Genomic DNA, 125,330 nt, shown 5'->3' on the forward strand with positions numbered 1-125,330 from the left:
GAAGGGGGGGGGGGTTGTAACTTGGGACATCTTAAATGCGTACAGTTCGACCCAAAACAGGTGGGCTCCTTAAGAATGCTGAAGAGGCCGCGTGGGGTGAGGAGAGCAGGCTCACGACTCTAGACTGCTCGCGCTAGACCGCTTTTTAGGGAAAAGTGTGCAATTAAAACCAGCATGGAGGGTTCCAGTGTACGAGGGTCGATGTAAAGAGGGGCTATATTGGGAGGAGGCTTGAAGGTTCTGTAGCGCGCTAACTTCGGGCAGTGCCAAATTAGGTGCTGGAGATTGGCGGGAGTGGGGGAGGCGCAGAAGGGACATCGAGGCGGTAGAGACGATTTACGGAAGGTCTCAGGGGTAAGGCTAGCATTAGCAAAATATTTGTTTATAAAATTTCGGCTGATCTTGGGAGCGGGGGCAGGGCGGATAAAAAGCCGGTTGGAGTCAGGGCCTTGAGGCGGTCTTTTTTTTCCTTTTTGTAACGTAGAAGCTGTATCGCTGGTGGTAATGTCTCAGTAGGTGGAGGAGCCAAGTCGGGTAGCAGCGGAGGACTAGAGGTTATACACTCCCGCGCAGCCGAGTGGGCTACCTGGTTCCCCGGTGATGACTCCTCGTGTCCAGGTGACCAGTCGATGCGAACATGAATGCCGCTAGATTTCAGGATGGAGATCTAATGAATGATTTTGTTGGCGATGGTATTGGTCGACGTAGGACATTTTAGAGTCTGTAGGGCTTCGAAAGAGTCTGTCAGGATGCGTATCTGGGAAGGCACGGAGGAGTCAAAGTCAAACATGAGGTAGTCTATGGCTTGAACAATAGCATGGAGTTCCGCTTCGAGGATGGTAGCACATGGAATATTAAGGGATCGTTTGCCTTGGATGGAAGGGAGGTCAGGAGAAGCCCATGCGGTGCCAACTAGCGGAGGAGAAATGCTCGCGTCGGTGTAAATGTCGATTTCGTTGGGGAGTTTACTGTTTCGGAGAGCGTTGACGCGGGCAGCGCGGACGGGGCGGGCGTTGCGCGGGATGGGAAAGGGTGGCCGTAGAGTCCGCGACAGAAGGGCGACTCCACGGAGCGAGAAGCGATGGGATGTCGGGGGGTTCAGGCGGCTTGAGATTATCCCAGGCGATGATAGAGACACCTTGATGAGTTAATGTGCGCTTATGAAGGGATTGATTCACTTGCTCTTTAATTAAACAGCAGAGCCGTATGAGGGTATGAGAAGGGCTCCGAGAAAGGGCGACGGGGCACAGCGCCGGGGGAGGACGAGGATAAACATCTTTATTTTTGGCAAAGTTTCAATGGAGTCTTGAGGAGGTGGAGGACACCTTATGCCTTGCCAGCCGCTACAGCCCCCTCCACCAGCCGAAGCTGGCCGGACAAGCATGAGCTGGGCAGGGAGCGCCTCCAGAGCGCGGGAGAGGGTGGAAGAGGCACCCACCAACCACGTGGAACAAGGTGCCGTCCGCTCCACAGAAGGGGCAGCTAGGGGAGGTAGTATGTGCGGAGTAGTGGCACACTGATTTAGGCTGGGGAAAGCTGTTCGTTTGCAAGGCCCTTTAGTGGTATGCCTGCTCAATAGATCGATGCCAGTGGGTGGGGAACGGTGCGTCGGTCCAAGACGTAGATGTTGGGCGATTTCTGTGTATGTGAGGAGGGTGACCAATTCTTCGCCCCTCGTGCATCGCGCCATTTCTCGCGGAAGGTCGTGCGTCCCTCTCACTCCCAGGGTGGGCTGGAGTCCATACGACCTGAATATGTAGCTGCGGGGGGTTGACGGAGCAGTATTTGGCGGTCTGCAGCATGAACCGTTCCGGCCCTTAAATGCCGTAGGAGGGTAGACCACGGCCGCACGTGCAGTACGAGCCACCTTGAGAAGTGAAGGCACCGATGGGGGCGAACAGGAAGGTTCTGGCGATGGCGAGCGAGCGGAACAAGCTTCGGAGGGTGCTGTCCACGGTATTGGTCAATTTTAGAGATAGGCGCGACCCCGAAGTTTAACAAAAGTTCAAGAGCGCATCAACAGAAGGAACAACTATAGGCTTTCGACTAAACACAGTCCCCGTAATTTTTCTTCGTGACTGATTTTGATTAGATTATTTTTCGGTCCTCATTGTACTCGTTCTCTTCGTTGTGTTTCCAGGAAACTTGGCACAACGGGAATGTGAACTTTATTACGTTTTCCTGATCAAGAATAAAATCTTCACTCTATTCGTATTTTCGTTTCTTGAACCAGACTACATAACTTTTGACTAGAGAATTATATAACTTCCCTAACAACCCCCGACAAATGCCCGAAGGAACCGGCCACCCAGACTAAAATATTCCACACCTTTGCCTTCTCCCCAATTTATGGGGTACCACTAAATACAAAGTGTTGAAACAAAAAAAAACGCAGTTTTTGCGTTGCTTGCATTGTTAGAAGCTGAAACCGACACTATTTGTTACTGCTATAGCGGCCCTCTACATGCGGCATGTTGACCCAAAGCAAAGAACAATTCCCATCTTACACTACTCGCAGTTGAATAGTTTCTACATTCTCTGGGTCTTTTCGATCCTGTTTCCACCAGCTGGTCCTGTGGCTGAATGCGAAGCTGTGCACGGGCTTCGAACATTACAAAGGCAAGTATCTACATCTGTAGTGATACCAGGAAAAGTTGGAAGCCCAAGAAGAAGGAGGCTAGAGCAGCAAGCAAAACGAGGCTGGGTATGCGCAACTCGAGAAGGGTGCGTGGAAGAGGAGAAGAGGAAGAAGACGACGATGGTGTGGCCACGATGAATTTGGACGAGCCGAGGCTCTACTCCTCTTTCTCTCTCTCTCTCTGTCTCTCTCTCGAATTTACAGACTAAACAATTTCTTCTTTTCCACTTTCCTGCCTTATCTGATTGATTACCATGAAAAAACAATTCTTCTTGGCCAATCCCACTAAGTGAGTACGCGCCCTGTTATGGGCCACCACCACCATCACCCGACGAACAGCGCGGGTGCCTCGATTAGCGGGAGGAGCGGGTGGTGCGCCGACAACGTGGCGGAAGAATGACGGAAGAACAACGGAAGAACGAGGTAGAACGACGGCCAAGCTAATCGGTGCCCAGCTCGGGTGCCTGTACATGGGGCAGAAACGAGTGGCCGGCTCTAGGGCGCGGGCCGCGCTGCGCCGGCAGAAGCTGAGCTGTCGTCGTCTCGGCGCTATTGCACGGCCGCCACCCATTGGCGCTTGCCCTCGCTCCGCCAGGTCGCCTCCAAAGAGCAGCCCTTCGCGCCAGCCGGTCTTGCTTCCTGCAAACGTCCCAACGTCCTCCGCTTCCCTCTTGGCCGCTCATTTCCCTTGTCGTTCGTGCCCGTATGTGGGCGATAGGCGCTGCCTGGTTTTCTGCGCCTACTTCTTGACTGCTTCTTCCTCGAGCTCATCATATTACCCCCGGATTTAGAAAGCATTTGGGCTGAAGCCACACACACTTTCAGAGTTCCCGATGGGCAAGAGACGTCAAACACACAGACAACGTACGGGGAGCTATCGCTTGCGCCAGTCGCGAGAACGAAGACGCAAAGTCCCAAAGCTCTAGAGATAGTTCAAGTTAGGCAAAGAAAGTTCAGAGAAAGTTCTGCAAAGTTGTAGACAACATGGCTACCTCGGCGTGAAAACTGTCTCATGACAGTGAGCGCAAACGAAATCACGACAACAAGGGTAGGAACGATACAAGCGATGTCTAACAACTGCAGTTTTATTAGGAAAACACATGATGTTTGAGCAAATACTGGGATCAAAAACTCAAAAAACAAACCAATGTCCCCCAAAACGTACCTCACACAAACACTCATACATATGACTCGTCTTCGAAGGCAACCTCATACCCACCGCGGTGGCTCAGTGGCTATGGCGTTGTGCTGTTGAGCCCAAGAACGCGGGTTCGATTCCCGGCCGCGGCTTCCGCTTTTATGGTGGAGGGGAAAATCAAAAACGCCCGTGTGTTCGAGATTTCGGCGCACATTAAAGATCCCCAGGTATTCGAAATTAGTCCGGAGTTCTATACTACGGCCGCGCCTCAACCCATGTGTAGCGTCGGCGCGTTAAACACCACAATCAATCAAATCAAGGCAACCTCATCTTCTGTTAGCGCGCTTGAAGGATGGCTCACGCAAGTGTCTCCGAGCTTGGCCCTGGCTTCGGTGTCGCAAGGATCGTTAAATCGATTGAAGAGACAACAAAACGCTCGCCAGAATGCAGCTGCCAGGCTCCCAGATCGGCGAATAAAAATCGCCGTTATTCCCTATCTGCATTCTGTTTCGCACCGCCTGAAAAGGATTGCCAGCCATTACGACGTGAATGTCGTGTGTCGCGCAGGCAAGAAGCTGGGGAGTGCGTGCGCAGTTATCGACAAAAGGGTGCAGGGAGGAGGAACAGCCACTGGGGGGGGGGGGGGGGGGGGGGTGCTCCATTAGGCACGTTACGCGTTTCACCAACTGCGTTTGTGGAGCTCTATGCTCTATTCGTCTCCATTCTTGCGGTGGCAAGTATATTGTCAAGACGGGACGGTGCTTGAACGTCCGTTTAAGAGCTCAATGGAGTACCATTCTCGCACCTGTCCCGCCACTGCAAGGAGTGCGGCTGCGCTCCTGAGTACAACTACACGGTCGTGGTAAGGATTATACACAGAATGCAGCAGAAGCGGGAAATTGTAAAATCCGGAGACACGTGCTTGAGCAACCTTTCAATTGCACTAACAGGAGATAAGATTGCCTTCCTAAAAAGTCAGGTGTATGAGTATTTGTGTGAGATACGTTTTGAGGCCGTTTTTTTGTTTTTTTGTTTTGTTTTCGATCCCAGTTTTTTCTTAAACAACGTGTTTTCATAATGAAACTTCACTTGTTAGACAGCGGTCGTTCGTACTCTTCATGTCCTGTTTTCACTTCCGCTGACCATCATGAGCATTTTCCAACTCGCCCAATTGCTACATTAGTGAGAACTTTCCCCACAATAGGTGAATTTACGTCACCAGAAGTAAAATGGCCAACCCTGTCCGGAGTCTAAAAGGTGTTTCAGTCCAATGTAAATACAAATCGTTTCTGGAAGTCACTCTTTCGCTTTTCTTGCACCTGTATTTCCAATCGATGCGAGTAGCAACAAAATTCGCACGGCGGCATCTCATGGCGCATCTGCATGCCTTGCTTCTCCTTGCCAAACGATATGTGTCGTGTTCGCGTGCCTTCGCTCGGGATCTCTTCGTGCGGTTTCCATACCGGTTTATCGCACATACAACCACATTGTTTGAAGACCGGCAAGACGAGAGGGTATAGTTCCGTATATCTTTTTGGTTCTGTTCTGCCTTCCTCAAGTATTCAGCCAACTTCGACGATGTACCAAGTACTGATAGGAAAATCTGGCCTTCAGACCGAGCAAGCTTAATTTCTTGCAGGGGAATAGCCCAGTCTTATCCTGACGCCTTTGCGGTAGCACGGCTGCTTTCTGAAAGCGTCTGGCCTTCTGCAAGATACTTGAATAGGGGTACTTTTTTCGCGGCGTTTACTCCTGCGTACAGGAGCCATAGAAACCACAGAGCATAGTGAAAAGTGTTGCACCCAGCAACCAACATGACTTCTTTCCTCCCGACATGGTCGAAGAATCACTAACGGGATCTGATGACCACAAAACGGTGTCTTGGGTTCGACTGCTTTACATTAGACCTCGTAAGCGGAAAATCCACAAAATTACAACGATTTGCCATGTCGTAACCAAATTAAGGCACCTACAAGACACACACCTGCGGTGGCAAACCTGTCCAAAATATTTGTTCGATGAATTTCACGAGACCAAAGAGTCTCAAGCTGAGATCTAGGGTTCTGAAAATTCGCGAGATAAGCTCCGCAGATAATAACTCTCAGTGGATGTAATTGAAGGTATGCTTTACAACCAGCTATTGGAAGGTTTCCTGGGGTTCGACCGGTCATTCCCATAGAGGGGCACATATGTATGAAGGCAATAGCAAAAGATAGAAAAGTTTGGACAGACAAACACGTCTCTGCAAGCCGGGGAATGATACCAGGAGCATTCGAAACCGAAAAGAAAGAGGCATTCCTAACAACCAGGTTTGTGTGAATTTTCTCGGCCAGCAGTGCTGGAAGTGCAGGCGAAAACAAAAACTACGAAACCACCTGCAGGAAAAACGCACTAATACTGCAATTAAATGTTCAGTTTGGCTGTGGAAAGGCTTAAAAGCTTACACTGTGGTGAACTTTGTACTTTAGCAATCCTGCAGCCACTCGAAAAACACAAGAAAAGAAAAAGGTGTTCATATTGGGAGCCATTGCAGCGGGTGGGCTATTTTCGGTGAGTGAAAGTACTGAACTATGCTCATATGTATGTGAATGTGACTCGTTTTGTACCATTTAAGCACATTAGTTAGCGATTTCGCTACGTACTTTTAGAAACTCTTGAGGATAACATGGCCAGTTCAGGTGAGTGTGGGGACGTTTCCTGGCACCATTCTTTGAAAATGTGTTCTCCCCCCCCCCCCCCCTTCCCCCACACACAACTTTCTAAAGCAGGGGGTAGCGTATTGATACTCGGAAAATCTGGAAGGCGAAGAAGTAGTAGAAGCGTAATCGACTAGTGTGCTTGCAACACTCCTTCTACTGTCTCGGCCAACTTCTAATAAGGCTATGCCGTTCGGCCTCAGGGGCGTATGTGTAGAATCGGGGGTTTTGACGCGTACGACAGGGGTTCGAGCCACACTAGGTCTCATATTTTTCCAGTACCCGTCATAGTTTTGCTTACCGCAAAATTTTTCCTTGGGTCGGTTCTCTGCATTCTTTTAAACAATAAAGACGGTTTGGTACCTTTAGGTCGCTTTAACTACCAACACGTTTAATTAGCTCTGCGATCGTTCTAGTACGACGCGAGGAAGAGGCGCCCGGGGGCTGCGCTAGGCGGCTCACACCAAATTTTCATCGGTGTTTTTCTGCAGCCGAAATGCCACTAACGTCATGTATGTGCGCCTGCATTAATAACCAGGTGGAAGACTAAGTCTATATAGGCAAAACCTTTCCCAACCACAAGTACTTCCACCCGTTGGGCTGGTCTTTACACAAACAAGTAAAAGACTGGAGTTAAAAAACAGTGTGGAAAATACGTAAGACAAAAGGAAAAGAAAAATATAACGGAAAGTTTCAGGCTCGTGCTGTCGCGAGTGGCGCTGAACACAACAAATTGATTGATCATGAGGTTTAACGCGCCGACGCTACACAGGCGATAGGAGGGCTGTAGTGGAGGGCTCCGTAATCATCTTGACCACCTAGGGATTTATAACGTGCACCGAAATCTCGAACACACGGGCATTTTTTACAACAAAAACGAAGCATACAGCGGCGTCCGGCTGATTTAATATAACCGCACAGATAGGACAACTCTGCCCGGTCGACTGATAGGGAAGCACGCGGAGGAGGAGAAACAACTTTATTTAGTCAACAATCGTTGAGTTTGATTAATGATGGGCGTCTTCTTGACTCCGTGAAGTGGCCAGAAGGTCTTGCTTCATGGCGACTTCCAAAGCCCACTCCACGGCCTGAATTTTGGTCTCAGGCTCGGAGCTGGTCACCGCGGTCTCCCACTATATTTGGTTAGAGAGATGCCATTCGGCTTTAGGTTGGAGCTCAGGGCATTCATATAGGATGTGGGCTAGGTCGGCTTTTTCGGCCTCACACATTCTGCACTTTGGGGTGTAGAGACCTGGGTACATTAGGGCCAACTTATAAGGGTTCAGAAAGGTATGAGATTGGAGATGCCTTCATGTCGATTGCAGGATTTTTGTTAGGGAATAATGAGGGGCAGGGTAAACTAGTCTTTCATTTCTGTAGTGAGATGTAATCTCTTGAAAAGTAACCATACGCTACTTAGGACCTCGCAGGCACGATTGGTCCACCGCCCGGTTGACGAGTTCGCAGGCAAAACTGTGGGCCGCTTCGTTCCCTGGATGGGACGAGTGCGCAGGAATCCAGATAATCTGGACCTGGCGGGGTTCGAACTGATTTCTTAATATGATTTCAGATGCCGCTTCGTAAATTTTGTTTTTCGCAAAATTACGCACAGCCGTTTTGGAGTCGCTGAAGACAAATTTTGCTTTGGTACTAATAATCGCAACAGAAATTGCAGCCTCTTCCGCTTCTTCCGGCCGCCTACCATAAACAGTGGCTGCGGTGATGTGCTTGAGTTTGTTATCGACGGCTGCAACTGCAAAGGCATCCTGCACTTAGTATTCGGCTGCATCCATGTAGACTACCTCCTCGCGGTGTTTAAACAGCTTTTCGAGTGCTTTGGCTCTGGCGTTTCTCCTTTCCTTGTGATGAATAGGGTGCATATTTTTAGGAATGGAGTTAATAGTGAGGTGCTTAAATATATCTCTAGGGACCGGGTTCTCCCTTGTTTGGGTTCCTTCATAAGATATACTTAGATCCTCTAAATGTACTGCCCTGTCGGGGTCTTCGATAATCTTTCATATTGAGCGATTCTATGGGCCTCTATTAATTCTTGGAGGGTATTGTGTTGGCCCATTTTCAGGAGTTTATCCGTCGGAATACACCTCGGTAAGTACAAAGCTGCTTTGTACGATTGCCTAATCAAACAGTTTACTTTCTCCTTCTCCGCCTTGTGTAAACTGACGTATGGAAGGGAGTAGAGAAAGCGACTCAGAACAAAGCCTTGAACTAGCCTCATGAGGTCTATTTCTTTCATCCCCCTATGTTTGTTCGCGATGAAGCGAATTAGACGGTTCGTCTGATGCACGCAAGCTGTCAGTTTACTGAGCGTGGTGGCGTTCTTGCCATTGCTTTGTAAGTACATCCCTAGTATCCTGATCGTTTGGACTTCGGGTACTAGTGCGTTGTTCATGCGGATTTCTATTGGGACTGGTGTATTGGGACTGGTGTATCCTTAGCTTGTCTCCCAGGCGCCTAACGCATTACCATGAGCTCTGACTTTTTAGGACAGCGAGACAAGCCTATAAGCCCTAGCCTGTTCCGAGACTAGGTCAGCTCCGGTTTGGAACGTGTGCTCTATTTCTCCGTCGCTGCCCTTCGTTGTCCACAACGTAATATATTCAGCGTACAGGGAGTGGGACAAATTAGGATCTGTCGCTACCAGCTTGGTCATGGGTATTAGTATGATGTTAAATAACAAGGGGGAGAGCATTGAGCCCTGCGGTGTCCCCTTGCTGCCTAGGGTGAAAGGGTCGGACTTGAGCTGCCCGAAATGAATCTCAGCTGTCCTGTTGGACAGGGAAGCCTTGATGTAGCTATGGGTTCGCTCACCGACCTGTAGGGCTGACAATGCTGCCGTAATCGCTCATGCTCGATATTATCAAATGCTTTGGTTAAATCCAAAGCGAGGATTTCACGGGTGTGTTTATTATGTAATGAATCAACCACCCCTTCCGATATTCTGAGCATGATATCTTGTGTTGATAGGTGTGGTCTGAAACCTATCAGATGGTGCTTTTCCATGTGCGTTTGAATTCTGTTAAGGGTAACGTGCTCAAAAAGCTTCCCTAAACAAGACGTGTAGGAGATAGGTCTGAAACTTTGAATGTCCAGGCTTTTACCTGGCTTAGGAATAAAGGTGACTTTGGCATGTCTCCAAGGAGGCGGGAGTTCTCCTTTTTTCCAGCAATGATTGAAAAGCTTAGTGATTGCCGTAATTGAGCTATCATCTAGGTTTTTTAGAGTTTTATTTGTAACTCTGTCTGCCCCAGGGGCCCAGGAGGTGCGGAGTTTGTGCATTGCCGCCCTAACTTCCGCTGTCGAGATCTCTTCATCCATCTCTGGATTTGAGGAACACGTGTACCCTGGAAGTTCTATAGGACTAGATGTGTTTAAGTATATGTCTTTGAGCGCCTGTAGGAGTTCCTTATTTCCCAGCGGATGACCATGGATGATTCGCTCAATGTTCTTACTGTGTGCCGACTTAAAGTTTTCCGGGTCTAGCAGGAACCTAAGCAGGTGTCATGTTTCTTTAAGATGTAGGTTGCCGTTCATCTGATCACAGGTTTGCCCCATTGCTGCTGTACTAGTTTTTGCGCATATGCTTCCATGTCTTCTACCAGACGCGCAATTTTGATTTTGAGTTTCTTATTGTGTTTTTGTCTGAGCCATCTTTTTTGGGGACTCTCGTGGGCCTGCCACATATGTAATAGTCTGCTATCAATGGACTGCATCTCGGTTGTCACCGGGACTGACTCGGTTGCTGCTTCGACATCGTTCTGTTAATCCAGTCGTCGAGATTTTCAATTTCCTTGGCAGTTTGTGGGCGTTGTGTCCTAAATTTGTCCCAGTCTGTTATCTTAATTTTTTTTCTTTCTCTTTTTATTAAGGGACGAAACCGGAATAACGGTTTCAATTATATAGTGGTCACTACCCAGGCTTTGCGCTGTGTTTTTCCACTTTCCATGTCCAATATTTTTACATAAAATGAGATCCTGGCTTAGTGTCCGCCTGTAGACTGTTTCCTATCCGAGTGGGTTGCAGCGTGCCATTAAGCAGGGAGAGACCTTTATCTTGGATATAATTCCACAATGCGGTTCCCTGTTTGTTGTTCTTTCGGTATCCCCAACTCGTGTTGCACGCGTTCAAATCTCCCACCAGAGGTTTGGTTCCACACAGTCGGAGAATCCTGCTGATGGCCTCAAGGATTGGGGGGTGGGGCTCTTTTGGGGAGCTATATACATTAAGCAGGAATGAACAGCAGCTTCCTCTCGTTTGTGGCATTATATCGACGAGGAGGCAGTCTACGCCTACTATATCAATGTTGTGCTCACTAGCTGTGAGATTCCTCTGAACCAAGACGGCTACGCATGGGTTTTGCATTCCCGATATTTCATGAGCATTATAATTTCTAAGTCTAACTCTGGTTAGATTTTCCTGAAGAGCAATAATGTCTGGGGCAGCGGGGTTGTCCAAATTTTGAATGTGGAGCTGCACGTTCTCCCGCTTATGGTGGAAACCTCTGCAGTTCCACTGCCATATTTTGACTTCTTTATGGTCCCCCTCCATGATGAATTACTCTCTGTATTTCAGTATTTGTGGCGGTGGGGTTGACGGGAACTGCGAGGGTCTCAGCGGGTTTTGCATTCAGATTGGCCACCATGCTAGCCTCCGTCTGGCTTTGTCTAGCTTCAATCTGGCTTTGCCTGGCCTCAATAGCCTCTATGCGTGTGGACAACGCACTCATCCACCTCTGGGTTTCGGCTCTGTTCCTGTCAATGTTAAGCAGCAGCCTCTCCTCAAGCTTTTGCATAAAAGTGAATAAATCCTTTAACGTGGGGGTTTAATCTGCCTCCATTACTTGAGTAGTTTTCCGTTTGATTGGGGCACCGCGCTGCGGTGACGGGGCTCGCGAGTATGTCGCGGAAGAGGTTAGCGAAATATTTGGCTTGGTGTAGGCGAGGTTTGAATTACAGGGGGAGGCGACCTGTCCTTTACGGAGAGTAAATTTTGTAACATTTCTTTAATTTTTGTCATTTCCTTCTCCTGCCGTATTAGTTGTGCCCTGAGCTCCGCGTTTTCTCTCTCTAACTGGGAGTTCTGCGGCTTCCACCTCACCTGGCTTGGACGTTCCTTGCTCTCAGACCTCCGGAGGGGTGGGAAGGAGTTGGAGCGGCTTCTGCTGTGCCTTCTTCCTGTCCTCGAGTTCGATCTGAATTGAGTTCTGGACTGTCCATGCTCTCCACTCGCCTGTCCTTGCTGCTGCTGTCCGCGTTGCCACGGATTCTCAGTACTGGTAGACGTCCTTCGCTTGAAATTGCCGGATCTCTCGAAACGCTGCTTGCATTTCCTGGTGCCCGTGAAATGATCTCCATTGCACAGGATGCATTTGGGTGTGCAGTCCGGTTGTTGTTTGACGGGGTGCTGCCCTCCGCACCTGCGGAACAAGCCTGTCTTCTCCTTCGGGCACACGTCCGCCCTGTGTCCTGCTCGTCAGCAGTTGAAACAGTTCTACACTTTCGCCTTTTAAGGGGTGGCAGGTGTAGATCGAGCCGAAGAAGAAGATTTCTCTGGGTATCTCCTTTGTCCCGATGAAAGTTCTCCGGAGCGACTTGGTTTTGCCTAGTTGCCTGGCATCGGCAATTGTGTAGTTCCTGCTCTTGTTCAGGTTTATAATGTCTTCGAAGATTTCGTCTTGGGTTTGGTCGTAGACCACACTGTAGATGATGCCCTTGATTGCGTCGTCAGGGGCTGCCACGTATGCCCTGAGTGGGTGTTGCTGGTCCTTGATTTGCAGTTCTTGGAATTTGACATAGCGCTTCATCCGTTCTTCGGACGGAGTGCTGATGGTGAAAGAGTGTTGAAGGGGTTGATACGCAAATTGTCCTGTGTGCGAGCAATGGCGGTATCCACATCGGCACACCGGCAGACCGTCTGCAAGAGCATGCCGCCGTTAACAGGGCGCAGGCCTCCAGGCAAGTCCAGGCCTCCTCCCGGTCGGTAAATTATCTTATAATCGGACGTCGGAAGGCGCGGTAATGGTTGCCTTCTCTTGATTGGGTAGTTGACTCTTTTCTGGGTTTCTTTCTTGGCATTTTTGCCCCGGCCGTTCTTGGTTCCGCCGGGTGGTGATGCGGTGGTGTCCACCGATTTCTTCTTCGCGAACAAGTGGTCGTGAGCCTTGACGGCGCGAGACCACAGCTTCTGGTCATTATATTCCTCCGGAGAAATATCTGCCCCTTCCACGGTATACTCCATCTTACCTGGCACCGAGCGACGGTGTGGCGGCGGTAGGAAACCCGACCGGTGGCGCTAGGCCTGCCCGGCGGCAGCTGGAGCAGCCCTATCGCGGTATTCGACGTTAGGCTTAGCTCGCCCAAGTACAGTTCACGGTCAGAAATGAGGAAAACACGAGCGGGTCCTCTACAAAAACATAACGGTTGGGTGCCAGGCACCTTCACTGACCTCGGTGAGTGATTTTCAGGTCTTCTCGGTCCGAAATTCCGCTGGCAGGATCCAAAACTCGGGAGCCCATGTGCAACCGGTATTGCTTGTTCGGCCCCCTGGTGGCTTTTTTTCCGGGAAGCACGAAGAAAGCAATCCAACTATGAATGTTACTAACTTTATAACGATTCCCCAATAGGGACTTTCGACCTAATTTTTTTATATCATGTACATTTTTGCTTTTGTGAGGTATCATTGTTTTCTGTAAAAACAACCATTGAATTCTGGGACTTTTACCTGCCGAAACTACACATGGGCTATGAGTCGTGCCGTAGTGGAGGGCTCCGGATGGATTTTGACCACCTGGGGATCTTTAACGTGCGCCGAAATCTCGACATACGCACGTTTTTGCTCCTCACCTCCTTCAGGAAAACAGCCTCCGCAGCCAGGTTTGGACTCGGGTCCTTGGCCTTAGCCACTGAGCCACTTGGGCGGGTCTTGTGTTCTGGATTACGCTGTGATCCGTTGCAGTTGCGATTATTGTTACAGTTACTTGTTTACTTACTAGTTGCGTACCAAGGCTCTTGTTTTTACATCGCTGCATTGTGTTCTGCAATGGCATTACATCGGGTTATCATAGCGTTTAGGTACTCCCAGAGGGGATCCTTGGATGAAAACACGAGGGAGGCCAAGGAACCTGACATTTGTTTTAGTGGCTAATGGAATTCTGAACGCGCGCTCGCACTGCGGATATCCTCTTCCCCTTCGTCTTCCGATTCAGATGAGGGCATGGGCGTTGCCAGGATTTTGTCTTGAGGAGGGCAAACCCATCGTGCCGCGGTAGGAGGTGGGGAAGGGGGGGTGGCGTTAAAATATTTTAAAGGAAATTCAACAGTGCCAGCACGAATATGGATATGAATGAAGAAAATTCTCTATTTTTAAGGGTTACAAGTTTCAAAATATTCATCGAAGCTCATACATCACAAAAGCTTGGAAATTGCTCTATGACACAACGGCAACATAACAGAGAGTTAACTGGTTCCGGTAGAGTACCCGGTACCAGTGCGCGTGCGCAGAAGGAGCAAATCCGCCTGTATGTACCATGCACAGGTGCACTGACTGTGTACCGGGCGTCGTACCGGGACCGGTTATAACTCCATAGTTAAACAGACCGATCGAAGGCACAGGGTTTTGGAACAATTGCCTTACGCCGGCCAAATCACCGTATAAAATTAAATGATAACGCCAGGATAGGTTGCCAAAAATTTGTATGTGCTTTGTGTGCATACCCATAATTAAAGTTGCTCATCCTTAAAAGCAGCATGCGTTTACAATGCGCCTATCGCAAAGTGGTTATCTCTGTGAACGCCCTTCGCCCCTTCTCAATTTTTTGAACGCCCTTCGCCCCTTCTCAGTGAAAGCATACCGAGTCCAGAGAGGCGGTCGTCGGACGCCGTCAAATGACGCCACGTTTTCACGCTCGATCCAACCAACACGTCGCCTTGGGGTGTGTACGATCGCCGTTTGCCGAGCGCGACTAATATGATAGCAGATAGCGTATGCCAGGTAATCCTTCAGGTATCCAACCTGCCGAGCTGGCTCTGTGCTAAACACTTGTGCTGCTGCGCCCAAGGACGCGGGTTCGATCCCGGCCGCGGTTGTTGCTTTTCAGATGGAAGCGAAAAGCGAAAATGCCAGAGTGTCCATATTTCGTTCAAGATCTCCGATTGGCCGAAATTAATCTGGAACCCTCCACTAGGGCGCGCCTTATAGCCCGGGTGTAGCTTCGGCGCGTAACCACTTCGCCCCCTTTTAGGTTATATCCATTAAAGTCCGTGTACATCCATGATTAAAGCCCAAGTTCAGCAGCTTTAGAATCGAAGTTATCGAAATGGTAGTATTTCTTAACTGGCTCGCAAAGCTTGTTCTTGAAATCTTGCTGGTTCCCTCAGGAAATTTCGGTTCTGCGATGAAATTAAAGCAAATGACGGGGGTGTCCCTAATTTTTATCTCTTGCTCCTAGCGGAGTCCAAGTGATTAAGATTCTGCGAAAATTCTTCCGGAGTTTCAGAGATTTCGACCTATGCAGTTGGTGTGCTACCATTATCTGCACACTGTCTCTTGCCCCTATATTCTCCCGCTGCCTCTTCGGTCTCTGATTAAAGGTTTGCAAATAATTCTTCCGTTTTGATCCCGTGCTCGCAAAGTATGTCTGCCAGGATACGTATGGGCTGCTGCACATTTAAAGTGTCCATTGTCTACTTGAAACGTCTATTTTCTGGCAAACTGCGCGCAGCAGAAGGAACAACTATGGTGCATTCTAAATTTTTGTATTGACGCATCCCTAAATAACTAACTTCCTAGTGTTAACGAAAGAAGTACATCCCTTACGGAAGAATAAAACTAAAGACGACAGCTTTCTATGAAGGTATAAACTAAATAATCTAGTTTACTATTTCAAGCGTCTGAACAAACGCACTAAATAATTCTTTCAATGAGCAAGCGTATTGCTGGTTAACGGGCGACTGAATAGGCAGCGTTTTAGCCGGTACCACGCAGAACAAGTTCGTTTGTCCTTAAAAACAGGGCGAAAAAAAAACGAAATGGGTAATTGACCGTGCACATTGATTAGTTTTCTGTCATGAAAAATGGGCGTACCGAAAATTTTTCTACGGCACACAATGGAGCCAGGCTGTCGGGTGAAGCTTACCTGCAAGGATTGGTTCTAGGGCTCAAAGGGTCCTCGGATGGTGGATGTAGCTCAGGTTCTGCGGTGGCAGCAGAAATTTCTTCTGATTCGGGATTGTTGACCAGATCGGAAAGTTGTCGCTTCTTTATCAAACAGGGTGCAATATTTGAACCAGAGCTCTTTGATGTAGGCAGTGTGTGAAACACCGACTCAAAAAACGGCCCAAAACTCCCCATAATCCCCATGCATCAAAAAGTGGCCCTACGATTGGTCCACTGTCTTGGATTTTCCCGTACAGTGGCGCCATCTGTTAGTGACAAAATAAACCATACAACGTCGTTCGCCGCTCCACGAGCTGGGCAAAAAATGGTATTTGGGTGCTTACGTAAATTTGTAGCGCCGAAGAAGCCCAACGTGCTCAGCCTCACAAGTTTTATACGCATTCAAACCAAGAGTAGTAAAAAAAATGCGGCCGTGTGGTGAGCGAGATGCGTTATCGCCTGTGCATTGTTGTCTGCTGCGCGTCATCTGCGGTCTTTCGGCGGCAAAGAAAGAGTTAAAAATTCGCTTCTACGGCTTTACGCAAGCTTGAAAAAGTTATTTAGAACCGCTTGAGCTACTAGATTATTTGTGGCATATAGTGTAAGAGCGACAACTGCAAATTTAGTACTTCAGGTCGGACCTGTGTTGTGCCGGAGGCGCCGCACAAGTGCCGATCGGTCGATGAAGTTGCGCAGACGCAGAAACAATCGCAACAAAAAACCGCTGTTAAGGAAGCAATAAAGAACTTTCTAAAGTACAAAAATAAAGAATTATGCACGTTTAAAACAAAATTTAACGTTAAATTGTCAGTTTGAATAATTAGTTTTCGTTTTTTTAGATAGTGCGTACAGTGGTCGCGGTGGCGTCACCATACGCACGATCCAAAGCAGGAGGGAGGGGGTCAGGTGCGGGCCGTTTTTTGAAGCGGAGTTTCGCAACTGCGTACATCGGAGAGCTCTGGGGCAAGGGGGGCATGGATTCTTCACCTTTATGAACGAAAGCCCCAAGTACTACCTCGGGCGTCTTGGCGAGCTGGCCAGTCCATTTACTGAGGAAAAGCGATAGCGAAGGGTGGCAAGCGAGGCCAAAAGAGTTTATGAACGTAGCAGTCAGCAAATGTCCTTTCGACGACGTACCCAGAGGCACCTTACTCGAGTTGCAATGGGGAGGGTGTGCATCTGAGCACCCTGCACTTATTTGGTTGACGCCGATGATCCCTCTGGCCTTTCGTGCTCAACAGGGTGGGGGCCTACGGGGTCGGAACAAACTATCACATTCATCGGAACCCCGTTCCTTGCAGTCATTACCTTCGAGCTTTAGCAAAGTTGTGCGGAAAAGTAAGTGCACCTTCCGACTCCAAACAGTAGCTGTTTCGCAGGGGTGAAGTGTACACACATGAATGCATTTCACACGGCCCTCGAGTAGCTCAGCACCTGCCTTTAGCAAATAACCCACGCATAGCTAATCCGGGGATGCCCGAAGCGAAAACTTTGCTTTGTCGGGCAAAATGCCATGCAAGGCCAGAATTTGCGCTGTAAGAGCTACGAATTGTGATTGGCTAACATCTTTGTTGGTAGTGTCTACTTGCGTTCTAGCAGTTGATTTTATTTTCGGGTCGCAGTGAACACTCTGGAAAGCTTCTGGTCGCGAATGTCATCGAAAAAATAAGCAAGCACGAGTCGAGCATTATGGTTGCGTTAGAATGCGGTATCGGAGAGAGAGAGAGACAGAGAGAGAAGAAACTTTATTTATGAGTCGTTCGTTGCGAACTCCACACTGGACGGAGGTAGTTTCCTGTTCACGGGAATCCATATGCTGCTCTCGCCGCCTGGCCCCTGTTGACCAGTAGTAGCTGATCCTCCAGGGCGGGGCTGGTCAGCAAGATCCTCCATCTCTCGTTAAAATGTAGAGTGGGGTTGGTGGGGCAACACTCGGGTAAGGGGGGCGGGTGCTTCGGGCTAACCTACACTCTCCTATCATGTGCTGGAGAGTGCCTAGTTTTTTACAGATTGGGCAAGCTTCTTCGAATTGGTTTGGGAACATGCGGTTGAGTAGACGGGGGTGCGGAAAGGGCTCTGTCTGGATTTGCCGGTATATAGTTTGCTGTTCCTTCGTGAGTGTTGCTTGTGGTGGTGGTAGCGTCCTCCTGTAGTGCCTGTAATCAGTGGTTATTTCCCTGTAGGTAAGCAATGGTTGGTTTTTGCCTCTACTGCGGACGTGGCCCGGTAAGTCAGTGCTCGGGCCTGCTGGTGGGCAAACTCGTTACCCTCCACCGCAGAATGGGCCGGTACCCACACTAATTCTACGGTTTCCTTCGGAGGTTTTTTCTCCTTCAGCACTCGCAGGGCCCACCGGGACACCGAGCCACACTGGAAGCTTCTGTAGGCTTGCTGGGAATCCGTGACCACCTTGGTCTTGTCCGGTAGAGTAAGGGCCAGAGCAATCGCCAGCTCCTCTGCTTCTTCAATGCTCTTAACTACAGCGGATGCACACGTCAGCAGCTCTTCGTGGTTGTCACCGTTGCTGTTGACCAGTTCGTACCGTCATTCATGGAGGCGTCCGTGAAGATAGTCCCTTCTTCTTTTGCCAGAAGCCTGTAGAGAGCACGAGCTCTTGCCTCCCGCCTGCCGCCATGGTACGCTGGGTTCATGTTCTTGGGGATGGGCTTGGCTTTGATGGCTTCCAGCCATTTATCTGGCAGCTGGTCTCTGTCCTCAGATAGCGTCGCCTTCCAGCCGATTTTCAGCAAGATGCGTCTGCCCGCTTTTGTTTGGCTCAGCCTTTGTTTCGAAAGATTGGCGAGATGGGCCTCAATGAGTTCGTCGACCGACTTATGCAAGCACATTTCAAAGAGTTTGCACGTAGACGCGCTCATAGGAACTCCAATAGCTTGCTTGACGGCTTTGCGGATGATGACGTCCAGCACCTGTGTGTCCGCTTTGTTCAGGAGGAGGTAAGGTGCTACATATGTTATTCTGGTTACCACAAAGGCTTGGACCAGCCTAAGTGTGTCCCTCTCCTTGAGGCCTCGTGTTCTTGACGCCACCCATCGGAGCATATGAAGGATTTGTTCCGACGTGCGCTTTAGTTTTCAACGGGTATAGATGTTCTGTTGTCGGCCAGGAATAACTAATACCGAATTTCTTTTTAAATAGCGTCGAAATGAAATGTGATGACTGCCTGGTCTCTTATCACTGTAATCTTGCTTTGTTGGCACGTTCCTCGCACTGGCCATCACAGCGTTCCCTGCAACCACTATTTTTGTCATTGGTGGCCCTAACCTCTACTTTGTTAATTCTCCTTGAATTCGCCGTGTTTTTTTGATTAGGCGAAACGCGAGGAATCAGTTCCCGGTGCACGTGTCGTGTAATTTAACGTTTAGCTTACAAAAATTTCCCCCAAGGTCTCTCATATATTGCTCAAAAAAAGATGCACAAACACTTTATACATATAATAAAAATAAATACGGTAGACTGCATTAGCAAAATGAACACATTTTTTTAGTTGAAATAATTACAGCTTGGTAATCCAGTAACGGTGACCTAAATCCGAGTGAATTGCGTGTGTTGAAATGAACAACATCACACAATCGTTTTTCCTGTTTGTTTATTTATTTATTTTCATCGCTTTTAGCAGCATATCGGAGCTGTCTGGTTTAATGTTAATTTCCAAGCTGTGTTTTGCGTTACCACTTTCATCGCCGTCACCGTCGCCACCCCATCGGCTGCTGCTATGTTACAAGACGTTTATGCCATACCGCAGAAAAAAAAAAAAAGGCCGCACCCGCGGAGGTGGCTGGGAGGCTAAGCCATTGAGCTGTTGAGCCCCGAGGTCGCGGGTTCGATTTCCGGCTGCGCGGCCCTTTTCTGATGGAGGCGAAAAGCAAGAACGCCCGTGTGTTCGAGATTTCGGTGCACGTTAAAGATCCCCAGGTGGTCAAAATTAATCCGGAGCCCTCCACTACGACGCGCATCATCGCCTGCGTTGCGTCGGCGCGTTAAACCCCACAATCAATCGAGCTTTTGAGCCCAAAGACGCGGGCTTGATCCCGGCCGTGGTGGCTGCTTTTTAGATGGAGGCGAAAAGCGAAAACACCCATGTGTAGGGATTTCTGTGCACGCTAAAGATGCCCAGTTGGTCAATTATAATCCGGAGCCCTCCACTACGGCGCGTCTTATAGGCCAGGTGTGGCTTCAGCGCGTTAAACCCAATAGTCATTCAAAAGAAGGCCATGAGTGTCGGCTCTGTGATGTGGTAATGAGAGCGAAACGCTTCGTCTGATAACGGAAAGCCATACTGATGCCGCCGGTTCACTCATTCCTCCAGCTCCAACTCGATCAGCGGAGTAATGAACGAAACAGTAGTGTCGCTTTTTTAAAACTTTTGTCCAATTTTTAATCACACGCATGCCCACGTGGATGTCCACAAAAAGTATGGATAAATGCAGGGGGTTGAGTTATTCCTAATGGAGAGGCATGTACTCCCCTTGTAATGCTGTTATGCCAAACCAATAATTACGATTTTTTTGCTTCTGATAGAAACAAAACATAAAACGCCATGTTTACGCTCTCTTATCCCTGACTAAGAAGTAGTCGAAATTATTTTTTTCTTTAGTAAACAGTTTTTGAGAGCGCCTTATACGAAACGGTGGCTCCTGCAAATTCACGGCGATTTCATGGAGGCGAACGTCCGTGAAATCTCTTGATTCATTTTGGGGCAATGGCTGCAGTTTTTCATAACCGGATACGAACTATGCACCTTCAGTAATGATAGAAAACGTAAACCTCAGAACTGGTGCGTCTAACGTCATGAAACGTCAAACTGAGGAAAGCACGCACATTCGCTTCGTAAGCCGGAATCTCGCGATGAAACTGAAAGCGAGTCACAAAAAGATTCCGGTAAAGATAGCAAATTGACGGAGATGTCGCAAAGATGAGACTGGGCACAATCCGTTTTCTTTTTCCACTGAATAACACGCAATGAAAATCACAGCCGATAGCAGCCCTATCGACCCTTGAGCTCTTGCTTTGCTCTTGCCGTCGGCCATCTCCAATTCGTTTGTTGGTCTCCTCAGTGACTTTTTTCTTGCGCCCTGGCAGACTCTTATGGGATACCAGGTATAATTTAAGCATCTAAATAACAATAACCGAGCGGCTTTCTTAAGGTACTGCTATCACTTGTTCTGCTACGATACCCACTTTGTGTTATGTGCATTTTTCGTTGCGTTCTTTGTCTCCCTGATGACTTATTTTCTTGTGGCGACATAGAGGCTAATCCAGGACCTTCATAAACAGATAGAAAAATTTTGTTAGAACTGGTAAAGGGACAGAGTAAAATGACTGTCACAATTGAAGCCGTACACACCACGCAGAATAAAATCGAAGATAAGCTCTCAACCTTAACGGACCGCCTGGATAGATTTGAAAAACAGTTGACTGACCTAAATGCTGTAACTAATCAAGTGAAAGTTGAACAGATTTCAGAGCTGATGTATAAGGTTGATGATTTGGAAAATAGAGGACGTCGAAACAACCTAATCTTTTATGGTTTAGAGGAGCCTAACAAAGAGACGTACGAGCAACTGGAGGCGACAGTCAAAGATAATATTTTTCATGGGATACTGGGTGTAACCGCGAGCGGTATTGAGAGGTGTCACAGGCTTGGACGAAAAACTTCTGAAAAATATCGATCCGTTGTCCTAAAGTTCGTAGACTATGGTGAAAAAATCACAGTACTAAAAGCTTAATTCTCTCAAACTAAAGGACACCGATTTTTTAGTCTCTGACGACATTTCCAAGAGAATTCGGAAAATCCGAAAACAGTTATGGAGGAGTACAGCTCAAAGGAGCCATGAAGAGAAAACACAAGTTTGGTTCATTCGAAAGATTGCCTCGTTAGAACCATACTGACACCACTTTTAACACAAACTTCGCTCAAATAAGCTACATAATTAGGAAAAAAGGGAATTACCATGCGACCCACCAGCTCATTTCCCGCAACAGAACCTATGATGTCACACAAGAATGATCTGCGATTGGCGGAGGCCGGCAAAAGCAAACGCAAGTTAGGCAGGGCTTACCAGTTTGCATAGTGAGCTATATGCCCGTTAAACATACTGTACATTCCTTTTGACACTAAGAACGGTGGAGTAAACGGTTGAAGTTCCGAAAAAAACACGCAAGCGTGTAAGAGAACGCTCTGCGATTGGCGGAGGCCGGCAAAAGCAAACGCAAGTTAGGCAGGGCTTACCAGTTTGCATAGTGAGCTATATGCCCGTTAAACATACTGCACATTCATTTTATGACACTTTGAACGGTGGAGTAAACGGTTGAAGTTCCGAATAAACACGCAAGCGTGTACGCCAATGCGTACGAAACGACCGCCAGCCGAACTCGACATCTCGCCGTCCCGTCGCCACCGTCGCGCAGACGAATTTTCGGGTTCGAGGCTCTTCGGGGCCAACGAACCGTCCCAGCACGCACAGCCGCGACCTTGCTTGGTATCGTAATCCCTTCACAGGAGGTTGGCCGTCATATCGCCAACCAGCAAAGGTAAAAATAGAAACGAGGGGAGTAAGGAACAGCCAGCAGCGACGAGATAGTGACAGTCGTCGCAGTTACGGAATGGTGTTTGCTTGCTGCTATTGTTAGGAGCTCGTTTCCAGTTTACAACCACTGAAAACTTCAGTTTGTTCGAGTACTTTGCAATGAAATTTCGTTGCTACGTTTTGAAATGCCCATGTAGTACGGGCAAATCGTCGAGGGAGTGCGACATCCCCGCCGGTGAGGAGATCTCCTTTCATGTGCTGCCCAACGGCGAACCTCGCCGAAGCAAGTGGCTACGTTTTGTGAACTTTGCAAACGGAGGAGAAAGAGAGCTAAAGGAAGTACGAGTGTGCTCGCTTCATTTCCGAGGAAGTGATTACGGCAGGGACCCTTACGTTAGCTCACTCCTGGGACATGCTGACGCTCGTCGACGACTTCGTCAAATCGCCGCCAAAGCGCTCTGACCTTGGGGGAAAAAATGCCGTACACACCGCGCATTGACGCTCGTATCTTCCTGGTCGAAGCAGAGAGCTCGTGCGAACGGCTTTCCATACACGACACCGGCCAACTGGCATAAGCGATACTGCTACTGAAATTGAACTATTATTAACCGTAATAAAAATACGGCACATACGTACCAGTCTGTATTCGTCCGTCGCGACGGGGCTGACGAGGCAGCTGTGCCGACGGCTGGGCGTTCATCTGTTGTGGCTATCGCGGAATGGTCGCTTTCCGGTCCATCCACGTATCCCACAACTCCTGCCGCTCGTGCACTTAGAAGCATTGAGCGCTCAAGTGGTGTGAGGTTGTTAAATGCAAGCCCGAGCTTCTTGGCGAGAGTTTTGTTCTCCGGATCAGGCGATTCCACGGCTAGGGCTGCGGGTGCACTACGTTTTACCAGTATTTTTAAAATGGCCGCCGTCTCAGTTTCGGCACAAGTTCCGGTTCCTGTCTGACTCCCGCGTGTGGCTGCTATATGGAGTCGACATACTAAGTACCCGTTTCATGGACCGGCTCGTATGACGCCATTGTTCACATCACGAAATGTGCAATTTAGCGGGAGATTTAAAATTTTGGCTTAAATTGCCTTATTTCTCAGTGAATAAAGCACCGTTTGCTTCCGGGAAAGGGCATGGGGTACTATGCAGCACCTAATCTTTCGAATAAAAGAAACTTTCGTTTTATCTTCATGGCTCCTTCAAGAAAAAGAAGAAGGCGCTAAAGTCAAATTACTGTACAAGTTAAGTGTAGCTGGTGTACTCTTTGGTTGGAACGAGGAAAAGGCGACACGGTTTAGGCTGAATAAGAAAACTGCATGACAACATAGCACTCAAAATCAGTCATTAGAAATTATAAACATTAGCTGCAGTAGTGCATCTAATCAATAAAGCTACTGAAATCGATAGTATATTACTAGTACACGATGCCGACATCGCAGTTCTCACTGAGACTTGGCTACATGAATCAATATACGACAGCGAATACGTTCCTGCCGGATATACTGTCATTCGAAAAGACCGAGGCAGTAAAAGAGGAGGTGTATGCATTCTTTTCAAAAAATCTTTGTGTATAGTTAGAATGTCTGACTTGACCGACGTTGAGTGCATATTCTGAAAAGCGTACCACGATAAGGTTAAATATGTAATAGCAGTCATGTATAGACCCCCTAACTCGTCTATTTACATGTTGGAATCGTTAAAGGAGTATCTTCATTCGAATATCAAACCTGCTGACAAAGTTATTCTGGCTGGAGATTTTAACTGCCCGAATATAGACCAGCCGAATTTGTCGCTTAATAACCAGAATGATCACTTGGGAGAAACAATGTTAACATTACGTTCACTTTTGACTTATTGCAAATTGTAACAGACCACTAGAGTTCAAGAAAATTGCAAATCAGTACTAGATCTCATTCTAGTAAGTGAATCCATTAGTGACAAAAGTTACTGCGAAGTAGTTAATAGAATTTCAGACCACAAGGCCATGTTGCTTACCCTAGCTGACACCTATATAAACAATAATCGTACAATTTTGTCATTTCCTAACTTCTCTCTTGCTCATGATGTGTCTATAATTGCCCTGCTTTCCTTTAATTTTGATGATTTGCGCAATAGCACTTGGGATGTACACCACCTTTGGGACAGAGTTAAACAGATTGCGAATGAATTTATCGAGAGTTTTGTACCCAAGATTACAAAAAAAATGTAAAGGTAAGAACCCATGGATTTCGAGGGAGACATTGCTATTGAAATGGCGAATAAAGCGCTTAAGGAAAACGTTAACAAACAACAGAACATTGTTCATACAGCGAGAAATAGCGAATCTTTCTTCACAAATTAAAGACCAAGTAGTTGCTGATAAAATGCGCTATTATGGTGAATCATTACCAAGCTTTATAACTACGTCTCCCGAGAAATTTCGGCGTTTAATTTCTCCGCGCTCCACTGAAAGTGATACATTTGAAGTTGATGGCTGCCTTACTCACGATAGTACAAAAATTGCCCTTGCCTTTAACAACCTTTTAAATCAGTGTTTATCCAAGATAATGGTACATAACCTGTGTTTCATACATCCCTACCATCGATGTCTAATGTCATTGTAACTGAAGGTGGTATATTTAATCTTCTCCTAAGGCTTGATGTCAAAAAAATCATCAGGGCCCTACGACATTCCGAATAGCTTCTTGAACAGGTACGCTGAGTGAGTGTCAAAATATATTCATGTTATATTTTCCTAGTCCTTACAAGAAGGAGAAATACCAAAATACTGGGGAACCGCTAGAGTCAAACCAGTTCATAAGACCGGAAATAAGAAGTGCGTTAAAAACTATCGGCCAAATTCATTAACATGTACCGTATGCAAGATTTTGGAACATATCATTTACAATCACATCTGCAAATTTCTGAAACACTATAGTGTTCGAAAAAAATGCCAGAATGGTTTCAGAAAAGGTTACTCGACCAACACTCAGTTAGTTTAAACAATACATGACTTTTCCAAATCAATAAATAGTAGAACACTGACCGACGTTATTTTTATGGACTTCTCGAAAGCCTTTGAGAGGGTTTCCCACACAAAATTAATATATAATATAGGTAGAATAATCAATAATTCTCAAGTAGTTAACTGAATTTCTGCATATCTAACAAAACGTGAACAATTTGTTGTCTTTGCTGATCGCTGCTCAAATGGACAGCTTGTAGACTCTGGCATTCCCCAGGGCTCCGTGCTAGGACCACTCCTTTTTCTCCTCTTTATTAATGATATTGTTGATGGCATCCCGGTTAAAATCAAGCTCTACGCTGATGACTGTGTACTTTGTAGAGAAATATGCTGTCGCGCAGATCGACAAGTGTTAAAGGGGCCCTGAAAGGCGTTTTGAGCACACTAAATGAAGTAGCGCAATCGTTAGATTGGGTCGTCAAGGTGATCTGGGCCAAGTATTACTCTTTTACGCGCAGCGGAAAGCTCACACTTTTGCTGCAAAGTTTGTCGCTTTTTTCTCACCCTTTCCTTCGTGTTTTTGGACGCCGCCATCTTCACATGTCTACATCATCGATTCCCAGATGTTCGTCATGAGCTAGACATCCTGCTATTGGGCGGCTTTTTCACGCACTTCCGGCAAAGAGATGAGTCGTCTGCTCAGCGTCGGCTCGCCGGCTGATCTGCCAGCGGAGTGTCGGAGTGCTTGGACATTTTACGACAAACGAAACAATTGTAAACAAACGCTTAACCGTTCGTATTGAATGCAACACGGCCATAACACGACATGGATATTCTCTTACCTGAGTACGTTCCGTAAAGAAAGCGTTGAAGCCCTGTGGCACTTCTTTCGTGCAATCGCAGAGAACGCCCTGAGCCGTATGCCCGGGTTTGACGGATACATTTTATTCCACTCAAAACAATCCAGAGATGCGTTTCGAACGAACACAACGTAACAACATGCGTTGCAAGTCTGAACCGCGATTGACAGACGATAGGTTGCCTCCTCCTCCCCGTCGTAAATTCGGCACTCACCTCGCGCGCGGTTTGCGGGGACGAACAACAAGTCACTTAACTCTGGCGCGCAAGCCGAGATGGCTTTTAGCCACGCACACTGCACAAACCCCATGCGAGGTTGAGTCGTACGTCGCTCGAGTAAGTTAATCCAGACCATGGGAAGCACTATCCATTCGCAGAAGCACAACGTCGCATTTCATCGCGAAACAAAGGCGTCCACAACACACACACTATCGCCTCCTGTAATGCCAAACGCATCTCACACTTCCCAATGGGAGTGAGTGGTACGCGTGCAGTGCCCACTTGTCGCGAGGTGGGGCCCCGAGCTGAACCGGGATCACGCAACCGTAACTGACTTCTGGGGTGGTTTGTGCCTTGTTGCCAAGGTAACCGATGTTTGAGATTGTCCAAGAAATGGCGCTCGCTTCAGCGCTAGAAAGCTCAGAGCCGCGCCGGCGCGCCGGAGCATGTTTTGCCAACGTTACCGCTCTCCACCACGCGTCGCCCCAAGCTTAACTGGTCACATGATTGAAGCATTTTTTGCAAGGGTTCTGTATTGGTTTAAAATGTCTTTTTCACATGCCGCCGGTAGGAATTACCACCACCGCACCAGCGGGGCCGCATCTGATACGGCGCTTTTTGGATAAACAGTGCGCGGTGCATGAAAGGGACCGAGCGCACGATCCTCACCGAGCGGCTCCGAGTTCGCCGCCGATTAAACGTCACGTGCTGCCCTGCAGCAACGCACACCGCGAAAGGGCAAGGCCAGGCCGCCGCACAAATGCGGCCAGATTTTTCATTCGCTTTTCCAGCCTTGAGCGGAGCGCGGGATTCATGGGGTCAACAAAGCTTGCCCGTAGCAGACGGCAGTATGAGGAGCACCATATCGGAAGTACGTCACCGCTGAAGAGCGCAGCATCATGGGAGGGAAGGCTTTCGCGCCGTCAACAGCGAGAGGAGGAGGAAACGCGGCGCGACGATAATGCGAGGTTTTTGATTTACGATTTCTCAGCTAATACTCATCGCTTTAACGAAATTCTTGCGGGAGGAGATTGCTAATACATTGTCTTATTTGGTTACATGTACATCCATGCATCGGCGGAAGGTATTTCAGGACCCCTTTAAATAATGCTCTACAGAAAGTGTCCTCCTGGTGTGACGAATGGCATTTGGCTATTAACTTCGAAAAAACAGTGTTTATGCAAGTCACTAATAAAAAATTCATTAAAGTACGAGTACTATACTAACCATACTAAACTTTCCGAAGTCCCACATTATATGTATCTTGGGTTAAGAATTACAAACGATCTGAATTGGGCTAAACAACTTAATACGGTAACTAACACTGCAATGCGTAAACTGTTGTTCCTCAGAACAGCATTGAAACGTTCAACCCGCTATCCCTATTGAAGCCTGGTTCGATACTGCACCTTTCACAATCTATTTTTGTGACGCCGCTGCCTCCTCCAACAACATATGCACGAAGGCGGTCCGCAGGGAATCGGCTTTTGCCACGTGAAGGTCACTTAAAACTCACATCAAGCGTTGTGGCTGCAGTGTTTTGTTTATGCCCTTGTGATATCTGTGCAAACGATGGATTGAAAAAATGTTAAGCTGCGCTCTCCCGTCTTGCACTGGTAGTACGGCTCAAAATGTTCTAATCAATTAGGTAAAAGGCTGTTATCAAGTTCCAGACTGTATCCACCCACAGGTGTTCACTGCGGCTGTATATTGTCGTGCCGAGTGTACGCTGTTTTGAGAACCTTGTTTTGCTCGTTGATCTAATATCCTTGTCCTGTTTCTATTGTGCTGGCAGGTGCTGATTGAAACACTTCTACTCTACAGCTATAAGCTTTTCCAGGGTTCCTTTTATGTAACCTTTTTGCCGTAGGCTAGCATACGCATGGGTTCACCACTTACAGTAACCATTTTGTTGGTTCCTGAATAAAGCACCCTGAGTTCATCGGTATGCCGGTTGCGGAAATGGCTATGCAGATAGGTAGCTACGAACTGAACTTTGGTACCAATATATCGACAGTCGTTCTTGCATGGAATGATAAGTACCTTCATGCGACTGCTGATGCCTGCACTCATTATGATTGCATAGTGTGCATATTTGCTGCTCACCAGACTTAGAACTTTCTAAACAACTTCCTCAAGGTAAGTTGGCACTCTTGATTTTGCTGTATTAAGCAAAGTTGTGCTTGCGTTATCGCACAATTATTGTGCTTGCGTTATTGTTGTGCTTGCACAATAAATTCACACTTTACACTTGGCAACTCTTTCTGTGTCTGTTCAATATGCCTTTCTCCAAACGCTGAGCGATGGTTCTAGTCATACAAACAGTTGCTACAGCAACACCAGTCACTGGATGGTACAACACTGTGAGCCATGTAGACTGACAGCAACTTCATTAAATAGGAAGCATGCCGGTGATCGCCATCATTAGATAGCTATGTAAGCCATAGTTTATGGCTAAAAAGTACGGGTAGTCCTTCAAGCAATCATTACATTGTTATGTTTCAACAGGTGACGCCATTCTGCCATTGCATATGCCCATTTGTCCCTCCCTGTCTGGTACGGCTTAACGAGATCCTACTGCAGTATATTACAGAGTATTCATTTCACTACATTATTTTTATTTTTAGCTTGAAACACTATAAGCGTCAGGCACTAAAAGTATTCCACAAGTTTGCATGGTTACTGGCGGTCAAAACGCTTGTGCGTTTGCCTTGTTCACGCCGATGAATACACGCAGCTGATTACCATCAGAAAGGGTCTGTTTTGTGCTTGCGGGATTACGGCCAGGCTAAAGTGACGTTTCAGCCGGCCAGGCCGGCGAGGTAACCGCGGCGGTACGCGGCCGGCCTGCCGGGGTAAATCTGGCGCAGCGCTTCGCCCTCGCCGCAGTCCGAGGAGAAGCGCGCGGAGCAGAGCTCGACTGGTTCTCCTGGCTGGCCGTAGGAAAAAGCGCAAGGCCAGTTGCAATGTCACTTCCGCTCCATGGCTGTTTACGCGATCCACCGGCATGTGCACCTTCGCCTGCGACGGATCTATTTTAGGCGTTTATAACCAATTAACAACGCATTGTACGGGGCTACCGGTTATGTACCGGCTGGTTTGGTGGTACGTACTTTACGTTCAAAGTAAATTTGGCCGTGGTGAAACTTGAGTGCAGTTGGCCTTTAAGTGGAAAACTTCCCTTTTGTGGCAGCTTTTCACTTTATGGCGCTGCATCGGACTAGCCGGAAATGTACCTTTAGGGTAATCTGCTTCAACGTTAACGAGACCTGCGCAACAAAATGTATTGCTCAACCTTTCATGGATACTGGTGTTCTTGATAGTGACGTTCGCAAGGTACGTGATGCCCTCTGAGGGCGCAAACACTCGAGCATACGTTCCGATCCCCAGTTGTAACCGATAAAACCAAACGTTTTTTTCCCCTGCTTTCCCACATTTCGTCTTATCTACTTATTGTGATGACCTCTACTCACTCTAAATATGGAAAGAACCTGAACTGTTGGGAGCCAAAGATCTAATCACGCTTGGTGGGGGCGTGCCGGAGACTTTAGATGTTTCCGTAAATTTTAATATAAATATTCTCGACAGTAACCTTAATGTACATGACTTCACAAACAGGTTATGCTCTGCCGGTTTTGTTAACCTAACTAATACGCCCACCCTCGTAACACAAACCAGCTGCACTTGCCTTGATCTTTTAATCGCAAATATCGATACTCTCGTTCTTGAAGCAGGCACAATTTCATCAGACGTCAGTGGTCACTGTCCTAATTTTATGTCTTACACTGAAAGTAAAACTAGGCATTATCGAGATGACCCGTTGACCATACGACTGGTCCTACTTGTTTGAAATACAGATGCAACTGCGGCCTACTCAAAGTTTATCGCTGCGTTCGTAGAAACATACACAGCAAATTGTCATTTGAAAAAGTTCAAGCAGTCGAAAAGATTAAAAAAAACGACGTGTAACGCCCTCAATGCTAGCCTTGATACGGAACAAAAACAAGGTTTTTCATACGTTCTTGCGCACTCGGTTGCGGACAGATCTTTCAAAGCTTAAAAAAAAACTAGAAACAAATAAACGCTGAACTTAGAGCCGCGAAGACTGCCTACTACCTTCAACGTTTTCCTGATATTAAGGAAAAACACCCTGACTCTGTTCGGAAGCTGATTAATAACGTCTTAGGACGCGAATGAAAAAAGCCTTTCCGCCAACAAAGATAATCCACAACTGCGAGTTGTCTGGCGCAGCACTTGTTGAACATTTAATAGCCATTTCACCAATGTTTGTGTGCCGATCTCTGCAGGGTCAACTGTGGAAACACTGCCAAATACTCCTGTTGATAGTATACTTCTGGATCCAACGAATGAAATAGAAATATACAGAACATTTATTGCTTTGAACAATCGTACAGCATTACACGCAGACGGCATACATATAAAACCAGTAAAATACGTTTTGTCGCTTATCACTGCTGTTCTGACTCATATTTTAATTTGATTATTCAGTCAGGCGTATTTGAAAAGTATGTTATCGGATGCACAATCTGGCTTCACAAAAGGAAGATCAATGGAAACAGCTTGATTACTCTTAAAGAACACGTATTAGAGAACATTGAAAACGATCTTTTTATTTTTGGTGTCTTTATAGACTGTAGTAAAGCATTTGACCATCGGAACCATTGCATTTTATTGGACAAGCTTTTATTAAGTGGAATTCGTGGTAAACCTCTGGCGTTGATGAAATCCCATCTGAACAACACAAAACAATTTGTGCAGTTGAACAGTTACAAATCTTCTTACTTACCGGTCATACATGGCGTACCCCAAGGAAACGTGTTGGGCACGCTTCTTTTTAATGTGTACATTATTGACATCGCGAATATTGACACCACTGTAAAATTTGTAATTTATGCAGACGATAGTAATATATTAATCTCTGGGCCTGATGTCAATACCTTAGCAATAAAATGTAACGAAATATTACGCAATATTTAAACATCGTGAATATTGATACCACTGTAAGATTAGTAATTTATGCAGACGATAGTAGTATATTAATCTCTGGGCCTGATGTCAATACCTTAGCAATAAAATGTAACGAAATATTACGCAAGCTTTCTATTTGGTCAGAAATAATTCGCATAAAAATAAAAGGTTGAGTCTCCTGCCACGCGCGTGGCACGAGCTGCGCCCCCCTGGCAACGGCTGCTGCCACGCAGAAGTGACGTCAAGCTAAAGTAATCACGTGACTTCCTGTGACGTCACAAAACAAACGTCATATTTACGTCATTTGATCATGCCGCTTTTTTTGTGTTAACGACGACGGCAGCCGGGTATTCACGTCTTGTGTCCCGATGTTCTCCGCCCGTGGTCCGAATGGCAGGACTGACGCATCGTTACGTCCTTATCTCCCTGTACAGCGGCTGCCTCGGGGCGCTTTTTTCTTGTTGAGAGGTGTGCTTGTAATTATTTAGATTGGGTGAACTTGCTGTTGCACGTCTTGGTAAGCCTAACGCATTGTTTTCTGCACGCTGCTTCGCCCCGCTTTTTACATGCTTCTAGAACTGTAGTGTTGTCGATTAATATTTTGTAAGCTTCACGTTGTCTTGCAGTTCGCGTGCTATCGGCTTTACGCGCCTGCATTCGTTGTCTACTTGTGCCTCGCTTCTTCCATGCCAAGCCTTGTGTTGTAATTCTAGAGTGGTGGCTCAATTATAAAACGTGGGGATCAGTATTTTCCATCGCGTCGCGCCGTGTCTAACGAGGTAGCTCTCTTTGATGACATGCCAACGCGAGCGACGTAGTGTCAGCGTGTGCACGAATCGAGTGTCGTCAGGTAGCGCACGGCATCATCGAACGCAATCCGACCTCGCATATAGCTTCTGCAATTTTTCCCCCGGGGCAGTAGTACTATCGCCAAGAAATGTATCCTAACTATTCCGCAGAAACGATCTGTGCACGCGGCGCTGCAGAATCCGTGCAGGGAGCGCAGCTTCACTTCCGTGGGTGGAGCCCAACTGCCCGTCCAAAGATATATCTACTCAAGATACCACTGAAACCATTCGCTGACTGGCTGGCTTCTTGTGCAAGGAGGCTCAAGCTCCAACTGTGCAAGCATGGGAGAAGTGCAGCCGATAAGATCGCCGTGTGAGCCAACTTGGAACTTCTGCTAATAGTCCTTTAAAAGTCTGGTGGGCATAAGGTTATCAAGTGACAGTTCAGTTATTGTTCATCTATGCTCAGATTTGTTGCTCAGAGTACCATTGTGCTTTCAACTTAAGAAGTCTTAATGAAATGACAGGCAAGGCTTAAAATTGCTGCTTGGCTTTTATTTCCCTTTCCTTCGCTCCAGTACCTTTCGCCTCCTCTAACGTGGTTAGGCAACAAAACTGCCTCCTGCATCTGCTTTGAGTATGTATTTTGATAGGCTCGTTCCTTCTTTACTCTTGTGTTTGGCTTGGTTGGAATTGAACATAACCAGCCACAATACTTCCATTCACTCTCAGCAGGATGGGCTAATGATGATGAGAGCTTATCTCGGAGGCTTGCAGTCTATGCACAAATTCCAAGTGGCTGTGACATCTATATGCCCATCCCAAGCACTCTGCGGAGTTCAACTTGACACTAATGCATATATTCGCAACTGATGAAGCGTGCTTAAGCGTCTACTGTCCAAGCCTTTGGGGTAATAAACAGGAAGAGTTTCCAATTGTGAGGGGACGTTTCACATTCTATTGCTTTTTAACTCCGCACTGTGTAAACTGTTTTGTAAAATTGCTCAAGTGAATTTACTTAGTGATAAGGGGCATTATAAAATGTCCCACATTTCGTTCACAATGATGCAAGTCTCGTGAGAAGCCAGCTGCTAGAAAACACATTCACGGGTTGTGTGTTGTGTGTCCATTAGCTGTTTCTTTTTCTTCCACAAAACGGGCACTTAAACAATCCTTTAAGCCAACAGGCTTAAAAGATAGTTTATCAAGTACAACTTCGGGGTAATGGTTGGTGTCAAGCGTGACATTGCCCACTACCGAGAGTACTTCTTAATACCTTGTGCAAGAACTGGAGCCAAGGCCACGTGCGTGGATGTGAATGCCTGTCGGTGTTTGTGAAAGTTGCAGTACAGCTGGAAGGTGTATGGATCATGGGTGGCTTTAACAATAAAATGACGGCTGAACGTACTTTTGCTCTGGTATCAATGAGCAGCATGTGAGCATTGATAAGTGCTTCACTGTTGACATTTTTGTTACACAAAAGCAGGCCATGTTAAGGCCCCCTGGCAAATATTCGTGAAAAACACTGGACCAAAAAGCTGCCAACACATAGAAACCATGTTGATCACGGCACCTTTCCTAGTACTTCAGTACCGTTTATCAGCGCTGCGTTTCCCCCCCCCCCCCCCAACTAGTAAACTATCCCAGCGTTGCTCCTTAAGCCAGAAATCAAACACTTGCTTGTCAATGACAAGTGATCTGCCAAACTTCCGTGTCTATGCAAAAAGTGAGTAGCTCTACTTTCTGTGCACTGTTTGTGGTGTGAAGCTCCATTTCTAAACAAAATGCCAGGGTTCTTCTGGAAGATGCACAGCATTAAAACCTCAACAAAAAAGGAATAAGCAAGCGATACTCTCTTGCACTATACTAAAGTACTGCGGGAAAGCCAAACCAGCAAGTGATCTTTTTCTACAAAGCGCTGCAGACGAGCCAAGAAAAAGATTCCTTTTTGCGGACACCAAAGCTACGCAGGAAAGCCAAAATGTGTGGTGTCTGTTACTGCAGATTAGCTGCAAGACAAGCATGTTCACGCAAATATTTATGAACCAGGCTGGCGGGGTAACAAAATCATTGAATGAGGTTACAACAAAATGTGTTATGAAAAATGATATAATACTGTTTGCTATAAATAGCAATTAAATGTATAAAATGATTTTGACACTAGTTAAGTGGCCTGTTGGAAATCATTGGCAAAACCTAAAGAGCAACATTTCATACAGCTGCAAAAGTGAAATAGCAAAGCGTGGTTGGGGCCTGAATTCAGCAGGCATGCTCCAGCTGAGAATGTATAATTGCAGAGCAAAATAATTATAAAGGCCTAGGGTAAAGGTGAGCTTAGTTGAGTTACCACCAAGGTATTTGGTAGAGGGAATAGTTACAAAAATAAAGAAGCAACATGGGAAGCTTTATTTTCCCTGATTTAAGTTTATCAGCACTGAGCTTCATGTTCTGCATGTTCCATTGAAGAATGTTACACCTGCATGCACTCGGCACATCACATTTTACGGTATAACACAGTTTACTTCGAACATAGGTAAATAAGAGAATATTGCATAAGCAGTTCATTTATACGTGAAATAGAAACAGCAGGGTTTTTAAAACGAAGCCCGTAAGTGTGCAGAATGAAAGGGACCAATGATGAGTTTACGTTGTTACTAATAACAAATTTCAACGACCTTGTCTGAAACAAACCCCTTCTATGTGTAATAAGATTTTTGTGTAATAAGATTTTTTTTTATAAAAGGTTGTAAATGCCCTGTAAATGTATGTCAAAAGGTATTTTAACGCCCTAGTTGTGGCCTGTGAATCATCGGTGCTTTTTTATGGTGTTTAGATGATCAAGGGCTGTTGTACGGGATCCACCTTCTCTTCTCACTTTGGTCACCATCTTTCTTAGTCATTGCATTCATGTGCTTGGTCAGGGAGCTAGCAAGCGAGGACGACAGTCGGCACCAACTATCAGCCGAGTTCCTTCAGGCTGGGACAATTGCTGGAGAGGCTAAACAATGTTTTTAAAATCCGTAACTGAGAGCTTTCACTTCTTGTTTTGTAAAGAACATTTAGGCAACCCTTCAAGAACTGTCCGAAATAACAAAAATGACTATTGTGCCCGTTAAATAGTTAATCTACGCCCAGTGAACGATGGCATAAAATCTATCAATGCGAACCTACCCTTTCAACCTGCTTAATATTTAGCAGAGACACTCCGTTCATTAGCTGTTTTATGGCAGTGTGTGGGTGGGCTACTGGTTTCCACCTATGGAGTGTGTGGGCCGCGCTAGTTTCCAGTCGTCCTGTCAAATGTTTTTGGAGACAGCACTACCCTGCAGTGTACGAGCCATGGATTCCTTGGGTTGGCCGTGTGAAATTCTAGTGAATCGTTACAGGCCACCGAAGAAAGTGAGCATTTGTTTATCGACCACTGTTTTGTGGCCACGAAAAGTTTCGTTCATTAAAAAGACTAACAAATGACATCAATTTTATTGCAAACTTCAAACAAATATTTGGTATTACAGAAAATGTGTAAAGCAGCTGGAGCTCCATAGCCACTTTCCAGCTATTTCTCCATGCCATCAGAGAATCTTGTTTGTGCGACTAAGATACCGACCTATTCCACTGCAAAGAAACATAACTGGGCGATTGTAGTAGGGCCTCTAGTTCCATTTGATCATATCACTTGAGTTCATTTATACGTGAAATAGAAACAGCAGGGTTTTTAAAACGAAGCCCGTAAGTGTGCAGAATGAAAGGGACCAATGATGAGTTTATGTTGTTACTAATAACAAATTTCAACGACCTTGTCTGAAACAAACCCCTTCTATGTGTAATAAGATTTTTGTGTAATAAGATTTTTTTTTTATAAAAGGTTGTAAATGCCCTGTAAATGTATGTCAAAAGGTATTTTAACGCCCTAGTTGTGGCCTGTGAATCATCGGTGCTTTTTTATGGTGTTCAGATGATCAAGGGCTGTTGTACGGGATCCACCTTCTCTTCTCACTTTGGTCACCATCTTTCTTAGTCATTGCATTCATGTGCTTGGTCAGGGAGCTAGCAAGCGAGGACGACAGTCGGCACCAACTATCAGCCGAGTTCCTTCAGGCTGGGACAATTGCTGGAGAGGCTAAACAATGTTTTTAAAATCCGTAACTGAGAGCTTTCACTTCTTGTTTTGTAAAGAACATTTAGGCAACCCTTCAAGAACTGTCCGAAATAACAAAAATGACTATTGTGCCCGTTAAATAGTTAATCTACGCCCAGTGAACGATGGCATAAAATCTATCAATGCGAACCTACCCTTTCAACCTGCTTAATATTTAGCAGAGACACTCCGTTCATTAGCTGTTTTATGGCAGTGTGTGGGTGGGCTACTGGTTTCCACCTATGGAGTGTGTGGGCCGCGCTAGTTTCCAGTCGTCCTGTCAAATGTTTTTGGAGACAGCACTACCCTGCAGTGTACGAGCCATGGATTCCTTGGGTTGGCCGTGTGAAATTCTAGTGAATCGTTACAGGCCACCGAAGAAAGTGAGCATTTGTTTATCGACCACTGTTTTGTGGCCACGAAAAGTTTCGTTCATTAAAAAGACTAACAAATGACATCAATTTTATTGCAAACTTCAAACAAATATTTGGTATTACAGAAAATGTGTAAAGCAGCTGGAGCTCCATAGCCATTTTCCAGCTATTTCTCCATGCCATCAGAGAATCTTGTTTGTGCGACTAAGATACCGACCTATTCCACTGCAAAGAAACATAATTGGGCGATTGTAGTGGGGCCTCTAGTTCCATTTGATCATATCACTTGAGTGTTTACGTACAGTTAACATATTGATGACTGTGTTTATAGTGCATGTACATATAACATCAATGTAGTTTGAAATTGGGATCTTTTTCACCATTTCTTTTTGTTAAATTCGCCCCATGACAGCCTTGACGTTTGCCTATCAATTACATTTGCAGCATGCTCGCTGCTTATACCTGTTTACACAAACAATCCGTAGATGCTTTCACGTTCCAGGCACATCTTAAGATTCTCTTTGATGTTGCTTATTGAGCCTGTGCAGAACCCATAGGTTTTCATATGCTGGAGTGCATGTAGGTGTATTAGACATGATGGCCGGCCAAGCGTACACCCTTCCTATTACCGTCTGTACAGCCTCTTCTCTGACCCTATCATCTGGGTGTCTTGAATTAACTTCCTTTGCATGAGGCACTCAGTCAAGTCTGGCCAACATAGCGTACACCACGGTACAGTGAGACGTGAAGGTTATACCAGTGCAGTGGCTATGAGATGAAGCGTCTAGCTAGTCTACCTTTTGAAGGTCGCAGGTCCTAAACTATCGTAGAATCATGTTCTCTACTACGAAATCTTTGGTTTCTACTAGGAAATCTTTTTAAGCGCTGAATATCACGCAATTATGATGCTTGTGGCGCATGCTCACAAGACTTTTCTGCTCATAAAACGTATCGTGGGTGTAAAACAAATTTTAAGCTACAATTTCGTCAACTAGAAAATAAGAACTTCCCGATTTTCGGAAGTTTTCCTTGCTAATATTTCAGAAGAGGAGATCTACTGTAGTGGTACGTACGTGGTACATGTGTGGGGACACCAAAGATTACATTTCCTATTCTTGACGCAATTGTCTGTAATTGTAATGCGCACATGTGCCTAGTAAAAAACAGTTGTCGCCACTACCCTTCGTCTTCGGCACTGTACATTCTGATTATCTTTTGGCGCTGCTAAGTTGTCTTCATTTCGAGAACACACACCGCGATTACAGGTCGCCCATTTAAGCATTCTGAACTTGCCGTGGTGCAAACTGTTGATAGCAGATGCCGCCGCGCCGACATGCGTCGGAAGGTTCACAGAATTACGCTCGGACGGTGTCTTTTCTTGTGTGGAACGTAGCTTGTTCGAACGGGGCCAGTCGGCTGTGCGATGTCGTCTCACGTACGCTGAAACTGTACGCAGGTACCATCGGCGTACACCAAGCATAACCAAGCGGTCACAGGTCAACATTACTCGAGAGCGGCTATTTTGTCGCGGTCTGGAAAGGCTGGCTGGGTCCCCACGCAATACATAATCACAAGCAATTTTCTCACGTTTTCAGATAGTGCTTCCAACAATATGAACTCCGGTTTATCTACATTGTCGGCCCGAGAAAATCGGAGCTTCGTCCCGCTTTCGGATAGGCGACTCCATGTACGCGATACGGCAGCTGGCAGCAGCAGCAGCATCGCCGGCTGCTCCCGCAAGAACAAAAATTATTTGTTTAGAAAAGTTTTAGCAGTTCAATGGTGCGTTATTTTGTACTGCAAATAAAAAAAAATGTGTATTTCGGACTACACTACACAAAATAATGACAATTATAATGTTATGACGTCATTATGACGTCACGCGTGGCAGCAGCCGTTGCAGGGGGGCGTGGCTGGTGCCACGCGCGTGGCAGAAGACGCTGCCAAAATAAAATCCCAACAGAACAAAAGTTATGATATTTCGGGCAAAGAATAAACCAGTACAACTTATGTCCTTGAATATGCTGGAAACAGAATTTGTATTACGCATGAACACAAAATTCTTAAGGATTAATTTTACCTCTCCCCTGAATTGGGATTCAAACGTAGTAACTATCTGCAAGAAGCTCGCTCAAGTTACCGACGTGTTATATCGCTGTAGACTGCTCTTGGCTATGAAAGAAAAACTTTAAATTTACCATACTTTGTTTATATCGCATATTAACTATTGCATTTTAGTATGGGCAACTACAAACAAAATGAATATTAACAAAATTTTTATGTTTCAAAAGAAAATTGCCCGCCACATTGCTAACCTGGAATATTTCGCTTCAACGGACACAGCCTTCAAAGACCTCAGCTTAGTCAAAGTGGAACACGTGTACTGGTTTTGAACTTTACGTGGATTTTATTTTAGTTCCAATTATTTTAAACATATTTTTACGGCCATGGCCTCCCTTGCCCAAAGAACAAACGCATTGTGCACGCGAAATAGTGATATCCGTTCCATTCCTAAATTTCGTAATACCTATAAATTACAGTAACTGCGCACACCTTTCCATACATTCGTAATGAATATAAACATGTAACAAATTACAAATTTAAAGAGTTGAGAAAATATTTTTGTAAGTTATAACCATTTTTATATAGCATTTGGCTAACGATGCTCTAATTTATTGCACTTTGCGTTCTAATAAATGTTAAAGCGTTAATTTTGTTTGCTGCCAATAGTTACAGTTTGTGTCATTCTGTTTGCGGAATTTGATGTGAAATTTCTTTTGCGCTTGTATTTTCTGGTACCATTGTTTACGTAGAACTTTGTAGTCCTGTGTATTTAGTTGCGAGTTGTGTTATTTGAAATTGTTGACTTCTTGTGTGTTTGACCGTTGCCAAACTCAGTGCTCGTTGCCAATGTGCCTATTGCCAAACTCAGGGACAAGGACCTTTGTCAAACTGCTGCATGGCAGCCTTTTGTTCTTTCCCTGCATTAGTGTTGTTCTTTATTAAAGAATGCTGAAATAAAAATGAAATGAAATGAGAGTACACAGGCACTTCTCACATTTGCACGGCACGGGCTACATACCAAAAAGTGGGTTACACTAAACACACGCGCAAAAGAATTGCGGGGCCCCCGTAATTTTTCCCCCCTTCACATTACATTCTCAGAAAGTTCTATGGAACTTTCTATGAATGTGAACGCGAAAGCCTAGTTGGTCCTTCTGTTGATCTGCCGCTGCTGCTGCTGCTGGTGGTGGTAAAAACTTTATTCATCCAAAGCTGTATAGAAGGAGGCATCGGTTGGGAGCACCGGCACACTACAGTCCCCTAATCGACGGCCAGGAGCCCGTGGGCCCTAGCGGCGAGTTCGGCCAGCTGGATTACGCACTCTTGCACTTGTGGGTCGGAGCTGAGCGAGGTAGCCCCCATTGCTCTAGCTTGATCTGCTGTTCGACGTTCTATTGAATTTTGCGGCCACACTTGGCGCCGCCTGACCCGCCCCCTGGACAGCACCCTCTGAAGCTCGTTCCCCTCGCTCGCCATCGCCAGGACCCACCTTTTCGCCCCCGTCGGTGCCTCTACTTCTCAATGCAGCTCGTATTGCCCGTGCTGCAGTGGCCTATCCTCTTCAGGCAGTCCTGTTCTACTTCCCCGAAACGCGATCCCAAGCTGACGCTCCTTGTTTATTACCTCCCAATTTTCTTACCTTACAATGCGCGGGCTGGAAGCAATTAGATCTAAGGCTTTCAACTGAAAAATACCTCCACTATCTGGCCAACCCAGGTTGTTGAAGCCCCTGTGCTAAGAGTATGGCGCGAGAAACACTAATATCATGTTTCTCGCTACCGCCAGATGTTACTATCTGGCGATACGGAGCTTGTGCTATTTTTAGTTTTAAGGCTCACCATTGGCATTTTCAGGCCTCTATTTATATGCTCAGCCTGAGTGAATTCTTTTCCGTCTCTGTGGTACTTGCAGTACTGGCAGTGAGCGGGACCACGGGCGGCGCTGCGAAGCCCGCCCCCGTGACGTCGGCTTAGGGATTCTCGCATTTGTCGTGTGCTATCCGAATCGCTCTCCCTGCGGTTTCTTTGCGCTCGGTTGACGTCTGATGCTTATTCGCACCAGATTTTTCGTGTGCGTAACTTTTTGTCCTAATATTAGACTTAAATTCGCATACACGAGCTAAGGGCGGTATTTAAAGCATAGTTTCGGGTGCCGCTGCGGAAGAAACATTGCCGGCGGCACCCCATTCCTTGCGAACCCTGTCCTGCACGGAGCGCGAAGAATCGGAGCTAGGCGTGAGCTTCTGTTCCGGCAATCTTTCGAACAAAGGGAACAGTCAGTGCTAATAACCGACAGACAGCGAAAATGCGAGACCAAAACAGATCCTAGGCCTTCAAGGCTGCAGACCACATTACGATTCCCGGTAACCGACATAAGTTAAAAGTGTTTACAACCTTGCTGAACGCTCTAAAGGATTGTATCACATCACTCTCCGTTGTCACGGCATGAAAGTATGCCGACATGCCCTATTGGCAGCAAAAACTGTACGTTGGGTTCCAAATAAATCACTGTGTGTATAGGCAGGTGCTGGTTTTATTCCAGGCTTCTAACCACTATGGAGACTTAGCGAGCAAAACAAGTCTCATCAGCGGTAAAAATACAGCAATTCTACGTTTGTCCGTACCTGGAGGGATATTTCGGTACATTTCCCACAGCCATGTCTTCCTAATATTCAGATATACGTTATAGTAAAACTGCCCTCAAGAAGAAAAGGAGGAGGACAAAACTTTATTTAACAGTAAAATCGAGCTGGGCAGTGGCGGGGTCCTCAGTAAAGAGATTAAGAGTCATTTTGTTCAATTCATAGGACGCCTACCCGAGTAGATCCGGATTTGTTCTTTACGACTGTAACGGTTGGAAAACAATAAAGAGATGCTTGGACATATTCGTCGGTTTCGATTCCTGTTGTACTGTAAACCGGCCCATATAATATTTATTGCTTTCGTTAGCCAGTATATCTTCCTTCACCACCGTAATCATGTCATAACTGTTCGGGTTAAGATTTAGTTCGGTGCGACAACGATGGTTACGATTGAAATTCGGAGCACAAAAGCCGCCTTCGACTACTCTTCTCATTCTATTTGCATGTGAAAAAGAAAGCACGCGGCGAATAAGCACCTTCGGGCCCGCAGCCATAAGGAAGCAAATTTGTGAAGAAGGGAATCTATGCCATACAGACTTAAGAAAATAACCATGGTCACACGATCTTTGTGAGCCTCCCAAACATCCCCAAACGTCCTAATAAGACGTTTGTGGCAGTGCAGAGAAAGTAGTGCACTGGGAACAGAAAAAAGAACATTCATCTGAGACAAGTCAACAACAACGAAAGATATATAAGACAGCCGCTTCATTTCCTGCTGTGCGATGCACGTGTAAGGGCCCGCTACTTGGTGCGTATACCATTAGACTGTTGATTCTTTATAAGAGCATCTTAAAACTACTGCAAGGAAGCCTGCGCATGTTAAACACTTATCGAGGAGCTCTTAGCACTGAACTTCGCAAATAAGCTAGAAAGGACAAGTTACACACCATCTTCTGACCGAGGCTGTTCTCTCTCTTTCCTCGTGTGTTGCAAACTTCTGCAGGATACAGTTCGAAATTATCCAGAGGTGGCATAAGCTGGCAAAAGTAACTGCATTACTAGAAATACTCTTTTTGATGCACTAAAGCATCAAAGCGGGCGATTTCAAGCACAGGCACTGCTGCCCCTCACGAGCGGAGTGTAGCAGACGACGGCGGCGCGAGTCCCTAAGCCGACGTCAGAGCTAGGGGGCGCCACTCAAACATCTCAGCGCCAATAGCAGTAATCCCATTTGTCTCGGCAATGAATCGGGACGTACTATATGGTGTAGGCAATTCCCAGGGTTCTACAACAGTACGCTGCTCAGGGTCGGATTAGTTAGCGCTCAAGCGCCATGAGAGTATTTCGTTTACGCTCCGCCTAAAAGGACCTTCGCGCACTGGCAACTTTGAAGTACTTCAGGTATAAAATTGATGTCTAAGCCCCCTGAATTCCTAATTCATATAAACTAATAGCGCTTTCCATTGGGCGAACAGGAGCACTTTTAACTGCACCCAAAGTGCTCTCGCGAGTTCTGGCGTCTTCCAGTGGTCGGGCAGGAGCAGGGGCGTCGTGTTTCATTGGTCGAGGAGGAGCACTTTTTTGGCGCCGAGAGCAGCCGAGAGCAGTTCTCGGTGCTCCGTCGCCAGCGGCGGAGTAACAGGGAACGCCGAGGAAGTCACATGACTTATTTTGCATTACTTCTGGTTTTATCCCCGGGTGGCGGAGGAAAAATGGCGGAATCCAGCAGCCGCGGTAGTCGCTCAGTGCGTACGGCAGCAGCTAAGCGCGGCCGTCTGGACAAGGAATTGCTGCTACTTTTAGATGATGAAAGCACCACATATTCAAGCGCAAGCTCATCAACGGACAGCAGCAGCAGCGACGACTACGACGACGATTAGACATTGCATGAGTTTATGTTCGAGCACCTGTTCACCCCGCCGGAGCAGCGACCGAAGGTAGAGTCGTATCTGGAAAAAACGGTGGACGCTGTTATCGTTCGCAGCTAATTTTTGGGAGACACGATGGTGACCCCTTTATCATGAACATGAACATCCGCTCGGCTTCTTCATTCGTCGCCATGCGGAAGGCAGGCACAAAACCACCGGCACGTATCTGGCAAAACTGGCGAGGAATAACTGCGTGCGGACATCACGAGCGCGCAAAATGCTCCGGGAAGCGAGCGCGGGAAACGTTTGGTCACATGACTCTTGACATCTCGCCCTCCCCCTCTTTTCACTGCTCCCGGAGCAGCGCGAATGTTTCATTCGCGGAACGAAAGCACACGTCCCCGTTACTCCCGTGTGCTGCTCTGGCTGCTCGCTCCACTTGCTCCTGTTCGCCCAATGGAATTCGCCATCAGCTTATCATACGCCTGTTTTCTTACCATCAATCCGTATATTTCTATCTTTGCGCTTGAAGTGTACATACGAAGTACTTGACGAGTGCTAAGATAATAAAACAAATAACGTTGTTTGAATGAATGTATAATTACTGTAGGAGTATATATGTATGTATGTATGTATGTATGTATGTATGTATGTATGTATGTATGTATGTATGTATGTACAGCGGGATCAAAAGAAATACGAACAAAGTAGGGTTAAGCACCTGAACAAAAGGCGCCTCGAAATAAATTACCGGCATCACTTCTTGACCAAACACTTCCTTTAAAGGGGCCATGCAGACAAAATAGAATTTTGTTTTATTCTAAAGATTCTGTGTTTTGTGGTGCCCCCACTGCTTGTCCGGGCGGAAACGATGCTTTCTTCACTGACAACTTAATCAATTTAAGCTTAAAATTTGATTATTCCCCAAATCGTGATTTTCGTCACGTCTGCAATGATGTATAGTGCTGGGGCGTGGCCTCCGGAATTTGCTGCCGGCGGCGCGCCGTTGCTCCGGCCGTCCCATTCGGCGCGGAAGCAAGGGGAGCGGTGTAATTTTGCCAACTCCGACACACGCGGCGAGGCGGCGCCGTTAGCCTAAGGTTGAAGCGAGGCTCTTGTGGCCGATGCTGCCTGCGCTTTGAGTTGTAAATCAGCCTTCGTTGTCGCGTCTTCGGGATAGAAAACTCTCAATATGTGGTCTATGTATTTCGACTCGATCCTACAAGTACAAAGTTGTTTAACGTACGTTGTTTAACACCCACGCCTTTGCACGCAGCTTTAGTGGTCGTTTGCTTGAAAGGCGAATGCCATAGCCCAGGGTTCTGTCATCTCGGGCAGAGTGAATGCCAGCGTGCTGAATTCTTTTTTCGCTGTTACATCATTTTCGCGCGATATCGCTGCGCGAAAATATGCTTTTTTGCCTTTTAAGTTGTTTCGAACGCTCTGGGTATCCGTTGTGTGTGTGTGTGTGTGTGTGTGTGTGTGTGTGTGTGTGTGTGTGTGTCTGTGTGTGTGTCTGTGTGTGTCTGTGTGTGTCTGTGTGTGTGTGTGTGTGTGTGTGTGTGTGTGTGTGTGTGTGTGTGTGTGTGTGTGTGTGTGTGTGTGTGTGTGTGTGTGTGTGTGTGTGTGTGTGTGTGTGTGTGTGTGTGTGTGTGTGTGTGTGTGTGTGTGCGCGCGCGCGTACGTGTGTGCGTGCGTGTGTGCTTGTGCGCGTGCGGGTACGCATGTGTGCGCGCGTGTATGTGCACTCTAAGAACTCGAGGAGTGCTGGGCACTCTGTCTAGGAGTAAAAACTTTTGTCCCATATTTCACTCCCTTTGGAAGCATTGGGTGACTCTTCCGAGGAGTAGCGCGTGGCGGCCGAACGAGAGGCGAAACACTCCCCGTGGGATTTACTTGCCGCTTTCGAAGCGGAGTACTTGAACCCTGTGTGGGAATTGCAATGCCATCTCCAAGGCAGCGTTCCGTCACTCCCTTTACACTCTAAGAAATCGGGGGAGTAGTTGAAGAGTGCAACAGTCATTGTACTCTTGCAAGCGTTGGCGGACTCCCCTCGAAAGCTGCGGGGAGTTGGATGCAATGCTCGCTCCCCATGAGGAGGAGAGCAAAACTGCCGCGTACTCTTCTCGTGCGCGGCGGAGTGCAGCTCCAGTTCCGCTCCCGCACCAGTGAAGAGTAAAGCTGTACATCGTCTCTTCTCTCCAGTACGAAGAGTAAAATTGCAATTTCATTCTTGTCCAGTGCGGGAGTAAGCATGGAGATGCACTCCTGCCATCTGCGCACACCAACTCATCAGCGATGTTTTATTTGCATACGAATGTATTATATAAAGCAGTTGTGTAAAAAGCGCCCGATTACTTCTGCCGCGCAAGAATATGAATTCGTGTAACGATTGCTCGCAGCGTTCAGTGGCGGCAGGCGGCAAACCGAAGGAACTAATCTACGGACCGCTGCAGACGGTCGCTTTGGAAGAGTTTGATAGACGTACGCTTGTCCCGCGCCTAGTCGAGCTAAAAAAAAACGGATTGTAAATCTGAGATCGAATACACCCTCTACGGTGAAAACTATCTCGTCGGCTGACGAGGGACGATAAAAGCGTACACACCGATCGGTTGCTGGAACTCAAGCGCAAAGAGAAATGATGACCCCCCCCCCCCCCCCCCCCGCGGCGGCGCAGGCGTGGATCACGATACGTAACGCGTCATACATCCGGCGGATCAGGTAACGCGAACCGCCCGAGCAAGCGTGAAAAAGGCACCTTCAGCGAGCCACGAAGTGCGCGTGTTCTGCAAAAACCTACACAGGCGGTGAACCCGCCAAGGCCGGACGGGCGACTTACAGACCGCGCCAGACCATGAAGTCAATGTGCTACGAACGAAGTGGGCTTTCATGCAGACGCTTCGTGCAACATGGGAAGTTGGACCTGCCCTTATCGTCATACTTGCTTCGACACAGTACGACGCGTGTTGGCTAACTGCTGGCCGCTTGTGCGTCAGCGCGACATCATGCACACGCGAGCAAGTCGTATATTTGTTCATTCGTGCGTGTGTGCGTGGAACTAGTTTTTCTTTCGGACGAACATCACAGCGGCGACAGCGCTGAGGCCGATTTCGGAACTATGCGCACTGTGTAGCGATGCGCGCGCTATGGCCGGACCAGCCGGACTGTATTCGCGGCCGTCGCAGGCTTCGCGCCTTGAGCTTGGGATCTTTCGCAGCTATGACGACCTTGAATTTATCTACCGGACGAAGAAACGCTGGCGGGAAGTAAAGGTAAGCCATTAGTTAACCTCGTATTCTTGCCTTGTGTATTTAACGAAGCAGAGTTGCTCTCGTTACTTCGGTCCGCGGAAGCGGTTAGTCCTAACGTTTTCGTGACTGATTTTGACCGTTGCTTTGATTTGAAGGGCGGCTATTGTACCCGTGTGCAAACAGCGTCGATTCTTGCACCGTTTCAATCCCTTTGATTCGTGAAGTGTTGGTATTCTTGCGGAATGTTTTCGCAGTTAGGAAGCATGGTCGTGCGAGTAGTCGCAGAGCTACGCTGTACTCTTAGCTCAGCGGCTAGGGTTAGAGTGGCGGCGGTGCAGTAGCTGTGGCTACCTCCGCGGCTCCAAAGAATTGCGTACAATAGGCTGAGTGATAGGCTCGCGTCTAGCGCGTGGTAGTCACTAAAATTACAATAATTTTAGTGACCGCCGCGCGTACAGCAGCAGACTGAAATGCTGTTCAGACAGGTTTTTTACGTTTTGATTGAGGGCAGGATGGACGGAAATGGGACTTTTCGGGGCGTACGCCCCGCACTGTCAAGGGGTAATTACATGCGTCTAAGGCGATGAGCGCCGCGAGGAACCGCACACAGTGTGTACGGCAAACAGGTGTTGTGTGCGACACAGACAAGCGAAAATTTTTTACACAGGCCGCTGACGGCGGCGACTGTCGCCTGCCGTCGCCGTCGCGGGCTTATTCCCGGACAGAAGCAGCCCACAAGCGAGCGGCAGCAACGACGACGAAGGGCATTGGCCGCAATCAATTACTTTTTTTCGTTTGTCGCTGTCGCCCACACTGTTTGTTGTACCCATTACATTACTTTTTTCGCGTCGGTTGTCGCCGTCGCTGCATGTGGTTTAATGTTCGAGCGTTCTGATCGTTCAATAACAAACCTATTGGTTCTCATCAAATGTTGCGATCTGCAGCGTGCATGCGACGAAGCGTACTCGAGAATGAAGAAAACAGTAGCTATATGACCCATTAGCAACTTTTCCACGCTGGTCTTGTGAACGTATAATTGGCCCTACGTTGCAGTCGGCTGAGGACAAAATCCAATGCAAATCATTCAGGGATTATAACCTTACAAAAAGAGTTATGTTTCCTTAAATTTTGTGCAATGTTTTTATACCGGGAACGATAGCGGGGTAAACAATTGAAGCTACGGACACGTAAGCACTAATGGGTGTGGGGCGCAGTGCGTAGGCAGACAGCTGTAGGGCGCGCTGTCTGACATGACATTGGCCAAGTTGTACAATGAGCGTGGTGGCATCCAAGGTCACCACACATTCGCATCTAGACTGGTTACTGCGCCAAGCAGTATGGCATTCCAATGCGGGATCAGTGCGTGTTCTCGGCGCAAAAACTAATCTATCACCCAATAAACTTCATTTAACGTTGTCAAACTCGTTAATATTTTTTTCATTGTAGAACTTATCTTTGCTGTCCCCCTCTTTCGGTCTATGTAGGAACCACGGGAAGACGCTACTTGCCCGAAGATTTCTTTTTTTTTTTTTGAGAGAGAGAGGGAGAGATCCCCGAGGCGTCAGCAGCAGTGGCCTTCGCATTCAAGACACTTCTCCTCACACCCTTGGACATCGTGGATGGGTTCCCAGTGCTGCTGTCTGTGTTTTGGCCGTTCATTGTGTATAATACGCTTCAAAGGCGAAGCGCACCTTCTTGCTTCTGTAGACGTTACTTTGGCTCAAGCACGGTGCCCTGGTCGGTACTGTTCTGGAGGCCGCCACCAACATTATGAAGCAGTCAGCTCGAACGTGTTTGTTTTTAATACCAAGTTATGCCTTTTTAAATCTTACTAGCGCATCCTCATTTGAGAACCACCCGCCTAAAAAACCCAATGGGAATGTTTCCTGCGGTTTCCTATTGTCGCACCAACATATATCTGTTGCAAAGTTGCCGTGTTAATGGCTTTGTATCTTTGTGTTGATTGCACCTTGTAATGCGTTAATAGTAATCCACGCTGAATTGTTTTAGTCCCAGATTTTTCTTTCGCAAAATTTATTTGTAAATATTTTTATGTGTGCTAAATAAGAGCTGGCTTTTCCAGTCCATGTGAAGCACTCACTGATGTACTAAGGCCATTTTGTTTTATGTTAATACTGTTAACTATTATCCCACTGCTGTATTTCTACTGACGCTTTTCGTGCTAATGCCAGTACCTTTTTATTTGTAGATGTTAATGTCATTTTTATTGTCATTATTCAATGTTTGTATTTCAGTGTTTTCAATTGCTTTGCTGCATTTTTATTTGTGAATTTTTCTTGGATGTATCCTAAATAGGCGCTACGTCTCCTGTGTGCATGTGGAGTAGGACCCGTTTTTATGCCGTGATATTTTAATTCCCGAAAAATTGCATTTTGTGTCAAATTGCAGAATGAACCGATTGTTGTGGTATTTTGAAAAATAAAGTCTGAGCTTGTTTTTTCTTCTTTTCCATGTTTCAAAATAGCTTGTCCTGTTTTGTTTGCTTGTAACTGCCTATAGTACCATCGTGGGGAAGGGGGGGGGGGGGTCTAGTAGCAGGCGGAGCGAAAACACGCTGCCTCGCGGGGAATAGCAGAACGCTCTTGAGGCGTAACGAGATGCTTTCCAAGAGAGAGTAGTAGTACCCGTCTGCAGTATCCGGGAACGCCGCCAATAGAGCTTATTCACGCCTAAAGGGAGTGACGGAACGCTGCCTTGGAGATGGCATTGCAATTCCCACACAGGGTTCAAGTACTCCGCTTCGAAAGCAGCAAGTAAATCCCACGGGGAGTGTTTCGCCTCTCGTTTGGCCGCCACGCGCTACTCCTCGGAAGAGTCGCCCAATGCTTCCAAAGGGAGTGAAATATGGGACAAAAGTTTTTACTCCTAGACAGAGTGCCCAGCACTCCTCGAGTTCTTAGAGTGTAGGCGTAAATAAGCTCTATTGGCGGCGTTCTCGGATACTCTCTCTTGGAAAGCATCTCGTTACGCCTCAAAAGCGTTCTGCTATTCCCCGCGAGGCAGCGTGCTTTCGCTCCGCCTGCTACTAGACCCCCCCCCCTTCCCCACGATGGTACTATAGGCAGTTACAAGCAAACAAAACAGGACAAGTTATTTTGAAACATGGAAAAGAAGAAAAAACAAGCTCAGACTTTATTTTTCAAAATACCACAACAATCGGTTCATTCTGCAATTTAACACAAAATGCAATTTATTGGGAAATAAAATATCACGGCATAAAAACGGTTCCTACTCCACATGCACACAGGAGACGTAGCGCCTATTTAGGATACATCCAAGAAAAATTCAAATAAAAATGCAGCAAAGCAATTGAAAACACTGAAATACAAACATTAAATTATGACGATAAAATGACATTAACATCCACAAATAAAAAGGTACTGGCATTAGCACGAAAAGCGACAGTAGAAATACAGCAGTGGGAGAATAGTTAACAGTATTAACATAAAACAAAATGGCCTTAGTACATCAGTGAGTGCTTCACATGGACTGGAAAAGCCAGCTCTTATTTAGCACACATAAAAATATTTACAAATAAATTTTGCGAAAGAAAAATCTGGGACTAAAACAATTCAGCGTGGATTACTATTAACGCATAACAAGGTGCAATCAACACAAAGATACAAAGCCGTTGACACGGCAACTTTGCAACAGATATATTTTGGTGGTACAATAGGAAACCGCAGGAAACATTCCACTGAGTTTTTTAGGCGGGTGGTTCTCAAATGAGGATGCGCTAGTAAGATTTAAAAATACATAACTTGGTATTAAAAACAAACACGTTCGAGCTGACTGCTTCATAATGTTGGTGGCGGCCTTCAGAACAGTACCGACCAGGGCACCGTGCTTGAGCCAAAGTAACGTCTACAGAAGCAAGAAGGTGCGCTTCGCCTTTGAAGCGTATTACACAATGAACAGCCAAAACACAGACAGCAGCAATGTGAACCCATCCACGATGTCCAAGGGTGTGAAGAGAAGTGTCTTGAATGCGACGGCCACTGCTGCTGACGCCTCGAGGATCTCTCCCTCTCTCTCAAAAAACAAAAAAAATCTTCGGGCAAGTAGCGTCTTCCCGTGGTTCCTACATAGACAGAAAGAGGGGGACAGCAAAGATAAGTTCTACAATGAAAAAAATATTGACGAGTTTGACAACGTTAAATGAAGTTTATTGGGTGATAGATTAGTTTTTGCGCCGAGAGCACGCACTGAACCCGTATTGGAATGCCATACTGCTTGGTGCAGTAACCAGTCTAGATGCGAATGTGGTGACCTTGGATGCCACCACGCTCATTGTACCACTTGGCCAATGTCATGTCAGACAGCGCGCCCTACAGCTGTCTGCCTACGCACTGCGCCCCAAACCCATTAGTGCTTACGTGTCCGTAGCTTCAACTGTTTACCCCGCTATCGTTCCCGGTATAAAAACATTGCACAAAATTTAAGGAAACATAACTGTTTTTGTAAGGTTATAATCCCTGAATAATTTGCATTGGATTTTGTCCTCAGCCGACTGCAACGTATGGCCAATTATACGTTCACAAGACTAGCGTGGAAAAGTTGCTAATGGGTCATATAGCTACTGTTTTCTTCATTCTCGAGTACGCTTCGTTGCATGCACGCTGCAGATCGCAACATTTGATTAGAACCAATAGGCTCGTTATTGAACGATCAGAACGCTCGAGCGACGGCGACAACCGACGCGAAAAAAGTAATGTAATGGGTACAACAAACAGTGTGGGCGACAGCGACAAACGAAAAAAAGTAATGCATTGCTGCCAATGCCCTTCGTCGTCGTTGCTGCCGCTCGCTTGTGGGCTGCTTCTGTCCGGGAATAAACCCGCGACGGCGACGGCCCGTCGCCTGCCGCTGTCGCCGCCGTCAGCGGCCTGTGTAAAAAAATTTCGCTTGTCTGTGTCGCACACAATACCTGTTTGCCGTACACACTGAGTGAGGTTTCTCGCGTCGCTCATCGCCTTAGACGCATGTAATTACCCCTTAACAGTGCGGTGAGTACGCCCCGAAAAGTCCTATTTCCGTCCATCCTGCCCTCAAGCAAAACGTAAAAAAACTTGACTGAACAGCATTTCAGTCTGCTGCTGTACGCGCGGCGGTCACTAAAATTATTGTAATTTAGTGACTACCACGCGCTAGAAGCGCTCCTATCATTCAGCCTATTGTACGCAATTCTTTGGAGCCGCGCAGGCAGCCACAGCTACTGCACGGCCGCCACTCTAACCCTAGCCGCCGAGCTAAGAGTACAGCGTAGCGCTGCGACTACTCGCGCGACCATGCTTCCTACCTGCGAAAACATTCCGCAAGGATACCAACACTTCACGAATCAAAGGGATTGAAACGGTGCAAGAATCGACGCTGTTTGCACACGGGTACAAAAGCCGCCCTTCAAAACTAAGCAACGGTCAAAATCAGTCACGAAAACGTTAGGACTAACCGCTTCCGCGGACCGAAGTACCGAGAGTAACTCTGCTTCGTTAAATACACAAGACAAGAATACGAGGTTAACTAATGGCTTACCTCTACTTCCCGCCAGCGTTTCTTCGTCCGGTAGATAAATCCAAGGTCGTAATAGCTGCGAAAGATCCCAAGCTCAAGGCGCGAAGCCTGCGACGGCCGCGGATACAGTCCGGCCATAGCGCGCGCATCGCTTCACAGTGCGCATAGTTCCGAAATCGGCCTCAGCGCTGTCGCCGCTGTGATGTTCGTCCGAAAGAAAAACTAGTACCACGCACGCACGCACGCACAAATGAACGAATACACGACTTGCTCGCGTGTGCATGATGTCGCGCTGACGCACAAGCGGCCAGCAGTTAGCCAACACGCGTCGTATACTGTGTCGAAGCAAGTATGACGATAAGGGCAGGTCCAACTTCCCATGTTGCACGAAGCATCTGCTTGAAAGCCCACTTCGTTCGTAGCACATTGACATCACGGTCTGGCGCGGCCTGTAAGTCGCCCGTCCGGCCTTGGCGGGTTCACCGCCTGTGTAGGTTGAGGCAGAACACGCGCGCTTCGTGGCTCGCTGAAGGTGCCTTTCTCGCGCTTGCTCGGGCGGTTCGCGTAACCTGATCCCCCGGATGTATGACGCGTTACGTATCGTGATCCACGCCTGCGCCGCCGCGGGGGGGGGGGGGGGGGGGGGTCATCATGTTTGTTTGCTTAACAAAGGCGCTTGAGTTCCAGCAGCCCCATATTGCTGTTAATACCAGTTATGTATACGGATTTCATTTATTTAACCTAATAAAAGCTATCGTATGTACATGCCTATCTCGGCGACACTAGCCACGGTTGTTGGGTCGGGTTCGTGTTGCGCTTGCAGCTTGAGCTATCAGAAGAGCGCGGACTTCACTTCTTGCAACACCATTTTTCTGAATCGATCTCAGATTTACAATCCGTTTTTTTTAGCTCGACTAGGCGCGGGACAAGCGTACGTATATCAAACTCTTTCAGAGCGACCGTTTGCAGCGGTCCATAGATTAGTTCCTTCGGTTTGCCGCCTGCCGCCACTGAACGCTGCGAGCAATCGTTACACGAATTCATATTCTTGCACGTTTAGAATACGCGGCAGAAGTAATCGGGCGCTTTTTACACAACCGCATTATATAATATATTCGTATGCAAATAAAACATCGCTGATGAGTTGGTGTGCGCAGATGGCAGGAGTGCATCTCCATGCTTACTCCCGCACTGGACAAGAATGAAATTGCAATTCTACTCTTCGTACTGGAGATGGGAGACGATGCGCAGGTTTACTCTTCACTGGTGCGGGAGCAGAACTGGGGCTGCACTCCGCGGCGCACGAGAAGAGTACGCGGTCAGTTTTGCTCTCCTCCTCATGGGGAGCGAGCATTGCATCCAATTCCCCGCAGCTTTCGAGGGGAGTCCACCAACGCTTGCAAGAGTACAATGACGGTTGGACTCTTCAACTGCTCCCCCGATTTCTTAGAGTGTGGGTGTGTGTGTGCGAGTGCACGTGCGCGAAAACAGCGTATTACCGATAAGCTCTAGTGTATTGTTTATAGGCAGGTGACTACGATATTCAAATAATCTGTTAGGCTTCCACAGGTACGAATCAATCATATTTTTGCGTTTTATTTAATATGCTTAGGGGTTTCAAGTATACCTACTGCAATCACGCTACCAAATTATTTGCCGTGAGTGAAAAAGTCATGGTATTCCGCGATGCCTTTCATATCGCTATCTACTTTACATATGTATTTTTTCGAAAGACTGTTTCTGAATTTCTAGGTTTGCTGGGGTAATATATTCTGCTCATAATTTGTTGTCATGGCATATTAAGGGCATTATTTTTTCGGTGAGCAGTTAAGCTGATCACTAATATCTGTATGCACAACATCGGCTGTAAGTAAGTTGTTCGGGATATTAGTGAGTAAACACATCAAGTGGAGAACTATACCAATCGTAACTCGGGTAAAAATTTTTATTACATTACTTAGACCACGTCCATTTATGGTAGACCGGAAGTCTCTCTGTACGTTTGTATATGCAAGCATGCATGCCAATAAACGGCACCAGCACGTTTACCCTGCCTATTGCGGAATAAATACCGATAGCCATTTGGACAGTATACACTTCAGATGCTGAAGTATACGACGTCTCTGTTGATAGTATCGCGGTAAAAGTTGTGCCAAACGTTTCAAGTAGTGTTGCCATGTCATCTACTTTATCTGTCAAAAACCGCACGTTTAAAGGAGAAAAAAGGAAACGACATAGGGGGTATTTTCGTGTTTACTAATGGTTGGATTTCGGTCGGTTGAATTCCCATAATTTGGTTCTTGCTCGGAACGCACGGAATATGCGTTCCGTGCGTTCCAAACAACATGTACGAGATTTTGAGAAATAAAACCCGAAAACGTGTTGTGTTTTGGAACCATGCGTGACTACAAAAAAGAATACTGCTGTGCAATGAATTCACTTATGCATCACCCCGCGCATAGTCTACGTGAAAAATTCAAAGCACCAGTAACTACCCTAATGGCACTAGTAACTACTTCTACCTTTCACCGGCATTGGTGTGCGGTAACCTTTTTTTTATTAATCGTCGCACACAGGCTGCGAAGGCCTAGTTTTCGTCCTCTGCACCCGCCCGCGCCAGGGAAAACAACCTTAGGCTACGCGCGCCGCGGTGCGGCGAAAAACGCGACCACGCCCCCCTTTCAACTTACGCTCTCTCCGGGCGATTGGAACGGCCGCAGCAACGGCGCGCCGCCGTTAGCCGATCGCGGAGGCCACGGCTGGGGAGCCTTGTTTACCGTTAGTCAACCTAGATGGCGCAACTATACCGTGGCGAGCCGTTTTTTGCGTTTGTTTTTGGCGGTGTTTGTACCTGGCTTGTTATTGTTCAGGTAGAAAATAATCGTTTCGTCAAACATGGTGTTTGCTCGACAAATATGGTCCCGTAAGACACTGTCGCTTACGCCAATCGGCCAGTGTCGTCTGAGAGAACCCCAAAGCGCCACAGTGCCGTGCAGCTAAAACAGCATATAGTGCGCGGAGTACCAACAGCAGTACGCATCGCTACTTCTATGTTTACGCGTACTTTCGTAACTTCCACTCTTTACGCCCCATTTTTTTACTGCTATAAGAAGAATGTGCCCAAAATGCATGCGCAAATAGCTCGTTCGGCAAGCTTATAAGGTGTGCTAATGTGCGTTTGCCAATCGCAAACTTAGCCAATCGCAAAACTGTCACATATGACCTCATATATGTTCTGTTGCGGGAAATTAGCTAGTGAGTCGCATGGTCCGTACCTTTTTTTTCCTAATTATGAAGCTTATTTGAGCGAAGTTTGCGTTAAAAGTGGGGTCAGTATGATTCTAACGAGGCAATCGTTCGAATGAACCAAACTTGTGTTTTGTCAGCATGGCTCCTTTAAGTGTAGGCTACACACTTAAGATACTATCAGTAACAAGAGCGCATTTGTGCAGTTTACCGAATTTACAGCCATACGGTACAGTATACGTCGGAGACTGTGCGTTTTCCTGTTCGTATTTCTTTTAATCCCCCCCCCCCCCCAGGTATGTATGTGTTAGCCGGCATGACCTTCATTTCGATGCATATTTCATTATTTTTTAATAATCGGTCAGCCAGCTGAACATCAGGCACACCAAAATAACGTTTGCTCTCGATTTATTTGTTCGTTACAGCATTTATTTAATCTTTTGTACATTTTTTTATTCATATTTTTGAAAAGAAATTGTAAATCGATCCCTTTTTACTGTTGCTATTTAACACTTTCAACAATAAGTTTGCACCATGCATTCAGGTAAGCGCAGAATTATTGTTGGTTGTCGCCTTAATAGACCGGGCGGAGCACAGACCATGTCCTCTGTGCCTATTTCTCGCAGGGAGTTAGTGATGCTCGATCCAAGGGCTGTTGTCTTCACTTCTTGGGAGGCTTACTCGTGGTCACCTGCGCTGCTTTTTTAGTCGAAGCTTCCTTGACGCCTGCGGGCTTTGTTGGTGGCTTGGGCTGTTCTTTTGCTACCGCGGTATGATTCTGCACACTAGTGTCGTTCCCCAGGCCTTTCTCGCGCCGTGGGTAGTAGTACGAGTTATCCAAGCCTGCATACGACCATGGGCCTGCGAAGGTATCGTCATCATCTGGTGTGGAGGTTTCTGGTGCGGAGGTTTCTGTCGTCTTCTCCCTAAAGAAATCATCTCTCTGTTCTTCGGATGACGACACGTATTCGTCCAATAATCCCGTGTCCGAATAGGAATCCCAGCCTTCCTCTTCCACGTCGTAAAATGACTTTGTAAATTCCCGGTCGTCCGACTCAGGTTCGTGGGTGTGGTCATCCCGGTTTTTGTCATCTTCTGCCCATGACACCGTGTCATCACCGCTGCCTGTGGTGAGAAAATTGTCGTCGCCAGAACTTTCCGGGCCTGGTGTGTACTCCGACTCGTCTGACATGGAGTCACCCATTGTGGGCCTTTCATGCCGCATGCAATCCTGCAAGACGCCCGAGATAAAAACGTACAGGTGAGATCAAACACCGCTCCGGTTTGGAAAGCAGGTGGGTGAGGGAGCTTGGAGAGAGGAGACATGTGATTAGTAGTTTAGGTTGAGTTTACAGTTGTCCGTTCACTAGAAAAATACAGCATAATAAATCATTTGCAATACTAGTTCTTCTGAGCAAATAATAGCACTTGAAAACACGAAAATTGTACTGTAAAATAGACGGTAGCCTACCTACTCGAGCTATACCTACCTTTTCCCCTCCACTACCCGTTTTCAGCAAAACCAACAACAAAAATGAAGCAACAACAGAGTAACTTGTGAAAGCTTAAAATACTACATTCGGGAAACAAGGGTAATCCTTTTATTTGAAGCGAAATAAGCAACACAAGGACGGAACCAGAGAAGAAAAAAAGACGCGGGCGAGTGCTAACAGCAAACAATTCATTGTCGCCAAGGGATAGTCCTTATACCGAACACGGGGAAGAAATGGGATTGCATAAATAAATACGATTTGAAATAAATAAATATGACCAAATGTGAAATATACATGATATAATAACACACAGGGGCTATCAAGGTGGTCAATATCTATATTGCTTCAAGCGCAATGAAATACGGGCTGACCCAATAGCCTCAACGCATAATCAATCTATATCCGTCTGTAATCTTACATTCCTGCTGTGAGCGATACATTTTCAATGTGTCAGTATCACTCACGCATTACTTGGCTTATATACTCGCTACTGCATTAACATTCTTGAGTAATGTCAAAGCGATGAATGTATGCTGCTTCGTGTGTGCTTGATCGGTGTCGCATCTTGATCTACTGCGCTTTATGTTACGAGGGACATAATTTCAGGAATACAAACGGACGAAGTAAACAGCGTAGATTGTGTCTTTTGTAACCTAAAGCGCACTACGTCCAGATGCGACACCAATCAGGCCCAATCGATTGATTGATTGATTGATTGATTGATTGATTGATTGATTGATTGATTGATTGATTGATTGATTGATTGATTGATTGATTGATTGATTGATTGATTGATTGATTGATTGATTGATTGATTGATTGTAGGGTTTAACGCGCCGATGCAACGCAGGCGATAAGGCGTGCCGTAGTGGAAGGCTCCGCATAAATTTTGACCACCTGAGGATGTTTAACGTGCGTCGAAATCTCGTATACGCGGGCGTTCTTCCTTTTAGCCTCCATCAGAAAAGCGGCCGCCGCGGCCGGGATTCGAACCCGTGTCCTCAGCCTCAGCAGCAAAACGCCTTAGCCACTGAGCCACCGCAGCGGGTGATTAGGCCCAATTGCTTACCATAATGATGGTGTCGCATCGCAAGCCAAATTTTCCCAACACAAATCGGTCCCGATACAACCACACTGAAGCCTCCCCCCACAATTACAGGCTAGTGCAATTGCTACCCACTCACAGACCACGGACACTTTTGAGGACAACTACGAACTTCTTAAGAATTCTGAATGCAAAAGCATTATAATGTCCAATTGAGCGTCTCAGACGGTTTGCTTGCGCCCCGCGTTCTTTAAGAATAAAAAGAATCAACGCCGGTCACAAAGAAAGTGAGGGAGGAAAAATTTAACGTTACTGCTACTGCACGGGGGCCTTCGCCATGATAAAAGAGAGAGCACAAATGTTCGCCTTTAAAGGGGCCATGCAGACAAAATACAAGTTTGTTTTATTCGAAAGATTTAGGGTTTTATAGGGTCCTAAGTACTTGTACGGCAGCAAACGATGCTTTATTCACAGAGAATTTAAATATTTTAAATCAAAAATTTAATTCTCCCGCTAAATCGCGTGTTTTCGTTACGTCGACGATGACGCATTAAGAGCAGAGTCTTAAAACCAAGTATGGCCTGCTGACCAGCTCTGCTACCATCTCACAGGCACCCGTTTGATTACGGCCTCCGCGAGCGGCTGCCGCCGTCGCACCGTTGCTCCGACCGTCCCCATTCGGCGCGTCCCCCAGCAAAAAAAAAAAAAAAAAAAAAAAGTAACACCGCCTACTTCGCAACGTGCCGATAGGTGGCGGTGTTAGCCGATGGTTCTGTTACTGTTTGAGAAGAGACATAAACGAGTTCAAAGATTCGGGCTAAATAATCATAGTTGGAGGTATGAATGCCCATATAGAAGGTTTGGATGGATACACAGACCACAACGGTTCTGTAGTGATAGATCTATGTCAGGAAAACCGGCTTGTAATAGTAAACACGGAAAGCAAGTGTGACGGACAAATAACGTGGGAAAGCGGTAACAGACAGTCCAGCATAGACTACAGTTTAGTATCCGAGACAGTATACGGGAGGCTGCGGGAAATGAGGATAGATGAAAATGGAACAGACAGCTTAGGAAGCGACCACAAGCGGTTTAGCTTGCACTTTGGAGGCGCAACCCGGGCAAATGCAGAAATAGGTACAATAGGAGGAAATAATTTGAATAATGAGCAGTTAAAGATCATCGCTGATAGATTGGAAGATGAAATCAATAAATACCCAGGCAAAAATTGGGATTACGACGAAATGATTGCGTTCATAAAGGGTAATATGAATGAAGCAAAGGAACGAAACCGATGGAGAGGGAAGAGAAAGCCGAGAAGCTGGTGGAATAAGGAAATAAAAGAGGCTATTGACCAGCGAAGAAAGGCGTCGAGAGAACATAGAGAGGCAAAAAGAACTGGTATGGAACCGGAGGTAGTGAAGGAAAAGTGGGATGTCTACCGTGGGAAAAAACTAGAAGTGCAGAAAATGGTGCAAGCAAAGATCAAGCAGAAAAGCGAACAATGGATGGCAGAAATACGGAAGAAGGACAAAAGCGCATCCAAGAAGTTTTCGAACCATGTAAAATCGCTAAGCTCAAAAAACGATAACCATCAAAAATTCCTGATTGATGAGATGGGGAACATTTAGGAGAGCACGCGTTGGCGCATATTCATCCAGTGATTAGTGAGAAGTTTAGGACAATAGTGGTAGGGAAACCAGCACCGATAACATAAGCGCCACAAAAGACTGCGGAAAGGGAAATAAGTTTGAGCAACCTTGATTGGAAAAAAGCAGAGCAAAAGGTTTCCCCCCAGACAGCAGTGGGCCAGGACGGAATACCAATGCAACTGATAAACCTACTTGGACCTAAAAGTAAGGAATCGTTTATGAGGGCAATAGATAAAGTGATAGAAACCAAACGAATACCAGAGGACTGGTTAGAAAGTAGGATGAATTTAATATATAAAGGCAGAGGAGACAAAGCCAGTATTGATTCATACAGACCACTCACAGTAACGTCAGTGGTGTATAGATTCGTAATGCAGGCGATAAAATCAGAAATGCAAGCATGGATGGAAGAAAATGAAATACTTGGGGAACTGCAGAATGGATTTATACAAGACAGGCGACTGGATGACAATCTGTTCGTGATAACGCAATGCATTGAAATTGCGAAAGCACAGAATAGACCACTATGGATTACGTTCTTGTACATTAAAGGGGCATATGACAACGTAAACAGAGAACGGCTGTGGAGAATGCTGAAACTCCAGGGATTAGATGAGGAGTTAAAGGGACACTGAAGTGATATGTAAACATTGCGGGATTACTTGCGCAAATTGTAGTCCGGAGTCCCCAGGCCATGTTTCGACCACCCTGGGCGCGTTTACGCGATTTTATTTAGTAGAAAAATTAATTCGAAAATGCTGTCCTCCTATCTTTACGCTCGCCCATTTTCTGCGGCGTTTTCGTGTGACGTCAGGAGGGGATAAGCTGGCAATTGGCTGCGCTACTGCACGGCTCCCCGGCCTTCAGACAGAGTCAGTCGGCCCAGCGTTTCGTCCGCCGGCCGCCGACGGGTCGTCGCAATTCGTTCGCTCAGTTGAAACGAAGCCAGGACACGTTTGTGAATGGTAGAATTTGCCTTTCTTTACTTGGTTAGTTTGTACACTGTATCTAGCTCCAAGTCAAGGTCGCTTCACACAAGCGCTGCACAAGCGCACATGCGACGCTTCGCTGACTGTATGCCAGTAGGAAAATATAAGGCCTCTTGAAGGCGGGAGAAGAGTCAGCGAAGTCAATATAGGTACTAAGGAAATAAAATCAACTGATATTTTTACCGTACAGCGTAAAACTAGGGTCCGGGAAGCACTTTTTTGCGCTGGGCGAACAAGCACAGCGGTCAGCAGCACGACTACGCATCTGCGAACGCTTCTCCGTCTACGAAATGCAATTGCTAGACGTGAGCTATTGTGGAAACTCGGGCGACGCTTACTGCACGAGCGCAATACAACAAATAGTCACCTAAGCTGCTTGAAATGCCAAAACTGGTTGTACAATATATACCCTATATTACCAATTCCATTGGAGCCCGCTCCGTGGCCGAGCGGTCTGGGTTGCTAGGTATGCAACCGCATGTATTTTGCACGTCACGAGTTCGAATCCCCGCGGGTACGTGGTTTTTTTTTTTTTGTAAGTTAACTTTTTCGTTTCCCGCCGATGTTTTCTATATTGGGTTCACCGTTTTTTGGGCCGCAACGTTCATGGCTCCTAGTTCACAAAACGCGCGCAGGCTGGCACTGGCGCGCTAGCGAGTTCTCGTTGGCGTGCTGTTGCCATAAGCACCGACTGCTTGCAGGCAGTGGGCACAGACCGGAATGAACAGACCCTTGGCCTGGTGCGAACACGCTTTTCACGACACAGACATGAGGGAGGCAAGCTCCAAATATGGGGGAAAAGCGCATGACATTTGGGCGTCTGCGGGTACGCGGAGGGCGTTCATGCACTGCGTAGGTTTCGGCTAGTGAATGCTACGATTCCGATCCGTCCTAGGAGGCTTATCTTTATGCATTTTTACAGCTGACAACATGGTAGAAGCGCGGTACGATGATTACTGAGTTATTGAGAATGCCGATCCAACAACGCCAACGGTTGTGTTTTACAGAACCGAAACCGAAACCGAAACTTGTTTGGTGGCTCACCTTGGGCATCGTCCAATCACGGTGTCCGCTCCTCCTAACGTCACAGCTTTAGTTGGTGCGGCCGCCGCAAACCGCGCATGGTAGTTTTTCTTCTTTCGCGCTTTGTAAAATAATTACCGATTTGTCAACCGAATAAACGATGAAAAGTGTGCTAATTTGAGCCAGTCTACGCAGTGCAAGCAAAAACGGGAGCTTGACAAATTCACTTCAGTGTCCCTTTAATACAGTTCCTTATAGCAATCTATAAAGACAATAGAGTGCACCTTACTTGGGAAGGACAGAAATGCGCCCAGCAGGTCAACATCCATCGGGGACTGAAACAGGGATGCCCTTTTAGCCCAATACTGTTCATGCTTTACATGGCAGAATTAGAAAAGAAACTGGAAGAAAGTCAAGTAGGGTTTAGCCTAACCCATAGGCTGCAAGGCGAAGTGGTACAACAGCATATTCCGGGAATGTTATACGCAGACGACATTGTTCTTTTAGCTGATAACCAAAGAGATATGCAGCGGCTAATAAATATTAGCGGCCAGGAAGCCACTGACCTCGGGTTAAATTTCAGTGCAGAAAAATCAGGAATAATGGTTTTCAATGACGCTACCACCGACGTAGTGTCTATCCAGCAAGGCGAATTACCTAGAGTGAAGGAATATAAATATTTGGGAGTGTGGATAAACGAAGAGGATAACTACTTAAGTACTCACGAGGAGCAACTTAAGGTTAAGGGAAAGCGAAACGCATCTGTAATGAAGCATAGAGCTCTGTGGGGGTATAACAAATATGAAGTAGTAAGAGAAATGTGGAAAGGAGTAATGGTTCCGGGTCTCACGTTTGCGAATGCTGTACTCCGCTTAAAATCAGACGTTCTATCAGGCCTTGAAGTAAACCAGAGAACGGTAGGACGTTTGGCCTTAGGCGCGCATGGAAAAATAACTAACGAAGCAGTTCAGGGAGATATGGGCTGGGCGTCGTTTGAAGTTAGAGAAGCTCAGAGTAAAATATGCTTTAAGGTGAGGTTGAGGGCAATGGATCAACGAAGGTGGGCAGCTAAGGTTTTTAGGTACCTATACTTGAAAAGCGTGGACACGCAGTGGTTAAGAAAGACTAGAAGGCTAACGATGAAATACGGAAAGAACAGTGGAGAATCCAAAACAGCCAAGGTAACCAAAAAAGAGGCAAGGCAGATTGAAACGAATAAATGGAGGGAAAAAATGGAAGCTAAAATGTCGTTAGAGAGGTACAGGGCTGAGAAAATGAACATCAGAAAGGAAAATTTCTACGATAATTCCCAGGGCAGTGCTTTGCTTTTTGAGGCTAGAGCAGGTTGCTTGCGAACTAAGAGTTTTGTGGGGAAGTATTCACAAAATGATGGGGTATATGTGGTCTGCGGAAAAGAAACAGAAACAATGCGGCACATAGTGTTAGAATGTGAGGGTATCCATCCAAATCTACATGAAGGGAATATTGGGCTTTCAGAAGCCCTAGGATTTAAGGGTATCAGAGAGGAAGTTAACTTCAAGGCTGTCGAGGGGACGAAAAGAAGATTAAAATGCTGGTGGACGAAAAACAGAGAGGGGAATATTGCCTAGGACAGTTACCACCTGTAACAGGGGGAAAAAAGTATTTCGGGCCTAGTAAGCTTTAGTGCCTGCCCTAAGCAGCGCTAGTATTAAACCAAGAGTGTAAAACATGGTTATATTAGTCCTTTTTGGTAAGATGACATGTCATCACCCCACTTCAAAGGGGAAACCAATAGCAATCATCCATCATCATCATCATCATCGGCCGCTCGCACCGACTCCTGTGAATGGCTTGGCGCAGTTCCGCGGCTGGGTGTCTTCGCTGTCGAAATTCCTCTTAACTCCTCTGCGGGCGTTACTTTTGATGAAATAAGAGAATTGACAATGGTTGTATGAAGTCGGCTTGTCTCAATGGGTAGAGAACCTTATTTAACTGAAGCAAAGGTGTGCCAGTGATCAACGAAAGGTTGACCATGTTTCAAGAGTGGAGCGAGCATACGGAGTGGTACGCAGTACTTTCTTGGAGGTTATTTATTGAGTCATTATAAAAAGTTATTAGTGCTGATGAACAAGTATGTGCGGTTACCATGCGGTCACCGATCAGGCACCATGCCCCAAGAAAGTAACATACAGGCCACTGCAACGCAAATTGAAATTATAAGCATATATAGGAAATTTCTCACCGCACTGAGATGTTTTCTGCTTGTGACCGGCACACGCTTTGAGATCCTACATTTGTGAATAAAAGTACTTATTATTGAAAACAAAAGTTTACTGCCGTTCCCCTCTGTGAAGGCTGACCAGCGGACCAGCAGGGTGCAATCCAAGAAGTGCATGAAACAAGTACGTTGTTTGTAATTTGTGATTGAACGTATACTCCTTAGTTAGCTGGCTTAATGAAACTTGGAGAGACAAGAGTTTATCCTAGCGGACAACCATGGAGCTGTCCGTTTCCCTCTCGTACACTCTTAGTCGAAAAGGACTAACAGTTCGTCCTTTGGGGGAGTAACAGCCTCTGCCACAATCATTAGTCCCTTTGGGGACTAACTGCGAGGGGACGAAGGGTTAGTCCCCAACCCGGATGGTCCGTTCCGATGCTCCCCAAGGACGAGCTGCTGAGTCGCAGAAATAAGAAAAAAATGTTAGCACCACGAGGGATCGAACCACCGACGCCTGGAAACAAACGCAATGAACTCGACGCGCTACCGCTGGACCACGCCGACTTTTTTTTTTTTTTTGGTAACAATAACTTTATTTACAAATATATACAGAGCCGTATGCAGTGATTACAGTGGTTTCCGAGCACATCAGAACATGGCTTCACTTAAACATAAAAATGAAGCGATCGACTTTAGGAATGGAAAGTAATATTACAGCACCTGGTGATGCTTTATATCAGCTACGATGGCGACAAGACGGGTTTATTTCACATGCGCTGTCCCGCACTACGCTCCACGGAACCGACTATGCCTTTCCGATAATACCGCGGTAGCGAAACTTCCCGCGTTTAAATGATGTTCAAATCATAAACAGGTATTGTTATTTCTTATGCTGGCGTACGGTCTTAATTCAGTTCTGTACAGCCAAAACTATTAACTTGAGACAACAGGTGGCCGCTGTTTTTTTCTGGCATTCGAATCAATCTTTATCGGTCGTAATACCGGTTGAGACTGAAAAACGCTGGAAGTGAATTATGTTGAGATTCCTGAGCGACATCGTAATCTCCGTGGCGCATCTGCGTTATGCTATATGTTTTCGTTTTCAGCCGCAGCAAACAAAAAATAAGTTTAACTTAGATGTACTCCGTTTTTATTTCATTCTTAAAGGTATCGCGGTGCCTACTGGGAAGCGCAATAAGCACTGTGAGTAGTATGAATACCTAAAATACACGAAATTTTCGTTACTGATTTCCGGTCCCATCTGAGAACTAACTATAGCTTTTATATGTTTGGTTTGAATGTGAGGAATTTCTGTTCACCCTAAACAGTTTCCTACCACAGCGCGCAAGCGGGTCCAGGGGCCGCATGGCTTTTTTACAGAATCACTGCGGAAGCATTAAATACACAATTACGCAAAAATATAGAGTTGGGGGTCAGTGCGAGTGAGATATAGTTCCAAATATTGCAGGCAGCGCAAAGGAAATAAAATGGAAGAAAACACGGTGTATTTGGATCAGGAAATGAAATTCGGAGCCGACGGATTGCCAGCTGTCAAACACGCTATACGCCTGCAAAATGTCCAGTGAATGCGCTGTGGCCTTATAGACCGCTACTCAGGTCCACAGTTCTCAGCGGGAGCTGTGAAACGTGGGCGACCACATGAAAAAAAGGGGGGGGGGGGGGGGGTGCTCGCAAGAAGATGCAAACGAACAAAAAATGACGCAAGGCCTACAAAGACGCAAGTTCTCGCTGCCGCTAGAACGATTCCTAATCGACGCCTCCTCAACCGTTACGACACGTAGATTATACGCTAGACGTATCCCTCTGATGACTAAGACATTGTCGAAATAGAAGGTGACACAACCACGACGGACCTACATTGAGGATCGCACAGCTTAAAATAAAATGCATTCGCATTCCTGCAAGTAACCAAAGTGTCTATGTGAACGTTTTTAAGAGGAAATGTTACAGGCTAGGTTTCGATCAGTAGCTGCGAACGTCGAGAGGGTGCGTAGAAAAAGTCGCGTTGACGGCATGTATCTTGTGGCAAAGCCAACTTTCTGGCGTTTGCTCTGTATATGTCGATCTCATCTCGGTCCTAAAAAAATCAAAAAGAAACGGGTCGCCAGGGCGGTTGCATAATTAAGCTGTGCTTCATTTAATTGTCATAATTAGTTTACAATGACGTTATAAATGTTACAAAAGTCCCGTCTGCTCTACATGGCCCTGCGGAGAGTGTATGGATACAAAAAACGGCTGTAACTTTTGTTTTATCATAACTATCGCGAAACAAATATGACAATTATTAGCGGAAATGACTCGAACATTACGCCAGGTTTTATCTGCTTTTCACCATTAAGTAGTTCACAGCTGAAGTTGGAATTCCCGTCTGCTGTCATTACATTTACCTGAGGGAAACGAACAGCGAGTACATATGGTTGTTCAGTTTCATTAAACAAATTAACTAAGGAGTATACCGTATACTTTCAATCACAAATTACAAACAATGTTTGTTTCATGCACTTCTTCAATTGCACCCTGCTGTTCCAGCCGCTGGTCAGCTTTCACACAGAAGAACGGCAGTAAACTGTTTTTTCTTTCTCAATATACGCAGTAGTTTTATTCACAAATGTAGGATCTCAAAGCGTGTGCCTGACACAAGCAGAAAATATTTCAGTGCGGCTAAAAATTTCATATATATGCCTATAATTTCAAATCACGTCGCAGTGCCCTGGATGTTAGTTTCTTGCGCGATGGGGCCTGGTAGGTGACCGTTGCAACAACATGGCACGCCAACTGCAAACTTGTTCTCATCACCCCAAATAACTATTTATAATAACTCTATAAATAACCTCCGAGAAAGTACTGCGCACCACTCATGCTCGCTCCACGCTTGAAACATGGTCAACCTTTCGTTGATCGCTGGCACACCTTTGCTTCAGTTAAATAAGTTTCTCTAAGCTGCTGAGACAAGCCGACTTCATAAAATCATTGTCAAGTCTCTTATTTCATCAAAACAAAACGCCCGCAGGGGAGGCAAGAGGAATAACGACAGCGAAGACACCCAGCCGCGCAATCTCCGCCAAGCCATTCAGAGGAGCCGGTGCGAGCGGCCGAACCATCGGCTAACACCGCCACCTCGCGGCACGTTGCGGAATGAGCCGCATTACATTTTTTTGCTGGGGGACGCGCCGAATGGGACGGCCAGAGCAACGGCTCGCCGCCGGAATCGCGGAGGCCGTGGGTTTGATTATCTTGTTTACCGCCCACTTTCATAGATGGTGCTGCAATAGTGCTGAAGTGTCAGTGTTCGCACTTTGCTCCTGGCCGGACTTCTACACCGGCCGTAGTTTTGTGACGGTTCATACTAATCGTTTCCTAAAACTTCAGCTATGACTCAACACACATGGTCACGTGAGCGACCATGCCGCTTGTGTCAGTTGGTCAGTGTTGTTTCGGACAAGTCCAGCGCGTCCGACGGCTGTGTTAGCGGTGTCAGTCGCCAAAGTGCCACACTAACTGCTTCGGTGTTCACGTGTTCATTCGCAACTTTAACTGTTCACCCCACAGTTATTACTGCTATAAAAAGAATGTACCCTACATTTTAGCGCAAATAACTCGTTCGGCAAGCTTATAAGCCCTGCTTAATTTGCGTTTACGTTTTCCGGCCTCGGCCCATCGCACAGCCGGGCATATGACATCATAGGTTCTGTTGTGAGAAATGAGCTAGTGGACCCGCCGTGGTGGCTTTGTGGCTAAGGCGTGCTGCTGAGCACGAGAACGCGGGTTCTATTCCCGGCCGCGGCGGCCGCTTTTCTGATGGAGGCGAAAAGCAAAAACGCCCGTGTGTACGAGATTTCGACGCACGTAAAGATCCCCAGGTGGTCAAAATTAATGCGGAGCCCTACACTACGGCGTGCCTCATTTGGTGCGTTGCGTCGGCGCGTTAAACCCTACAATTAATCGATGAGCTAGTGAGCCGATGACCCTTCCCTCTTTTTCTAATTATGCAGCTTATTTCAGCGAAATTTACATTGAAAGTGGTGTCAGTGTAATTCTAAAAGGGTAGTCTCTCGAATGAACCAAACTTGTTTTTTGTCTGCATGGCCCATTTAAGGGGCACTGAAGTGATTCGTAAACATTGTTGGATTACTTGCGCAAATTAAAGTGTAGAGTTCCAGGCCGACTTTCCGCCCTTTTGATGTGAATTTATTAGTCCAGGGGTTTGGCGGCGGTGGCTGAGGCGGCGAAGGCTAAGGCGATGTCCGCGTAACAGAACGAGCGAACGAGACATCCCACGAGCGTCTGGAGAAAGTGTGAGGGGGAGAGCGGCACGCGCTGCTGTGGCGTCATCTCCTAGCGCGTCGCCAGGGCTCTGTATGTCTGACTGCTCCCCCCTCAAACTTTCCTCAGACGTTCCTCTTCCCCTTGTGGCTGAACTGAAACGCGTGACATTTGCGGGGGAGGCTCAAACACAATTTGCAACAACATGCTCGGCGGCGGCGAAGCGCGGCGAGATAACGACAGAGTAGCTCGCGCCGCCGTGCGTTCGCTAATCACGCGATCACTCCCTAAGACGCAGCAGATGAGCGGCGTGTGCGAAAACGCCTGTGTGTTCACGAACTGGTATACATTAATTCGGAGCCCTTTATTACCCTGCGCCTCATCCCATGTGTAGCGTCGGCGTGTTAAACCCCATACACAAACAATCAAATCAATATGCGCCGTGACCGAGCAGTCCGCGCTGCGCACAAATTTCGCATTAGGGGGTATGGTAATTGTCAGGGCATTTCTTTAGCAGAAAACTCATTTCAAGTTTGCTGTTCTCTCATCTGCATCGTTCTTGCCGATTTACCATGGTGTTTCGTATGACGCTTATAAGATCTTCCGGCCTGGCATGACTGCGCCTACTGCGCGGCTCGGCGACCCTGCGACACTCAGACGTCCGGCCGCCGGCACTTCGCTCAGTTACAGCTGAGTCCCAACAAGATTTGTGCCGGAAAGAATGTGGCTTTATTTCGTTAGTTGGTGAAGTCAAGGTATCTCCACACTAACACACATGCAATAAATATATTAGCTTACGACGATTCCCTGACTTCACTTCACTGGAGCTGTAGGCTTCATGCCTGTGCGAAAGATAACTAGATGAGAATGCATGGTTCATTAAGGGTAGGTGAAGGGTCTGCGAAGTGAATATAGGTAATCAGGAAAGAAAATCAACCAAAATCTTTATTGTAAGCCGTAAAACCAAGGTACTAGAAGCACTTTTTCGCAGAGTGAACTAGCAGAACTAGCATACCACACATTCGCGATCGTTTTTGCTGCCTGAAGGAACGCATTCGCTGATGATCAGATATTTGTGGAGGCTAGGGGCAAGCTTACCGGACAACAGTTATGCAAGAAAGGCGCAGCTTAGCATCTTATAATGCTGCAATCTAAGAAATAAAGAGCTAAGTACATGACGGGGTTGGCCTTTGGGAAATACTGTATATATCTGTCATTTCTCCCATGTATCGTATGTTTTTACAGCTCAGTGGTTTAGATAACTACGCGAGCGTTCTCGCGTAGTTCTCCCGGGTAGGCTTTTTTTATTTAACCAACTGTCGGCCTTGTGTCTCCCTCCTTTTATGACACGGTTGCTAATACAGAGAGGAGACAGGCGAGCTCCGAAGGTCCGAGAGGAGCGCCACCCAGTAGAACAACCTCTACGGTGGCGTGGAGGGCGTTCAGCACTGCGTACGCCTCGGCTCAGCCTTCGCCACTGCATGGAACGCTACTTGCTAGGAGGTTTATCCGGCGTATTTCTGAAGCACAAGATGGGAACAGCGGGAAATGGAGATTTCTCAAGTATCGCTCATGCGCGATCACAGATAACGTCGGAAGACGTGGACGTGTTGCAGAGAACCATAACCGAAACTAGTTTGAACAACTCTCTAAAAATAAACCACAACTACATTCTGCCACGTATGCTTGTTGCCAATAGCACTAAAGTTTTTTCATGAAGGAAAAAGTAACACTAACTGACACGCACATGAACTTTAACATCCTGGACGTCGTCTAATCGCATCGCAGGACACATACGCATCAATTTGCTTCGCTGCTGCACAGTTAAAACTCGATTTAACGAATCCCGATATAACGAAAATCCCTATTTAATGGATATATACCCCCGCCCCCCCTCAGAAGCACATAGAGCCCAATTGTTTGACTAACTAGAATAACGAAACCAATGTCATGATCTGCCCCGTTTTAATGAACCTTTTCTCGAGAAATGCAGCTAAAAATATGTTAACTTTTTGTCTATTTTGTAGAGAACGCGTCAAAATTGATTCATGGCGCGCCAAAGATGGGTCATGGAGCCCGTCGAGTCCCGTGCACCAGCATAAAGTTTCCTAAGAGCCCCTTCGTTCAGCGGATGAAGCGCCCCTCAGGATACGCTTCTCCGACTACGTGAGCGCCGACGCAAACGCAGTCAATACGGTAGTTTTAGATGGCGGAGTTGTCTTGCATCTTCTAGGAAGCGCGAAGGAAGTAGCGGCTGAAGGCGCTGTCGAAGACGTTAAAGATGTCGAAGCTCCCGTGCCGACAACGGGTCAAGTGATGGATGCCCTTGATCTGCTGCGGATGTTTGCCGGAACGCACGAGGCTACAGAAGATGCGCTCTGCGCACTACAAACTTACGAGACATCCGAGCGGCCGTTGCTTACACAGCGCACGCAAGCAAAGACCAGCGACGTCTTTGGTGGGAAATAAAGTTGTAGTCCCCCTGGGGCTGTACAGGTTACAATTTTCGTGGTCTCTTTTCGTACGCGCGCGCCGCAATTTTATTTCCGGAGCTTTTACGCTTTGCAAGTACAACGCCGTAAAAGCTTGCTGGATGCCGCTACAGTATATAATCTAATGTACGAAATTAATTGGCAAGCAAATTACCAACTCGATTTACCAAAATAATCGATCTAACGAAATCATTCGCGACTTCCCTCGACTTTGCTAAATCGAGTTCTGACTAAGTTGTTGCAGCCTCCAAAAATGGCCAATGGTATTTTTTATCTCATGCTTTATCAATTAAATACTGGTTTATCTACCCGATAAATGAGGAAAAGTGTGCTAATTCGAACCCGTATATGCAATGCAAATACAAACAGAAGTTTGACAAATTCACTTCAATGTTCCTTTAAGTACGGTTCGAGACACGGCCCAGGCACCTTGCATAGACTGTTGGCAGAATTCCGACGTTGCCATTGTGCTCTATCGTTTGCACATGTTAATGCGTCTAAGGGCAACTTGGAATCCTTGCGATATTCACCGGGAATGCAGCATTAGGCATTTTCGTGCATATACCTCATCCAAAGACTATAGTAATACCGCATAGAAGCGGGAAGCGGTTTCTACTTTCTTTTCATTTTGCAAGCCTTCATTAAACATATCTACTTAGGCACCCCGAAGTTGGACCGACCGACTATTGGCGCAAAGTTCTTCTCAGCCACTGTGGCGGGTAAAACTTCGCCCTTTTGAATGTGTTCCTGTATCCGTATTCTCCGTATTTATTAAAAAACTAGTGACCTTCCCTTCTGTGAGTAAGGATGACCTGCGAAGCTGGATGGAGTCCACGAAAGAAAATACGTTTGTTCGTAATTTGTGATTGAGCATGCTTCCTAGCCAACTAGTTGAATGACACTTGGAAGGACGCGAGGTTCAGTTTCGCGGACAAACTAGGAGCTATCTGTTTTACTCCCGCTTCGTAGTCATGTTACTGTTTGTGTAACACACCAACCCAATCCGTTCGACCACAAAAAGGACACCGGACAAGTCGCATTGGGCCGTTTGACGTCGATGTTTAAACTTCCCACCAGTGTTGCGGAATGGGCGTCCCCATTCCATTCCAATTCCATTCCGGGGAATGAAAAATTGCCTAAATTCCATTCCTTTCAATTCCTCGGAATGCCGGAACATCGCCCATTCCCACTCCGGGAATTGCCGGGCAGTTCAATTCCATTCCTCTAATTCCTCAACGTTTTATCCGGTGATTATCAAGTTACCAATGAACCCACCATTAAGCTGATGTTATTACACGTGTTAAGAACTGCTAAAATACGCAAACACGTAACCAAGGTCGAGGGATAGTGGCTTTGTGACATATCTCGTTCAGTGCAATCACCCTACTAATTCCCACAGGGGCAGTTCTCCAGGTAGTTATTATAGTATTTGCATGGTCAGCACGTCTTTACGAGTTGTGATGCTTTAATATTGTTTAAGTGTGAATGCCTTCATGCTAAAGTGACGACATGTTCTATTTTTGTGCTGACAAAAGTATGGTTGAAGAAGACATTATATTCCTTAAGCAGTTAACACGCGTATGGAGCGGTCGTGAGCATTCTTAGAACTATAATTATGTTAACGAGGAACAGAACCTCCGGATCTAGTTGTATCAGTTGGAAGAATTACCGCTCGAGCACCTTGTCCTGCCTTTGCACCAAATACGGATCACGGGCCACACAGGTCGTCAGCACTCACGCATGTGAAGCGCGCCTTGAAAGCACGAATAGGTTCAGAACTTCCTGTGTTTGCGTGTGTGCAGGTATGCAATGTCGCCCTTGACGAAAAGCTTAGTTACGTGCGTCAGGTATCATTCACTGCGCACGAGCGAAAGTTCAGGCTGCGCTTAGAATATGAGCGACCTTTGTATGGGTGTCTCGATGAGAACCAATGCGCAGGGAGAATTCTTTTTTCTCTCGTTAGTGTACACTGTGATAGTGCATTGCTTCGTATACTAATCTGCGTCTTGCTTTTTTTTTTCTTTTAAAAATTGGGAGATTGTTCACACTTTAGCACCATGCAACCTTTGGCTCCAGCTAACTGAAGAAGAACTTAGAGAATGCGTTGCGTCCTTGGACTCATCAAAACTGAGTCCAAGGCCTTTGTAACTAATTGTATAACTGAGGCCTGTATAACTAATTTGACGAGTTGCATGCAGTGGAGTAGCAATGAAGGTTCCCCCAAGTGTCCTCTGGTCTAGGCGATCAACCGAAAGAAAAGGTGTAAAGAAAAATGATAACGATAATAATAGAAGGACACGTTCGGCAGCCGGTCAGTCTAGTGTTGTGGAAATCCTTACGCCAGAAAAAAAGTGCGTAGGTGTCCTCGTTGATACATTGTAGGGTTTAACGTGCCGACGCAACGCAGGCAATGAGGCGCGCTGTAGTGGAGGGCTCCGGGTTAATTTTGACCACCCTAGGCCGAAATCTCGTACACCCGGGCGTTTTTGCTTTTCGCCTCCATCAGGAAAGCGGCCGCCGCTGCCGGGAATCGAACCGCTACCTCGTGCTCTGCAGCGCAATTAGGTCTCCTCGTGAATTTTATATGCTGCAATAAAGGTCTCAAGCTGCCGTGAAAGGTCGAAAAAAACTTTATTTTGGTTTAATTCATCAAAATTACGTTACAAAATTGTGTGAGGCAAATGGGCGCTTCGCCGTTCAGTTCTGAAAACACGAAGGGTAAATGACGGCTGCTTCAACTATCAGTTCTAAAAACAAAAAAAAGTAAACTAATACAGTTGCCTTCTGCCTGTGTGTTGCACTTGACAAACGAGCTGCTTAAAAGAGCTGTTTGAGAGCCGGTTTCGCTTCGCTGTCTGTCATTAAAAGAGATGCCGTGTAAAACACGCGTTCCACGTCAGCTGACGTCACATTTGCAACGGAAACTGCCCTTGCGAGTCGGGAAAGCAAGGGAAAGTGGCTAGCGTTCGCTTTTCGTTAGGTCGGAATCGTTTAGGAACAAAGCTTGCAGCGTGCAGCTTGCAGGCGCATGCGTGACCGCAGTTCCTATCACATGGGCTCTCCTGTTTCGGGTGAATTCTCGAACCAATATTTTAGGCCTTCGTAGACGCTGCTTCGGGCAAAGGCGTCCGAGTGTCTAGATAGGAGGGCAAGTATTGCAAAACGTCCTGGGGGAGGAGGGGGGAGCGCGAAGGGATATGGGGCGTAAGCTGATATGCGAAATTTCGCAGTGAACACAAGCACCGCGCCAGCGTACCGATGACGGCGAGGTGGGATGCGATCACCGACTGTTCCGGACGCAAAAAACAAAAGTGAAGCGTGGGGAGACAGCTCGCCGCCGGGGCGAAGGCACCGCCAAGGTAAAAAATCACAAGGCGAAGTTGGTGGGAGAGATAGGGGGGGATGTCACCACGGTAGTTCCCCACGACGGATACCAACGGCCTAGAGCAGCGTTTATTAGGCGGAGAATCGCGACGAACTTCGTAGCAGCGCTGTATTTAAGTATATAATTGTAGTACAATCGCTGCTTATAAATATACCGTGCTTGTAATCAGCCAATCGATTTTAACAGTACCGAGTTATTGTTATATTCAAGGCTCCGGCTTACTAATGTTTGAACTTAGGCTGGTGGGATCTTTTGCGTATTTTTGCATATTTTGGCAAAAAACAGCGCGTAGAAGGAAAAGCGCGCTTTATTTTGAGAAAAATACATGTCATTCCATTCCCATTCCATTCCGGGCAAAAGGCGCTTAATTCAATTCCCATTCCATTCCTTCAAGTATTGTCGCCATTCCATTCCCATTCTATTCCGGGGTCGCGTAAGTGTGGAATGATTCCGGCTTCATTCCAATTCCGGACTGGTAACTCCGCAACACTGCTTCCCACTAGCACAACAAAGATGTCATGAGTAAGCGCATGAAGCCAATAGCTTCGCGTGCACGCCCCGCCCCCTCCCAACCCGTGCACGCCATTTTTTAGCGGCGATGTAAAAACAAATTTTGTGGGCTGCCGGCGCTGGACTTCGAAACGAAGACCCACTGCTTCCTATAGTGTGAATCACAACCGTGTGCCTCGATTCCTGCGATGATTGCAAGCTATGAATGCGGAGTGTTATATACAAGCATAACAGAAGGCGCAATTCAATATGTTTTTTTCATAGTTACGCACTGGAGAAAACATAAAATCCTAAAAGCAATTAAAAATGGGTGATTCAGTGCAAATTGTTTTTTTTTTAAATCCAGCAATAATAAACATGAAATCTTTAGTATCAAAGGATCCATCTCTCAATGACAAAAGTGCCTCGTATTTGTTCTGTTGTTTTTAAAATCCAGCAATAACAAACATGAACTATTCAATATAAAAGGATGCATCTCTCGATGAAAAAAGTGCCCCCGGATTTATTCTGTTGTTTTTAAAATCCAGCAATAACAAACATGGACTCTTCAGTATAAAATGATCCATCTCTCGATGACAAAAGTTCCCCCGTATATATTCTGTTGTTTTTAAAATCCAGCAATAACAAACATGAACTCTTCAGAATAAAAGGATGCATGTCTCGATGACAAATGTGCCCCCGGATTTATTCTGTTGTTTTTAAAATCCAGCAATAACAAACATCAACTCTCCAGTATAAAAGGATCCATCTCTCGATGACAAAAGGGCCCCCAGATTTCTTCTGTTCGCATTCCGTTTGTGGCTGACTGTACACAGCGGGCGACAAGAGTTTTTGGCATCCTGTTGGGATGCAATTCTCACGTTCCCAGAAGGTCCAAGAAGATTCTGCTAATTTGAACGTAGCACTGTAAAATGTTGTGAATCACTTACGATCAGGAAGCAAGGGCTAGATCCTCTGTGAACGCAGCAATTAGTTCTAACCGCTGCGTCACCACGAGCTTACTCGCCAAAGGCCGACAGACGTTTGGCCTTGAGAAACAAAGGTGTGCTTGGTTAGAAGGCAACCTGCATGGGTGCGATGGGTTACACGCTGGTGAGTGCCTGCTTGAATTTACCTTGTGCGGACATTGTTCAGGTTGAATGCTGTAGTTTTAAAGACGATAGATTTTCTTGAGCTACTTGGAGGGGAAAATTTTGGTCTGTCTGTCTGTCTGTATATTTGCGTCACTCGATTCAGCCATCCCACCAAAGTGAAACATTATCTGCGCAATAGTCTTATATACTCAAAGCCAAATCTAAACGCCTACGTCCGGTTTTAATGTTCATTCTTGTGAACATTGTCTAACCAGAACAAGACATCACGCAAATATAAGGCCCAAAATCAATACATGAGTGATATTTGCAGTGTTCCTTTATTAAAACATTTACGGATGCTTACTTTTTGGGATAGAAAATAAAATGCTACCTAAACTGCAGAAAACCGTCGCCTGCTGTTGCCCGCGCTACCTGGCGGAATCCTAAAAAATCAAACGGCAACAGCAACGAAACGTTCCACTAGATAGGTTCCGCGTTCCGCCTGGAACGCTCGTGGAGTGGGACAACGTGGTTCTACAAATGTTGTAGTAGGGTGCCTGGATTCACGCTCGTCTACGCCGTACGGCAGCGCTGGCATCGAGGCACCCGACTGGGAGCAGTGGAACGCGGTAAATTTAAATTGGCTGAGTAAACCTCCAGCGTGTTATCTTGGAATGAACGATGCGGGAGAGGAACAGCATGAGTGGTGAGCGGGAAAAAGAAGGGAGGCATTTACTTGCCAGGGGCGCCAGTCGACTATCGTCTTGCGTCGACATTTGCAGCGAAAGGAGCAGATACGCGGGCAATTTTTTCCCCAGCCACACCGGTTAAACGACGCAATCAGTATACGTGCTTCTGCTGCTAAAGGGGAGCTTTGGCCCGCTATAGGACGTCGCAAGGGAATCAACACAAAATTAACTCGTAGGCGCTGCTCCGATTCGAGCGATAGGATTTTCATTTCAAGCAAATTTAATATATTTTTTTTACTTAGGCCCTTAATGGTTTCTAAATGAACAACAGAAATCGTGAAACATAAAAAAAACCAAAACTGTAAATCACCAACCACGAAACTCGTTCGAACCATTAATCGAGAAATTAACCTAACTCTCATTGAGTGAAGTATGTAAGGCGTTTTGCTGCATTTCAACAGTTTTGCATTCAGCGCTGCCACGCTCCCAAACGCTTGGCAAACGTTGGAACGACAAAACCTTGATGAATTATACAACATAATTTTAAGGCAAAACTTTTTGTACCCTGGAGGTGTTCTACACATGTGAATCTACATTTTAAGAGTACTTGATTCCAGTTTTGATTGCGTTGTTTCAGTACTCGTATGATCATGTGCAAGCCGTAGAGTATGGATAAAAAATAACAACTAATAGATAAAACTAGAGTAACGTTATAACTCTAGTGTGTTGCAAGGTTGTACATTTCAAATGAAATGAACAGTGTTCTTATACTTGATATTCTGAGTACTAGTCTTAAAAAAAACTGGTACAGACGACTGCTACCGCACTTGACTAGAAACAGCTACAAACATCAATAAACCGCAAGTTTCATTCAAATATTGTTTGTGGTTATTGATAAGATTGCCTTTTGGTTTGAAATGCATTTGCTATGACGACAAAGAGTTTGGTGCGAAACCTTTGCATGTAAGATGGCCTATGTCAGACGCCAGACGCGTGCACAGTATTTCACTCCATGAAAAGCTGTACTCCCCCCCCCCCCCCCCTCTAAAAACGATTTAAAAGAAAAACAGAAAAATAACAGCATATTCAGTAAAGACAAAGTAAAAAAAACGTCCAAAAATCAATTCAGAACTAGAAAGAACTCTGGGGTGTCGTGGGCAGTGACTGAACGTCGTAGAGTCCGTGTAAGCTTACGGCATCGAATACGACTGAAAAAGAATTATCGGTAATCATCATTTCGTGGTAGCCAAGGCAATCGACGCGTCTACTCCCCTCCCCCACACCATTTAACGAGCCCAATAATTTCTGTGGGAAGAGCCCCAACCGCTTGTACGCCAGGGGTGCTAGTCAGGGCAGTACCGTACCGCATTGTTTTTAAGCGGGGCCCATAAAGATCTCTTGGCCTACCAACGACCAGAACTTTGTATGCCAATATCTGGTGACTAGTTTGAGCTGCTGTGGGAGGACCCATTCGAACTAAAGAAGGACACAGTTCCAATTCTGGACGTATAACGAGAATTTTCTTGAACAATCGGTGCCTTTGATGTGCCTACTTTGCTCTGTTTACGAAAACGCACAAAACAATCACGTAGTTTGTTTCCTACGTCGTTCGAACGACAAGTGCTTCTCCGCTGGTTCGTACGTTGTTTTGTACATGACACAAAAAAGTGCGCGCTTTCTAACACAAAGGCATGCGTGTTAATACACGGGACAGTCTAGTTAGGAAGCACTCGATGAGGGTGGTGGAACCTTTTGTTTATGATGTTTTCATTTTACTAAGGTTTCTTCTTATTGTGGCCCCCTATTTACAGTACGAAATGACTTTCAGGTTCATTTTCTTTAGGTGGCAAATACCCCGGAGCAGTGCTTGTTAAAACAAGATTACTTATCATACTTTACTAAATGGGGGAGTTTATTAACTCGTGGTCCGGAACGCATTTGATTCGACAAGTGAATCAGACGGCGGAGAAATGAGTTTTCTCACTTGAAAAATCGCGATAGATTTGAAGTCTACGTTGCCGCCACAGCGTTCCCAGCTACCTGAACTGAAACTGAAGACACGTGCCAAGACGCAGAACGGCCGTTTAGGCTCCCTTTCACTTGTTCTGTGCAGACCCATGACACAAAATGTCCCGACCAACGAGAAGCTAATGGCTTCGCGACGAATACCTCAGAAAGTGAAGTCCCCTTGTGCATATAGACTGGCTTGTCGTTGGCTCGGGAGGGGCAGAGTTGCTTCAGGGTCCATTCAGCAAACTTGGAAATAGACTAACCGCCTGTTTTTATTTCCTAGTTTTTCGGGCATATAAAATAAGCTCTTATTTTCGGTTTACCATCCATTTTCTTAACCACAAAATGAACCTCTAGCACTCCGGTCACAGCTGTTGTCTCGCCCACTGAAATCCATTGTTTGTTTTCTGACGCTTTCTCGCACATAGTGTTCGCCGGTTCTGGTAGCGAAGAGTGGACTGTGATGATTTATTTTGTTTGTAGCAGTTTTTCCCAACATGGGCTGAGCACAACATGGACAAAACAAACACGGATAAAGGCGTTTCACGGTGCTTGCAATCCTATATCGACACGAACCTCAAAATTAGGTGCTTATAGGCCCAATAAATGCTCGATTTAAACGTTTCCATTCCGTAGTTCGTGTTTGTACGTCAAAATAGGCTTGATTTGGACACCAGGAAAAAAATCGGCGCTGTACCTGAAGTTCTGATCTATAGTCATCATTACGTGATGTATTTCCCAATGGTTATCGAGGACTTGTGTCGGCGACCTGCGGCCCGCGGTCTGCATGCGGCCCGCGGAGAAGTATTATGCGGCCACCAGCACGTCGTCAGAGCCCTCTGTCACTTTCTATCCGAAGGATGACGCGCCAGTTCTTACCTCCAACGGGGTTAGACGGGAGCCAAGAACAGATAATTGACCGTTTCCAGTTGGCATTGTCCTCCACCTTCACAGTTCGCCAGATTATAGTAAATTGTGAAATTTTATTGTCAATTCGCTGAATGTTTTCTCTTTGCCTCCACCCCCCCCCCCCCCCCTCCCGATTTGACGTCCGGCCCTCCGCTGTGTCGGCTTCACGCAACTCGGTCCTCCACGTCAAAAGGTTGCGATCCCTGATCTTGGAGGGCGAAGGCGATCGCCAGGTACCTTCAAAACTGGCTTTTCGATTCCCCAACTGGCCATATTTCAGGGTATCGGCCATGCCTGTATTGCTCCTTCCCCCCTCTCCCTACGATTATTTCAAAAGGTCAGCTTGGATCCGCTTCTCGGATTTACCCACCCTGACTCGACATATAAAGGAACAAATATCAGTCGTTTATGTAAAATTATTCCACTTACCTCAAATTTCTGTACAGCATTCGTCAAAGAATCTTCGGGTATCGTATGCTGAAATGCAGGGAAGGACGCATCAAGGCACTTTCGAGAGCATTTCTAAAGAGCTCGTATTTCTGTACAAACGTTTCATTTTTCTACTTGCCCGAACCATTTATGTGGCCGATAAACCCGATTAACATTGTAATTTCTCTGCTGCCACTCCTTGAAAATTTTCTGAACTCGACGCTGCGTTCTCGAGTGTGAACCCGAGAATAGAACAGCTAATAAATAACAGCCCAGCCACATTGATTTCGAAGCGTAAAACCTGCTACACTAGGTACGCCGCACTACCGTGGAGGGAGACGTTAGAGCAAAGACAGGGCTGAAACGTAGCAATTTTACCCCTCCAGCGTAGTAGCGGCCGACTGCCTCCCGTATCTCCCTCAGTGCATCTCCGCAGTGACCGGACCCGATAAGTCGTGTATGTTATTTTGGTCACTCGGACATGAGGAACTTAAACATAAACTGTATATACCAGGTCATTCGCTAGTACTAGGCAAAGGTTCCAAAAACAGCGAAGTTGTCGTAGAAAAAAAAAGGCGTTTTTGCCACTAATATCTAACTGCTTGAGGCTACCAAACTACACGGGAAATATGTTCATTGGAGTTACATTAAGGTCGATGCATTCGCTAAAATCTGCATAAACGAGTAGGGTGCAAATTAGCTGCGTAACCGAAGCCAAACACGGTTTACGGCCAGTTCGCCTTTTTATAGTTCGGACAAAAGCATGAGATCGGAGATTGCTTTTGCTAAAAATTGCCTTCACATAGCATGCAGGTGGTTAGGCTCACATGTCCCTTCTTACCTCACGCGATTGGCTCAAGTATAAGGCCGAGCTGCAATGTATTTACCGCCAATTTCTGATACGCATGCATTCAATACCTAGGCTGTTTCAAAACCACCGAAAAGTGAACTGTTCTGTACATATGCCTGATTGTCGTGCCACCCGTCGGGAAATGTTGGCTTTTTGCCCCCAAATATGCCAGTGTATCTCTAAATTGAAATATCTAGCTGCTCGTGCTCATGAGCGGGCCTAATTATATTTTAACGACCTCAAATGCTGATATATTGATCCCAGAGTGACAATTCATTTAATTCAACTTTCTTCCTTTTTTACTGGCGCAACTGTTTGCCCCTTTGCGTTTATTCCAACTTTTTTTTCTGCTCCATAGGTGGACATGGACATATTTTCCCCATCACGAAACGTTCAGTAGAAAAAAAAACACACAATGTACGGCAAAATATGTTGCGTTTGCGTGCATGCAAAAACGCAGAAACCTGCTGTTATATTTAGAGCAGGAAAATTCTGTAGAGATTGGAGCAAGTTAGCACACAATGGGTAACTTGGCCGAACGCAAGCGTATTTTGAATTGTCAATACCTTGGTGTCAATAATAAATAATTTTTCTTCTTCCTTTGTTGTTCATAGAACACAGATACAGTGCAGGCACTGATGGACGGAAGTTGTAACCAAACGAGCAACTTGAATGAGATGGCGAAAGTAGCGGAAACGTGTATGCAGAGCGCTATCTGCACCACGCTAGCAACGCTAGGCTGGAAAGAGGGTTGACAGAGCGTGGAGCAAATGGCCATGTGGAAAGGGCGCGCGGAGATATGAAGAGACGGTAACCGGCATAGAAGGGGGGAATAAATGTGGATCTATTTAAGGGTTACGCAAATACTGTACTTAGTAAGACTTAAAAAGTATTTCTACAATTCCTTTGGGGCTAGAAGAAGTGGCTAGCTTAGATAAGCGCGAAATGGATTCTAATCCACCAAAACGGGGACATCAAAGAACTTACGAAATACAGGCCCCTTCGCCTACACTAAGAAATACACAGGCTGCTTACCCAGGTAATATTTAACCGCATGATCAATACCACATATTTCCATGAACCGAAAGAGACAGGGTGGATATATGCACTGTCGAGACATAGATCGCATTTATTACATCAACCAGGAAATAGAGAAAGCTCCCAAATATAGGAAAGCTCATTACATGGCCTTTGTGCGCGAAGAAAACGCACCATCGCATCGCTGAACCATTGAGATATTAGAGATTGAGAGAGGACCTCTACATGAGGGCCTCTATGTGAGGACCTCTACATGAGGACCTCTATTAGGACCTTTACAGGATATATCCGAGGAATGGGAAGGTACGACAAACGTTCACAAGAAGATTGAAAGTTTCGCTATTGGGAAGGGCGTCACAGAAGGAGGCACGATCTCTCCGGAATTATTGACAGCTTGGCTAGAAGGGGTATTGTGAAGGGAAGGCGTGAGCGAATTGTGGGAACAGGCACTGCGAAAAAAATTTGAGGCAGTTCAAATTTACCGTGACATCGTATCCTTCAGGATACCTGAGAGCGTGGTTCGGAACGGAAAGCTGAGCCATATCATAGGAAGAAATTGAAATAACGTCAGCAGCCAACCAAGGAGCCTGAACTTAAGTAGAATACAAACTTGGACTAGTTGGTACATGACGAAATAGAAAAACTGCGCATAAAAAGAAAACGCAAGAGAAGACGACTAGACACATAGGGCGCAGAGCCTGACCTTCAGATTGCGTAAGGAATTACGTATAAAAGGTGGACGAATATAACTATATTGGAGAAAATAATTATCAGTACTGGTTCAAACAACGGGAAGGAAATCAGGCGAATAGAAAGAATGGGCTGAGGTGCATTGAGGAGACACTATCAAGTAGCGAACCGTAGCCCCCGGTGGCGACTAATGGGCAGAAACTTGGGCCCTACACTTTGAAAGAAAGCTTAGGTAAGAAAATGAATACCCCGGTGCACAGTTGCTGCTGCTGCTGCTGCTGTTGTTGTTTATTGATCCAAAACCAAATGGGAAGTGGAAGAAAGATGCATTGTGCCCAGTCACCGGGTACACCTGCACACAAAGCATTGCGGAGGGGGGGAAAAAAGGGGGAGAGACTAGCATAGAAGAGGAACCGGCAGCCTAGAAAGAGCGCTAATAGGCAACACCTAAGATAGTTGGTGGGTGGCGCTGCAGGCGGGAGCGTTCGAAGCGTGCCGTCAGCTACCCTGTACGACCAAGCGGCGCTCCATCTGCTCTAGCGCAACCATTCGCATTCATCTCAGTGAAACGACTTTCAATTTTACGCGCGTGTATGTCCTAACTTGGAATATTCACGCCGCGGGTGTATGAAGCTCGGTTATAAAAGTTGGCATAGCGCCAAGGTTGAGGTCAGGGGCGCAGCAGTGACGGTGGCTAATGCGCGTGATATCGGTGCCTTGAAGTGGGCTCTTAAATAAGATAAATAATTAGGCAAAAAAGTAACTTGCACAAGTAAATAAAAATACAAATGATAATAAATAACCAATAACGGCACCAGTGACAGAAACTACGCCCTCGCGAAAGACGGGATCATTCCGTGGAGGGATGCTGTGATGTTTCACGAGAAAGTCAGCAGGCTCTTTTTTTCATTATTACCCTGTGAATTACCTTGGCTTGTTTGAGAAGGCACGATGTTTTAAATATTCATATGGTATTTTCGAGGTAGTTATCACCGCGTAAAATTACGGTGGCATCTGGAGTGCCCGTGTCCAGGCAAGCGGGCAGCGAGCGGGGTGGATACCGGCTTGATACTGTACCACAGCAAACGGACCAACGCTTAGGCAATCAGGTTCCATTCTTGTTCCGAACTTGAGCTGTGTATGCATTTTGTCTATTGGCCGTGATCTTTACCTAGTCCACAGAAACAATGCATAAAGCTTACGGCTCCAAGAGTGCATTTCGTACCGATTGCCTGCGTATCCATACCGTCGAAGGAGGCAGTCGGCTGTGTCGTCGAGTGGCCTCTCTGATTTGCGTCCGAACGTCAATCCATACGTTCCTTTGTACCCACGCTACACAGTGTCAGTTTCGGCACTCGTCGCACCAGACAAGTTTATTTTTTCTAGTTATTTTTGCGATTTTTTTCACCGGACTCCGTTCTTTCCTTACAAAAAAAGTGCCGTCCGCAAAACAGTCCACGACAAAGTAGGTCTGAACCATAAGAAAAGCACGGATGAGTGCCCCTTCGATTTCACGTCTCAAGCAAAGACCGTCAATTACGTCTTTCTCTCCGAGAAGGCCGTAAATAGTGCAACTCTCTCCGAATGGCGCTCTCGGGATGGCGTAGCATGCGAACAGGCACTCTTTGGTAAGCAAGTCACTAGAGCAGTGAAGGGAACGTAGGGGATTGCAGGAGTACTTGTCTCGCAACGCATGAATTCGGCCGTTCGCAGCTTAATTGAGAGCGAAATTATACAGCGTGTTTTTACGCAGTTTTAGTGCCCAACAGAAAGAGTCCCGTGTGAAAAAGTTTGAAATTTTTGAAAATAAGACATATAGACCAGCTTTTTTACTTCTTCTTTAAAGCCTCTTCTGAGGAGCAGCGTAGCTATACGACTGTTTCGCAGATTTTGATCTTTGCTAAGACTAATGCTTCGCAGATCTGCATAGAAATACCTGGCCAACATTACCTATTGCAGGCAAGTCGGTGACTGGACCGGAGGTTGCAGACATGTGCGATACCGAGCGTCAAAGAGAGCAACAGTCTAGCGTCTGGGTTAATTTTATAAATAAAACAGAATTTTTATTGAAGGCAGAAAAACTGCCTTGCGCTGACTAAGCTACTGTTAACGATTTCTTTGAAACGAATTTTATACAGAACTCATATACCTTGCCCTGCACAAAGTCATAAGACTGTAAAATAGCGATGGTAACGCATGAAACGGTGCATTAGTCGCGCTACATGAAATAACAATTTCTCGCAACCTACGCGCGATCCTGGAAAATAGAGGTAAATTTCAGACTGGCAGCTGGCGGACGTATAATATAAAAAACGAGAAAATGCAAGTATATGGGCATTTTTTACCTTTCGTGTAGTCAGCCTTTGGCGCAAGTGGGCGTGTCCCACTGCTTTCAATGGCATCATTTCCATCGGCACCGTAACAAACCGATTGTCTTAGCAAATAAATAAAAAATGAAGCTTGATTTCTACGCTTCGGTTTATAAGCGTCCCATAGTGAGCGACTACGGAATAGCTTAGGCTATCCGGCTATATTTAATGTGATAGCTTCGTTAACATGCTAATCAACATATCAAAAGATATTACTCACCTCTACACTATCCAAGATGTATCGGTAGCAAACTGAGATTTTCCTTGCCTAAAATAAAAGCACAAAAAGCGGTAAATGCAGGTACTTGAATAAGTCGACGCAATAGGTGTATGAAACTCCACCCTGTGATGTCCCTATCAGCAAGGTTTTCCCACTTCAGCTGGTAAGCGTTGTAATAAAAGGAGGTGTTAGGGAGAGAGGTAGGGAGAGAGCTAGAAAGAAAAAAAAAGAGCGACCTATAGGCCTTGGCGTTTAGAACGAAGATGAGATTTGGATTTGTAGCTACAGGTTTTATCTGAAAACTAAGCAGGCGCGTCTTGTATTATATGCGCATCTTTCTTAGTTCTCGTTTCACCGCGCAGTTATGTCATGGATAAGTGCCAACTCGGTCAGTTCACACCGCGTCCTTAACAGTCTAGTGCAGGCGCACCAAGGACTGTGCATATTTCTGAAGCCGCTTAATATCCAATGCTGGGTTCTGAACCTTTAAATAAAATGCTTTTATTGATTAATCTAAGGCTTTTATTTGCACAGTTTGCGCTCCCCCAACGTAAGCTATGTAGCAGGTCAATACGAGGTCAATACGAAAAGTTCAAACACTCTGAAAGCAAGATCGAAATGCTAATGAAAGTGTACAAGGATGGGATAACAAAAGATACAACAGCGGTGCGAATTACGCGATTTATTTGGCAGTTTGGGTGAGTTCTAAAAAGTGTAACCCATGTTTTGGGAAAAAATCATTGGCATCTGCAAGCTTAAGATTCCAGATTCGGAGGAACAACTGTTGGTGGTTTCTATACGCCTGATGCCACTGAGGTGACATGTTTTTCCGCTTGTACGCCTGACTGAGTCTTGAACGACTTGAACAAGGTTGAACGAGATTGAGAGGTGCTTCTGAACTGTTAAAGGGACCCTGCAACACTTTCGATAAGCGCTTTGACTCTTTGCTTCGCGTCTGGAACAACTGCTAAAGCTATAGTTATCGCCAGCACGGAGCTGCACTGCGTGATTTGCTCGTCGCACCAGATACGCCTTCCATTTCTGCTTTGTTTTTGAGGCTTTTTTTAGTTGCTATCGAAAGCGTTCATTGCTGCAACTGAATGAAAACCGGCCAACAGCCGCTACATGGACTTAGTAAAGTAATTCGAGCCGTCGAAGAGGGCCAAGACCTGGAAAGAAGGCAAAATCTTTGTAGCGAGTTTACAAGTTATCTGATGGGCATAGAGCAGTAATTTTTGGCTGAGGTACTTTGCGACCCCCTAATCTAAGTACTGGGTGTGTTGGGTGACTACGTTCTGCAAGTATTTAAGATTTCAAAAAAAAAGTTGAAGCAGTTTTGCAGGGCCCCTTTAATCTTCACACGTATTAAGCCTTCGAAACAGCGGAAAAGTAAGTACGCATTTATAGAAGTTGATCATGTGCCTTTCGCGGCCGCCGTGTGATCAGCTTTCATTCATCCATGAACAAGAGCTTGTGCCGATAAAAATAGTTCTATAAATCCATTGCTCGTAGATCGTATCTCGTGCTTTGCTTGGAAGCGTCGATATTCACTCTTCTTTTCGGCCGAGCAGCGTACACAGTCATCCACTTCTATAACGGTTTTACCGCTGTAGTAATTGGGAACCAATGATGACGCCACCGTACTATCATTTGATCGAGGGTTGACGACTGGATTTGTGTGTTAGATTCACCTAAGAGGGCCATGTAAAAATGCCCAACCAACGGGGACTTCTCATGTTCTGACGTTGCTTTGGAATTCTGATAACAACACTGACATAGTAAAAATTTTTAAAACAATGCACTTATTGCCGCAAAAATTATTCGCCCCCTGAATCAAAATCGTCGGTCCCTTCCAGGCGAATTCGCCCCTGAATTAGAATCGTCGGCCCCTTCCAAGTACAAGCAGTGGGCCACATTCATGTACTATTTCTGTGAGCTTGGTGAAAACAGCGTGTGCGTGCGGGAAATTAATGCACTGAAAAAACAAACCGCTTAAACATTCCGTTGGGGAGATGTGGAATGAAATGGGATTGACAGCTTACGAAGAAAACAAAGAACGAAAATACCAAACCTGGGCGCGAGGCACTCTAAAAGTAACATGAGAAATTCAAGGTAAAAGCAAAGCCTAACCACTTGATCGCTAAACGATTGTGGCTTACCTTCGAATGCAGTCAGTACAGAATAGGAATACTGATTGAACGGAGAAATGCGTCAAACACACGTACAAGACATTTAAGAGTGAACGTGTCCTGAGTAACATAATGAGGCCGATCCCACATTTGGAGGTTTACTATCTACGCAAACGTGATTAGCATGCTGTTGGTGGTGGCTGGCATGTATTCAGGAACGGAAGTCATAATTCGTTCGTATGTCACGAGGAGAAGGACAATGCCTGATCTTGTTGCGAACGGACCGTTCTAGAGTCTAGCGTTTCTGTAGGGTGTTGCTGGTGGTAGGTAGCGCGCTTTTGCGCAAAGCGAACAGCGATGGCATCGTCATCCCCCACTTTTCCCCCTCAAGATCCCTCAGCTCGCACTAGTGTCATGATCGGCACTTTTTCCCATGGCGGTGAATGGCCACGGCGGGCTACGGGGCGGCACCCCCAAGCTACCAGACGTGTGACCGAAGGACAGGACACGCTGACGCCCTCAAGCTAAAACCACGTACTGTGCATCGTTTTCCTTCACTCCTCCAGTTTATTTCAACTCTTACTACCGTTGTCTGTACCTCGTCACGGCGTTTACCCATTGTTACTTTGTAGTCTCTGTCCGTTGTATTTTTCGTGGGTTATGCAAAGTCTCGTTTCCAAAGTTTATTCTTCTAGTTATTATTCTCCCCCAAACCTGACTATATATACATATATATACATGACTAAGCCAAAGACACGCTCAGCGCCCATGCATGTAAGCTGGAAACTGCGGATAAGGGGATAAGGGTGGACTTCGTTTGGAGGGTCTACGGTATTTGTTGCACCTTATGTAAAAACCAAGTTCCACCAGTCGGATTCAAAAGCAACGTAACACAACAGGAATTTTGTGTGATAAGAATAAATCGTGAGGAATAAGAATAATTTCGAGATCGGAATTTTGAAAAAGAAAACTGAAAAATGGAAATGTTAAGGATCGCAACATGTACGTTCACGCAGTCACCGATGGAAGTTATTTCATATAACGTACGCAATTTCCTGGTCACTAATACACGTCCATCTATAGGTTTGAACAGAGTTCATTCCAACGATGTTACGTTTGCTTAACTTGCAAATGTGCAAACCGTCACGATGACTTCGTGGAACGAGTTTTACCCTAATCTTTATTTCCCTGGAGCGGTGAAACGCGTTGCTTTCGATGTAATATATAAAGCCAACTAGGTGCTGGGTTGCTGGGGCGTGTTAGATTTTCCAAAATGATCCCTTTGTGCCCACTGGACGGCGCTATTGAACTACCGTCTGTTGTGAATGCCTAAAACTGGCATTGTGTTAGTACCGAACGAGGCTGGCGTTACGCGCTGCTTGAGTGTGTTTTATAGCAAGCCAATTTATTTCTTTTTTTATGCAGGGATTTATTGGTGATCACACGTAAAAAAGGGATATCATCTCTGCTCTCTAGTACACGAATCTGGATTGAAAGCACGATTGTTTCTGAACACGCTGTAGGCAACTGTTAATCCGTGTTTTTATTCACACTATCGCTTCCCAACATGCCGTTCATAAGTTGTGGAACAAAATGTGACTGATAGGTGACGAAGCAATCTTACCACTGATTGTTTGTGCTCGCACCATGCCGTGTATTCCCGTACAGTGAGCTCTTGCCTGTGCAAGAGGCAGTTCTCAAACTGCGTGTTCTTCTGCAAAAATTGAAGGCAGGACAACCGTCAATAGAATTGCTCACGAAACCGTGCATGTACGAGGCAGTTTTTTTAGAAGAAATGTTGCAATAACTGCCACAAATTCCCAATAATTTCAGCACACATACATGACTGCAAAATGAACTTCGAATCATATAAATGCACCAATTAAGGCCCTAATTTATTTTTATTCAGGTCCGCTGGTTATGATATGATTATGCTATCGGGATTTAAACCACTGCTGAGGGCCTTCAGAAGCCCTTCTGGCGCCAGGCCTTCGGCAGTGGGCCCTATCGTTAGCCTAATATTTGCAATCGCGAACGCAGCCGCGAAGGCAAATTGCTTATGCGGTCCGACAAGGGTTACATACACATTACAGTGTTGGATACGACAAGTATTGCATATACTTTTTTTCGCATTTTGCCGTTGCCGGTCTTTACCGTAGCGCAATTCCATTGTGTTTTTGCAAACCGGCATGATTGTGCAGCGGAGGGAATTGACAGAGGTTTGTTAAGCAACACGGTTCTTTATTCATTGTTTTGCATTTTTAGTCTGTATTTAAAAGCTTTTACAGCCTATGAACGCAGACATTCTGTGCAACGTTTCAAATACAGGGTTCATTCATTCGAAACAATGCGCAGAATCCCGTGTTCATGAGCTGATTTAAATAAGGCTGAATGGACTTTGTTCGCTTACGCTGAAATGTTTTGACTTAGGAATCAGTAAAAAGCCAAACAAACCTAAATTCTTCTCGGAGGAGCGTCTTCAGTGCTGCTTGGAAAACATTGGCTGGAAGCTAACCCAGTGAACGCTTATTTTATTTTTTGAAATGGGAAAGCGGAGGGCGGACAGTGTCATGCATAGTATAGCTTACGCAAATCATATAATGAAATAAACAGACGTTTTTTTAGACAAATGTTATTTTCGGTAGCTTCAGCAACACTGACCAAGTTAATGCGGATGCGGCGCAATTTTTTCATTAATGATAAAGAATCTGAGAATTGTTTGATGAACCGAAAATCTTAGTGGTGTTAATGGAAGCATTTTTTATCAGCTTCTCTCGAAACCAAATACTCTTCTGACACTCGTGCATTGGCGCTACTTAACTAGGAGAAGCAACAATCACTGCCCATGTTTCATTATTTTCTACCACCGCGACGATTCGAAACACAAATTTAATTAATTCGCCCACGGCGTTATTTGCTGTGACATCGATTGTGACATCGACCCTTGACATCCTCAGTACTATATCAAAGGTTCTCGGTGAAACTAGATCTTCTTGCACGCATTCAATGCGAAGACATTAGGACTTCTACTGCACTATGGAGCAGCACTGAAGGGTGCCAGCTCGTTTTGTTCTCCTCTGGAAAGCTCCCGCTATAAAACCGCGGATGTGATTTTTTTCTCTTGGCGCCCTTTCGTTCACAGTATCTGGAAAGGCTATTTTCACATGAGGACGGCACACAGTACCGATTAGGTCACTTGCTTTTTATCCCTATTCCATGGGTTTAGTACCCATCACTGCCGGTCTTTTTAATCTTTTTTTTTAGTTAGATGATCGCGCTAAGCTTCTTGGTACAAGCCGCTGATCACAGCGCGGGTTTTCGCGCCTCAGGAGGAAAAATGGCTTCCGCATTAAAATTCGTAGTGAAGCACCGATACATTTCGCTGAAGAGTACTTTTTGTTTAGGAGTTTAGAAACAAATCTCCAGATAATTCAACCGCAAACATAAATGTTGGCTCTGACGTATACTCACATCGACTTCCATTCTCTTTTTCCGAGGAGCCAGGAGCCATGAAAGGGCAAAAACATGGGTCAGGTTATTCGCTGCTTATGCACCGACACAGGCAGTTTCATGCACAAATGGTAAATTATTCGATGTACTTCCAGAATGTACGGTCAGATAAGCCGAATGCCTGCAAATCTGTCGCCTGATTATTTAGAAACGTTATTAAAACGATTTCTTTCTTAGTTACATTTCGCGTGTTTCAACCTTCACTTGCCGCATGACGCGTGTCACGCGCAATAAATGCGGGCGGAAAGTCACAAGTCATGCAGGAATAATAGTGAATGGTGAGAGCTTCGAGGCGCTTTGTCATGAAGGGCTATTTTCGACAAACCCAGAAATTGGGGAATCATCAGCTCCATAGAATGCCCTGACTGGCTCATATGATACAGACATTCCGATAAGATATTTTATAAAGCTGATTAAAATTCATAGGTACCATCGAATGCCGAAAATACGTTTCCTGGATACGCACAGGCGTAGTGCGTTATGCGCGAAATTTGAGTTAACAAAACAGCGCAGGGGTCAAGGGCCATATCGTTGCGCTGACGTCGGAGTACTGTCGTGACGGGATTCGTATGTCGTTGAGGTGTTACGGCGACATTCCCAGTGAAGATGATAGAGTGTTTGTTTTGTAGACTGTACACAAAGAAACGACAACTCGTTTTTCTAGCTACATCCAAATTATAATAATAGTATTACATCACCAAATGTTAGACTTATCTTATTCAAAGGCATGTTCACGGTGCTCGGCTAAAGTGCAACAGAAAAATAATTGATAGCTGCTAAAAATTCTTGCCGAGCTAGTTGCTAAATAAGGCTCTTGTCCAAAAGAACGCGCATGATATTATACATACAATACAGGCGTGGCTTTCAGACAGGAATGACGGAGAACAGCTGGTATCGCGTAGCCATGAGTGCTCTTCCAATCGGTCCCTCACAAAAAAAGAAAAGAAAATCACAGTTATTTTCAGCTCAATAGTACTTCTCCTCTTCCTCCTCAACAATAGTCCTGCTGAGTCCTACGCGTAAGGGCAGGGCTGGCGCATCAGCATGGGAGTTAAAAGGGCCCTAATTAGGCTTCAGAAGGTTGCGATTTGAGACGCGCAATCGCTAGATTACGTGCTCACGACAACATATACCAAATATTAGACCTCTGCGTAGTGCAGGGGTCTTAGAAACAAGCAAAAAATATCGCTGTTTCTTTCCTTGTTTACATGTGAGTCCTCGCCGCCATTCATGGAGCATTGGCGCAGCTTTCACGGGGATGACGTAGCCTCCACGACGCAGCTGGCGCTGAGAACTACGGCGCCGCTGTGGGCGGCTTCCCTTAAATGCTGCACCCTATCAGCGTTTCAGGGTCTGAGTAAAGTCACTGGTGCATGTTTCGGTGGTTCGGTCAGCCGTTTATGCGAGGGACACTCCGGCGGCACGGCGCATCCTAGTAGGGACGAATGTCGATCATCGTCATCCGTGACACGAGTTAATTAGCTGAGTTTGCAGATATAGCGCATTCTTTACAAGATATGAATAACGCTGAAAAACACGGAGCGTCTCGGCAAGAGGATAGCCGCTACACGCGCCACCGCGGCAAGCATCTGCCTGCCCAGTGGGCAAGGAGCCTACTGTGTGGTGTATGCACTAATCGGCATACACCACAGCAGCTAAAACTTATCACCGCCTGCTAGACCAGCACTTATCAGCTTACAAATGCGTGAAAGGGGGTGATAGTGCGGTGAAAAATTGCGCTGGAGATCGTCGTCGTCGCAGCTTCGTAAAGCGGTGACTGAAAAAAGTACAGATGACATCTACGTTTAGGTCTTAAGATGTATGACGCGCTAACGTCACTCCGGTGTCAAGGGAACGGAGTTGCTACATTTATCATTTATGCTTTCAAGTACTGAAATTCAGTGGCGAGAGCTAGGCTAGCCGCAATGGTTTTAATCACCGCTGCACAGGAAATTCGGAGGACATCTCAGCTTGCTTCGCTAAAGATACTGCGTGAAAAGTTGCGCGGCAGAGTTTTGGTCAGTTCGAGAAAGACAGCGTAAAAGTTTAAAAGTGTTTATCGTGTGGCCTGGTTGAACGTTTGGTTTTTTATAAGACAGCAGGAGGAGGGAGGGAGGGAGGGAGAAATATATTTGTTAAGTAAGATTTATTGAAAGTTTGGGAAAAGTTGATAAAGAGATGGTAGACCTTATAAGGTGAAGCAGAATTCCAGGGCCCGAGCTCACGCTGATTTTCAGGTGACAAGCTGGTCAGAGAAGCCTGTCAGGTATCGATATAGGTTGGATATGTGATGTTTGTGTGGCTCACCCCTGAGCACATTCTTGGATATGACTAGGTTTCGTTGAAGAGAGTGGGTGTTTCGCCGTCTTTAGGATAATGTCGGACATTTACTACCAAGCATCTTCGCCAGTCTAGATTCGTGGATATAAAGGTTGGCTTGCATCCTGAGCAGATTTTGCGATCCTTAAGCAATGAGATCCCCGTGTTTCACGGGGAATGATGGCGTTCCTAGGCGTAGGATGAGGAGTCGTTTTTCATTTTTTTCGGATAGGGGAGTGTGGTAGTCGTGTTCGACAGGGAGCATGGTATGCGAGTTGGAGTGGAGCGTGGTCGGCTGTGTCGGTACCTTCCAGACCCGTGTCTGTGTGTTCATGTAATGTGAACTTTTATAATTGTGGATCGGAGAATCTTTCTCAACTGCCTGTAGCCAAGAGACTAATGCCAATTGAGCGTGTGTGATGATGTTTAAGCATCTGTTTGATAGTTCCGCTACGGGAGGGGGTGGGGGGGGGGTGGGGGGGAGAGAGGGGGTATTGCAAATAGGATTCAATTCGCGTGTGCAGGAAGGCAATGGAGTTACAGCGATTGCTACGGTACAGTTGTTGCCTTCGTACTTTCAAACGTCCCGGCGTCGGCGTATACCGTTTTCTTCGTGGCTTGGTAACTATCATCAAAGGAATTTCATCCTGGCTTGTCGCCTGCCCTCGCGTAGGTTTTGATGGGTTTTTTTTTTTTCAGTAGGGGGAGGGCTATTATGGAAAGTCACTGGATCGGTGACATATTCATCATGGCGTCCAGCCTTTTTTTCTGACCCGTCCCCATTTCGTTTTCCCCGACGCTCCTTTTGTGCTAAAAGAGGGGCCTCCGTGATTTATTCGATGGCATTATAAGACAAAATTTAAAGACCTCTTAGATGATTGTGAAAATTCGGAGGTTAACGGCTGCCCTCACGCTTCTCTGATGATGGCGTTTATTTGGCCTTGTTCAGTAAGGGTAAGTAATGTATGGTATTGCAGTCTACACGATATCCGGCTCATGATCAGTGCCTGCACAAGCTTTGTCATTTTTTCTGTCATTCCTGCACTTCCCCCTGCAGAGGCGTTTTACAATGCTGGCTAAATGGTCAAAGATTTCCCGTATTTTGTCTATTGTCAGATCCGCTCTGTCGCTTTTCGGTAGTACCAAGCCGATGATTTACGTAACTTTTTTTTCGGGGATCACATGCTGGCCGGTTGTTATGGGTCTTTTTTTAATTTCCCGCGTACCGCCATTCATTGTTTTCCCAACAGAGCTTGCGATGGTGACACGACCACAGAATTTTTTAAGTTATTTTAAGATTCGCGTAATCAGACGCCAGATACTCAGTTTTGTTTTTTATTGGGACACATTTTAGTGAGTTTCTGGTTAAGTATAGGCTTTCCTTGCTTTTTGAGAGCCTGGTGTTCATCTTTTGCCGCCAGTTTCAGCTAGCTAACAGAACGTTGGCGCCGGCATCAATTTAGTTCGTCGGAAAGGTGCTTTGGTGGTATACTCGGTGACAACTTAAGAACGGCACCGGAAGTTGCCGCTGTGCCTTATCACTGTAGCCCGATGTTTCTCCGCGCGGCGCAAGTAGGGCGTTACTGGGAATATTTTGAACATGGCGTGAGCCGTTCCCGTGATTTTTTGGACTTAATATGCTTATAAACGACTCCAGTGACGACAAACGAACTGCGTGAGACAAGGCAGACGATATCACGCATTCATAGCAAACCCCTTTCAAAACGCGCGCGCACTGACGTCACGGGTCCGACGCTTTGGCGGAGTGTTACACTACATGAGGTGGTGCCGTTCTTGAGTTGTAACCGAGTATAGCGTCAGTTGCGGGGACGGCTGGCAACCTTGTGTGCTCAGCATGCGACTACACACCAACGTTACTAGATCTAAATGATAGATTAGAAACGTTGACTACACACAGCGTGTAGAAGGAACTTCAGGGTGCAGGCACGGCGCCTGCTCCAATCACGTACCTTTACTTCTACCTCGGCCGTAGTATCATTGTATTCCTTTCCACAATCTAATCGCCGCTGCTCGACATTTCTGATACGGGCGCGCCCTCGTATCTGGCTGCCTCAGTTGTTAGCACCGATGAAGTACATCCGTGGACGCTTGATGAGCACGGCTGATAGCGGACGGCTAGGAGGCACGGCAAAATTGAAAAATGAGCCTAATAACGCTAGCGCGTTAATAACTGTAGCCATGCTAAGGCTTTTCTGCGCAACCCGGCCTCGGAGGGACCTGTTCGCCGCAACAGCGCTGTATGCAAGAAACGCTAGCGGGCCGCTAGTCACTGGTGGAAACCTTCAATTACTGCCGTGAGCGAGGAGCATGTTGTGTTTGGGAACCCCCTATCTGGTTTCAAGCGTTTGTTTTCCCTATTACTGCCGATGAGATAAGCCCGGCAGTGCGAGTGGGCCGACCGGCCACCCCCATTAGGCGCAGCGAGTAGTGCGCGGAGGATGCGCGTCAGCTGCTAAAAGAAACCGTGACGCGTCGCCAAGCGTAGCCAATGGCTTCGCATATCTTGGAGCGACAAGGATTTTGTCCTGTTTCTCTAGGTGTTCTTGCGTCGGGCTGGTGAACTCGTCGCTTCCGCAGTGCTTTGGAGGCGCGAAGAAAGGGCGAACGCTCCAGTCCTTATTACTGGCCCCCTTTTAATGAACGATAACTCGGCTAATACTGAACGCTTTTGAACCGTTTTTGTGTGAGGATGGTTTTGGGATAGTACTTCAGCGATTGGGCACGTAAAATCGCAACCTTTGGCACCACCTTTAGGGCCAGCTTAAGGACTAGGGTGCACTAGCTATCCTTTATACGTGGAATTGTTTTTTTTATACACTAAATATGTATGTATGTGTATGTGTGCGTATGTGTATGGGTACGGTGACACTCGAGCGCATACTTTCCACTTCACAGTGCTATGATAACGTTGGCCATCCTCAGCTGGTGTTTTAAGTGTGAATACACTTTATAAGCGACCCCAAACCATCCACCGCCGGCGGCGGCGTCGGCGTCCGCAGTGCTCCTCTATAAAGAAACAGCATCCGGCGCCAGGTTTCGATCCGCGGACTTTGCGGCCGCAGCGCGACGCTCTACCGATCAAGCCACGGACGCGACGGTGATATCAGTGTTGACGCGCCTTATATCTTTAACGCATTCAAACTACGTCGTCAGCGGCGTGCGTTGGCGACTCAGCGGCGTTATAGCGGCTTGATAACTGCGTGGTGTACACGTGATACTACAAACCCGATGGAAGAGATGGAAGAGAAGGCGGCGAGGCGGTGGGCTGCGGGGGCCGAGCGCAAGCGCCGCAAGCGGGCCGACAACCGTGCATTCGCACTTTCACATTCTCCCCCTCGGGGAAATGCGGGGGAATTTTTTATTTCCTACGCAGACTTCTCCCTGGATAATTTAACAGCCCTCCCGTATGTTCGCTCCCACTGCTGTGGCGAATCATGGTAGCACTTATTCAATGTGTGCCCTTGAGACTTCGAGCGTAGGGCTCGATCTGACCACATATCGTCGCTTTATCTGAAAATATCGCTCGCTGTATGTGTATTCACGACAAATGGAGCTTGGCAAGCAGGCGCCATGGTATCGAGCAGGCTATGTACAAAGCGCAACTCTCGGAGCGAAAACAGTTGTAGCACGCCTGGAGGTCAAACTGCCGGCATCCCCTCTCCCCATCACGTCACTTCCAGATGACGCTGCCGTTCCGAAAATGCATAAAAAACCGTATGGGTCATCTTTCGCTCAGGGGTGGCACGGGCATACCCATTAGCAGCTATCGCCGCAATTTAGTCAGGACGAAAAGACTGTCTGTTATATGGTCAGGTTTCCACGAGGTCTCATGTTCCATTATTTGTCTCGGGGCCTAATTTTTCTATGGATTCGGAAAACTAACTATTCGTCGCGTATCGGCTTGCTTCCCTGGAATACTTTCAAGAACGGAAGAGTTCCTACCGCCCTTACAATGCCATGTAATGCTCCTCCTTCTCCATCTTCTCATTTGTCCTTACCTCTCTCCTTCTTTTCCTTATGCCCTCTCCTTTCCCTTCCTATCCTCGCCTCCTATCTTCCCCAACTTGCTCCCATCCCTCTTCACAATTCTATGACCCCCTCTCCCACTGTCCTTCATCCCCTCCCCTTTTCCTTCGCCCGGCCACTTCCAACTACCCCCCTCGTCCTCCTCTCTGTTTAAATTCATCTTACTGCTTCTCTACTTCCCTATCCCGGTATACACCTCTTCCCCTCCTCTTTTAAAGACGATAGTCTTTCTTGGGCTACTTAAGTGCAGAAATTTTGGTCTCTCTGTCTGTCTCGTTGGCTGGCTGTCTGTGACTCGATTCAGCCACCCGGCCAAAGTGAAACAAAAACTGCGGAATAGTTTTATCCACCCACAGCTAAATCTAAGCGCCTAATTGCGGTGTTAAAGGGACCCTGCAACACTCGTGGAGCAGTGCAAGTAAACCTGCGCTACTTTCAGGTTACACTGCCAGGAAATACCTTACCTAAAATATTACAGGTGAACGTGAAGCTGTGCGCGCATATAGAAAACGCGGAAAAACAAACCGCACTCTTTTCAATTTCCCTCATTATGCATCCCTCGCATGGCCTAAACGACGTCATTGAGGCCATGGCTGTCCTGTGACGATCCGCCGACATCGGCGCTGTGTACCAACCTCTTCTTACCTGAACCTGTAAGCACAGTTTTGGCGTTTCTTTCGTGTTTGGAGTGCGCACGGAGTTTGAGTGACGAGCTCAATACTTACCTTTCAACCCCACCAATCGACAACAAACGTTTATTGTTTCAAAAACGCCCTAGCAGCCTGACTGCTCGCTTGCGATCAGTCAGCCATGCCTGCTTTTTCGTAGCACCAGACCGCAAATAGGCCCCCACCTCCACGGTTCGGGGAAAAGGGGAAAACTCCCCGGCATGTGATATATCGAAGGCCGCCGAAGAGAACGCCGCGAGCCACCCCCTTCACCGGGAGAGCGCGCAGCTTTCGTCGCGTTGTCCGCGGTCGAGTTTAGAGGGAACAATAATGCGCGATTTCTCATCACGCGTTGTTTCCGTGATAGTGAACAGATTACCATAATTATTTCGGAAGGAGATTGCTGGGACAGTAGACGTTACCCCAAAATACATTCCTAGTAGTCGATGGTAAGTGCTGCAGGGTCCCTTTAATGTTTATACTTGTCAACAGTGTTGAATGTTGAACAACAACAAGAAAGTACGCGAATATAAGGCACAAAATCAATACCTAAGTGATATTTGCCGAGTTCCTTCATTAAAATTGACGAACGCTTGGTTTTTGCGATAGCAAATGAAAAAGTACGTCAAATGCAGAAAACCGTCGCCTGCTGTTGCCCGCGCTACTATAGCTCCTGGCGGCATTTAAGAAATCAAATGGCAACAGTAACGAAAGGTTCCACTAAATAGGTTCCACATTCCGTTTGGTAAGCTAATGAAGTAGTGCAACGTGGTTCTGTAAACGTTGTAGTAGGGCGCCTCGATTCACGCACGTCTCCGCCGTACGGCAGCGCTGGTATCGCGGCCGCCGACTTGGAGCAGTGGAACGAACTAAATTTATCATGACGTGAGCAAACCCCTAACGTGTTATCTTGGCAAAAATGAGACGCGAGAGGAGCAGCATGGACGGGAGCTGGAAAGAGAAGGGAGGCATTTAGTTGCCAAGGGCACCAGTCGACTATCGTCTTTCGTCGACATTTGCAACGAAAGGAGTGGATGCGCGGCCATTTTTCCTCTAATTCTCTGGACCCTCTCCATTATCTCCTTTTCTATTCTCTCTCCCTCGACCCCTTTTTTCCCGTCACATCCCTCTCATGTTCTCCCTTACAACAGCCCTTCTCCCACTTCTTATCTTAGCGTTCGCTCCTCCTCCCACTCCTTCGCCCGTGTGCCTCTCCATCAGTAAACTCCCCAATGCTCTCACCCTCTCTCCAATTCTTCCTCCTTCTCCGTCCTGCTGCACTACCTCCTTCTATTGTCTCTCCCTCACCTCTCTTTACCCTTTCAATCCATCACATATTCTCCCTTACCCCATCTCTTCTCCAACTTCTTAGCGTTTCCTCCTCCTGCCGCTTCTTTCCCTGTCTGCCTCTCCATCATCAAACTTCCCGATTCCCTCACCCTCTCTCCAATTCTTTCTCCTTTTCCCTCTGCTGCACTACCTCTTTCCTCTATTCTCTCCCTCACCTCTCTTTACCCGGCGTATCCCTCTCATCTTATCCCTTACCCCATCCCTTATCCTACTTCTTCTATTAGCGTTTCCTCCTCCCCCCGCTCCTTTCCCCGTGGGTTTCTTCATAATCAAACTTCCCGATTCGCTCACCCTCTCTCCAATTCTTCCTGCTTCTCCCCCCTGCTACACTATCTCCTTCTGCTCTCACACTACATTATCCTTCCCATCCTCCTCTCATTCTTGCCTCCCGCCCTCGACCGGTCACCCCCACAGTTTCTAATTTGTGGACCTCCTTTTCACTGTAACTTGCTTATTCCTGTTGCTATATTCATTCACAAATATGAAGCTAAATTAAATTGTAATCTCCAGTCTATTTCCACCGATCCCTCGTGCGCTTACCCCCACGCCACACTACTCTCCTTCTGTCCAACTCTCCCTTCTTAATGACTTGCCCGTATCATTTAGATATCCTCTACACGGGGCACCTCACGCACCGGTGACGCACGGGCGACCCCGAAATGGGATTGATTGGCCACCGCTGGTGGATAACCAGTGACGCGCTCGTGACGGTCGGAGTGTTTGGCTCACCAGCCAGCAGATCCACCAGTAAGATTTCTGGCTGATTCGGGTGACGAACAGCCAGCCAGCCAGCCAGCCAGCCAGCCAGCCAGCCAGCCAGCCAGCCAGCCAGCCAGCCAGCCAGCCAGACAGACAGACAGACAGACAGACAGACACATATTTTCAGGTTGGCTGAGCAACCCAACAAATCATGTCGTCTTTAAAACGTCTGTGTGTACGGGACTATACGCATGTCAATGGGCCTCAGCTGGTGTAAAATAAGTAGTAATGAATTACTGCCCGCCAAAAACGGGGGTATTGCTTCGTCATATAGAATCTCAATTAAAAAATAACCTACACACAAAATGATCGAGGGGCAATGATGAGCGAGTGACGCGCACGATACAGACAGGCACTGTGCGTCGTACGTGCTCCTCCGCTTATAGTCCCGTTGAATTTCCGCTGCAAGTTATTACCGATGGAGGATTACCCAACTAGCGTACGCCAGTTGTCTGAAATGAAAATTTCGATGGTAGCCGTGAGCCCTTCAACAGGCTCCAGTGCTATTGTAAATGCTAAAGAGCTTAGGCATGGCTATGGGACGTCTAGCCTTCTATCTAGCTCGTCTCGGCATGACATGCATCCTGTTTTGCCTTCGCATGATCATTTCCTGTCTTGGTGTAGGAAACACGTGCTCGTATGTGCATTCACGCCACGGGTGTGTGTGTGTGTGTTCGTGAAGGGCACCTTGTGAAATGGTTCATTCAAGCCAAGTTAGCGCTACAGGTTAGCCTTCGGTTTAAAATTTTAAGCAAGCGTCATACAAACATAGCTCTGTTTTGGTGGCAAATGTAAGAGTGGTAAATATTTCGCTTTAAGTCGTTTGATGAAACTTTGTAGCCTAGGGTATATACGTGAATAAATTGGAAATTATATGTTTGAAAAAACATGCAGTTTTCTTGTCAGCCTACATCGTAGCATAACAAAACTTGTTGAGTTAGTTGGTTCATTGTTTCACTGGAAAGCAGAAAAGGGCGCTAAACCCGCGTTCCTTCTTCGTACCCCTTCGGACGTTCCTAAACGAACGGACATTCCTCCTTCTTTGTCTCCCTCGTGTACATCCGTTTAGCGCCCTTTTCTTCTTTCCAGTGAAACATCTAGCAGTTTACAGCTCGCCTTTTCAATGACCCCTTGTTTCTCAAATTCTTCCGACTTTAATTTCCATTTTCTGAGACAATGCTTTGCCATAAGGGCAGCAAACTCTATCGGTTTTTTTAAGGCGTTAACAAACAAAACAACTAACAACTGCGCGTCAAGTAATGAAGCAACACAACGCGTTCAGCTGTGCCTGGGATAGTCTGGCGGCTACTACATAATCCCCCGGTGGCTGGATGACAAGCTGCTACCCCACATTTTGTACGACTTCACCTGCAGTCTACTAGTACTATTCAGGACATAGTTTGTTGACTCATTTTCTATTAAAATGTTTACAGATGCCAAAGCGGCGTCTCATGTTTTGGGCTGTTTGTGCAAGAAACCTTGTTCTTATTTCAGTGCAAGTGCCCTAAATTATTCTCGGTGGGAAACACTAACTGAGGAGTAAAATCGTCTGAGCTATCGACGCAATGCAGAAGCCCCCCACAATGTTACGATGGCTCGGCATACACCGCCTTATCGCTCTCTATGGAAGTCATGGCGAGACAGCCTTCAATGGGGTATAAACAATGAACACAGAACCACCCAAGAGATTCATGCGTGAAGAGAAAAGTGTTTGCCAAAGGTGTCTCCTTGAACACAGGCGGTCGGGCGTAGCCACGCTTTTTTGCGAGAGATTGCCCTGCAGCATAAGACGAAGTTTTTAAACGTACAACATCTCACCCTTTTCACGCCAAATCCAAGAAGAAACGGGTGCTGGGGCCCTCTATACAACGCTCAAGATCTGGGGGTCTCCCAGGATGGAGCCCTGTGCGTCGGAGGTGTTGAATTTGTGCGTTTCTAAGAGCTGGGCAAGTCCACAACAGGTGTTCAACGTCAGCTTCCGACGCAGGAAGCACTCAAGAGGGGCAGGTGTACGCAAACGGCGTGTGACAGCGGGTAGGCCAGGCGTGGGTAACTGCCGGGGATAACACCATCCCAACTCGAAGCCTCCGCAGCGGACTTCGAGATGGGGTGGTGTTGGGGTGGAACTGACCTCTCCACTGGGGAGATCAGTACCACGCGGGGAAGGTAGAGCACACGTGTAGCGGCGGAGGTTCTCCTTGTCCACCAGAAGTTCTTCTATGGTGGACAATGGATGAATTGGTGGTGGCCGTGGGTGGTGTCTACTGGGGCAGGCGCGATCCGCCGCTATGTGGGCCGGAAGCATGTCCCGGTGAATCCTCAAAACATGGACACGGCAGAGGTAAGTGTCCATAATCATGGGAATGCATGCAGCCAGGCCTATACACCGCGCAACGCGAAGTAAATCACCAATCGCTGCCGCTGGGTCAGTGAAAATTTCCAGCTTCACCCCACAAGTCACTGTTAACGCAAGTGCCTGCAGACCATCCCGAATGGCAGGAAGGAAGGAAGAAGAAAGGGCGGAAAGGTCGGGAGTTTAACCAGTTGTAGAGCCCGGTTTGCTACCCTGCACTGGGGGAGAAGGGGTGCAGGGGATAAAAGAGAGGGCGGGAGAAGAGGAAGATAGCGGCGTGGGAAGGGGCGCACTCTAATCCCGTTTCTGGCACTATAGTCTTTCATGCAAGTTCGTTTTGCTCAGGAAACGTAAAAGGGCTTTCGTCGCCTTCTGTGAAGTCGTTGGTAGAGACCGATAACTTAGGATAGTCTCTATTGCAAATGGTCGATTGTCCAATCGGCTGAGGGCGGTGGCAAGCACGCTTCTCTCCGACGAGTATTCGGAGCAGCGACACAGCCCATTCTGTATTGTCTCTTCCGCCCCGCAGGCGTCACAGTGGGCGCTGCTGGCCATCCCGATGAGGAAGGAGTAGGCTTTCGTCAATGCCACTCCCAACAGCAGTCTACAAAGTAAAGTCGACTGGGGTTGAGACAGCCCATAAGGAAGACGGCGCTGAAGAAGAGGATCTTGAATATAAAGACGGGGATTCGAAAAGTCTGGTGTGTTACATTCCTGCATGGTAATCCTGCGTGCAAAGGAGCGAAGCGTCCTCGCGGCATCGGTCCTTGAAGGCGGAAGGAGGATGGTGCGGTCGCTCTCGTGGCCTGTACGGGCAGCTTCATCCGCGAATACGTTACCGATGACTCCACAGTGACCTGGAGGCCACTGGAATCATACCTGATGGCCGGCTCTGATGGCTTGATGGAATGTTTCTCTTATCTCCGTCACCAGTCGGTAGAGGGGGCCGTAGCGCAGCGGCTGCGCGTAAACTCTGTAAGGCAGCCTTGGAATCAGAGAAGATAGCCATAGCCTAGTTTTGAGGAGTAGCTCCGATAACGTAATCAAGAGCCTCACTAATGGGTGCTAGTTCTGTAGCTGTCGAGCACGTGGTATGGGCAACACGGAATCGAGATGTGGTAAAATCTGCTGGCACAACCATCGCACCTGTCCAACTGGATGACGTTACTGAGCCATCCGTGTATACATCTTTCCGATCGTTGTACCGTTCATGCAGTAAAAGCAGGTTCTGCCAAGAGGATAGGCAGATCACGGAGGTTCTAATATGAGAGGCTTTGGTTAAAGGCAGGGTAAGAGGTAACTAGCAGGCAGGGTAACTAGCCCAAACCACCGTTCTAACGCAGTAAGAGGGGTACGCCAAGCTCGTGGTTAAGAAGCAGTCGTATGCCCCGGCGTCCATGAAAGCCTGGACGCGCAGTCAGGGACATGAAGAACTGCGTCCGGCGGCTGCTGAAAGCCAGAGGTTCGGACATGTAGGCTTGTCAGAGGTTTGTTGCCCGTCACGTGGTGGTATGGCTAGGGCGGCCTAACGGCATAAAATGCTGACATAGAGCCACTAGATCAGGTTTCAGAGTATCGGTACCCTTTTCTGTCATTTGTGTATGCCGCCGACAGCGGCCATTGGTCGAACCGCGTCACGTGACATTTGTTTACTCCCGGAAGTCCCATGGGCGCTGACCTTTTTGGTGCCTGTGTGTTGTCGCGCGCGCGCTCTTCGATAAGTCGGGATTATTAGAGCGCAGTGCGGCTGTATGGCACGTTGAGAGTGAGTTTTTAAGCCCCCAGACAGAGTAGCGATGCCGTGCTGCTCTGTACTGGGCTGTTTCAACCCGCAGGAAGGTGGAAAACGCCTGCATCGCTTGCCACTGGGAAAGAACGACAGTGGCCTAGCGTAACCTATAGCCACTTAAAAGCGTAGCTTAATTAGCGGTTCTATCATAACCTAGTGCCACTAAATAAGCTACGCTAGCGTAAACGAGCCTGACCCTATCGCACCGGCGCGCTGTCTCTAAATCTGCGCAAAGTAAACACAGCTATCAATGTCGCCAAGCGGCGCCCGGACCAATTCCACCCGTCAATGTCAGCCGCAATAGGGCGCATAAAACTGGCCACCCTGGCGCCAGACACCGAAATGGCTGCCGCCGTGCGGCAGTGTCGTCACTCTTAAGCGTAGCTAATTTAGTGGTTCTAGGAGTATATATGGGCAACCAGGCGGCTTCCCGCGTGTATAGGCAAGCAGGCGGCTTTCCCATATACGCGGCGAGAGATGCTGCCTCTGGACCTAGTCCACGTTTCACCAGGCGTGCGATGAGCGATACTTGAAATGTATGTGTAATGCGGTTTGTGGGAAAGTAATCGAGTAGCAGTAAATTGGCGCGTAAATTGAACAATACTATTGAACAACGCAATTACGCCATATTTTGCAGGAAAACCGGGAGGTAGAGAAACCCTCTGAATGACTTGAAAGGGAAGGACAACGAAAAAAACTTACAGCTTTCATACGTCTACTTCTGCCCCTTCTTGCGGACACCTCGAAAAGCGGCCCAAGTTCTCGTTGGCAAACCTTCATAACGTCGTTTACTGAAAATGAAACCAAACAAGCGTTAATTTTTTTGACAGTTAAGAACCAATGCAAGTTAAAATCAAATTGTTGCTTTACGGGCGACAGCGCAACCTCGGCTATGAGGTGCGCCTTAGGGGATGGTACGGGCTAATTATGAACGCCTGTGAATCTGCGACGTTCGCCGACATCTCTCTCACTAGGGGGTTTCTCTTTCGTGCCTCCACCAGAAAAGGAGCAGCCATGGTCAGGAAACGAACCAGTTGTCTACTTCTCGTCTGCGCGAGGGTTAAGCTGCCATGCCATATCGGCGGGCATTGAAGAAGGGATACAGTTAGCCCGCGTCGTGGTCTACTGAAGTAGTCAGCTCGAACGACGACCTACATGAGTAGGCGGTTGTTTATCTAGCGCCCATGCAACCCCTTCCCATAGTGATTACCGAAGCTTCTTTTCACACTCACTCCTTATTTCATTACTTTACCGATCGATTACCGGTACACAGCTACTGATGTATGCCTATCAAGTTTGAATCTTAATAACTTTTCGATGAGCTCTATGGGCTCTCGATGAGATGGCTGCCGTGAATTTGGAAGCACTCTCATCGGGAAGCAAAATGTGTGTGACCCTTGAGTGCAACTGTGACGTAAGTGCAAACTGTGGGCGAGGGAAAATAGACAGACATAATTTGCATCCAAGTCTTTCCCTTCAATCCCCACCCTCGCTGCAGTACTGTAGTGATTACAAAAATTTCAAGAAATTAGGTTCATTAAGTAGTGAGTTTTACATATCTAGCTGTAATGTTGTGTTTTTCTTATAACCTATTCTGAACGCTGCGTGGTCGCAAAAGTAATTTGGAAAATGTCTCTTTGTAGCGTAGCTGTAGAAACAAGAGAAAATGAATGGCGGTTCCCGTAGAATCAATGTCATGGCTGGAGAGGCTCCAAACGTGACTCTCTGCAAGCAATGACTGTTCGGTAAGCACACGCGTTACAGTAGCGTCGTATGCACATAATAACAGGTCGGCAACTTATTATTTTTTTTTTTGCTCATCATTTCAGCATATCACAGTTTTGGCCAGGTTTAAAATAGTGGTTAGATAACCGACAGAAAAGTCCAAATGACATCGCTGCCGATAACGTGGAGTAGGTTAAAAGTATATATCATCAAAGCATGGGCGTCAGTGTACTAAATATCCCGTTTACTAGAAGCATGCGCATTCATGACGTCGACATGGGTGGTCTGACAGCAATGGACAAATACCGAACGAACGTTTGACAATAAACTTCTAAAATCCAAAATCCCTGTGCGAATATCGAGAGTGAACGACAAACGCGCTAGGCCAGTTACAGAATTTGCCACGGCCTCGTCGAAACGTTGGCAATGGACTGTCTGGTGACTGCTACACGCCACCTCAGAGCCGTGTAATAACCATCGCTGTCCCGTTTCCCGAAATAGCTCGTCGGGGCCCAGTTCTGGCCCCACATAACGAAGGAGGATACATTGCTCAACAGTGGCTGCAGTCTACTTGCCGTCGCTGCACGTGCCGGATGCCATCGTCCTTTCGAGCCCAGGGATCTTTATCCCAGCGTCACCTATTTCGAAAGCCATTGAGAAACAGAATACGTTCGCAAACAAATACAGTAGATACGAAGTCATGGCGACAGGGCTTAGCGGCGTGAAGACCGAACAGTCAAGCGCCGCTAATCCGGTCGTACGCCACGTCAACTAAACTGCCACGTCTAGACTCTTTAAAGAGTTCTCGCTGGCAGCTTATTTGCGCTTTTTATTGTTCACGAGTAGTTTAACGCTTTGATATTTATTTTTACTCTACATTTTGCCTCTTGCTTCCTCACAGCGAGAACAAAGGAGCGACTGACGCCAGAATTGCTGCTAGGCGCTCTAGGCCTTCGGCGAATTTTAAGATTTGAGTGTAATAGGCTTTTATGTGGAGATTTCAGCTCGTCACGACGATCATTGTGTGCTGTAAGAGTCGGCATCTGCGCCGCGAAAGTTACAAAAAAAAATACGTTAAATAACCAGCCAGGCGCCAACATTTATCGCTCGAGGGAACAGTTTTACTTCGCCCTAACATCAAAATGTTTCCTTGGAACAAAATTTGCCGAGATTGCTAAGGCTACCCACGCCCTCTGCGGGAAATGGCTGAAAAGTTCCGCGTGCGTGCTTTTTCCTTCAGTAATCTTCTCGCAAACTTATTGCTGCTAGGCGATGATGCGGTACAAAAATGTACCGACAGTATTGACACTGTTCACAAGTTAAAAGACCGGAGGGCCGGCGATAGCACACTCACCAGATCAAGCCCTTTGATGAACTAATTTCTCTTCAACCTGCTGCAATTTGTCCATAAAACACATCGTCTGTCACTTGATTCTCGCGTGCCCCATGGTTCGACTCCCCTCCCCCCACCCCCGACGGAAATAGCGCTATGCCGAATTCGTGTCAGACGACTGTTACGGCCCGCTTTGCTACGATTTGGCCGATTGGTGCGATTGGTACGGTAATGAATAGCATAAAACCCGTGCACCAGCAAATGTCATGTATATATTTTCTTTTTCGAATGGAATTCTCCGAATACTGCGGACATTTATGATTTCATAAAATCAGCAACCAGCGCCTACAGTAATGGTAAGTTCCCCCGCACGAGCACGCGCGAGTGCACATGACGTACACTTACACACGGACGGACACACAGGCACTGACATATATATATATATATATATATATAGCTTTGCTTTTTACTTTCCGAGGTTTTCTTGACTGCCAACCCTTATTTCTGTCTTAATTCAACGATCCCCTCATTTCCCATTCTAATTCGCTACATGCATAGCGAGGGCCTCTGTTCTGGCAGTCTTGGTGCCATAGGGAGCTTAAGAGGGTTCAACGCTGGTCAACTACTCTCGACTTGTCGTAGGCACTCGATTCACGTCCCAGGGGTTAAAACGAAGGTCCCCTTCACCCCGAGTAGTCCGAGTGGCGCTGGCTACCACCCCCAAGCGCAGGAAACAAAAATACCTGAACATAAATACCCCAGAAAGTGGAGGGGAAAATCGCCCCGCCGGTAGCGTTGTGGTCATCGCACCAGACGCGTATTCTGGAGGTCGTGGGCTCAGATCCCACCCGGCGGGCATTTTTTCTCCACTTATAATTCCACTCCAATTATCCACTCCAAAAGATAATTAAAGACTGAATATAATACTTCTTAACCAAGAAAAACTCCATAGCACAAAAGAATTCAAATTTACCCATAACACGTTGGCAACCATCGCCTTAAACGAGTTAAAAAAGAAAATTGATCAAGCAAGATTAGATAAAGCGGTATGTGTTGTCATTTCTTTGGACATAAAGAACGCATTTAGCTGTATCAAATCATCCGTCATTGTAAACTTTCTAAAAAATCAGGCTGTCCGAGAAATCACATCATTTTGACTCATAATTTTTTTAATAATAGAAAAATTATCTATAACATGAAAAAATGAAGAATTCAACTTTATCTTAAGTCAGGCTCTCCGCAGGGGCCACCCTTAAGTTCATTACTCTGGAACATAGCAATTTTAAATCTCCTAAACAGCAAATTTCCTAGCGATGTATATATTCAGGCTTTTGCCGACGACATAACCTTAGTAATAAGAGGCAATTCAAGAGATAATATCGAACAAAAGGCAACCGAAGCGCTCAAAATAGTAGAAAACTGGGAAATAGAGAAAGAACTTACATTTAACACAACAAAATCAAAATTCACTGTAATAGGTGACAAGTACATTAAAAGACCTGTCATTGTCAAACTAGGAAACAAAAATCTTAACTTCTGTAAAGAAATTAAAATATTAGGCGTCTAGCTCAGTTTTATCCGTCATATTAACTATGTAAAGGAAAAAGTAAATCAAATAATAAACAGCGCAGGAAAATTTACAGCATACCACGGGGGGCTTACCAGCAAACACCTACAACAAATTTATATTCAGAGCTATAGAAAGAATCATAGTTTATGCCGCTTCAATTTGGTATAAATAAACAGGTACTAATGAGAAAAAAAACTAAGAAGTATTCAAAGAACAAGCCTCATAAAGTTACCAAAGCATTTAAAACAGTATCCAATCCGGTCTTAAAAATCATAGCTAATGTCCCACCAATTCATCTGACGATCGAAAAGAAATCAAAACATTTAACGTACTTTTCGCCGGAAAATTGTTCACCTAGAAAGACCGCGCATTTGCGGGATACCAAATATGTAACAAAGTAGATATATGGCAGCTGCATCCAGCAGAGAAGATATCTTTAACCTCTCTTACTCAACCAATTTCGCAGACAGATTTTGTAGTATTTACAGACGGCTCGCAGGATAAAACCGACATAGGAGCAGCTTTTACAATTCTAAATAAATCCGGAAAAATAGTAGAAACCAAACACTACAAACTTCCGGAGTACAGCAATAACTTTGAGGCAGAAGGAATCGTGATTTTAAAAGCACTTGAATACCTCCGAACTAGTTTCAAAGAAGGTAACGTACAGTTGTATACTGATAGGCTATCAACCCTAAAAGCAATTAGCAATCCAAATAATCGGTACCCAAATATATTTAGATTTAAAGAAATGCTGAAGAAAATAGCAAAACAGGTCAAAATAACGTTAACTTACAATAAAGGTCACAGTGGCAATGTCGGTAACGAAATAGCGGACGAAATGGCTAAAAAAGGAGCAAATTATGGCGAAAAAATTGACTGGCCTATTTCACTACAATTTATCAAAAAACAGCTCAATATTAACCTAAGAAAACATTGGAATGTTGAGTGGCAACAAGAAGGAAATGAAAGCCACACATTCCAATGGATAAAGAATATTCACAAAATTCCGGACCACTTTCCCACCAACTATTACACGTCACAGTTTATCACTGGACACCGTAGAGTGCCGCTTTATTTTCATAGGTTCGCCATTACAAATAATAAAATATGTAAATGTAACCTACCAGCAGGCAGTTTTCACCACTATTTACAGGACTGCCCAATAACAAACAAACACAGAGAACAACTTCTTAATAATCCGTAGAAATTACCTGGTACGAAGGAAACCAAAGCTAATAAAACATACAAAAACATTAAAAATTTTAGAAGAAATGACAATACTAATTAACGCTAATATTCGACAATACTAACCCCTCAAATATTTTGTCACAATTTCACACACACGCAGAAACAAAGTCAGCGGCAAATAACGCGATAATAACTTTTAGATCTTTTGTATTTATCATTGTTCTGTAGTGAGTCATTTTCTTGTTTAATTACCTTTTTACATTTTTTTTAATTTTAAATTCAAACATGCATGTTCAATGTATTTAATTTACCCGTTATACCACGGTGGAACGGGAAGCGTTTCAGTTCATGAGCCCGTTTAATAAAGTCCCTCCGTTAGCCGGACTAGCCCAATGAGGAGCTACTCCCGGAAGCACTGGCGTTTCGTCAGTAGTGGGAGGAGTGAATCTGGGGCTAGGGCCCTAATCCTGCACGTCCAGCTGAATGCTGCGTTACGTCTGATCGTCACCGACACGAGGGCATGGTGTAATGCACACCGGTACACGTTGCCGTGAGTCAATGGCAAAGGCATTGCGGTACGAGCGCGCGTTAGTTTCCCTGCTGCGCTGAATGCTTTTCTGAACCAAACGAAAGACGAAAACGCCAGGGGAGAGTTTGGTGCACGATAAAAGGCCCAGTGGCCACGGCCAGTAGCCCTACGCTGCAGCTATCCTGCAGGCGCGTGAAACTCTTTTCGTAAACTTTGAATATGAACAAGAAAATGGCGCAAAACTTTTCATTATGCGGACTTTCAATTGCTGTCCTCACTGCGGATAGTCTCTTTTTATGCTCACCTCAGTTCGATCCTCTCCACTTTCTTTTACTTCTCTGAATTTTGTGGCTTTTTTTGCTCTTCTTTTTGTGACACCTTTGTTGTTAGTCTTTGTTTTTACTTTTTCCTATTTTCTCTTTAGCGTTTGTACCTAGGTGGCACCGGATGGCGCCCCTGCCTCTTTGCTTAGTGTCCACTTGTCAATCTAAATGGGGAGTAGCTTGTGACCTTGCCTCTGTTGGGGTGCTTGTTAAGTTTGTATGGCTGCTTATATCCTGAACTGAGTCGCGCTGGTCGTTCTACGTTCTATGCAGGAGTATATGCAGTGGCCCGGGCTCACATGCAAATATTACTAGTATCACTGTGACGCTGAAGGCATAAAAGCTACAATCAGTTTTCTGTGGGAAGTTCGAACACTGTAAGAATGAAAATGGCATTGTACTGCTGCCCTCTCGGAGCGGCAGGTAACCATCGGGTGCAGCGAGGAATGGCGGTGAGGCGGGGGCATTACAGGGAAGCAACGGGGATGGATATACGAGTGCTTTTGGGGAGACCACTATGAATCGCTTATAGGGCGCTCGTAACTGCTGATCGATAAACGAACGGGCAAGCGTGTGGGAAGACGCTAGCCTCTGGAGGGGGCTATGACAGACGAGGGGAGAGGCGAAATCCCGACGCCACCCAAACAAAGCAACCTGGTTCCGCTATGTTGCATCCACAAGTACCACTGCATTGCGATGCGATGCTGCCGCGTGCGGGAGCGCGGTATGCGCTCGAAACAAATGTATACGCGTGCCCGGCAATCGCTTTAGTTTGCCGCCCATCAATAATTTATGAGCGCCGCTTCTCCGCGCGGCCCCGCGCTGGCAAAGGGATGGCGGCCGCGCTGCTCAACGAACTCTTCGGCCTCCTCACTTTCACGTCCCTCTTCACTTCTATCGCTCCGATTGGAGCACGCAGGACGCTTAGGTCGAGGGAAACGGAGGCAGAGTTGGAGGACGTCGGTACACAGACGGCGACCGGCGCTTTTGCAGCGCAAATCAGCCGCCGCGGGGCCATTCAGAGAGCCGCCAGAAGTGGAGACCCTAGAGACGCATTTCACTGGCATGCGCCGTTCTGCAGCGCACTTGGGCGCCCAGCCGCAGGCAGTAGGCACACCTGGAACGTTAAGGTCTGTTATTTGTATCTCTAAATCAGAGTAATTCGTTACACAGCTCGGCACTTATGACGCCCGTCCGAAAAGCGACGAGAAAGCCGCGCGCCGGGAGCAGAGCAATGGGGCGGGAGAATGTCTCGTCTTTTTCGTGCAATTTCTGGTCACTCGGTTCTCCGCCCGGTAAGCTTGGTCGCCTCGTCAGAGAACACGCTCATGAGGTTTCTATCCCCCTTTTGGAGGAAAGGAGAGTAAAAAATCTCGAAAAGAGAACTCAGCTGCCTTCGCATAACATTTTCTTGTCCCGTTGTGATTCGTGTTAAAGCCGTAGCAGGCATTGAGGGACTCTGGCCGTATCTTTCCTAGCCGAATAGTCTTCAGGGCGAACTTTGTGGACTCTTTCTCGGCTGCCTGTTGGTTTGTTCTTTTTCCGACGAGAGTAGAGGGTTGCAGACCACCGCATAAAATCCTGCAAAAAGATCTCACTGAGTTTCCTAGCGACGCATGAAGTTGCACACACAGGAACACTATCTGCGTAGCATGTCTTTTATTTTTTGACGCCTTTTCTCAAGATTCGCAGATGCATTTGAAATCATTTGATGTCATTTGACTTGCATTTGAAAAAAAAAATATTGTCTTTTGTTAACTTAACCTACATTGTACGAAGAAAACAAACGCAATGATGACAAAACGTGGCTTTACGAAGCACACATATCCGATGAAGAAATAACCCCAGTATAATGAAGTTTTACGCGTTTCCAGCTGCTTTTTGCCTGTCAAAAAGAGTACATTTTGTGCTGGAGGGGAACAGAGAGAAAAGAGAACCACAGTAAGCGCTTCCACATGTAACGCCACCCCAAATGGAAGCCTCCGCAGCAGGGCCTCGTCGCAGCGAGCGAACTGGGAGGTCAGCTTCACGTGGTGGAAGTAAAGCACGCGTGGCGCGGCGGAGGTTCTCTTTTTCCACCAGAACTTCTTCTGTGGTGGAAACTGGAAGAAGTGGAGGTGGCCGTGGGATGTTTATGCGGTGGTAGGCGCGATCCGCCGCAATATGGGCAGGAAGCATGTCCCATCGAATCCCCATAACAGGGACGGAACGTGGGTAAGTGTCCATAATCACGCGAATGCATGCAGCCATTCTGGTGCAACACGCTACGCGACATAAATCACGTATCACTACCGTTGAGTCAGTGAAAATGTCAAGCTGCACCCAACAAGTCACTGTCAATACAAGCGCGAGGAGAACCCCCCGAATGGCATTAAGTTCTTCCTACAGGCTGGTAGGGCACGGAGGGTCTCGCAAACGCAGCAGTGGTTTAAGGCAGGCGGAGCTGTTATAGGCTAGGTTCTGACCAAAACTGGGAGCGTTTACAGGGTGTGTAGAAAAAGTCGCGCCGACAAAATCTAATTTTGCGCAAAGCCGTCATCATCATCATCATCATCATCACCATCATCGTCGTCGTCGTCATCGTCGTCATCGTTAGCCTGTCTACGCCCACTGCAGGGCAAAGGTCTCTCCCATAGATCTCTATGTATTGCGGTCCGGTGCTAACTGCGACCAATTTATGCCCTCAAACGTCTTGATCTCATATGCTCACCTAGTTTACCACCTGCCACACTTGCCTTATCTAGGGATTCACACTGTTACACTTGATGACCAACGGCTATTTTGCCTTCGCATTACGTGCCCTGCCTCCACCCATTCCATCTTCTTAATTTCTACTAATATGTCCTTAACACGCGTTTGTTCCCTGACCCACTCCGCTATCTCTTGTCCCTTAACATTACATCTATTATCTTGCGTTCCATTGCTCGCTGAGTCGTCCTAAATTTAAGTCGAACCCTTTGAGTGAGCCTCCAAGTTTCTGCCCCGTAGGTGAGCACCGGTAAGATGCAGCTGTCATACACTTTCTTCTTCAGGGACAATGGTAGGCTGCCATTCATTATCTGAGAATGCCTGCCGTATGCACTCCACCCCATTCTTATCCTTCTAATTATCTCTTCCTCATGGTTGGGATCCTAGGTCACAACTTGGTCTAAGTGGATATATTCGCTTACCACTTCCACTGCCTTGCCAGCTATATCAAACCACTGTGCTGTCCCGAGGCTATTGAGCACTACTTTAGTTTTTTGCATATGAATTTTCAGGCCCACGATTCTACTCTCATTGTTCAGTGCGGTAAATATGCTTTGCAATTCGCCCCGAGTTACTTAGAAAGGCAACGTCATCAGCAAATGTGAGGTTACTGAGCGGCAAAGCCAACTTTCTGTTAATGCTCTGTTGCTCTCAAACTATGTAGGCATCTAGAAAAAAATTGTACTGAAATTGGCTCCTAGGATGGCTTCATCATTACACCTAATTTTATTTACTTGTCGTAATTACTTCACAGTGAACTAGTAAACGTTACAAAATTCTTCGCCGATGTCAATACATGACCGTCTACACAGGGAGTGCGCATAGTTACAGAAAACGGCTGCATCTCTTGTTTGATTTTATTGAAACCCTCCCGAAAAAAAAAATATATGAGAATTAGCCGCTGACACCACTCGAATATTACGCTGGATTTTATTTATTTTTCATAATTGCGTAGTTCGCAGTGAAGTTGTAAATACGGTGGAATTTCGTCTGCTCTCAACACATGAACTTCCACGGGTGGGAAACGGGGAACCATGAACCACTACCATGAAAGTCTAGTCCGTCCGAGTATCATTCAGCTAATTCACTAGGAAGTACGCATCAATCGCAAATTACAAACAACGTGTTTGCTTCGAGCTCTTCTTGGGCTGCGCCCAGTCCTGCTGGTCATTTTTCTTCACAGAGTTAAAGGTCACTGAATTTTTTTACTTATTCTTTACAGAGAGACCGCCATTTTTTGTATCAGAGCACAACAACAGCAACGCCAGTTTTTTTTTTCATAATAAGGCGCCTAAGGCCTTCACCTTAAAATAAGGTCAACGAACTGTCTGCTCCAAGAGTTTAGACTGGCGCAGCCGAAAGTTACGCTGAACTTAATTGACCCGAAGAGACGAAGTTGGCGCCAAATTTCCTTCCGTCGGATTCGAAGTGGTAATTTCTGTTCGCCTGTTCGCAGCTTACTGTGTCGGTCACGGGCTGTAGGCCAGTCCTGCCGTGAGTTCAGCGTGGCACCTAACAATGATTTACCTACATCATTCCCATACGTGCATGCAATACACGCGGTATTTGGAAAAGTTACGTTTGGGTGCTATATTTACTTGTACCAGCAGAAAGCGACATATCTTACTGCTATTTTCGCCGTGCTGCAACAATTTTCGGCGGGGATGATGTATACACGCGGAATCTTGACTACGTTCCGAATTTGTAACTGACTAGAAGAATAATCTCACGCTCCAACTATCACTCAGCACATGAATATAGGAAGTGCGTACTTTGTTCTTGACCTAGCTTCGAGTGTCGGCATCGCAATTACTGGTTCCATCAAAATTCATGTAGCACATTACATCAACAATTGCTTTTCACTTAGGTAACTATAAAAAAAAAACATTGCACAATTTTTGAATTATGAGCTTAGTATACAATCTCAGGAAGGGTCTTTCACGTGTAAAACATAACCATATTTAAACTATTACTTGTGGCGTGCTTTGCTTCACACTTGACCACACTTTACATTAACGTGGGAAATAGGTTTCTTTTATGCTGTATTTGACGTTTCTCTTGGGAGAGAGAGAGAGAGGGTCACGTGTAAAACATAACCATATTTAAACTATTACTTGTGGCGTGCTTTGCTTCACACTTGACCACAGAGAGAGAGAGAGAGAGAGAGAGAGAGAGAGAGAGAGAGAGAGAGAGAGAGAGAGAGAGAGAGAGAGAGAGAGAGTTAATGAATACTGAAGAGGTCAGCCCCACAAACGGCGGCGCTGGCTACTTCAGATGGGGGCGAGCACAGCGAGGGGAAAAAGAAAAGAAAGGGGGAAAAGCACGTAGTAACAATGAATCAGAGGGAGAAGAACATTAAGTCGATAAGGTATGTAGAAAAAATTGCAGTATCAAGAGAAAAGATCTGAGGATATCAAGGTTATAGAACCTCCACAAATCCCGAGTTAGATAAAAAAGTTTCTTGGGGGGGGAGTTCAACGTATGAGAGGCACATTTTTTAAAAGTCGTTTTGTTGGTCAAAGTCTTCTTTCGTTAGCAGGAACCACGTTGCCAGTAGAAATGTGTTCGCTTCCTTTCAATCCCTGGCCGAGTAGGGTTCCTTTTATTGAAATACGCGTATTGGCCACTATCCTGGCGTTACGAAATCTCCGCCTGAGAACGCGTTCTGCAAGGTACGAACACAGCGGACGTGCGGTAGTAGAAGCAGGCGACTCGGTTCAAAAGACTATAAAATCGAAGCCTCTTCATCGGGTTTCGCCCGCCCTCTGGCCATTTGTACTCCTTATCCGTTTGTTTCAAGTGCAGGTGCACCGGAATCCACATGCTTAGTGAATGAGCTCACGTAACATAATGAAACTCGGCAGGAATTAGGCAGATCACATTAGACGTGAGTTGCGTCACCGTTCACTGCTCGCTGGCAACAGAGGGTAGAATCGAGCTGTAATGGTAGGCTATAACAAAGGAACTGTCGGGACAGGCACAGGGACAACCGGCCCCGACACTGAGTGGGCTCGAACAGATTATATTCAGCGAGCTTGCGAGCTTGCGAGCTTGCGCCAAGCGAGCTTGCGCCAAGCGAGCAGCCCCCGCCGTCGTCGTCTTCGGCGAGGTAGACGGTATAATTACATCAGTCGCAATGAAACTTCCGTGCTGCACCCTGCAGCTTCTGCGGGGAACTACGCACACTTTGATTTGGCATGGACTTACGAACACTGCTGTCACAGGTGCTCGTTGTGCACAGCATATAAACATTTGGTTACGAACTGCTACAAGGAACAAGGTTGCGTCCCATGCACAAATTTGTAGATGATTTGGCACTGAACGTCGTGCATACGTTGTCATACAATAACGAAATGATTTCGTCACCTCTTTAAACCCAGAGTCTAAAACTGATTACGTTTGTATCGGAGAAGAATGAAGCGAAAAGTTAGGACAAAGGGTAAAAACGAGCCTTCTTAAAACTATGATACTCTATGGTTCTCACTCCATGAACACCACGTTACAAATCAGGCTGCTCTTACGTGAATGTCTATTTTGGGAACGTAGAGAGTAAGACGGCAGACGTGCAGCACCTAGCATCGGAGCTTGGGGCTTTCGTTCACTCATGTACACGTGGATCACAAGAATTCACCATCCCTTCCAAGTCGAGAGAAGCGCGAAAGCTAAAAGTGTGTCAGCCGTCGCGGAAAGTGCGTCCAATCCATCGTCAAACCTTCGAAGACCCAAATCGCAAACGAAGACAAAAACAACCCATGAGACAATGTTCCCGCATTAAGTAAGCCCATCTAACAACAATCTGAATGTAGACTGAGACGTGGTTTACGAAATGAAGGTATACCATTGCACTCCTTCTTCATGATCGATGCGTGAATTGTCTTATCTGGAACTGTTCTTTATCCGCGATCTTCAAGTAACCGTTCTGACACAATAGGCAGTTTTAGCATATCGTTACCGTGTGTGCGTTACCGTTTACCGTGTTACCGGAAGCCTCTGGCGACGGTGAAGCATGTGCTGGCAAGTTACCGTTCGCGGAAACTCTCGCGCTGCGCAGTCGACTCCCGCAAACACGGTAAACGGTAACGTAAACACGGTAACGCTATGCTAAAACTCTCTAATGGAAGCCCGATTTCACGCACTCGCCGTGCGTCCAGACATCTTACCAGAGCTTTTCGGTCGACCAAGCGGTCTATGGGGAAATGCATTAGTTCTTTGACGGGACGTCATCGGTCCCACTAAGAAAGCTTTCGCTTTAATAAAACTCGGTTTTCCGATTTGCTTTTCTAGTTTGGAAGGGGGCATGTTTGCAGGGCGTATCATAATATATCAGTTCAGCCTTTGCCTTATTATAGTTGTCGACACCCAAAGCTGACAAAAAACCATGTCGCCATTTCATGCGTTTACTCGGGGGTCCCAAGTCTTGCGTTCATCGGATGCAGAAACGGACGCGTGCTCGAAAACGGCCATGATGGCTAAATGTTTTGATTGATTGATTGATTGTAGGGTTTAACGCGCCGACGCAACGCAGGCGATGAGGCGCGCCGTAGTGGAGGGCTCCGGATTAATTTTGACCACCTGGGGATCTTTAACGTGCGCCGAAATCTCGTACACACGGGCGTTTTTGCTTTTCGCCTCCATCAGAAAAGCGGCCGCCGCGGCCGGGAATCGAACCCGCGACCTCGTGCTCAGCAGCGCAACGCCTTAGCCACTGAGCCACCGCGGCGGGTGCTAAATGTTTTGCGCGTCTAGTAGCCAGATTAAAATATGCCGGGCTTCCGGGGTCAGCGATGGAGGCTTCCTCTCAGAAATCAATAAAAACTGTCAAGCTTCAGCACAAGCGTAACGGATCATCCGATAACTTCAATGCGGTGGCTGAACTAATAAGGAAAACGATATCCGATATGCGGTGGCTGAACTAATAAGGAAAACGTAGTATTTCCGTACGTGAAATGCCTTTCGCATCGACTTCGAATGTCGCCTACATAAGATATTTCCGCTTCAAGCTAAATTCATTCACTTAGGCACTGCGCCCACAGGGCTATGTACGCGAAGATTTGCAGCCTCTTATTTGTGATTGCGCGCGATTTATGGCATGAAGAGTGACCCTCGGAGCGTCTTTGGGCCGGCCGCCCTCCGTGGGACAAGAACTGAGGGACACATTAGGTCCTTTGAGCTGTTCCAAACGTGCCTCTCGCGCTGAAAGAGCGGTATTGGCGTACCTAAAAGGCACAACTCTTGATAAAACCCTGTTACTAATTAAAAACATATATGCACCTCTTCACCATTATCATCATCATCGTCACCGCATTTATCTGGCGTAGGAAGCCAAGCATCGTGGCTGGGCTAAAATCGCCAGTTATATTAAAGATCACTCTCTCTCTCTCTCTCTCTCTCTCTCTCTCTCTCTCTCTCTCTCTCTCTCTCTCTCTCTCTCTCTCTCTCTCTCTCTCTCTCGCATCAGCTTCAAAAGTACGCTTCGAAATACAGAGGGCAGGTTGTGTTCTCTGCAGAAATAAATAGTCAATTATATGCGCTCAAGTGAACACAACCGAGAATATCAAGGGCCCGCAGCGTCGCGAGTCAAAGCACGAAGATAAATAAGTTCAATGATTGCAAAACAGCGGTTGTGTACATAGTTTCCTTCAGTCGCGGCACATATAAGGTAGGACCAACAGGACGCATCTTGAACGTAGGGTTAATGGAGTGCAATCATTCGCGTATTGAAAGCCTCTCCTAACCCTTATTGCATTCTTGAGGCTGCGTTTGTATAAGCGGTTGCTTGAGCGCACAAAGATTTTGTTTGCCCATCGGGGTACGAGCTCGCGGGAGATGTACGAGACTTTACGAGATAGATATACGAGATTTGACGAGAAAGCATTACAATAGTAAAACTTCTCGTTGAAACGGGAGACCAATGGTATAAGTAAGGAAGGGAAAAATAGGATGGGGTTGAAATCCCTGATGCTGATGGGACAGTTTGTCGATTTTACTGCCCCAGTGCTTGGTTTGCATTCACTGTTCAGATCCTTTCCTTTACACTTTTGGCATCAGTCCACCCTGAATGGTGTACCTGGCAAAATGGTCCCTGGAGAGTAATGCCAGACTGAGGGTACTCGTGCCGCACCTTTCCTAGGTGAATGTAATGCCATTTGATAGAGTTATCGCGTGTAAAGTTGTTGCGGGTCAGGGTGCAGTTGGGGCGCCGTGAATATTCCGTGTTTTGCAAAAGTCGGACATGAAAATACAAACGAGTGAGGTTTTCTGGAGGACTTGTGGGTCAGTATGGGCAAATGGACAATGTACCACTTACGATGCATTTCAAGCGTTTGGGGCACCTTGGTGAGAAATGTGTTTATACACATGCCTCTGGAGCCTATAGTACAGGTTGTAGAACACTCAAATATCCTGGTGGGGTTTTGTTCTTGAGATAGTATTGTTCGTTATTGTAACGATGTAGACGCATCACTGGCGGGAGCGACGTAACGTTGGGTGGGAGTGTAGGCGGCTGTGTCGGCCCTTTATCGTGCACCAGAGGAGGTTGGACGTGACCGGACGCCCTCTGACGGGAGATCTCCCAGCACCTACTCAACTTCCTGATCGCGACCGGACTAGCGCAGCATTTGTAGCCGTCGAGCCATGGACGACACGAAGGCGACATATACTGTCCTCCACTCTCATCCCTCTCTCCTCTTTCTTCCCTCTGTTCCTATCTTTTGAAACCCCCACTCCTCTTTCTTGGTCTCGGGTTGTGGGAGGGTGAACCCTCGTTGAGTTCAAAAATATCCCCAGTTCTTTTCTCTTCCCTCTTGTCTTAATAAATCACCACCACCGCCACCCAGGTTTGAAATGCGCGCTCTCGTGCGTGACCCCGGAAGCCGCATGATTGGCCGAGAATGACGGTTCATAGCCGGGTAACCAGTCATTGCTTACAAGAGTTTTTTTCAGTTATGGAATTGGTATTGTGCTTAGGGGATATTGGATCTTCTGAGATCTTAGCTCTCTCAGTGCTTGATATGAGTCCATGAGGATGCGCATAAAAGGCGGAAAAGAGGAATCAGTATTGTAGGAAAAGAATGCCATAGCATGGTTGATGGCGTGCAACTCCGCTTCAGGGTTCGTGGCTTCGATTTTGTGCATGAGGTGATAAACCCAGAGTTCTGAGATTCCAAGGCATGTTCAGGCCAGTCCAAAGTTCTTTAACCTTATAGGATGACGTCTGTATAGGTGTCCATTTCTCTCTCTTGTCGATCCGTCCTAGGGCGTTGAATGCGTTGTTGGCGCAGTTTACGGTTGTGGCGCCATATTGGCTTGATATGCGTCGTTGATTTAGTTGCGGAACGTCTGCGTGGATCAAGTGGAGTGGTGATGTGCAGGGGCTGGTAAGCCACGTATGTACAATGCAATCATGCCATGCCCTTGGTGGGTTAATGGTAGTTTGAATTCTGCTAGCGCTTGCTTGCACTCTTTGATGATGTCCTGTATGGGAGGAAGGGGCAGTGCTTGGTCATGTTCTTGTTAGAAGGGCACTAGGGCAAACCACTGACGGTTCGAAAAGTTGTCCGAAGAGGGCCCACACCCCGTTTAGATGCTGCAACAAACAAATCTCTGCACGGCAACAAAAAAAAAAGAATATGTCAACCTCCATAATTGCGACGGGAACCCGATCGCGGCGGTCACCCTAGTTGTTTCGAAGATTGTTGTCAGAACTACCCCGAACATTGATTGGGGAATTGATGTGTGGCCATTGTATCACATGCAGCACTAAAAGGGAAATGCAGCAAGGAAGACTAGACAAAGTGTAGCGCTGATTTGTGTTATTTCGCATAGTTGGTATCCACTGCCTGGCTTGGTATAGTATTTGTCCTGATGTACCATTCGGTCGGCAATTCTTACTTTTTTCGGATGCAGAAGTTAGCAACGCGTTGCTCTTCGTGATAATTATAGGCACGTTTTCAGACATCAGCTCTGTTTTCAGTGGAGTATTCGTTCTAGTTTTTATTTTTGAAAGTCATTACCATCTGATCTTTCCGCCAACTGGCCAAATGATAATGCGGGAGAAGAAGCCTTTACCGCAAGGAGCGCTCTTAATCATCTGTTCAGTTCCATCATTAAACGTAGTTCGCGGAAACGATCCGCCGGTCCCTCTGGTTAATACCTCCACCCATTATTCATGTGCAGATAGCGTTTCACTTCTGCGCTACATTTTAGTGGGCAGTTTCTTTGTTCCTAATAAGTGCTCGAATACTCTGTGTGTCCCAGGCATTTTTAAAACTTGTAGCGATGCCTGCTTTCATGTTTTAGGTAAGTTTATTTCCATATATTTTAAACTTGGGCTGTACGCGCCGAATATTGACCTTGGCTATGAAGCGTGTCGTATAGGAAGGACTTCTGATTAATATATACACCTGGGAATCTTTGACATACTCGAAAATGTCGACACACGAATGCTTCGTTTTTCTACTCCATCAGAAAAACCGTCGCCGCGCCGAGGGCCAACCCGCGACCATGTGTTCAGCAGCGCACCTCCCTAGCCTCATAGCCACCACGGCAGGTATATTGCATATCTTAGATACACTGTTGCACGTTCGTGTCCTAACTTGGGTTGCAAGTATGGCGGCCGTATATTTAACGCTCCATGGATCGCGAACAGTATAATGCTGCTCGCCTTCGCCGCTGTCGTCAGCGAGCACAAAATCTTACGCACTCCACGGAGAAAAAACCCTGGATACATCCCTCTTCCTCAGCTCCTTGTCTCCGGGGTGTCCTAAATACTGCTATCACGGACTGCTCAAAGTGAGGTCTACTTTCAAGAGCCGACAGCCTTTTTCGCAGCACAGTGTCCCTTTTATTTGGACGCAGCTGCGCTTGCTCTTCTTGCGGCGGCCTCATTAGCTTACGTAATGTGGCGGGCGCGCACACCGATGACGAAATTGGTATTTGTGTCGGCCTCTCCCGCTGGCTATAAATAACCGTCTGAAAATGGCTGTGCGATGCGTATCGCCTGTCACCGTCAGCTCAACACAAAGCGCTACCCGGGAACTGGTGGGCATTCCCTCATTGTCCCCACGGTGCCACTCAAGCTCGCATACCCGTTGGGGACACTGCTTTGACCTCACCCAGGGCAGCGCAGGGGCTTTGGCGAAATATAGTGGAAGAACACATATGCATATGCCGGTATATATGCTATAGGCATGTTGATCAGATATTTTCCGTCCTAGTTGCGCCGTTTTACGCATCGTGGTGGTGACGGGCGTAATTTTTTGTAGGAAAGATCGCCGCCTGTGTTCATAATATTTAATCTGCGTAAGCGTCATCACCCTTTTTGAGTTATCAACTGCCACTTTATCGCACCTGAAGCCACCGAAGTCTCCGTAAAAGAAGACGCCTTAGGCAACGTCGTGACAACAAGAGTAGAAAGAAAATCATGATTCGTTTAGGTACCCAAGATCCCAAGACGACACTGGCCGATTTTGTCATTGACCGATCAGGTTGTAAATTAAAAAAAAAAGAAAGGGAGCACCAATGTTCCTGTTGCACTTATTTTTCTTCTCGCCTTGGCTTACCAAGTGACAGTTTCTTGCGGGCCCTGAAAAACGTTTTCGCGGCGCGTCATGCACTTGGGGATAAGTAAATGGTCAAGAAACTTCCACTTGTTTAGCCCTATAATAGCAACAGTGGGGCACTCACAACGGCCTCAATACAATGTTTGGTGCCTATAGCACAGTGTTACCGCGTAACAGTTGAGTGAGACAATATGGTGGCTGCGTCCCCATAAGCCGAACGTGACGCCAAGTAGCCTATATCAGTGAGTTTCTTTACAATATCCGACTGCTGACATCACCTGTGTCCCCATCATGTCGTACGAGAGGACATTGAACACATGTTTTGTGTTTGTCCATGCTTCTCCTCCGCACGAATGATGACGCGAAGTTCACTACGGAAGAGAAATATCAGCATGAAGGACTTTTTAGCCATCTGAAACAGCAAAGGCTGTGTGGTGCGTTTCCTGAGAAACTGTATTAGACGCCAGTGTGGGACTGTCTCTCTCTCGCAATTTTTAACAATAAAGTGTTTTATTCCCGGATACACGAAGACTTCACTGACGTCATATATGTCACGGAAATGACGCCAGGGGCCGTATTCTCGTGTTTTGTCCCTTTTGTGTCCTTTTAAAAAGTGCCCGCTTTGAGCGAGCCCTGATTGGCTAAAAGCAAACAACCGTATGTGACGTAACGAAAGCGCGGCGGACCTACTGCGTTTGACCACGGCTTCTTCGAACAGGCGATTTCAATTTCAAACAGACGAATTTGGAAGTTCAATCATGAATGCGCGGGTCATTGCCTTGTTGGCTCGCAGGAGGAACAGGAAGTCGAGAAGTAATGTAGACGCTTTTGATATGCCCGCAGAAGCATTCCGGCAGCATTTTTGTCTCTCGAGGAGGGCCGTGCGGTGGCTGTGCGACGAGCTGCGGGCCCAACTTTGTCGGCGGCCGCGCGGGCGCATTATCGAGGATATGCGCCTTTGTTTCCTCGCTACCGGTGGCTTTCGGTCAGCGGTCGGTAACGAATAAACGATATCACTGTTGCAGCACTCCGTGAGCCTGTGTATCTACGCCGCCACGATCACACAGTGAAATAAACGATTGTATGCGAGCTTGACAGCTGTCGAGAAGACGACCAAAATTACAAAAGCACTCGACATGACATTTATAACATTTTATTAGAACTTTACGCGTGTACATGCCAGCTTAACGTTCGTAGACTTCCCGCTCAACAGGTACGACGTTGAAAAAACGAAAATCCCCCCAACACCTTACACATTTTTTCACTCGTAGAGCACCACGAAAACGTCAACGACGTACCGCGCCGTTCCAGGTTCTTGCAAAAAGTCCGGGTCAGCATGCCGCAAGTGGCGTCGATGCCGAAATACGTAACGGAAGGGTTATCTTGATGCACGGGGCATTATCAGCGACCTCAAAATGGAGTCCAAGTGCAAAAAACTGAGTAGCTGTAGCATTGTTTACACTACACAGTCACAAGAAAAAGCTGGCTGCAGCTGCCATCTTTGGACGTTCGTCCTTTGCGGTGAAATGGTGAAAACTTTCAACGTCGTAACAAAAAAAAAAATCTCATCGCGTATAGATTTTCAAATACGTTCAAATAAACACATAAAAGACTGCCTGACATGGTTTTTAGTTGTTTTAAAATGCCTTTTCAATAACAGTTACGGCATTATCAAAGGCCCACTGCTTAACCGAAAGTCAGACACAATGAAATGGACGTAACAGGGACGTTTTCAAAACTGACAATTCCTAGAATACCGCCCGAGTACAACGTAGCAAGCGGCCTGTAAAGGGTGCACCCCTGCACACAGGGTCTTCTTGCGGGGAAGCAACCTTATGTACTAAAGAGTACGGTTATACTTATGGTTGTTCGTTTTCGTGTTTTATATTTTAACACGAAAGTGTTTTATGCCGGGATACCGCAAGATTTCACTGAGGTCACATTCGTGACGGAAATGACGCCAGTACACCTTTGCCGAAGCTACCCGCCAGCAGGTCGCTCGCCAAGGACACCCACAAGGCAGCCTCCGACCCGCAAATCCTGCTTAGCTGCAGATTTCGCTGCACATTTCACTTAGTGTTTTACCGATTCCTATGACAGAGGAATCAAGCAGAGTTTTTTTTTTTTGCATGCGTGTTTGCATGTGTTCAACGGAAGTTTTTCTTTCTTTTTATTTTCTTTTACTGCGACGCAGTGTCTACCCCCCCCCCCCCCCCCTACGCACACACACACACACACACACACACCGCTCCGGCTCTCCGCCTCGTCCCCGCCGACCCCTCTTTCACAACTGTTATCACCCTCGCCACCACGGATGCCTCTTTCACAAGTTGTGCAATCGGCTCCGTTGTCAGATGATTGCAAAGAATCAACAGAAGCGCAAGTAGGAGGAAAGCCGCTGGCGCTGGAACATGTAGCAGCCGCCAATGCCGCCGCAAATTCCACCTTGTCGAGTAGTCCCGAATCGCTCGAGGATGATTAACAACTTGCCCGCTTAGAATGCCAACGTGAGCTAGTAATTCTTCTTCAGCTTGAAAGGCTTTCCGAGCAACATTTTCGCTGGTGCACTTCACGCCTAAGCATGCGTGCATCGCCGGTTGCCGGTTTGTGCGTTGCAGGGGCTGGGGGTGGAAAGAGGGGGGTGTGCACGCACAGCTAAGTTTCATGCCGCTACCGATGACCATGCCCGTTGTGCTGGCGGGTATTTAAACGTGGAAGTCTCACGACTCAATGCGACCTTTCAGCTGTCCTCCGTGCATGGTCGAGCGGTTTGAGTTTGGTTGGTGTGTTACCACGCGGCCGGGAAACGGACAGCCGCATTTTTGTACATTAGAATAAAGCTTGAGTCCTTCCAGGTTTGGACTCGGTATGGGTCGGACGCATGTAGTTCGCGCGGAGGAAAAAAAAAGCGGGAAGTGAATGAGCCTCGGCCCGAACTGAAGCGTGAATGGGCCGCGAACGGAAGGCCGAAGTCGCTGCGAATCCCTCCCGGATGAACAGAAACCTGCACGCTTGGAACGCCGGCGTGAGCCAATAT

General features: G+C 46.6%; 1 protein-coding gene across 2 annotated transcripts; it reads right to left on the reverse strand.

Annotated features, from left to right (window-relative positions):
• Nucleotides 1-55,460: 55,460 nt before the first annotated feature.
• Nucleotides 55,461-105,810, reverse strand: LOC144170448 (uncharacterized). 2 transcript variants are annotated; one of them, XM_077700272.1, is made up of 8 exons: nt 105,615-105,810; nt 104,017-104,105; nt 90,878-90,956; nt 89,991-90,005; nt 88,144-88,233; nt 84,391-84,438; nt 79,224-79,271; nt 55,461-56,271 (listed from the first exon to the last, which is right to left on the reverse strand). In XM_077700272.1, exons 4-8 carry the CDS (start codon nt 90,000-90,002, stop codon nt 55,702-55,704), a joined length of 768 nt encoding a protein of 255 aa, XP_077556398.1. In that variant the 5' UTR covers nt 90,003-90,005; nt 90,878-90,956; nt 104,017-104,105; nt 105,615-105,810; the 3' UTR covers nt 55,461-55,701. The 2 variants fall into 2 exon arrangements, with proteins under 2 accessions (XP_077556398.1, XP_077556389.1); XM_077700263.1 differs by lacking the exon at nt 90,878-90,956.
• Between the last annotated feature and the right edge of the window lie 19,520 nt (nt 105,811-125,330).

This window comes from Haemaphysalis longicornis, unplaced genomic scaffold, assembly GCF_048455015.1.
Source record: "Haemaphysalis longicornis isolate Haplotype H1 unplaced genomic scaffold, Haemaphysalis longicornis Haplotype H1 scaffold_1, whole genome shotgun sequence".
In the NCBI taxonomy this organism is placed as follows: domain Eukaryota; kingdom Metazoa; phylum Arthropoda; class Arachnida; order Ixodida; family Ixodidae; genus Haemaphysalis; species Haemaphysalis longicornis.

Bases quoted from the DNA above. Each gene is read 5' to 3' on its own strand.
- LOC144170448 (XM_077700263.1), bottom strand. From the start codon at position 105,741: ATGACTTCGTATCTACTGTATTTGTTTGCGAACGTATTCTGTTTCTCA. The intron at 104,106-105,614 runs GCAAGTAGACTG...TTTCATTTTCAG, and splicing joins ATCCGGCACGTGCAGCGACG to TAAACGACGTTATGAAGGTT. The intron at 84,439-88,143 runs GTAAGATTGCTT...CTTTTATTTTAG, and splicing joins GCGAGCACAAACAATCAGTG to GCAAGGAAAATCTCAGTTTG.